The following is a 119,914-nucleotide window of genomic DNA, read 5'->3' as shown; positions in this document are numbered from 1 at the left end:
GGTAAGGGGTATAGATGGGGTATGGAGGCATGAGGGGTATAGATGGGATAAGGGGTATAGATGGGGTATGGAGGCATGAGGGGTATAGATGGGATAAGGGGTATAGATGGGGTATGGAGGCATGAGGGGTTTAGATTGGGTAAGGGATATAGATGGGGTATGGAGGCATGAGGGGTATAGATGGGGTAAGGGATATAGATGGGGTATGGAGGCATGAGGGGTATAGATGGGGTAAGGGATATAGATGGGGTATGGAGGCATGGGTGGTATAGATGGGTTAAGGAGGCAGGATATAGATGGGGTAAGGGGTATGGAGGTATGAGTGGTATAGATGGGGTAAGGGGTATAGATGGGGTATGGAGCCATGAGGGGTATAGATGGGGTAAGGAGTATAGATGGGGTATGGAGCCATGAGGGGTATAGATGGGATAAGGGGTATGGAGGGGTGAGGGGTATAGATGGGGTAAGCGGTATAGGTTGACAGGAATAAAGAGGGTGGTATATAGGTGTATTGGGGAAGGAGGGAGAGGATAGAATAGAGGGATGGGCTATAGCAGGGGTTCTCAAATTGGGGGTTGGGACCCCTCAGAGGGTTGTGAGGTTATTACATGGGGGGTTGCGAGCTGTCAGCCTCCACCTCAAACCCCGCTTTGCCGCCAGCATTTATAATAGTGTTACATATAAAAAAGTGTTTTTAATTTATAAGGGGGGGGGGTCTCACTCAGAGGTTTGCTGTGTGAAAGGGGCTGAACTATCTCAGGAGATGAGAGAGATTAGAAGAGAGATGACCTACCATATGTATTTGTCATTGTTTTATCCCTTTAATGCCCCTTCTTACTGCTTTGCTCCATTTTATTCCCTCCACTTCCTTGTCTTGTTTTCAGCTCAGCTGAGCATTACCTTCCCCAGGCTTTCCGGTCTGCTCTGAAGCACTGATTCTGTTGGGAGGCTGATCCACTCTGTGATGGGCACGGTGTAAGAACCCATACAGACAGATCACTGTATTCTGGGACATTTCCCAGGCTGGTTGCCAGGGGATAATATTATATATAGCTCTTCTTAGAGGCTAAGGGGGTTGTACAGGTGACAATAGGGCAGAATTAAAATGGCATCCTTCACCTTTGCTGATAGTGTTTGACATTAATTGCACAAAGACCCTCAAAATTAAACAAAATAATAATTAGGAGGTCCCTTCTGGCCTGAAAATTATTAATTTATAATTAAAGACCCCTATATATATCCAGAAACCTGCAGCAGTGGGAGAAAGGACCTTCTGATTCCCGTCACCAGAGGTGCTATGGAACTGAATTGTTTTCTTTGTCCTGTTTAAATGATAAGCCTCTAGACTAGGAGCAAGGACTGTGTCTTCCCTGGTCTTGTTATGGTGTTGAGTGTAACACACTGGCTTAGTGCAGGTAGTCGTGTCTCCCTCTTGTGGCTGGCTCTAGCAAGCGTAAGAGCCTGCTTCTGATAACTAAACAGGTTAGGTCTGACTCCAATACCCATTCAAGCTAGTGGGATTCTTGAATGAGCACTAGAAAAAAGTGGCAGCAATAGGTTGTGTGTTCAGACCCTTATGCTACACCCACTGAAGTCCATTGAAACCCACCGAAAACTTCAATAGGTGCAAGATTAAGCCCACGGACCCCGATTCAGGAAAGCATCTCTTCAGGGCCTGAATGATGAAAGTGCTGAGTTGACCCCTCTTGACAAGTGTAGTGTCTGTATGCATCTGAAAGGTTTCAGAGTAGCAGCCGTGTTAGTCTGTATCCGCAAAAAGAAGAACAGGAGGACTTGTGGCACCTTAGAGACTAACAAATTTATTAGAGCATAAGCTTTCGTGGACTATAGCCCACTTCTTCGGATGCCTTCACTTGCATCCGAAGAAGTGGGCTATAGTCCACGAAAGCTTATGCTCTAATAAATTTGTTAGTCTCTAAGGTGCCACAAGTCCTCCTGTTCTTCTGTATGCATCTGGCCACACTTCATTACACTGACAATGCTCAGTAAATACTGTAATACGAATAACAATAGTTAATACTTAAAGAGACAGCTGGAGAAACAAAACATAGGCTCTACAAGTGTGACAACATTGTCAACAAGCAGTTACAAAACTTAATTATAGAAATATAATCACACTGCTAAAAAAAAATCAGTTAAAACCGTTTGGATTTCCTCTGTAATGTCTGCAGCCCAAATGCAACAGCATTGGGCTAGTACGTGAGAACCAGAAAGTGAAATAGAGTCATGTATTTTCCAAGCCCAAGCAGAGTAAAGTGCAAAAAGCATTTGTAAACTAGAGTTTTAATATTAATTAGGCCAGATTCTGGCTTTCAGGACTTGTCTTCATATACAGCACTACAGAGGCACCAGTGCAACCACACCACTGTAGCACTGTAGTGAAGATGGTCCTACGCCAACAGGAGAGCTTCTTCCGGCCGCGTAGTTATTCCACCGCCCGGAGAGGTGGTAGCCATGTCTGCAGAAGAAGCTCTCCTGCCAACATAGCATTGTCTACATAGGGGGTTAGGCTTGTTCATATCCCCGAGCAATGTAATTATACTGATCTAGGTCTGTAATGTAGATCTGTCCTTAGTGACAACATGGCTTTCAAAAGGAAGTTGCAACAGTGTAACTAAGAGTGAATTTGTCTTTTCTGGTTTTAATAACCCCAGGTAACGGGGTTAAAATGCTGGTAAGGGAATTTCCTTCTTTAATAAATGGGGCCAGATTCTGCACAGTTATACTGATGTAAACCCAGAGTAACTCGGCTGAAGCCAGTGAAGTTTATACTACTGTAATCAAGAGTAGAATCTAGTCCCATATATTTTATACTTGATTGTATCCCTTTAATTCCAAAGTACAATAGAACATATCTTTGTAAATCTGTCCTTCATTGCATAATGCCAAGAAAGGAACAGATAGCACTGAACAGAATTGGGCATGGTCTACACACAAAGGTGCACTGGTTTATTTAAAGGTATATTTTGAAATCTATTAGAACATAAGAATGGCCGTACTGGGTCAGACCAAAGGTCCATCTAGCCCAGTATCCTGTCTACCGACAGTGGCCAATGCCAGGTGCCCCAGAGGGTGTTATAGTCCTAGCCTTCACAACCTCCTCAGGCAAGGAGTTCCACAAGTTGACTGTGCGCTGTGTGAAGAACTTCCTTTTATTTGTTTTAAACCTGCTGCCTATTAATTTCATTTGGTGACCCCTATTTAGTTAAACCAGTGCAAAAATTTAAAACCTACTGCTTTAGCTAATGTTGATTCCAAATCGATTTAAGCTAAATTGATACAGGTCAAGATTAAGTGGCTTCAAGAGAATCCACATAGGAGTTTGCACTAATTTAAGTAAATTGATATTAAAACTCATTTTAGTTAAACTGGTGTAATTGCTATGTGAAATTGTTAGAAACAGCAAGCCGAATTCAGCAACCATATGAAAGCTATTGAAAGTTGACATGTGGTGTCAACAAAAAGAAGCATGCGTGTGTATCACTTAGGCCACGTCTAAACTAGCAGTTATGTCGGCAAAACCTTTGTGACTCAGAGGTGTGAAAAAAACACTGTCCTGAGTGACATACGTTTTGCTGGCATAAGCGCCCGTGTGCACAGCGCTATGTTGGTGGGAGACAGAGCGACCGCTGCTCGTTGAGCTGGTTTTATGATGTTGAGGTGAGAGCTCTCTCCCATCTACACGAGCGCTCTGACAGCGGCACGGCTGTATTGGTACAGCCGTGCCGCTGTAAGCTTGTAGGTGTAGACATGGCCTTAGTGACAACTTGTCTAAACTAGCTGGATGGCCCAGTGAGGAGCATGGAGTTACACAATGAAAATATCCACACCCTTTATTTAAAAAATATTTACATAGCAATTCTCCCCCTGGGGAGAGGATGAGTGAAAGAAAGAATCTCATATGACAGATGTTAATCATGTTGCTTAATGCATGACTGGAAGGCATTCAAATACTGACATGATGATGGGGAATTATGAACCTGTGTAGAGTAGAATAGAATAGAATAGCATCTAAAAGCAAGGGGGGGAGGAGTGTGTGTGGGGGGAAGGGACAGGGTGATGTGGGGGGGAAGGGACAGGGAGTTGGGAGAGGGAAGGGATGGGGCAGTGGGTGGGGGAAAGGATGGGTGTGGTGTGATGGAGTGGAGGAAGGGACGGAGAGTCGGGCAGGGGAAGGAATGGGGTGGTGTGGGGGTGGGGGAAGGGATGGGGAGTCAGGCGGGCAAAGGGATGGGGGATGGTGCATGGGGGTGGGGGAAGGGTTGTGGGCAGGGACGGGGGGCAGGGGGATGGTGTGGACAGGGGGCAGTGTGTGGGGGAAGGGATGGGAGACTGTGGGGGAGTGATGGGTTAGTGTGTGTTAACTGAGGTGGGCGTGGTGTGGATAGGGGGGCGGTGGACGGGAGTGGGGAAGGGAGGGGGCGGTGTGTGGGGGAAGGGATGGGAGACAGTGTGGGGGAGGGATGGGTCAGTGTGTGGAACTGAGGTGGGCGTGGTGTGGACGGGGGCAGTGGATGGGGGTGGGGGAAGGGACAGGGCGGTGTGTGGGGTAAGGGGTGGGGACGGTGTGGGGGGAGGGGCGGTGGGGAAGGGTCAGGGTGTGTGTGTGGGGGAAGGGATGGGGACGGTGTGGGGGAGGGGGGTGGTGTGGTGGGATGTCAGGCGGTGTGGGGAGGGGCAGTGTTGGGAGAAGGGATGGGGACGATGTGGGGGGGTGGGGAAGGGGCAGGGGGCGGTGTTGGGAGAAGGGATGGGGACGATGTGGGGGGTGGGGAAGGGGCGGGGGCGGTGTGTGGGGGAAGGGATGGGGATGGTGTGGGGGAAGGGATCGGGACGGTGTGGGGGCACTGTTGGGAGAAGGGATGGGGACGATGTGGGGGGGTGGGGAAGGGGCGGGGGGCGGTGTTGGGAGAAGGGGTGGTGGCAGGGACGGGGGGCGGTGTGGGGGAGGGGCAGGGACGGGGGATGGTGTGCGGGAGGGACGGTGTGGGGAGAAGGGGGGCAGGGACGGGGGGCGGTGTGGGGGAGGGGACGGGGGATGGTGTGGGGGTGTGTGGGGAGGGACGGGGGGCGGTGTGTGGGGAGGGACGGGGGATGGTGTGGGGGAGGGGACGGGGGGCGGTGTGGGGGTGTGTGGGGAGGGACGGGGGATGGCGTGGGGGGGGGCGGTGTGGGGAGACGGGGTGGGGGCAGGGACGGGGGGCGGTGTGGGGAGAAGGGGGGACGGTGTGGGAGTGTGTGGGGAGGGACGGGGGATGATGTGGGGGCAGGGACGGGGGATGGTGTGGGGGAGGGGCGGTGTGGGGAGAAGGGGTAGGGGCAGGGACGGGGGGCGGTGTGGGGGTGTGTGGAGAGGGGCGGGGGCGGTGTGTGGGGGAAGGGGCGGTGGGGAAGGGACAGGGGCGGTGTGTGGGGGAAGGGATGGGGACGGTGTGGGGGGAGGGACGGGGGATGGTGTGGGGGTGTGTGGGGAGGGACGGGAGGCGGTGTGGGGCTGGGGCAGGGACGGGGGATGGTGTGGGGGTGTGTGGGGAGGGACGGGAGGCGGTGTGGGGCTGGGGCAGGGACGGGGGATGGTGTGGGGGTGTGTGGGGAGGGACGGGAGGCGGTGTGGGGCTGGGGCAGGGACGGGGGATGGTGTGGGGGTGTGTGGGGAGGGACGGGGGGCGGTGTGGGGCTGGGGCAGGGACGGGGGATGGTGTGGGGGTGTGTGGGGAGGGACGGGAGGCGGTGTGGGGGAGGGGCAGGGACGGGGGATGGTGTGGGGGTGTGTGGGGAGGGACGGGGGGCGGTGTGGGGCTGGGGCAGGGGCAGGGACGGGGGATGGTGTGGGGGTGTGTGTGTGGAGGGACGGGGGGCGGTGTGGGGGTGTGTGGGGAGGGACGGGGGCGGTGTGGGGGTGTGTGGGGAGGGACGGGGGCGGTGTGGGGGAGGGGCAGGGACGGGGGGGCGGTGTGGGGGTGCGTGGGGAGGGGCAGGGACGGGGGATGGTGTGGGGGTGTGTGGGGAAGGACGGGGGGTGGTGTGGGGGAGGGGCAGGGACGGGGGGCGGTGTGGGGGTGTGTGGGGAAGGACGGGGGATGGTGTGGGGGTGTGTGTGTGGAGGGACGGGGGGCGGTGTGGGGGAGGGGCAGGGACGGGGGGCGGTGGCGGTGTGGGGGTGTGTGGGGAAGGACGGGGGGCGGTGTGTGGGAGCGTCAGGGACGGGGGATGGTGTGTGGGAGGGTCAGGGACGGGGGGCGGTGGCGGTGTGGGGGAGTTAGGGAAGGGCCGCGCAGGGCCCAGGACTAGGGTAAGGAGAGGCCGGCCCCGCCGCCAGCGCTTGGCGGACCTCTCGCACCATAGAGAGGCGAAGGGAGGCCTAGAGCGCCCTTGCCGGGTCGCGTCACACTGGCGGCGCGAGGTGACAGACGGGCGCAGGCCCCGCCCCCGCAGCTTCCCCCCCCTTCGGAGTGCGATGGCTGCTCGGTAAGTCACGTGCCGGGAGCGCGAGGCGGGACTTCCTGTTTCCGGTGGCGGAGGGGAAGTTGGCTCCGCAGGTATTTTGGTACCCGGGAGCTGCCAGTGTCTCTCCGCCCCCTGCCCCGCACCCCCCCCCCCCCGCCGCCGCTATGCGGAAATTCTTCCAAGACATCAAAGCGGATATTAAATTCAAAACAGCGGGGCCGGGCCAGAAGCTGGCGGAGCCGCCCAGGTACCGGGGAGGGACTGGAGGCGGCTGGGGGAGGAGGAAGGAAGGAATGGGAGATTGGAGGTGGCTGGGGGGAGAAATGGGGGGGCTGGGGGGGGAGGAATGGGGGGTAGCGGGGGGAGGAAGGACTGGAGATGGCTGGGGGAAGGAATGGGTGGCGGCGGGGGGGAAGGAAGGAATTAGGGGACTGGAGGTGGCTGGGGGGAGAAATGGGGGGACTGGAGGTGGCTGGGGGGAGAAATGGGGGGTGGCGGGGGGAAGGAAGGAATTAGGGGACTGGAGGTGGCTGGGGGGAGAAATGGGGGGACTGGAGGTGGCTGGGGGAGAAATGGGGGGACTGGGGGTGGCTGGGGGGGAGGAATGGGGGGTGGCGGGGGGGAAGGAAGGAAGGAATGAGGGGACTGGAGGTGGCTGGGGGGAGAAATGGGGGGACTGGGGGTGGCTGGGGGGGAGGAATGGGGGGTGGCGGGGGGAAGGAAGGAAGGAATGAGGGGACTGGAGGTGGCTGGGGGGAGGAAGGTCTAGGGGCGGCTGGGGGGGGCAGTTAGTGTGGTGCGAGTTGGTCAGGGTGATGCGTTGAAAGCCAAATGCTATTGGTGTAGCTAGTCCTGGACTCCGTCTCCTCCTGGGGTCCGTGATGCTACTCACCTCCTGGAGAACAGACCCGCTGTCACTAATCGATTCCTGCGTGAGAAGCGATGGAGCTCCGTTTCTGATGCAGCAAGAGCTGCCATGGTCCCCTTTTGCTCTACTCCTCCAAAAGGTGCCAAGCTCTGGGAATAGTATTAGAGCCCCAGAGCTGGGTGCTGCGGGCCAGACCACATGTAGGTTTGGGGTGGGGGGGTGGGGACTCGCAGTGGGATGCAGGACACATTACCAGAGGAGCAACTTTTATCTTCCTTGTGGGACTTTTGGCTTTAGAATCTAAAAGACAATTCCAATAGGTGGGAAAAAAAATTACTATAGCTCAAAAGAAGTGCTTTTGTTTACCTGTTTCCCATGTGTCTGAGTCAGAGCTGCTGACTCTTCTGACACAAACAGGCTCTTACTCCTGTTAGCCCGGCAGGAGCTTGTACAGCAAAGAAAGAACTGACTGGACCCAGTGCGGCTTCAGGGAACACATTCGTTCAAGTCCTGACCACACTATTGCTATTCTTGGTGCTGATTTTCAGATCCCAAGTTAAGTTTGCTGCAGTGGTGATAATGATGATGATAGAAAAATCATTTGACTTGTAAAGAAGCAGGATTGATCTAGAGGCAGTTGAGACAAGTACAGAACCTCACCATGTTATGGTTAGTCACTTTCCTGCATATCCTTGTACTTCAGCTGTTTATGAAATATGCCAGCTGGGTGCATGTGGAATAACCATACTGGGAACTAAAATCACCCTGGTCGAATGAGGCAAGTATCCGTTCGCAGACCAGTGTGTGGTGAATAGACCATTGACAGTCTGGCAAGGTCTAGTATCTTGAGAACAATCAAAGACAAAAGTGATTGCTTTATATCATATAAATGCTGAGAATCCCAAACTCCAGTGCTTCAGGAGACAGGGTCTGGTACAATTGCCTTGGAATACAAGCCCTTTGCCTGCAGAAAGCAAGGGTACAATCAGAATGAAGCAATGTGTAGGCTTGCTGGCCCAAGATCTGTCTGGGCTGCAAACAGTATGGATGGACTAGTTGACATATTTTCAGGATCAGTACATGTTTTGAAGCAGGTTTAAAACATTAGGCCAATACACAGATCAGTGATGGTGAAAATGCCACTAGACTGGAATCTAACTTCTCAGTGACCTGACCTAGTCACTGCTGCACTATTTATTTAGTTTCCAGATGACTTTCACATACTTGATCTCAGCCCTGCTGCACTGCGCGCTCTCTCTCTCTCTCTCTCTCTCACTCGCTCGCTCACTCACTCCCCAGTTCCATCCTAAATCCTGAAGGAACCTTACTAATAAGTTAGTTTAATAACAGAACCTTTCAATAACAATATTTCTTAAAAGTTGCAAGGGATTTCTAGTTGTAAAATCATAGATTAAATCCAATTTCCCATGTCCATCAGGGAGAACTAGTCCAGTATTATTAACTGCTGAAAACTTGGGCCATGTAGGCTTGACAAACTGCCCCATAGCAGCTGAGTTGCAATGCTACCTAGCAAGGGGATCGGGATCGGGTTCCTTTGTGACCTTATAAAGCTGTTATGTCACTGTTGAACATCTGCAGTTGCTTCCAGTTCAAGCCTGTTCTTGGAGCTGCCCAGAGTAGTGGTGTTTGGGATTAAACACGGGTGAGGGTGGAAGTTTAGCAGAGCAGCAGAAAGTGTTAAATTCTATTTCCTGCTAGCAACAAACATTCTCCATTTATCCATGCTTTGTAGTGGGTACAGTCTTCAGGGCTTTCCTGCATTGCGTATTGTCTACAAGCCTTTGATACACAGCAACTCTCTCCCCATGTTTTTTGGGGGGAGGGAGGAGTATCTTGGGAAAAATGGGTCCATCTTCTATAAAGGGGAAGGTGCCTTACAAAGGCCTGAATTATTTTTTTTTTTTTAAATCCTGCTCGTCTTCTGTCTTCCTTGGTTTTGATGAAGGATGTCTTAGATGACTCTGACATGTTTATGAATACTTATTAAAGCAACTAAGGTTTGAATGCTTGACAAAGAGCTCTTCTCTCAAGTGTTGGAGTGAAATAAGGGTTAATAATTTAATTATGAAAAAAATCTCATTTTCTAGCAATTGGGTTCCTTTGGTGTCCATAGTCTTCAGGGTAAACAAGACCCGAAATTCTAATGTAAAAGTCTTTTTAAACCTCACCTCCATCACCTTGAAGAGCTTCTTTTCTATGTAACAAAAGCATAGTACCCCTTCCCCTCTTTCGCCTCTCTGCAAATCACCTTTAACAAAGGGCTTAGGGCTTGTCTATATAAGAACGGCCATACTGGGTCAGACCAATGGTCCAACTAGCCCAGTATCCTGACTTCCGACAGTGGCCAGTGCCAGGTGCCCCAGAGGGAATGAACAGAACAGGTAATCATCAACCATCCCATCGCCCATTCCTAGCTTCTGGCAAACAGAGGCTAGGGACACCATCCCTGTCCATTCTGGCTAATAGCCATTGATGGACCTATCCTCCAGGAACTTATCTAGTTCTTTTTTGAACCCTGTTAGAGTCTTGGCCTTCACAACATCCTCTAGCAAGGAGTTTCACAGGTTGACTGTGCGTTGTGTGAAGAAATACTTCCTTTTGTTTGTTTTAAACCTGCTGCCTATTAATTCCATTTGGTGATTCCTAGTTTTTGTGTTATGAGAAGGAGTAAATAACACTTCCTTATTTACTTCCTCCACACCAGTCATGATTTTATAAACCTCTATCATATCCCCCCTTAGTCATCTCTTTTCCAAGCTGAAAAGTCCCAGTCTTATTAATCTCGCCTCATATGGTAGCCGTTCCATACCCCATTCATTTTTGTTGCCCTTTTCTGAACCTTTTCCAATTCATCTTTTTTGAGATGGGACAACCACATCTGCACGGCGTATTCAAGGTGTGGGCGTACCATGGATTTATATACAGGCAATATGATATTTTCTGTCTTATCTATCCCTTTCTTAATGACTCCCAACACTCTGTTCGCTTTTTTGACTGTCGCTGCACAACGAGCGGGTGTTTTCAGAGAACTATCCACAGTGACTCAAGATCTCTTTCTTGAACATTACAGTGGGACAGCTGCACTGCACTGCTGTAGTGCTCCAGTGTAGACACTAATTACACCGATGGAAGGTTCTCCCTTTGCTGTAGTTAATCCACCTCCCCAAGAGGCAGTAGCTAGGTTGATGGAAGAATTCTTCCCTGACTTAGCATGCTGTATACCGTGGGTAAGGTTAGCATAGCTGCATCTCTCAGGAGTGTGGGTTTTTCACATCCCGGAGAGAGAGAGCTGTGCTGATGTAAATTCCCAGTGTAGACTAGCCCCCGGTTTACTTAAAGGACACCATCAGAGTTAACCTACCATTTCATAGCCTGATTTTCAGAGGCCCTGAGCACCTGCAGCTCCCCGTCAGTTGGAGTTGTAGGTGCTTATGACTCTGAAATTCAGATCCCAGATCTTTAAGTTGCATTAAATGTAATGTATTAACCTTAAGGAAGAGTTGCTTGAACTTAAACTGTCTCCTGTTGGGTCTGCAACCCAATACAGTAAGCCAATGCTACAGCATGATAGCCTGAATATGAAACTGATCAGTCTGGCAAATAGAGGCAGTTTCACTAAGTAAACATCAGCTGGAAAAAATAAACTGGATTTTTATAAACCTTCCAATTTTAATACTCTGTAGTTTGAGTGCCTAAGGTAAGGGGGAAATATACAAATCCTAACGTGCTCCTTTAACTGAGGCGAACATAACTATAATCTCACCCTGATCACTGGTTTATCTGCTTTCAGCCGACCTCTTCTAGGGTGCTGGCTCTCCTGCTAGGGCTGTTCATTAATTTGTGCCTTTCTTTTATCCACCAGGGAAAGGGCCCCCAAAGAAAAGCCAAAAGCGGCCCCCCCAAAGTCTCGCCAAGGGCCCACAGATGAGGCCCAGATGGCAGCAGCTGCAGCCTTGGCCCGGCTGGAGCAGAAGCCCAAGCCTTGGCTCCCTTCATCCCAAGATGCCATCAAGAGTCAGGGTAAGAACAGCCAATACCCATTTCTTGCCCAGGTGCATGACAGGCATATTTGTCAGTCCACAAAGTGCCCATTTACAGGGAGTATTTTCACCAGTCTATTTATTGGCCCTGCAAAGCCTACACTCATCTCAATGGCATTTCTGTCCCTCAGCCTAGGGGGTTGAGGAGCCCATCTCCCGTAACTTCACACCCCCACGGCCAGTTTTGCACGACTAGCTAGGTGCACTCTTGGAAGTGGGGGTTGCATTCTTCTGAAGCATCGTGTTCCGACCCACTGCCAGAGGCAAGGTACCAAACGAGATGAACCAGCTGCCTGATTCAGGATTGTAAATCCAAACTGCTGCTTCCCTGCCCCAGTTCTGTATAGTTCATCGGGTTGTGCCACGTCTGACGCTGTAACCTGGATTTGTGTCTCGTAGTGAAAAAGGAGCTTATGGCTGAAGCAGCAGCAAGTGAGAGAGGACTCTCCACGGATCACACGGTATGAGGAGATGCTGCTATTCCAGGGCATATGATCTCTGGGCAATTGAGAATCCCTGAGTTAGGAGATGCTCAAGCTCCCTAGAGAAGGGGATACCAGCCCCTGTGCTGAAGGACTGTGGATTTCAGGCTGACTTTTGAAATGAGGAGAGAAATAGCTGCTTATGGTTCGGAGAGCTTAAAAATCCTTTAGTTCGTACTATGGCATCTCTGCTGATTTGGTGGGGAGTGAGCAAGACAAACTCGGATTTAAGAACAGTTGCTGTGGAGTCAGAGTAGTGATTTTGCACTTGATGCAGGAGACCTCCCATTTTTAGACCCGCTTTTTACACCTTTCTTTTTAAAAACTCCTTGTCCGAAACTTCTCTGGGCTGAGCCTGCGAGTTTCTGTGTGTGTAGGAGAGTTAGGCCCTGGGCCAAATTTGCATACCCATAATGGGTAGTACCTCAGTCCGTTGAAATCAGCAGGACTACGCCTGGATTAAGGTGCTGCCTTGGTGTGAGCAAGGATATTGGAATCTGGCTCTCTGTTGTGGTATTGCACTCAAAGCCACATGATGAAAATAAGTCGTAGCTCCTACAGCGGAGTCTTTTTAACATAGCTAGAGACGAGGGGTGTAACAGAAGCGCTGACAGCTCCTGAACTCCAATGCTGGGAATCACTCCTCTGACTGACTTCACGGCTGCCAAGCCTTTACCCTTTTAGTTACGAGTGCTTTGCAAACCTCGGGTGACTTGAGTGGTAGCGTTCCTCTGCTCTTACATGGAGGGGTTGTTACTGGTATCTCTTCAGAATGCCTTCGGGGAGCTTCTTGGAAGGTACCTTCCATTATATTAGAAGGGATCTTATTCAAGCTTTGGGTAGCATCGCTCAGTGCCGCTGAATAATCCAGCCAGTCCATGAGGCGTGCTGAGATATTCAGAGAGTAGATGCCGGTCTCATATGTCCCCTGAGTTGCACTAGCAAGAAAGCTGTGCATGAGGGAGATGGGCATCAAACATTCTCCCCCTTTGAGCCAACGTTTGACTTCCGCTGTTTCTTCAGGGTTCTGTGTCTGCGGTTGAGGAAGAAACAGCTGGACTGTCAGTGTCAGGGGTCTATTTCATTTGCCCACTAACTGGGGCCACCGTAAGGAAAGACCAGAAGGAAGCACACATAAAAGAGGCCATCCTCTTGGTAAGTGAGGTCCTCAGCCAACCAGACTTTTCACCATTTCCTGCCTTCCATCTTACTAAATCCTCGGCATGGTCCCCAAGTGCAGTGTAACCCACTGGAAATGCCCTCTGGGGGGACTCTCAGGCATCCCTGGGCTTGGTACTTTATGCAGAACAACGTGCTCTCTCCTCTACCACCAACACACACAATTACAGCCCTCTGCTGTCTCCACTTTCTCCCCGAAAGCTTCCGTCTCTTCCAGCACTGTAAATCCAGATGTGGATAGTTGTTGACAAATGCCTGCCCTGACTCCTTCCTCTGAGTTTGGTAGGCGCACTAGTCTCCAGAGCTCTGTTCAGTCTGCCCCCCTGGTTCTGAAATTCGCGTTGACAGTCGGCTGACTCTTCTGTGACTGGCTTCTGTCCTTCTCCCTCAGCATTTCTCTAGAGACCCAGTGGCTGCCTCGATCATGGAGATTCAGACCTTCAACAGGGACCGAGAGAAAGTGAAACTTGCAGTTGAGACCATTGCCAAGTAAGTGGTCTGAATGCCTTGTGCAGTGCCCAGCTCACAGATGCATGAAATTTGTCACCTCTCCGGACGAGAAGGCGCGGGTGAAAGCAATTGCCCCTTTCCCAGCAGGTTAATGGAGAGGGGGTTTTCTTGTGCTCTGGGTGATGCCCAAAGGAAAACTGACAGTGAAGATTTGGAAATATTTCCTAATGGTGAAGTCTGTTAGACTGTACAAAGTGTGCAGTCCAGGAAACAAAACTTGTGAGTGGGGAAATTAACTAGATTATAAAGGTGGTCCCTGCACTCCTAGAACCAGGTACCCTCTGAGTGAAATGTGAGGCTCTCTGATGCCAGGTTAGCCTCCAAGGTTGTGAGGTTGTGAGTGAGGCTTTGGCTGCAAAGCAGACTGTAGAGGGGGACACACCAATTGCAGCTTGTTTCAAACTGGCAGCGGCATAGCAGTGTGCACAAAGGGCGGTCTGGATGCTGGAATGCAAATGAATCCAGTAGTCTCCAGCCATCTCGTCATAGTCACAGGGCTTTTGTTTCTTAGTTGTGTCCAATGGGGATTCCTAAAGACGTCTATCTGGAGAAAGGGGGTCGAGGCAATTAGTGCAATGCATGTGACCCAGTAGTAAAGTAGTGGGGTATCTTGCAGGAGTGTTCCGAAATAGATTTCTCTTGGTGTAAAGAAGCCTGGGAAGGATGGAAGTGCTAGTGGAGAGGAGACACTTGGAGATTTCTTTGGACCCAAGTAACGTGTTTTCAAACCTTGATCTTGGCACCAAATGGGACCCAAGATTCACCAGTGATCCGAGCATCCATGCCTGTTGTGAATGAAGTGTGTGATGATCCTATCTTCTGCAGATATCTGGATAATATCCACCTCCATCCAGAGGAGGAGAAGTACCGGAAAATCAAACTGCAGAATAAAGTGTTTCAGGTGAGGTTCAGATGCTGGCAGTTGCCATATGAAGGAATTCCCACTCTGTAGCTGATTAAATTTTCCTTATCTTCTAGGAAAGGATAAACTGTCTAGAAGGGACACACGAGTTTTTCCAGGCCATTGGGTTTGAGAAGGAAATGCTGCCTGTTCCAGGACAAGGCAAGAAATCGAACTGTATTAGACTTGAGACTGGGGTCAGCTCTTTGTGAGGAGTAGCAGTGTGTCTCTGGGAGGCCGCTTTGGTTCTAAAGTAGTGGTTCTCAACCAGGGTACACATACCTGTGGGTACGTCAACTCATCTACATATTTGCCTAGTTTTACAACAGGCTGTATAAAAAGCACTAGTGAAGTCAGTTCAAATGAAAATTTCATGCAGACAATGACTTTATACTGCTCTGTATACTTGTTGCGGAGTGTGGGGGAGTCAGGGCCCTGCACCCCTCTTCCCGAGATTCACTGCGACTCTCAACCAGCCAGTAAAGCAGAAGGTTTATTTAAGGACAGGAACACAGTCTCAAGCAGAGCGTGTAGGTACGACCAGACCCCCTCAATTAGGTCCCTCTGGGAGGTTCAGGGAGCTTAGACCCCAGCTTGGGGTTCCCTGCGTTGCACCACCCAGCCCAAACCGAAACTAAACTCAAAACTCCTCCTGCTGCTCCTCTCCTTTGTTCAGTCTCCCGGGCAGAAGGTGTTAATTCTCCCCACCCCCGTTCCTGGCTCAGGTTACAGCTCAGGTAGCTTCCTTCAAGGGAAGTCCCCCCTCCTCACTGCAATCCCCCTGCAACATTCCCAGGTCAAATCTGCCCTGCTCCCTGCTCCGTCACAATACTATACACTGAAATGTAAGTATAATATTTATATTCCAGTTGCTTTATTTTATAATTATATGGTAAAAATGAGAGAGTCAGCCATTTTTCAGTACTACTGTGCTGTGACACGTTTGTATTTTTTATGTCTGATTTTGTAAGCAAGTAGATTTGAAGTGAGGTGGAACTTGGGGGTACGTGAGACAAAACAGACTCCTGAAAGGGGGACAGTCGTCCGGAAAGGTTGAGAGCAGTGCTCTAAAGTCTGCTGTATGTTGTAACATCCCCATTCTACCCACCTCCCCAAACCCGCAGCTTGCCTGTTGCCTCCGGGTGATTTGCTCTCAGGACTGCTTTCCATTAGGTCTGAGGTAGCAGTGGATACGCTCCCCAGGCGTGCTGGGGAGTACAATTGGGATTGAAGGGAAAACAAGGCCCTTAAGCCCAGTGCGTGTGTTTGTAGAGACCACAGAAGAGTACTATGTGCTGAAGGAGGAGGTGTTGACTAAGCTGGAGGACCTCAAGGACTATAAGGAGCAGCTGTTGAGTTCTGAGCCGGTGAAGGCCCAGTTGGATCGCCAGCTCTGCGTATTCAAACCCTCCCCGCAAGCTGCCCAGTTTGAGCTGCCCCATGACTTCTACAACCTGACAGCAGAGGAGCTAAAACGGGAACAGCGGCTCCGGTGAGTCACCTGTAGCACTAAGCGCTGCCTGTAAAAGGAGGGAGCTGCATAACTGGGGACAGGGGGAGGAGGATGGGCTGACCATGCCGATGCAGTGCGTTGCTCTGGTTTAGGAAAATCTCACCACTCCCTCCCCTCGCTTTATTTCATGTTAAAACTGTCCGGTCTATAAAGGACGGAAGCCGTGGAGAAGGCGTCTATGCTGAGGACAAAGGCTATGCGGGAGAGAGAAGAACAAAGGGAAATGCGGAAATATAACTACACGCTGCTACGAGTCCGTTTTCCCGATGGATACATTCTGCAAGGTAAAGGGCGGCTGCATCTTGCAACTTACTCTCACATACACGCCCCAGAGACCTTCTGGAAATTCAGCTTTGTAGCATGAGAGCAACAATCATAAACCCTGGCCACCCGGGACTCTTCTAGCCACTGGGTGGGATGGAGACAATGGGGTAACTATATTTTTGCAGCTTCTGTGGAAATTTCTCTCTCAAGCATCTATCACTTTTGCCATCTAAACCAAGGGTGTGTATAAAGATCTGGGACATCCTTGGTTAGCCTCATGCCTTGATTCACGCTAAAGCTGTACAAGAGTGTCCATACTGCTGAGGGTAAACGAGCAATTTCCTGGCTCAGATTCCACTGAGCGGTTCATTAAAACAGTAACGGGTGCGTTGCCCCCGTCGTGGGTAACCGGCTGAAAGTGGCTCCGTAGCCTGGGGAACACCAGTTGCATTCTGCAATAGGAGACGCTTGGGAATCTTGCAGTGAGGTTCCTAGACTAAGCTTTCCAGTGGATTTTATTTTTGGGTTAGAGGTGCAATGGTATTTTATTAATTTGATGGCCCTGCTGTGATACTCTTGGGGGATAGCTCAGTGGTTTGAGCATTGGCCTGCTAAACCCAGGGTTGTGAGTTCAATCCTTGAAGGGGCCATTGAGGGATCTGGGGCAAAAATCTGTCTGGGGATTGGTCCTGCTTTGAGCAGACAGTTGGACTAGATGACCTCCTGAGGTCCCTTCCAACCCTGATATTCTAAGATATATGACCAACATGTTTCTATGAATTGTTTATCTGTTGAATAAATCACATCAGACTTGGTTCCTTCCCTACTGAACTAGCTTAAAGTTATCCACATATGCAACTAAGGGTCTTGGTGAGAGCAGGCACATGGGAGTCTGCCTATAAACCAACTTTAATATCTTGATAAGCGGAAAAATGTGATCTTAACACTCTCTCTTGTTTTTTTCACGATAGGGACATTCTATGCCCGGGAGCCAGTCTCTGTGCTCTACAGGTTTGTGAGAGAAGCACTGAAGGATGATTGGATGCCCTTTGAGCTAGTTGCACCTGGAGGTCTTAAACTGACTGAAGAGAACGTGGCATTCAATGAGCGTGGGCTGGTGAGTAAAGTGATCTAGTTGAAGCCATTTACAGCAGATACAAACCTGTTCAGTGAAAGGAAATGGGATTGTGATCATTCTGGTCCCAATGGTGGTCTAATGTCTTGTGATACTGAACCTCTTTGTCTTCAGCTCAGTGCAGTTAAACTTCAGCCTGGTCCCTAGATGTACCACCCCATACCATGGGGTGAGGGAAAGCTAGGAACTCTGCACCAGTCTGAGCTGTATGTCTTGTCTTTGTGCCTGCCAGAGTTCTTCCAAAACTAACATTCCAACTCTCGTACACCTGGAAACCATTTTCAATGAGTTAAAGATGCCTAAAATACTCAGTGACCAGCTTCAATGTAGTTACTGTTAACATCCAGCACATTTTCTGCTTGTCCTAGGTGCCGTCTGCTCTCCTGACATTTGCATGGGATGCAGCTGTCATGGCAGACATAAAAGCTTCAGGAGAAGAGCAGAAAGGAAGCCCCTTGAAACCAGAACTCCTTTCTGCTGTCCAGATATTGTCATGAAATAAACAGGATTGGATTCAGTGCGGTTGGTTCTATTATGTGCTGTTGCCTCCTCCCCCTGCACTCAAGCATGAAAATGGAAGCTGCCTTAACTGTTGTTTGTTACAAACTTAAGGGAAGACTTCAATTTTAGCTAGAGCACTAGGAGGCCAGATTTCAGTATGGTAATGCACAATGCATTAGCACCTCCAGTTCAGAGAGGAGTGGCTATATAATGGGACATGAGGACTGTTTAAACAGATTTAAAAGTCTGAAGACAGTCTTGCCCAGAGAAAACTTTAAATGTGCTGCTTTTATAACTTTTTACACTAAGTTCTTTTGGTTACTCTGTATGTTTAATCTCTTTTCTAGCTTGGCTATAGAAAATAAAAACCATCTTGAACTGTACCAAAGAGGAGGGCTGCAAGACTCTCCCAGTATTGAGTTTTGATGGTGGCCAGGGCTAGTGTTACACTTTTCCTTATGCTTCTATTGTACAAAAATTGTCGCTGAATGAGACTTGTTTAAAACACTATGTCAAGTGCAACAAGTTAGTGTTAGCGTGATTAAATGGAGTATTTGGAAATACCGTTTCCTTGAGTCAGGTTATTGAGTTAACTTGCCCGATAGTTAAGGCTGCAAGTTTGTCACAGATTCTGTGACTTTCTGTTGCAGCTGGTGCTGGTTCAGGGGCTGCAGCCCTGGAGCCAGAAGTGTAGGAGGGGGCTTGGGCTTCCTGGCTCCCACTAACATGGTCCTGCAGCTCCTAAGTGGTGGAGGGGTCTCCATACTGCCTGTAGGCCCTGCCCCTGCAGTGCCCATTGGCTGTGGTTCCCAGCCAATGGGATCAGCAAAGCCCCTGCCTAGGAGCTGCAGGGCGATGGCTTCAGATAGGGAGCACCTGCCAGTCTGCCCCCCCCCCAAAAACAAACAAACAAAAAAAACCCTCTTGACTAAACTGTAGCCTTGCTTATAGTCCCTGTGGGGTGGAGGGAAAGTTTCCAGGCTTGATTTCTAAGTGAGGGGGGAGGGAGGATGCCAAGCCTGTATGTTTATGTCAAATGTAAGATCTAATATCAGGCTACTGCTATGTGTCTTCCTGCACTGCTGCCTTCAGTTGCAGCTTGAAGTAGAGGTCAGGTGAAGAGTTTAACACAAGCTAGTGAACTCGGCATGGAGAAATGGAGGCAAAGCTGCCCACAGGGGCCTAGAAAAACTGCCACAATACAACTGAACAGAGGGGGTCTACCCCAGTACCAACTCGAAAGCAAAGAATGCACCTCTAACTTAAAGCCTCTATTTTAGGAGAAAGCTTGATCCCACTGCTGTAAGTGGGGAAATATATTGCAGAAGTAGCATTGGGTACAGCCTGTTCCATGCCTCTCTCCCTACAAGTTAGAGAAGAGGGGGAAAAATAAAGTCTGCTACTTTCCTAAATTATACACACAGCCCAAGGGAATTTGCATGCTCCTAGCATAGGACTAAGTTCTAACCCAAAACGCAGGAGGGAAATAGGATTTAACCTGCAGCTTAAGTGGGGCTTCCTGCATAAGCTGAGTGAGACAGGAGCACTAAATTAATTTCACTAAGCTTATTAAAAGAGGGAGAGGCCTAAACCTACAGATGGGGTAGAGTTGAAGAGTGTAGTCATTTAGCTAGCCTTGACAATTTCATGCTTAAATTCTTCAGATGAACTTGACACAGTGGTAGTGATGTCAGTGGCCATGGCTATAAAGAGGTGTGCACATTTTATATGCTTTTTCCTTAATATAGATATAACTCACTGTGTCCTTAGTTGCAGTATGTTTCTTAAAGGGTTCACTTTCCCTCCACTAGAGTGTGATAGTCCCAACCCAACTGCAGAGTTAAGAGTAAAATGGTAAGAAAAGGAAAAACAATGTAAGGTCTCTCTTCCCCCTCTCACTTTAACCTTCAGTGAGAGGGTACAAGTTAACTGATCCACTAGGCAGAAGTGAGTCTTAAGGGCCAGCCTCATCTCTAGCCACTTGAGTTCAAGATCATACCCTGCATAGGGATGATCTAGAGGAAGGCTACTGTGAGGTCTCAAGAAAGCTAACTTTTAAAAATGTAACTAGAAGCCATTACAGGGGTATAGCTGATGGCAACAGGATATCTCCTTGCCCCCCCCCCCCCCAAGTCTGTAAATACATATACAGGGCAAAGATAACCAGTGCTAGAAGGGCTAATCTAGTAGACAAATTGAAACTGAAAATAAAATACACTTAACATTCTCCATTACTCAAGTGTCTTTTACACACATCTGCTGTAGTTCAAGTTACTGGGAATCAACGCAGGAATTACTGGAAGAAATTCTAGAGTCTGTTTTGGAGGAGTTTAGACAGAGGATCTAATGGTCCTTTTTAGCCATTAGAAAAAAAAATCTATGAAACTGTGTGGACAATGACAAGTATGTAGTCTGGCAGAAATCAAGCAAAAAACCCTGTGTCAAATCATCCCTCAAATGCTCTGGAGATTCAGAGTATACATTTACCTGCCTACCTAGAGTCAACATATTATAGCACTGTCTTTCAAATTGCAAGCAGATCATGAGATTCATAAAGCCTGAAAATGTAGATCAATTTAGATAAGCTCCCACTGAAGTTGTATATGCAAAAAAATGCATATATCACTGATTATGTATAGGCTTGGAAGGATTTGCTCAGTAAACAATGTCACTATACACAAACCAAAGAAAATATTTCTATTCATAACTAAAGTTCTCAATTAAGTTTAAGAGTTTAAGGACATTTACTTTGTATATTTTGACATGTTGACAATGTTTTAACCATTAAAGCTTTAATGTTTTGAATCTGTGTCATTAAATTGTCTGTTCCCCATAATTTCCCACAATTGTGAGCACTTAAATTGATTAAAAATATTGAAAATGCTTAAAACCCACAATTTTGCACAACTGAAAATTTAAACTAATAAAATCAAATTCTGCCAAGCCTAATTATATAGATAATCAGGGTTTTAAAACAAAAAATCTGTATGTCAGACACTTCAACTCTTCACCTGGATTCAGTTGGTTTCATCCTATTCCAGTGTGTCAACCTTTTTGATGCCAGGGGCCAACTTGCTGCCTTCCTAGTGTCAGGGAGATCTCAGGGACCAGTGCCAGCCCATGAACCAGTCATTGAGAAACACTGGCCTATATCACCTCACATACATTCTCTTCTTCCCCCCACAGAACAGTCATCCCTGGTAGTGATGAAAGGCAGACCAGAAACAGGACAAAATAATGGTAGCATAAATTCAAATATAATTGTACACGTCACCATTTATGCCCCAAAAGCCATGCTATACAGAATTATGAACAGACTAATGCCCATAGGCAAGTCTTAAGCTTACATTTGCAAGATCACACAGCTAACTTTGCTTAGCGAGCACAAGTTAGATACTTTCATACAAAATATCAATTTCAATAATGCTTTATTAAAGACAGATTAATATGCAATATTTTTAGCTAAAAATATTAAAACTAAAATTTTCAAGCTTTCATCTGTTCTGCTTTAGACCAAAGTGCTGTCTTCTCTTTACAAGAAATATGGAATACTTTCAAGTATCTTGTACAAAGATACACAAGTTTAAAATCCTAAAAATTCTACATACATACAGAGGGGGTTAGTAGGTATTAAGTATCAAACTGCGTTCGATGGGCCAACTGCAATAGCCTTCTGCATAGGGACAATCTCCATTGCACCATCTGATTCTGAAGTAGTTTCAGTAATTGCAGATGTAGAATCTGTGAAGTAGAAAAATGTTTTACACTTTCACAACTAATACAGTGCAACTCAGCACCTGCAATATATCCTCATTAAAAAGTGTAGTTAGGGTTAGAGGCTCTGTTTGAGGCCTGGTCTACACTTGGGGAGGGAGAGAGGGAGGGAAGGGGGAAGAGATCAATCTAAGTTACACAACTTCAGCTACGTGAATAACGTAGCTGAAGTCGAAGTACTAAGATAGACTTACCGTGGTGTCTTCACCGCGGTGAGTCGACTGCGGCCGCTCTCCCATCGACTCTGCCTGCGCCTCTCGCAGAGGTGGAGTAGAGGAGTCGATGGGAGAGCGCTCGGGGGTTAATTTATCATGTCCAGACTAGACGTGATCAATCGACCCCCCCCCCCCCCCCCCCCCGCTGGATCAATCGCTGCCCGCTGATCCAGTGGGTAGTGTAGACATACCTCAAGTCTTCGGGGTTGTCTACTCAAAAGTATGCATTACTGGTACAAGCCCATGTAGACACTTTTCAGTGGCTGATTTTAGATTGATTTAACTGTAAAGGACAAACTTAGCCCAAATAAATTCTGTTTACACCTAAAATGGTCATCCAGTCTTTTGCACGGATTTATTTACTACTTAAAAAAATCACTGTCAAACCAGTTCAAGTTTGTGTTTAGAGAAGTCCTTAGAGGAAACCCTGAACAGAAAGAGCCCTATTTCTCAGCACAAGAGGTTAGAGCCTTTAAGTGCTCTGCTTTTTTGGGACTGCAAAGAATCTCGCTGTGCATTTCAAATAATGCACACAATTTTATCTTAACGTACCTAATGTTTAAAAATACTGTCTATTAAGCAACAGAAAAAAGGGGAGGATGGTACCATGACAGTTCCAGCTGGTAGAGAACAGATGACTCAAAGGGGTGGGAGGTTTCAGAGTGGTAGCTGTGTTAGTCTGAATCAGCAAAAACAACGAGGAGTCCGTGTGGCACTTTAGAGACTAACCAATTTATCTGGGCATAAGCTTTCCTGGGCTAGAACCCACTTCATCAGATACACGGAGTGGAAAATACAAAGGACACCATCATAGGACCTAACCACATCAGCCACACCATCAGGGGCTCATTCACCTGCACATCTACCCATGTGATATATGCCATCACGTGCCAGCAATGTCCCTCTGCCTGTACATTGGCCAAACCGGACAGTCTCTACGCGAAAGAATAAATGGAAACAAATCTGACATCAGGAATTACAAGAATCAAAAACCAGTAGGAGAACACTTCAACCTCACTGGTCACTCAGTAACAGACTTAAGTGGCAATTCTTCAACAAAAAAAACTTCAGAAACAGCCTCCCACATGAAACTGCAAAACTGGAATTTAATCTGCAAACTGGACACCATCAAATTAGGCCTGAATAAAGATGGTGTGGATGGGTCATTACAAAACCTAATTTTACCCTATTAATTTCCCCCTACTGTTACTCACACCTTGTCAACTGTTTGAAATGGGCCACCCTCATTACCACTACAAAAGTGATTTTTCCTCCCTTGGTATTCTACTGCTAATTGAATTGTCTCATTAGACTGACCCCCCACTTGGTAAGGCAACTCCCATCTGTTTCATGTACTATGTATATATACCTGCTACTGTATTTTCCACTCCATGCATCTGATGAAGTGGGTTCTAGCCCATGAAAGCTTGTGCCCAAATACATCTGTTAGTCTCTAAGGTGCCACAAGGACTCCTTGTTTTTTCAAAGGGGTGGGACATTTTAATACCCTCCGTCTATGGAATGTAGAATCAAGGAACATTGTTCACCCCGCATCTGCGCCAGGTAACTTCTACACTGGGGCTCTGCAGAGACAGTCTTACAAAGATGAGCTCCATTGCAGAAGTCATTAGGGGAACTGAAGGCTCAGACAACCATGTAAGGGACAGCTGTAGTATTGTTTTGTACTAACTGACCCACAGAGAAATACTTAATGAAATTAACTTCAGGGTTCAGGTAAAACCCCAGTGAGAGGAAAGAAGCAGTTCCACCCCCTCAGCTACTATGTCAAGGCTGTAAATATTGCCTTGACTCATACTCTTAAGGTCCTTTTCACAACAAGATCTAAAAAAAGCAGCATATAAATGATGACTCAGATTCTGGAGCAGAATTCTGCGGCAAGGATGGGATTCCTCATCTGCCAAACAGGAGCCCTGCTTATTACCTAGCCGCATTTCCATGAGGAGAACCACCACAAAGAGGGTGTATGCGTAATGCTTTGCAAAACCAGGTCGGTAAAGGTCCTGCAGCAAAAGCCTACACAACCTTAGAGAGATTCTTGTGTTAACCGTTTGCACTTCTGAACATGCAGAAGGCCAGGCATTCACAGTTCTCAGCAAGCATAGCACCTTGTGCAGGCGGTGTATTGTCAGGGTTTCATTTGTTCTGTTGAAGATTGTTCTCCCCTTCTTTGGGAAAAGTAGTGTGTTTTATCTACCAGTATAAATCAGTGATAATTAGCCTAGCAGCCAAAACCAACTCTCAAGCAATTTGCATAAGTGCAAAGTGTTTCCAGACTGTTCTTGGCATATCCTCACCCAACCCTGACCTTTTTTTGGGGGGGGGTGCAGAGGTCACTTTTTCCTCCTGGCACGAGGAGTGATTATAATCCAGATGACTGACCAAAGCACTGAGCAGGGCAGTAAAGAGGAGGTCCAGCTTAGTACCGACTGGAATGGGAAATTCGCAGTAGTATTGTAGCAATGTTGATCGCAGGCTCTTAGAGACACAAGGTGGGTGAGGAATATCTTTTATTGGACCAACTTCTGTTGAGGAAAAAGAAACTTTCGAGCTACACAGAACTCTTCTTCAGACAACAGCTCTGGGTAGCTCGAAAGCTTCTTTCCTCAACAGAAGTTGGTCCAATACAAGATATTACCTCACGCCCCTTGTCTCTGAAATGGCAGGAGTGGTTAGAGGAGGGAGACGGATGGAGCACTAGTAAGGTCTGCTGGTCTGGGACCTATTAAGTGGTGTGGGGAAGTGTTATAGAAGAGCAGGCAGCAAAACCCTCAGCCAAGGTTAGGACAACTTGGCATCTGGGAGCGAAGAGCAAATGTGGACTGGGGAGGGTGACAGCAGCACTAACAGAGGTGGTGTCAATAGTAGGTGTTATGCAAAATGAACTAGCCCAGATGGGAATAATGGTAGGAAGAACAGCAATGGTGTTAGCTGTATGTCCTGTTCACATGCTGCTGAATTTACTAGCCTGTTAAGCAGTGTTTCACTGGGTGGCTCCTGGGAGCCAATCTGTCAAAAGCCATTTGTCAGAGATCATTTCTCACCTTTCCCTGGGTGTATGTCCACAATCATGCAGTCATCTTCCTCCTCTTCTTCAGTGTCGGCCTGGAACCCATCCATTTCCACCGCTTCAGCCTTTAAAGAAATCAAAAAGCTGCACCAGAGGTAGTAGCGACTAAGTCTGCCAGTGACTGTTTAACATGCAAAACGATCAGAACAAGTTCTCCAGTGGATTAGGCAGCACAGAAAGAAATTCAAGCCTTTCTATAGTGAGCATTTCTTACAGTGCTTTCAGGAGATCCTGAACAAAGCTGGACTTAATGTTCCCCAGGGATGAACTAATCTGACTTCACACACAGCCTGGGCCCCTTGTCAAAAGTCAGCATCTATATTACTCTCAGATTTCCTGCTACACAAGTTGCTGTATCAAAAAACTGCTTGCTAAAACATAGGGGCTATTATTCATTGCCTTGTGTGTAAGGAAGGTACAAACTGTTCACCCTGAGCTGAAACAATCTCAAGCTTTGTTCTGAAAGGGAAGTTTCACTTTCATTTTTAAATTAAAACATTTTAAAAGTTTCTTCTTGCTTTCAATAGGGAATCATAAAATTATATGAAAATTATAATTTTCCTACCAAAATTTCCCCTTCAGGATTTGTTTTTCAGTGTTTAAAAAGGAACTCATTTTTCCTTTTTTATAGAACAGTAATGAGAACAGTGGTGACTGCTGCTTTTGAGCCAAAGGGAGCACAAGAGTGGAATTAAAGGAACTGAGGGATGTTGTGCTTACTCCACAGTGAATTGCTTCTATTATTTTTCCTGGATTTAGAGAGAAAAACCTAGATTTGACAATATCCTTCATGTTTTAATTTAAAGCTATGCATTAACCAAGATTCAGTTTGTTCACATGTGCACTGGTTCTCAGTTATAGTAGTGACTTTCTCTTGCTCTTCAACTTAAAGAGTTCAACTTAAGAGCACCAGAATTTGGAAGACAGATCCAGAAAGCATGATGGAATATCATGATAGCAGAAGGATGACTAGGTAAGAAGAGGGAAAAGAAGACAGCTTACTGAAAGGTATTTTCACTGAGACATGGCTGCACGGATCCAAACAATCTAATTTTGATTTTTCCCACAAGCACCCACCCTATTTGAGGGGAGGAACAATAAGACAGAGCAGCAGTTGACTTGAAGGCACTAATGCAAATATTCTTTCTGAAAGCTTTCTGCACCTTGTTCCAAACTGCACGGTGTCCCGAGTATTGAGTTCTACTTTAAGAAGTTGCCTTTAGCAGCATCCAGAGCTTTAGAGGGTCTGTAGAATAATACTGTTTACCAGTACCCTCAGTCTCCCCCTTCTTCCCTTCCTCTTGCAGGAGGATCATGGCCCATAGTTAACTGCTTGAGTGAATACCAAGCAGAGGTTTTAGGTTCTGTCTTACTCAGTGTGTAGGCCAGTCAATAGCCAGATGGAACTCTGGGGGCAGGAACAGCTTCAGTGCAAGCCTCCAAAATGGTGTTACTCAGCAGCTTCACATGCAGGAGGAAGAGAAAGAGGCCCAACATGCTAAGAGTAAGATGGTAGTAAGTAGAGGAAGGAGCTTCAGTCACAGCTTCTCTCCCCAAGCTTGCAGATAAAGGGACAAGAAATGCATGCGGTCTGCTGAGCAAAGCTCTACCTCTGTTCCATTCTGTGCATAGGCAAGCCCCTGACAGCACTGAATGGGAAAACAACCTTTAACTCCCTCTTTATTGCCCCAGACTCAGAGCAGACACTCTGGGAGCTGGGAAGATAATTAAGATACACAGAAGTTAAAGCCCTGATTGTGGCTTTAATGAACACAATCTTTTCTAGCTTTTAACTGGACTTACAAATAGACATCTCTTGAAATAACTAATAAAAGTATGCAGCGTTGGTGTAGTCCTGTTGGTCCTAGGATATGACAGGGACAAAGGTGGGTAATACCTTTATTACACAGAGCTCTTCTTCAGGTCTGAGAAACTGACAAAGTGTCACAGCTAAATACAAGATGGAACAGATTGTTTAGCCTAAGTAGTTATCACATTTCAAGGGACCATTCAGGGTGAAGTGGCCCATTAATACCCCTCCAGTCACAGGAAGGAAAGGAAAGGGGGCTCTTAATGGGTTATAGATTATTATAAGCAGCCATAAATCCAGTGTCTTTTCGGTCCATGATTTTTAGTATCTAGTACATTTATTAATTTAAGCTTCGAGGCTTGTCTGTTGAAAGTGTTGTGCAGGTTTCCTTTGAGGACAGAGGTCAGCTATAGTGATCGCTTTGTGAAAAGTGTTCACCCACAGGTGATATGGTATTGGTCTTATTTTCCTATGAGAGTTTATTCGAGAGCATAGTGATTGTCTAGTTTCACCCACATAGTTGCTATGGCGGCATTTACTACACGAGATGAGGTACGCCACGTGTTGAGAGGCATGTTTAGGACCCATGCATCTTGAAAGTGAAATTTAAGAGCAATGTAACAGCTGAAATTCTTATTAAAATCTGCAATTACATTGAGAAGCAGGGAAGAGAGCAGAAGGAAACATGTAGCCTAAAACGAGAGCACATTATAAGCACTCAGTTTTGCCTCATGTTTCATGTTGTACTCTAGGACTTTCTAAGCTTACTAGATTGTCTTGACAGTTACCTTGGTGTGTATATTTTGCCGATCTACAGTGCTATGAGGCCTTACAAGCAACAGTTAAGGATTTAGTCCACAGGTACTTGCTTGTATGTATTGAACATAAGCTGTAACAGAGAGCAAGAGGTGAGAGTAGTGAGTCAAGGCTAGGCGGCAAGGAGGATATCTGACAGCGATAGAATGTACTGTTTCGCATGCATATAAGATGAGATCTGCAGTATAAGCAGGTTTAGCTAGGTGTTCAGAAAACATTTGTGGTTTGGAGGTGATCATTACCCACATAGGGGAAAGTGGAGGGACCGAAAAGTTGCCAATATTTTAAATTAAACTTCCTATTCAACTTGAAAACTAGAACTCCAAAGCAGCATCTTACATTAATTTGAATATGTATCAGCTTCCGCTCTCTTGCCACCCCATCCCATAAGGGATTCATTGCAATGAAATTCATGACAATATTCCCCTCTGCAAAACTAGCATTTTGCCATCTATAAGGAGATCCAGGCTTGCCTAGTTAGATCATCACTATTTTATGTTAAAAGTTCTCATCCTCTTCTGAGTTACATAAAGTTAGAATGTTCTTAAAGGAACTCACCTGTTCTGCATCCCTAGGTTTTTTCATGAACTTGGTGATAGACATGCTTCCTGTTGACTTCCTCTTTACTGAAACTGGAGTGGTTTGTATCACTGTCACTCCTGGTACGCTGCTATTGTCCTCCTTGGCTGCAGAAAGAACTGGTGTGATGTAGTTCCACTGACAAGGAACAGGAAGGTGCTCTTGGTCAAAGCTTTTCAGCACCTCTGAGTGGACATACCAACACATCCTATATTCAGGTCTCTTCTCATACACAGAGTTCTCTGAAATAATTCGCTTTAGTCTGGCTTTGGAAGGGATAGCAGAGTCCTCGTTGACTGGAGTCTGCGGGCGGGAAGTGTTGGGACTTGTAGGACTAGCATCACTAATATCTGGGGCAAGGGCCGTTTCACTGAACAGTCCTTGGCGGCAACACTCCTGGAATTCATGGATGATCACTTTACTTCCATTGACATTCCCATGGAGCAGCGGAAGCAGTTGTCCCAGGACTGGAGAGAGAAAGACGATTGCATGTATGTTTTTGAAGGCAAGCTGGTATATATGCCTAGAGCTCAGGATAAGTCATTGACTCACTGATATAAACTAAGCAGTTGTTACCAAAAAACCCACACACAAGGGTTGTGGTCACTCAGAGTACATGGGGAGAGCACTTTGCTTAAAGGGATTTTGGAATGCAAGCAGTGCAACAGCCCAGTATGGTATTATACCCACCATTTTACAGAGAGGAAAAAAGTATTGTTAAACTCAAATCAGTATCAATTGGGGATAGAACCCACAGGTCCAACTCCATCTCCTGCGCTAGCCCTCCCTCTGTTTTCATGGTATTAGCATCCTTTCTGTTAAGGAGTTCTGCCTCTTTAGCATTAATTAATAGTCAATGAATAGTATATAGGGATATAATTGAACTCAAAATGGTCTTATTTTCTAATCTTTTTCTCAGCAAAAGGCTCCAGCATTTAAAGCAAGCAACAGATTTCAGATGGAACATAGTTAGAACTACCCAGCATGGAAAAGTTTCCACCAAGTTCACGTGCAAATATTTCAGACTTCACACTAGTCATTTAACACTATTCGTTATTTTGAATTTTAAACAAACTTAGATTGGATACGTGAGGGGTTTCCTCGCAGGCGACATCTGATTTACGACTAGGCAAAAATCACAAAGGTTTGGCCCTTCCCAGTCTTACTTTGCTGGTCTTTTGTCCTTTTTTTGCTTGTTTTCTGCATCTGCTCTTCCTCGGCAACAGATGAATCCAGAATACAAACTGCAAACTGCTGAAGCACCTTTAGGTCTGCATGGGCACTGCTTTTGCTTTCTTCTGTTTCCCAGATACAGCCAATCTTCACAGCCTGAAGAACATGGAACCTCTTCCCCTTGGCTATCAGTTCATCCCACTCCTTTGCTTTCAGCTTCTGACGAACTTTTTGATTTTCTGGATCATGCTCCTGAAAGTCAAGAAAAGCCTCTGACTCACTAATTCCAGAAAAACTGAAATTCCCTCACTTCTGCTTCATGGTGTGTTCAGAGCTATGAGAAATCAGAAGTATGAGGTACAATGTTTGAAGGAAATACTTCGGGAGGAAAGCTATCAAATGAATAGACCCATACAATGCTGAGAAATAGTATTGTCACAGCTTCACAGTAAAAGTGCCAGAAAAACCCCTATTATCAATCTCTGATGGTCAGGTGGCGATTCACTAACTATCTAGCTGTCACAGAGCTTGTCATCCATGAATCACATAGGCAGGAAATATCCCCATTTACAGATGGAGAACTGAGGCATAGGGAGGGGATGTAAATCAAAATTACACAGTAGGCCAGTGGCTGAGCTGAGACTAGAACACTGGTTTCCTGAGTCCCATATCCATTGAAAAACATTGCCACAACATAAAGTTTTCAAAATTGCAACTCTTCTAAAAGAGAGTGTATATAGGTATACCTATATCTCAAAATCAAACACTAGATGGGAAGCCCTGGCATCCTTACTCTCAAGGATGGGATTTCAGCCCATTCCTGATGAATGTCTCTTTATAAGCTGTTTAGAAGTAAAGCTTCCAAGTGTAGGGTCACCCTGTTGTAGAAGCTTTCCTGGGATGTTACACATTTTCCCTGAGACCAACAGGCTAAAGAGACCATTATGAGCTGCTTATTTCCTCTCTTCTGGCTGGAATATTCCTAGCTGTGGGTTTTCACGCTGAGGAGAGAACATCCTCGCATTCGGTTTTACGTTGCCCATACAGCAAAGTGTGTCATCCTTTGGTCTGGTGGAATTTCTAACTCACCCTCTTCATCCTGGGCAGAAGCTTACGATCAGCATTGTCTTTCACTACAGTGTTACAGGTATTTCAAATGCTCCTCTAACTACCACTCACTATACAAATGTGCTATTAGAGAGGTGGGAGAAATCATTATATGCTATTGGTAGCTCCTTCTCCTAGCTCAACCTTCCTCTACTCCACTCACCATAGAAGAGCTTTCTTGGATTTTCATATGGCCATACAACATATTAAACTCTGATTGTAACAAAGAGGGATGTAAGTGAATAAAACTGCCTCTATCCAATGTTGTTCTCCCCTGCTTGGATCAAAATGCTGCAGTATATACCTATCTGGAAGTGCAAAGACACCGATATGCTAACTGACTGTAGAGTGTGCTAGTATTAAAGGCTGAAGTATACATTTCATTTCTTTGTTAAACAGATAAGCAGACCCGTCCTATTCCAAGCAGGCTGCCTCTCCTCTACCAACTAGCAAAGCATGCAGTTTGCACCAATGAGAACAGCGCCCAAATCTTTAGACATTTGAGCCAACCCAGCAGTGCCCTCCTGAAAGGTATGCAACGAATTACACAGTACATTTGGGAAACAAGGAAATTGAGGCCCATGGTCACTCAGTTCACTTACTTCTGTCACTCCTTCATCCTCCGATAGGTACCCATGGGGTACAAAAAAGCCATCATCATCATCTTCATCTTCTCCTCCCTCCTCATCATCATCCTGAAGATAAAGTTAACTTTACTAGAAACTGCACTTTATAAATCACCTAGCAAGAGTTTCAACAAGCAGCAAGAATCCAGACGTGAACAGTCTCAGAAAAAAGCGTCATTTGTCTGGTTTGAAACTAACAACAACAAAGCTTCAGTCCACTATGACAGCTATGTTTCTTTTGAATCATCTCCATAACTTTAAGGCTGGCTAGCGCAGGAAATCCTCACCCCTTCACTGTGAGAGAGAGATTCTCCTGGTTCTTCCTCTTCCCACTCTTCATCACTATCTATCTCATAGTCGAGCAGTTTCTGTAATGAGAAATGTCCCCGTCACCACTCAGTCAGTGAACTCAGAGAGCAATGCAAGAGTTCATGCAACAATTCAAACAGCAGCAAGAGGGAATAAATGACAACTGGTCTGTGAAATGCAAGAGAAGAACGCATGGGTATTTGGAGACAAGGTCTGCTTCAGAATTGAAAGAGAGCAATCAGTAAGGCATGGGTAAGACCATGCTGATTGTGAAATGCTTACACTGTCCTTTGACCAGGGATTCCTGGGATGAATGACAGTGGTTTTCTTATTCCATGTGCCCCAGTACGCAGGTCGATGATTCTCAGAAAACTGTAGGAGTTTCATCCTGCCAAACTTCTTCCTTTCGGGAACATTGTCCATTTTGCAGCTATCCACTATCACCACATCACTGTTGAAACAAACACAGCCCTCAGTGGTTTCACACTCCACTGCTGCTCAGAGAGAAGCCACAGACATCACTTAAAGGCCTGAGAGACCCTCTTCAGTTCAGCAGTCTCAAACAATTCTAGAGTGTTTGAATTAACGACACTTCGCCACCGTCTGCTTGCAAGGACAAAGCTTCTATCCCGGCCAGGGTCCCTCCCTAAATAACGACACCAACCTGTGTGTGATAGCAGCTCTGGTTTAACTATCTGACGGCACCTATTTGTTAAAGCCATGTTATTTTGGCTAGGTCTGCACAGCGAACCTTACAACATGGCGGCTGTGCCACTGCAGCTGCGCCGTTGTAAGGTTTGCAGTGTAGCCATTCTTTATCGCCGGGAGAGAGCTTTCCAGTGACAAAATAAAACCACCTCCAACGAGGGCTGGTAGCTTCGCTTTGTCATTAAAACGTTTGTCGTTCAAGGGGGTGTTTTTTCATACCCTTGAGCAACAAAAGTTTTGATGAAAGTGCCAATGTAGACAAAACCCTAGATGAAGCAAACAGAGCGCTCCCTTTCTGCACTGGACACTGTTCAAGTGCAAGACTCCCTGCGGAGAAGGATTTGTGAGCTTGTGTATGGAATCAAGGAAATCTGCATCACAATACATTGCTTCCTGTGGTGACGAAGCTCATACAGGACTATTTTAAAAGAAAAACCCCACTTTTTGGTGTGATCACTGCTGTTGGTGCAAACCATTTTCCAACACTGTTTTCACAGTTGGTATGTAAGTGAACAGCAACCCCAAGCCCCAGACTAACCTGTTGACTATGTCAGCACTGCGGTAACAGACAATGGTAGGTCCAGATTTATGTGGCTTGCGGCACTTTAGTTCTTCCAAGAAAGAAATGTCATTATTCTGTGCTTGTAGGAGCTGATCTAACTGATCTGAGAGGTCCTGATCAAAGGCAACACGACAGAGTGGAGCCAGGACCATGTTCTCTTTAATTTCAAAGGGAGCAAATTTCCCACAGGAGCCAGCAAGGGTCTGAAATTAAAAGTACGTTTAGAAATGTTAAAGTCTGAATCCATCAGCATCTGAAAAACAGCAGCACTAGCCCATTTGAGTTAAATCTAAAGTCTTGATATTTCAAGAGATGCTAGGATCAGGGGTAATCTATTTTTTGTCAAGGTCCAACTTTCTTGGCCAAGGCACAGTCAAGGTCCAGACTCCAAAGAAAATAATTAAAAACAATAATGATAATAAATAAAAACATTTTGGGGTCTGTTCAAAAGCATCTGGTGGTCAGTAGTTAGCCTGCGGTCTGCCTATTGACTATCCCGGATTACATACTTCTTATTTGTGAGTTCAGCAGATCCCCTTGAGGAGAATTAAAGTCTTGTAATCATTCCTGGAAAAAACTATTAAACGAGTCATGGATTTTCAGTATAACTGGCAAGAAGTATGATCTCTACCATAAGAGATTACAATTCTGTCCCTCACAGCATCAGCCACAAAGTTTTCAATTGTCTAACCACAGATGCACAGCCATCACTTTTTAAAATAAATTAGAAGTCAGTCCTCAAGTTTGTTCACTTGAAAAGAAAAAGGTGTGGATGCATGTCATTAACAGAACTAGTGTGTTGGTTCAGAAGATAGTAAATGAAGCAGAGAAATAAAGAAAATGATTAGCAATAACTGACCTTGGGGGCTTGTGGAGTCTTTGGTTTCTGAAAGAACCTGGTGATTTCTGCCTTCTGTGCATTAATGCGCTGGAATTAGAGGGTTGAAATACATGTTATCAACTTATTAAATGAACATTAATATGGCCCAGTCTTTAACAGGGGTTACACTCTTTAGCTCACTAAAGTCCAGGATGAGGTATGGAGTGAGGGGTTTGGTCTTTTTGCTCAGCTCCTGTAATACAACGAAACATTAACAAAGGTTGTTGCTTTCTGTGAAACACCTAGTACAAATTTGGACACCAATAGTGACCAATAACAAATGAATGTACTACTATTGCCTTGTCCTGTGTTGGAATCCTATAACTGAACACAACAAAACAAGTGGGCAGGCTAAAGAGGCTAGGTGTTCGGATGAGGGGTTGCTCCAGTTCTCTTTTCTCCTGCTTTAAATTCATCACTTGAGTGCCTGTGTCAGAATTTGAGTGGGAAGAATGGTGCTTTGGTGGAGGGCTTGTACTGTTATCCTGCTCAGAGGATGGGTTATGAGAGCTTTGGATGAAAGATCTGTCAAAAGCCCATCACAATATCCTCTGAGCAAGTACATGAGTTGCTCCCCAGTGACTTTTGGAAGGATTTCCATATTGCCACTGTTCCCCATTTGTAGCCCAGAGACCTGAAAGGTCATAATTTCCATACTGGCCCAGATACTCCTTCACAAACAAGAACGAGAAGGCCAACAACTCCATGCTGCAGCATGATTTGTGAGCATTGTCGAAAGAGGCAAGTTCCGCAAGGATTTATGGACAGGGCAGCAGCTTGACAGACCAGAACAGAGAAAGCTTTTATATTTTTTGGGGAGAGGAAGGTGGAGATGGACAAGTGTGAACAAAGGCCACAGCACTGATGGGAGCAATGGATAGAGGTGCACCAAGGCATCACTGGTGGAGTAGTGCAATAAGACTAGATTGAACACATAGCACTTTGAATAAGAACACAAGAAGTTCAAATTTGATGCAATGGAGAAGGGAGAGCAAATGGAGAGATTCAAAGAGGGGGATAGGGGGATATTGGAAGCCATGTTCTGGATGTTCTAGCAAGGGAAATGTGGGTGTCAGGGTGATCAAGGACACTAGCAGTCTCCAATTCCAGTACAAGAACCTAGATAGAAAGCATTAGAGGGACAGCAAAACTCCAAAATAAAACAAGAAATTTTTACCTTTTCCTCCTCTTTTAACCGTTTCTCCTCCTCTTTCTTCCTTTTCTCTTCAAGTTTTGCCCTTTAAAATATAAAGTTAATTTAAGGAGTTACCACACAAGTCATTAAGGTGACAGTATTTATTATTCGTATTGTGGTAGAGCCTACGAGGTCCAGTCATGGACCAAGACCCATTGTACAAATGGAACAAAAGGGCAGTCCATTCATTTGATCAAAACCAGCAAGAATGTGGAACAAAAGCCTATTCATGTCTTCTGCACTGGAAGTTTATATGTTCAACCATGTCTACATTACTAGTTATCCATTTTCAACTCACTCCAACATCCAGAAGAGGGATTTGTGGTTAACATAAAAACACTTTTTTAAAAAGAGACATTCCCCAGCCATGACATGAAGAGGAAAAACCTCAGGTGAAGCACGAAACCTCTTTTCAGCCATTTCAAAGTAGGAGCTCAGTTTATCATCTGCATTCAAGTAGAAAATTCTTAAGACTAAGGGCAGGTCCACATAGTTAAAACTGGTACTAAAATTATTTAGAAACAGATAGTTAAATCAGCGCAACCCCTTAATGTTGATAGCTTATTTCTACAAGCACCTTTAAACCTGTACAACTCTAGGACAATACAAGTTATGGACACAAATCACTTACTCTAAAGCTTCCTGTCTCTCCTTGCGTTTTTCCTCCTTCACTCGTAACTTCTCAGCCTTTTCCTTTTCATCTTTTTCCTTTTTCTCTCTCCTTTCCTTCTCTTTCAGTTCTTTCTCTTCCTCCTTCTTCTTCTTTGCCTCTTCCTTGGCCCGCTCTTTTGCGGCTTTTGCCTCTTCTTTCAGCCTCCCTTTTTCCTCCTTTTCTGCTTGCAACTTCTGCAGCTTATCTGCACGTTCTTGATCCTAGTTGCCAAACAAACAGTTCAATAAATGTCCCTGTCATGCATATTATGCAGCTATGTATCAAAAGAATAGATTAGCACAACTGTTTGTGCTGTTGGGTTACTGGTGTAAGTTCTTGCACTGAGTGTTTAGCCTGTGGCCTGGTTTTGTTTCAGGTTACCAGCGAGGAGTAAGACAGTTAGAGGATTTACGTACTGTCATTAGTTGCCTGGGCAAGCTAAACCATTCTGTGAAGCTGGTCCTCAAACACCTGTTGATTAATGGGTTTGGCTCCCTCTCCCCTCCTCAACGGGCCTGTCAGTTGTACAGTGTTTTAATCATGTTCTGCATACTGAAGGAAGTTTGTGTTCAATTTTGTTGTATGTTTTAATTATTAAGTCTGAGAATACATATTTGTTTATGGAAATTTAAGTATACAAGAGAAAGACTTTTCTAGATTTGATTATGGTAGTTTTTAAAAGATATTTGGGGAAATACATATCCTATTAGGTACTGCATTTTCATGCTCTTATTTTCATTTATGGCTACCTACTGTTAGAAATTCCTAATGTGAAAACCCAATTAGAAATCACTTTCATATCCAGATGGAGTTTCTGAAGGAGACCCACTTTACTTCCTAAAAACATGATGACCACCACCATTTGCATTATGCAGATATTTTATTTCCTATATAATTCTAAAAGCAAGGAGACATTTTTACTGGTTCATCAGTTCATTTAAGGTAATTTGACACCTTGGGTTGCTATGATAATTTAAGTCAGGGGACCCCAACATCTAAGTGCGCCTGCGTACTGGCCGGCGGACAAGCATCCGCCGAAATGCTGCCGAGAAGCAGCGTCATCCAGAGGTGCCGCCGCCGAAATGCCGCTGATTTTTGGCGGTGACGCCTCTGGATGACACTGCTTGTCGGCGGCATTTCGGCAGCGACGCCTATTGACGTTGCCGCTTGTCGGCGGCATTTTGGCGGATGCTTGTCTGCCGCCACAGTCCCCTGTGGCTTGTCGTCTGGCACTTGCCAGACGAAAAAAGTTGGGGACCACTGATCTAAGTAGTATTATGGGAGGAGTAGGGAAGGCAAACATAAGTGATGTTAGAACTTACATTAGAATATCCTGAGGCAAGCCTGAGCTATTTTTCTCAGCTGCAGCATCTACTGAAATATTCTGAGGTTGTGTTATGTTTAGTACAGCGATAGATCCCAAGATAGCCCCTGTTTGATGGCACTACATGCACATGCTATATCTGGGAGCTAAGGAAATCTGTACTTAGACATCCAAATGCCCCATACTGTCAGTTTCTAGCTTCTGTCTACTGAGTTCACATTTCAGGCCTCCAGCAGATGCCTGTATTTACCAAGCAAAGCTTGTGCTGCACAGATATCTGCAACAGAAGTCTGACAAACTGATACAAAATTATGTCTATGGCAGCAATCCTATAAAGAATGTGTTGATAAGAACTTCATTGACTGCTAGAAAGACTCAATCCTCTGAAGATTTATTGGCCGACGTGGCTTTGTAAGTTGTCTAGATAACAGCAAACCTTTATATATAAATAAACAGCAGGAGCGGTGCACTAGAGAGGCTTTCACTCAGCCCAATCAAATGTCTGAAAGTAGGAGTATGTATATATGGAATGCGAGAGTACAACAGATTGTTGGCACAAAGTATGTTGCATATAAAAAGCCAAGATTTCTAAGTCTGTCCCAAACTCCATCTAAACTACAATGTTAATGTAGCTTATATGAAACAGGGACAGGCCATCATTAGATCTTGTAACCAAGTTACTGAGAGAACATGATAGGTGCTTATACGTGATGCTTGTTTTAGTAGCTTCTGGCAAAATGCCAGTCTAGTTCCAGCGCCAGTCTAGTTCCAGCGCCAGTCTAGTTCCAGCGCCAGTCTAGTTCCAGCATGCAACAAAGTAAATATTTGTTGCAGATTATGCATAAAAGTCTATTTAATCAGGGGCTTTATATTAGCACTTCATTACAGGAAAGAGTGGTATGGAAGTGATATTACATGATAGCACCATAACACTACAAGGGAGTAGCTGACCAGCAGCTTTCTAATGGATATAGGATGCAGCTCACAAATGCTGCCTGGAGCAGTACCTGCCAGCTCACCCAGCAAATCACACAGGCAAGCAGGCCACTGTCAGATTTTTTTTTTTTAATGGAAACTGGACATCATTTGTAGCTGTCAAGAAAAGAGGAAGAATGTTGAAGGAGGCGGCCCTAGAGCAAAGGTTCTTCAGGATTTCCAAGCCGTTTGGCAGAAATATATGACGAGAGAGTATCTATATAGTCAGTTAAAAAGTTTGAGGAAAATAAAGAATCCTTCTCAGCATTTCTGAAGTCAGTGGGAAACATACCTACGTTTTTCTTTAATTCATATTATAGCGCATATCACACAGGAGATAAGCAAAGCTACTACTCATGCATTAGGCAATTTCAGGACAAGCCAAGAACTTTTAACTGCATGCATAAAGATTCCACATTCCTTAGGCTAGGTCTACACTACCCGCCTGAATCGGCGGGTAGAAATCGACCTCTCGGGGATCGATTTATCGTGTCCCAACGGGACGCGACAATCGATCCCCGAATTGGCGCTCTTACTCCACCAGCGGAGGTGGGAGTAAGCGCCGCCGACAGAAAGCCGCAGAAGTCGATTTTGCCGCCGTCCTCACAGCGGGGTAAGTCGGCTGCGATATGTCGAATTCAGCTACGCTATTCACGTAGCTGAATTTGCGTATCTTAAATCGACTCCCCCCTGTAGTGTAGATGTACCCTTAGTTAGAAGAACTGGAGAAGCAGGAAGAGAGGTGTTAAAGTGGACCAAAAGGAAACGCAAAAGGCTTTGCTTACTATTCAACGCAAAAAGCACAGCAGGTAAACTTTCTAGGTCAGTGAAAATGCCTTACTCTTTGCGATCTCAGCTTCTCCTTCTCCGCAGAACCTTTGAGGAATTTCTGATGCACCTGAAATTAGAAGGTACAGATGTTTTTAGATTCATACTGTCTACATCATTCTCAGTACCTCAATTCCTAGAGCACTTTCTCCAGAAGAGCTCAACCAAAACTTGCTGTAATTTTAGACCTCCAACAGCATGTTTGATAGGTTAAATATTCCTACAGATTAGGAAGCAGGTTTCAGCTCTTTTCATTCCTAGCCAGACTGATTTACCAAGCATGTATTTATAAGAATTTATTGCAAACTGAAGCTTATGCTATATTACTACTCGGCATACTTTAGCATTAGTATATTCTTCTCTAATGTACCCTCACCATGGTATATTTAAAAAACCAAAATATGTTTTTATTTTTGTACATATAAAAGAGCAGAAGTCAATCACAAAGCCACTATAAATCACTAAAACATAACAAGGGGAGCCAAAGCTGTAGCAAAGTTAGATCCTACTTACTGCCAATATTTTACTCTAGTATGCCACTGATTTGTGCCAGGATTTTGGACCCTCATTACCCAAATAAAAGGAGTGTCCTTAACAACCATGAGACAAGAAGTTGTCAGAGAGAAGAAAGGCCCCTCTCGTTCTTACCCTTCCACCAAACAATACATCTATGCTTGTTTTAGACATGTATACATTTCTGTATAGGCAACTGTGGAATACCAAACAATGTAATTCACATGATGATTAAATGGATTAAGTTTGTCTGTAGTATTTTATGTAGTTTAGTTAGCTTTGCTAAATCCCTCTATTCTCTCCTTTTCTAGGCTTCTCAATACAGATCAGGTAGTACAATGTTTTTCTCATTCAATACCCAGTTTCCTATTCGGAAAGATGTATGCTTATGCAGTATAACCAAGCAATAGTCCTGCACTCAGCCTTGTATAAGAAAGGATGCAGTCCTTGCCATAAGGTCCTTTGGGTCGGTAAAGCCATATTTACATTTTTTTTTAAACACATTTAATGCAACTTTGTAAAGAAGCCAATACCAGGACACACAGAACAGACACTGTAGTATGTGCTGTTTTCCCCATTTTTGGCAAAAGCTCCATTCAATTAAAATACCAAGGATATGACATTTTACCTTATTTTGAAGTTTGTGGAATGCAGGTTACCCCCCTCCGAAAATCCTTTATTTCATTACACTGGCAGTTTTGTGGCAAGATTTCCAAGTGGAGCTTTAGTTTAAAAACAGTGGTTTATCACCATATTATGCCAAAAGCGAAGTACATTTACCCTATAAGGTTATACTGGCAGTACTTCACGTTTGTTACAAGTATGGTATCAGACAAGTTTATAGTACTAGATAAGAGCATATTGTCAATTCAGGGATCAGGATCATAAGTTTAACTAGGCTTGGAAGGATTACATTTTAATTGGTAAGCATCAATTTCACTGTACACAAAATATTTCCATTTATAATCAAAATTTACAGTTAGGCAAAGAAAGAAATGCTGCTTGAGAAATTAGGAGATAAAAAATAGACTATCAGGGTCCAAATTTCTTGGTCAATGTATAATTAAGGTCCAGATTCCAGAGAAAGTTTAAAAAAAAAGAAGATTTCAGGATCCGTTCAAAAAGTATCTGGTGGTCCAGATTTGGCCCGCAGTCCACCTATTGACTACCTCTGAAATTTAAGGATATTTACATTGTATATTTTGACATATAACATTGCCAATTTGTGTTTTAATGGTTATAAAGTTTTAACTTTTTGAACCTTAAAGTCTATTGTCATTAAGTAACTAGTCAGATCCTCCCATAATTTCCCACAACTGTGAAAATGTAAATGGATAAAAAAAGAAGTTCTTAAAAAAAAACTGATATCCATCAAAATTATAAAAAAAATAAAATAAAATTTAATTCTGCCAAACCTACTTGTAACTTAACTCAATAACTGTTTTTTTCCTAGCTAAAACACAAGCCACTGATGTAACAGAAATTAGAAAGGGAAGAGATGTAACATTCATGAAGTCCAAACCCCAGCCAATGCATAATAGTACACTTTAGTGTTTTTTCCAATCCAGTTAGGATATCCCCAGTAATTGAGCTTCTACTACCTCACTTGGGAAGCTATTCCACAGTCTAATTCATCAGTAAGTTTCTGGTATTAGACTATGAGCCATTTAATTGTATCCTATTACTCCTTTGTATCCCCCTAAATAATTTCTCTCCATTCTCAGTGTTTAGACCTTTCTGTTGCATATGTGTGTCCCTCCTCCTCCCCACTCCCTCAAATCACTTGGCCAAGCTACACATTTTGCTCACAATCTTTCTTCATAGAGCAGTACCCACACCCTAGCCCTGAACCTCTTTATTAGAAAAACAATTACAAAATTAAGTGGTAGCTAGAACTAAACAAATACACAGACCAGATAGTCTACCATATTTTTTGCACTGAAGGAGATGGCAGTGCCCAAAGCATAGTTACAAGGTCTGCTCTGGTTCAACAATATTAAGCATCAGGTCTTTGTGTTTCATGCAAGAGAAACTCCCACTTTACATCTCAGTTGATAGATTCCAGAAAAGCCTATTCACCTCTCCACTTTATTCAAACCATTTGATTAATTGTTTGAGCACTATTCGCGCAGATTGCAGTTTCAAAAACCCAAGCTACCCTCTCAGTGCACTGCCAAAAATCATGGTGCTGTAAAGGTTCTAACAATCACTAGAACAGAAGTCTGAGTTGAAACTAATTCAATGAGTGCATAAAAATTAACACACATGAAGCTACCGTGAAGCTTAATTAGTGTAGATGTGTATTTACTATTATATTCCACTCTTGATGCTGTTGGTCAGTCAGCACCAGGTGCCTCAAATCGTTTTGTACTAATGCTTTAGGAAAAAAAGTCAAGCAATGGATTACTGCACATGATCAGATGGTGTATATTTTAACAAGATGGCTGACAGCACAAGATTTGCACACTAGTTTTAAGAGATGCAGAAAAGTAGTCTGAGTTGCCCTCTTCCCACCCCCACACAGCACATGGATTTGTAGCTATATTCTTCTGAAATAAGGCTTGCAGTTTGAACATTTTCTATCCTTCAAGGAATTTTACATAAATATTACTTAAAAAAAAAAAGCAGTATTTTGCACACTTGAACAGCTTCTTCCACAACCTAAAACTCAATCTTGTATATATAGGAGGACTTACAATTCCGACAACTTCATAAAAGGTAAGATTTTAAAATATCCTACATAGACAATTATCTTTGAACTCTGCTGTTTACCCACATATTATACCCAGGTGTAAAGTCACAGGGCTTCATGACTAAGTTACGTAAATATACCTGTGATAACATTAAAATATACAGCTCAAGATGCACTGATTATGCACATTTTAACTACTCATTTTAGAAATAGCTAAGAATCCAGCTCTCTGCCTTAAAAGAGTCAACATTCGAGAATCTTGCTCACTATAAGAGTGATGAGCTTTTTGCAAAAGTATATCAACTTACAATACTTTTCAGAACTCTTTCCATGACCTTTAACATCTTGAAATGGTAGAACAAAGGGATTACAAAAAATCCTAGGATAGATTTTGTGGTGGGAGACTATGCTAGCTACATGCAAATGAAACAAACATTTAAAAACAAAAAACCAACCTTCCGAACAGGTATTGAAGCAGCTAAAGGACTAGTATCACTCCTGTTCTGTGCCTCAGGTGAGCTGGTAGAAGAGGGGGAGCTTAATGAGGAATTAGTAAGTATAGAGTCTCCTTCAGGAGAAGATTCCATGGTCTCACTTTCTGAGGTCATACTTCCTTCCAAAGACACAACATGGGGAGATCTCACAGTCATAATATCCTCCAGAACTACTACAGGCATCTTCCCCTCAAATATAACACCCTTGAGTTCACTCTCATTCTCCAAATTATTATACTGTGTATTTGATAATTCAGAACAGGATTTAGTTACATCTATTGAGTCTTCATACTTATTTGCAGTAGCTTCATAAGATGGATTGGTATCCATTGAAACATCCACTTGGGCATTCTGAACAGGCTTTAATGGAGTCGACTGGTTTGTATCTTCTATCATACCATTAGTTGTCGCTACAGATGAAGATGCTTCTGAATTTAATTTACTGTGGTCTAGGCCATCACTTAGTGTGTGGTTAGAGTCCTCTGTCAAGTCAAATATGAGTACAGTTTCTCTCATGTTATTTTTCATGTTTTTCTGTACAAAGTTATCTAACGGACCCTTTCCGTTAACAAGTTTGGGAGTGAATTGCATTTCAGAATCCAACTGGCAGTCATTCTCCATATTGTCCAAGGATGCATGTGATGTATCTAGATTGGAATCTTTATTTTGACCAACAACATCTTGTGAGCTCTTTGCTTTCTTGACTTCCATGCCTGTGTCATATTTCTCCTTTGGTACAGGATTCAAACGCTTGAAAGGCAACCGTGCTGAAATAGTAAGATTTCATTACTTTAGTAAAATCATACAGATCAGCAGGGGGAGAAACTAAACAAATTAAATGAAAGTTAATGGGTTCTTAAAAGTGCAAGGAAATCCTTTATTGGCTCAAAAGTGAAGTTACTACATATACTGAACAGGATTGGTTTAACAAGTCTATGCAACATTTGATGTAGACTATTTTAGAAAGCAAGTTGGGTCAGGAACAAGTCTCCAGCCCTCTTCCCGAAAGTTACCTTGCACTAGTTTCCTTGTGGGAATAACTGGTTTGTCTCTGCACTCCATGGCTGTAAGTAGAAAACAAACACACATTTACATTTCGCTCACATTTCTTACAGATTCAGGAAATATTCGTGTTATGCCGTCGGTCTATCACCAGCTGCATCATTAGAGAGAAGAATTTTCTGCGGGATAGAGGAATAAGATCTCCGTGTCCTAATCACAAGTGGAGAAGGGCAACCAGGCCAGCATCCAAAGGATGACTATTGGAGAGTGGAGGTTTTACAGGGCCAGACCCTGTTGACTGATCAACAATTGGAAATTCAACCTTCTCCCCAAATTGTGGGAAAAGGGAGTGAGAGGGGCCAGGTGGAGCAGCCCGACTCTGGCAAAGGGGCCAGTGGACTACCCTTGATCAGGGCCGGTAGCCCGTCAGATGGGAACCACCGCCTCCCTCTTCCAGCCAGGGCTATTAGCTCCACGTACGGCCCCCCAACAGCTAGGCTGCGCCATGGGGGGCGCATCGCGCCCCTCGCACCCGAGGGTCTCCGGGCGCTTTGCCGTGGTGGTCTCGCCCCCGATGTACGGGAGGGGGCCCAAGGCCCCAGAGCCGGGAACAGAACCCCGGGCCGCTCCCGACCCACCCTCCGGCCTTGTGAGGGGAGCCGGGTGCCGTCCCCGGGGGAGCGGGGCTGTCCCCTCCGCCCGGCCCGGGCTCCGTCCCCCGCCACAGCCCCGCTCCCCCTCCGCCCGGCCCGGGCTCCGTCCCCCGCCACAGCCCCGCTCCCCCTCCGCCCGGCCCGTACCTGCCATATCCCGGCCGCGGAGCGCGGCCCTGGCTCCTCCCCCGGCGGCCGCAAGGACCGGGGCGCGCCAGCTTCTCCCGCTCGTATTTGGCGGGAGCCTCGGCGGCTCCACGCTTCGCCACGCTGATAGGCCCAGAGGGCCCCATGTGACCTCGCCCCCGCGAAGCCTCGCGAGAAGCCGCCCCCGCAGCCGGCTCCAGCGGGAGGAGGAGGAGGAGGAGGAGGAGGCCCGGGGCTGCCGCCTATTGGCTGGAGGAGACTGCGCGCCCATTGGTGCAAACAGCTGCCACCATGCCATGCCCGGCTAATGATTGGCTGTAGCACCCACGGTTGGGTTACGGCTGTGGGGTTGGACAGGTGAGGGTCTCGTGCTGTGCAGGTGGGGCTCTGCCGCTCGCGTCTTGTGCAATGGGCCCTAGCCAGAGTGTGACCGACTCTGCGTGAGGTCCTGCTTCCCCTGAATGTGACCCCCCCAGTGCCATGACTCTGAGTGTGCAAGCAGCCCTGCTTCCCCTGAGTGTGCAAGGGGCAGCGTGCAATGAGTCCTGTCCCCCTTACTGTGCAAGAGAGGGGCAGGACTCCCTAACGGGTGACCCCTAGCATGCAGTGAGTCAGTGAGTGTGCAATCACCTATGATCCTGAGTGTGCAAGGACCACTGCTCTGAGTGGAATGCCCAAGTGAATAATCAGCCCTGCTCTGCCTGGGTGTGCAGTGGATTTATTCAAAGCAGGCAGTGGCAGATTAGCCACTGGGACAACAGGGCCCATGCCCAGGGGCCCCGGCCAATTGGGGGGCCCCTGAAAAATGTGCACTCTTGTGTACTTCTGCTGGGGAGCAGGGGAAGCCCCCCTGACCCTGCTCCCCAGCAGGAGCGCCAGGTGGACGAAGCGAGGCAAACCTCCATGCGCTGACCCAGATCCCCGGCAGGAGCACTGCAGGGAGGGAGGAGGGACCCTCACTTAGGGTGACCAGATAGCAAATGTGAAAAATCAGGATAGAGGAGCCTATATAAGAAAATGACCCAAAAATCAGGGATATCTGTCCCTATAAAATCGGGATATCTGGTCACTCTACCCCCACTTGCTGTGGCGCAGGGCCCCATCAAACTGTAATCTGCCTCTGAAAGCAGGAGTCATAAAGCCAAATTCAGTCATGCTGGTATAAATCTTGACTGATCCAATTAAATCAATGAATTGATCCCAGGTTTACACTGGCACAATAGAATAATTTGGTCATTCCGTGTGTATCCATATGAACCAAAACAAAGAGGCTGGTGAAATGGGACCTAAACCTGCTGAGTTTCTGACAGCTCTGTCCAGTAGTCCTGACTCCTAGCTCCTTCTTTAATTTACTGGATAGCGCTCCCTGCCAGTATATGAGCACAGGGACTGGGAAGAACATAAGGGGTTTTGGTTTTCTACTGGCACAAACCCAAAAAATCCTGTGGCACCATCTCCAGGTTCCTGAGCAGTTATGTAGAGGGGCTCTGCAATGTAAGTGAGCATGCATGTACACAAATGATTTAGTGTGGGGAAAACATGCAATGGCTGGTGTGTGTAACGCTATATGTGTGAATGTGAAATTACCGAATTGCTCACACACTGGGGCAAATTTTACTAATTATTTAATTCTGAGTGTTACTAATTATTCACATACGCCTTTATCTGGAAGTCACTGAAAAGGACTTGTCATACCATATGTTTATTGCCCATAGGAAAGAAGTATTGATTTCTCCGGTCAGTTCTGCTGATGCAGGCTGCTCTATGCTGTCCTATAGGCCTCATATTATCAAAAAGTGGTGAACTAGAGTCAGATACAAATGATCAAGGCATCTAGCCAGCCTTTAATGAGCATTTGTTTAAGAATTCATACAAAGAGTTTAGCCAAAATTCTAGCATAACGCAGACGCAGCAAGAATCACAAAGAAAAGTGCATTCAAGACAATATAAAGAACTCACAACAATGTAGAGCTTATTTTGAACTCCTTTGAGTTTGGGAAGGTTTTTGAAGAGCAGAGCGAGTGACTTCAATTCCCAGGTAAGGACAGATTGTGATCCAAATGCAGTCTGCCCTTTAGTGTCCACTAACATGCAATGCATGCTTTTTAAACATGCACCAATGCAAAGGGAAAGCAAAAATCCCTGTTAAGGGGACTTCTGAGAATCCTGAAGCCTGCACTCAGAGAGCCAAGTAGGAAAAATACTTCATGGAGACATCACCAGTAACTCAGAGTTGAGGTTCCATGGAGATTGGGATTTGAAGCAGGAGTCTGTGTAATTTCTGTTTTGGCCTCAGTGTTTGAATAGCAGTAGTATGGGTAGAAACAGACTTTCTAGGATGTTTATTCTTGGAAAAATTATCTATTTTTAAAAAATAAATATTTGAAAATTGGCCATTTTTGATATTATAGGCAGAGCTGTTTGGCGGGCAAGCCTATTAAATTTGCCGCACACTTCCCATGATAAGACCTTGTTGTTTTGCTTATATGTTTACCAAACTTTAACCATTTCTGCTGAAATTTTCCATACTGGGTGTCTGCTGATTATTTTATTTATTTATTTGCGAAATTTCTGCCAAAACCAGAAGTCTGACAAAGTTACAGAGTGACATGAATTTTGCACTTAAAGCAGGAATCCAGTCAGAACTGCGGCTTGGATCCACATCATAGCATAGACCAGTTAAAACCTCTGTTTTCACCCAACATGTTGGGGTGCTGGCGACAGAGTCTTCCCTCCTACTGCAGAGGCCTCAGCCCCGATGCACTGGAGGTGGGAGAAAACTCAGAGATCCAATAGCCATAAGTGTGAAGTGGGGCGCCACAGTCCCTCCTTGCTCATGGCAGGTGGCCCCATATGAGGCAAACCTAAGGGGACCAGCCCATGTTTTTGCTCTGCCATAGAGGTAAAACCATTAGGGCATACAGGGCGAGGGCTGGGTCTAGTGGGAACGGTGTCTGGCAGGGCCCTGTGTTGTCCACAGCCTTGTGCCCACCAGGGGTCCTCAGAGGCCTCACAGTGCACCCTGTCAGGTTGGCTCAATTCACATTAGGCATCCCAGAAGCCCCAGACCTCTGAGGAGACCTAATCCCAACGCCAGAAACTTCTGAGAAGATGACAGGGCAGACGCATGGAACGCTGCCTGGCTGTGCTGGTGGAGGCCGGGATTTTGTATTAGGTCTGTAACATTTGGGAGTGGGTGGTGTCTGTCTGTCTAGGAAGCTCCGCCCCAGGCAACTTGGGGGTCCGTCTGTCCGTCGCCTTGTGTCTGACTCTCGATTTGGTGTGTCCATCTGTCTGTCCCTGTGTCTCGCAGGCTGCTCTGTCTATTCTTGTGTCTCCCTGGCTCTGGCCTATCCGTGCTGGGCTCCAGAGGCTGGGAGAGGTGGAAGCCTCTTTGCGACTGGGCGGAAGAAGCAGATTACAGACTCACTCTCAGTCGCTGCATACACTACTTGCATGCCCGGTCTCATTCCAGTTCGGTTACATTTCATTGGTGTGACAAGCTTTGCACATGTTGACCACGTATGGAAAGTCTCATGCACAGAAATAGGACACATGTGCCCAGGCTTTTACACTCAGAGGGTTGTCCCTGTCCTCACTCTGAGACACTTGCACAAAACTTCCTCTCAGGATAGTTAAGCACTGGAATAAATTGCCTAGGGAGACGGCGGAATCTCCCTCATTGGAGATTTTTAAGAGTAGATTGGACAGACACCTGTCAGGGATGGTTTAGTTAATGCTTGGTCGTGTCTTGAGTGCAGGGGACTGGACTAGAAGACCTCTCATGGTCCTTTCTAGTCCCATGATGTATGATACGCTGTCTCTGGTGCTTCAGGGTTGATGTATCAAAAGCTAGTATTGTTAGTGAGCAGTTAAGGATGCAGGTGAAGTAGTAACACAGCTGCAGATGGAATGCTGTGGTGGTCTATCTGCCATGTATTGCTTAAGGGGAAAGCTATGCTGAAAGTGAATTGTATATTTGGAGCAGAAAGTAGTGAGGTGTCAGTGGCTGAATCTTGGCCAATTTATGATTTCAGGCAGTCATATTAAACCCAGACAAAGCACAAGCTACGAGGTCAAATTCTGTTTTCCATGACATTGGTGTAAATCTGGAATAATTCCACTGCAGTCAATGGATTTAATCTCAGATTTACACCAAAGTCAATTTAAAAAATTCATAGAAAACAAACAAACAAACAAAAAACAAAGCCCCCACCCCCCAACAGCCAAACACATGAAAAAGGGAACAGGAGAAACCTTTTCATATTTGTTTCTCCAGGTATAGAACAGGTAGAGTTGTAGGAACACATCTCTAGGGAGAAGAAACAGAGTTTGGGGTGAAGAAGTGGTCATGCCTAATAGGCACAATTTTGTGGCAACCTTTCTTAGGGTTGCGAAATATTCAAATAAGACAAACATGCACTTAAGAAACTGTTGCAATCATTATTGCTAGCTTCTTTTTCAACAGTGGGCATATGTCTTGGAGTGGAGGATTTTTTTCCCAGGAATTCAGAGTTAAGAATGCATTTATTGTGAAACACTGAACATGTATCATAAACATTCATTGCAATCAAAAGACGAGCTTGGATTTTTCACTCCAAACACTGTTAATTACACTCTATTGGACTGTTTGTTTCTGATTCTGGACTGGATTTGATGTTAGAACTAATTCTACCCGGTATAACAAGTCTTGAACAAACCCAAGCTTCCGATTTATGAAATGAAAAACCAGAACGTATCAGGTGTTCCAAAAGAATTTCCTGGGACACCAAGAAATCATATGGAATAATGGGATTGTGCTGGTAAAATTGATCACTTTAAGTAGTTGCAATCCTAGAAACACTTACACACGTGCTTAACTTGACTAATGTGACTAGTCCAATGAATGGCTATGACTATGAAGTCAGTGGGCCTACTCACAGTGCATAAAGTTAAGCAACTCCATAAGTCTTTGCAGGATGGTGGGGAAGCTATGTTTTGACAGGACTGAGCTCTGAGAGTGAAAGGTCTTCTGTTCAAGGACTGTGACTTCATACCATCTATAATGTGCTTAGGGCAGTGTTGGCACTACATAAATGATAAATAAGAATAATTAATAATGCTTCTTTCTTGAGAGTTAATAGTAAATAATTGCAGTAATGGTGACAAGAAAATGAACGGTGATAAAACCATTGGAAGCGTGACAGTAGTGAAAATAACAGCCATCGTACTTGGTCATAGTGAAAACGATAATCGTGATAAGTGGTGGTGATCACAGTGATCAAAAGTAGAGCTATTAGCAATGGAAATTATAATAATGCTGTTGCACAGTAGTGATAATAATAGTGATATAGCTATTACTCACAAGTAGGCAGTACACCTGCTGTCCCAGCCTGGCCTGCGTTTGTTTGTGGGTCTCACGCGCTCTATGGTGCTTCTGCCTGCAGGGGGCGTTGGAGCAGCACATCGCCTGCAGGGTGACTCTCTAGCCGCGGCCTCACTTTCTATGGTGCTGCGGTAGGGACGTTCTCTCACACGCGCATATCTATGGTAGTGGCTTATCCAAAGAGCGGATCTCGCTCCCCCGGGCCGGCAGGGGGCGGAGTGATTCCTGGCTTGACGCTCTAGCCAAGGGGCGTGTGTCCCTCTGCGGGGCTGGCCCGCTTCCGGCTTGGCCAAAGGCGGAAGTGTGCGGCGGGGTGCCATGTAACTTCCGGAGAGGAGCGGGAGGAGGAGGCGCCGCCGCGCGGGGAGCCGGGCTGTGTCCGTCTGTTTGTTTGTCTGTCCGTGGAGCTCCGCCAGGGCTGCTGGGGCATCCGCCCGCCCCCGTGTCAGGCGCTGTCTGTCCGTCCGTCGGTCTGTCTGTCTGTGGTCTCGGGCTCGCCCTGTCCAGGCTCGGGTCTGTCTGTCCGCCCCTGTGTCAGGCGCTGTCTGTCCGTCCGTCGGTCTGTCTGTGGTCTCGGGCTCGCCCTGTCCAGGCTCGGGTCTGTCTGTCCGCCCCTGTGTCAGGCGCTGTCTGTCCGTCGGTCCTGAGTCTCAGGCTGTCCCTGTGTCAGGCTCGGGTCTGTCGGTCTGTCCGCCCCTGTGTCAGGCGCTGTCTGTCCGTCCGTCGGTCTGTCCAGGGTCTCAGGCTCGGGTCTGTCGGTCTGTCCTGAGTCTCAGGCTGTCCGTGTGTCCTGGGTGCTGGTCGGTGCAGGGCTGAGCAGTGCCTGGGTCCCCCCGAGGCTGGGAGAGGAGGCAGCATGTCTGTGGCTGGGCTGAAGAAGCAGTTCTACAAAGCGAGCCAGGTGAGAGACCCAGAGACTGACACCCTTCGCGCTCACATCTACAGCAGGTTATAATAATAATAATTAATTAATATATGGAGATATACCTATCTCATAGATCTGGAAGGGACCTTGAAAGGTCATCACCTTCACTAGCAGGACCAATTATTTTTTGCCCAGATCCCTAAATGGCCCCCTCAAGGATTGAACTCACAACCCTGGGTTTAGCAGGCCAATGCTCAAACCACTGAACTATCCCTCCCCCCAAGAGAGGCTGCCCTCACCTCTCTTGCATGTCCCCAGTTGTGGCAAGGTTGGCAAACGTTGGCTAAGTTTGGGAAGTCTTGTGCACGGAGCCTCAGGGACCTGTGTTGCCAGACTCATATTGACACTCAGAGGTGTTACCTCTGTTATCAGACACTTGCATGCCTACATGGCCTCCTCCACAGATCCCTTACAGTTGCACCCTCAGAAAGTCTTCCCCCATTGCACCTTCGGACACTTGCACTCACACGGATTCTGGAGCTTCAGGGTTCAGCTAACAGGGTGCCCTTTAATTCCTGGCATCATCATTTGCCCCCGTTCAGATTTCTCTGCTGTTGTCCATGTATGTGTGTCCAGTACAAGTGCTGATCCCTACCTGAAAATAGACCCATCTTGAGGGTTGACCCAGTCTCGGAATGGTTTGACACTGCACTGTTTTACCTCAGTTTATTTTTGAGGCTGGCGAGAATGGGCTGAAGTGGAAAGGGAGATAGCTCGAAATTGCAGCTGCGGAGGAGGGGTTGTGACAGCAACGGGAGATATTTCTGAATTAAAAGCTTCAGGTTGGCTGTGGCACTGCCAACTGACTATATATACGGCTTCATCTTCCAGGAAAATATCTAGGTTAATGTCTTAAGTGTGCCTGTGCTGAGTGTCTCCACCTTTTCTCACAACAGATTGTGCCTTTCTAGTGCATACTGAGTTACCTTTTGTTAATGAGATTTGTTTTGCATTTTGGTGAAAAGGATGCAGGCTCACTGTAATGTTCTCTCTGATATAAACAAAGATGTGCACAGGGAGGCAGCAGGTAAAACAGATGGCTGCTTATTATTCTTGCATCCATTTTTTCTTCCCCCTCAATTCCTACTTGCTTTATAGCCACCATTCCTCTTGGCTTCCATCTGTCTGGTCTCTTCACTGGAAACGAATTTGTTCTGGAAGTGTAGAGAAGGGGTGGAATTAATCACCATGGGATGCAGAAGTCTAATTCAGAAGTTAAATGTTTTTGGTTTAAAAAAGATGAGCTCAATCAAATTAGTGACTTGATCCTATTGTTGTGAAATTATAGCCGAGATCTGTGTGTGGAAATAAGGATGCAGTTGTTTTTGTGACCCGATTTGTGGCAGGAATGCTGAAGTATTTCCTTGTTTTGAAGGGGGAGGAATGGTGGATAAGAGCTGTCCACTGCCACATTTTACAGTATTGGTATTCTGGGTTTCCCCCCCTCAGCAAAGAGAAATACTCCATCTTCCTAAATGTGTATGTGTGTAGTTCTTTTCCTGCCAAGTATTGGATGTGGCATATAGGTCCTCTTTAAATTGCATGTCAAATCCACAAGTGAAACAATAAGATGCCAACATTATCTATTTCTTAGGCTACTCTGTGCTCTTTAGACTTTAATACCATCACCATGACTACTTGTTTATTCTGAACTCAGGAAGGTGATCAGGAAACTGTCCTGTCACCTGAAGTGTCATCTTAATTCCTCCCATATATAAACACTTCTAAAACTCAAATATGCCATGTGTTGCTTAGTGGAAATGAAATGAGTCTTCCACTTGGACCAGTAAGCGGAGAGGTGTGTGTGTGTGTGTGTGTGTGTGTACTAGTGCTTCTGTATATTTCATTGCTATAAGTGCACCTTTCAAAGGTGCACTGCAAGTAGCGAGTGAGAATTTTCTTATGTCTTGAACTTGTTTTGTAATGGGCAGTTTATTGTGAGTGAATTGCAGTAGTTCTCTGTTCAGCGGGCACAAATACATCTTAAGGTTATTGGAACAGAGAACTCTAAATGGCCTAACTACAAGATGTGCTGCAGTTCTCTGAACATTGAGTTAAAAATTAAAAAAAATAAGTCGCGTGTCTGAAAAGATGGGAAGAAAAAAAAGTTGGAGGAAGTTGGGAAGACTGTGAAAGGTACCAAGTGGAGTGAAATTCTGGACCAGAAGGTGGGGTTGTAACTAGGAATAACAAGCCCTTGTTGCTGCCCTTTACTAGACCCCAGGTACAGCTGCAGCATAAACTCAGGAAATTCCCTCTTCCTTGATGATAGCTGGCATCGGGAACTGGAAAAGATTTTGTGGTATGTGAATGTGATGAAATCTGGGTTTTCGGGGTGGGTGTGTGTTTTACAGGAAATGGCAACCTTAAAATTCTGGGAGAAAACCTGTCCAATGTGCAAATTTTTAATGACTGATTAGCCAAATAGTTATTTAAAAACTCTCTCGATAGGACAGGTAAAAGCCATGGTACTGAGTTCAAAAATTGTGTGTTCAGGCTTTCATTACAAAGGGATCCTACCCACAAATCAGTGATGGGATCCAAAATTCTCCAAATAAACGAAAGTGAGGCTTGGGATAACTTTCCTGCTTCTCAGGGAATTCACACACTAGTTCTCCCTTGTCCTATTGGCTTCTGCTAACCATCCCAGTCAGAGAGGACTTATCCCTGTGACTTATTAATACTTCTGAAGTGAACCCTTTTTTTTTTTTTTTTAAGCTCATCACTGGAATTGCGCCAACTATCAACAACATTTTCTTTGGGAAGAGCACCCCTCAGATATCCCTAAACAGTATCTGTTCTCCCCCATTTAAAATGACAGTTGAACACTGTGTGCTTCTCTACCAATAGACTCATTATATTTTCCAGGCACAAAGTGTAAACAAACAGTTCCAGTGAAGCGCAGCTTAATCCAAGTATGTTTGCTTAGTGGTTTTGCCTCCTTTCTTGGTTACCTTTATGAAAAAGAACTTTGCTTAAAAGGAAAAACAAAGGACTAGATTGCTGAAGACTTCACTCCTCCTGACTACTTAAAACAAACTCTTGGATCATGTGCTTTAAGATAGTCCAAGGGGAAAGGTCGGCTGGGAATCGCTTGTTGGAGGATTTCACTGTCATAGATCACTGTGGTGTTTTAAGCGGTGAAAGTTCGTGTCTGAGTCAAAAGCAATGTGTTTCTCAAGACTAACTACATCACTCTGGAACATGTGATGAAAGCTTTCTTCGGGGAGGACGTATCTAAAATTGAATTGAATTCCCACTTCTTTGGTTGGTGGTGGTTTTTTTGTTTCTAATATTTTCAGTTCATTTTGTAAAACAAGCACTGATCCCGGGTTCTGTGCACTTGTGCGAATGTTAAAGCCTCACAGAATTGAAGTGAGCAATAGCCACAGTGCAGAAATTTGTTGGTGACCTGTCCCTCTCTTTTCGCTTTATTTGAATATTTAGACTGTGTGCAAGGGCATTTTAAGAACCAGGAGATAAGGAGTATGCACAATTGCATCTGGAGTCCTTTTTCACATCTCCCTGCTGCTGCTGCCAAGATTTGGAAACTGATCTAATTCTGGCAAAACCTAGTTTAATTGGAGGCTTGCTGCCAATGTTCACGGCATGGTTGCAGAAGTGAATTGCATGTTTCACAGTGAGGTGGGAGGAAAGGAATCTGTCCTGCACTTCTCTTTTTGAGGACGGACATGGCTAACTGCTCTCAGGTGTTTGAGTTGCTTTGACAATGGCTAAAGCTACAGAGTCTATTTCTCTGGGGGGTAGGGACCAATCACACCCATTCTGTTTCCCGTGTCTCTCCCACGTGCACGCACTCACAGTATCCCACCCACTTCTGCTGTGCTCCTGGGGTGAAGGGGCGAGAATAGAAGACGCCACAGGCTGATTAGTTATTTTTGGCTCTCATGGAGGATTTGGATCTTCCACACATGTGGATTTGGCAGTGGCTTTCTTAAAGAGCTGTATTTAATTCCATTTCTGCTGTTAAACAGGGCAAGATGTATGAAGAATTTAAGCTTACAAAGGAATCTAGCAGTCCTCTCTCCCTTCAAAAAAACTGCATTGTTGTGCCAGTGAGTGGGGGATCCTCTCCCTCCCAATGACCGAGGACACGCTGCCAAGTCCTCCTCCAACTGAGCGAGGCGGTGCTGATGGCCATGAAGAGGACTTGATCCTGCCCCATTGTGTTCCTTAGAGAGGCCTTTGGCTTTTACGTCAGTGGTTTGCACTCTTCTTGGGTGAAGCTGCCAGGCTCCCCCGCAGCAGAAAGCAATGGAGCTTGTAGCAAAAAAACTCCAAACCCAATCCAAAACAACCCGTTCTGGCAAAGTGTTGCAGGTGGTGAATCGTTATCCTGTGTGCATGCAGAACAAGTCCTGCTGCTTCATAGTTAAATGTCCCTCTTTTAAAAAAGATGCCGATTTCTCCCTAGAGTGAGGAGAAGAAACAGCCTGGAGATTTGTTTGGTTTTGAGTTTCAGCATCTTGATTTGGGAGCAAGCTTGGGAAAATCATTGTTGCGCTCTTTGTGTCAGTCATGGCTCTGATCCAGTCTGGCAATTCCTCAGGTCTTCCTAGGCCAGTATCCTGTCTCTGACAGTGGCTGGGTACCAGATGTTTCACAGGGAGGTGTAAGAGCCCTGCACTAGGCAGATGGGGTATAATCCACCTCCTGTATAGGTCTCATCCTGCTCTCTAACAGAGATTGGTTTAAACTGTGAAGCATGAAGTTTAATATCCATTCCAAAACTTCTGGTGTCATTAATTAGGATAACTCTTGATATCTTCATAAATATCTAATCCTTGTTGATCTTAAATTAACTCAGACCTGTCCCACATAGCAGGTTTAACTGAGGCCTAGTCTACCCTTGAAAATTGTACTGGTATGATTATGTCAGATGGGGTATGATTTCTTCCTCCCCTGCCTTTTTTTTTCTTTTTAATTGGTATGGTTATACCGGTACAGGCCCTAGGATGGATGCAGTTACGTTCATAGACTATCAGGGTTGGAAGGGACCTCATCTAGTCCAACCCCCTGCCCAAAGCCCAGACAGATTTTTGCCCCAGATCCCTAAATGGCCCCTTCAAGGATTGAGCTCACAACCCTGGGTTTAGCAGGCCAGTGCTCAATCCACTGAGCTATGTGGCCTAGTGGCTAGAATGGGCCTTAGAAGACCTGGGTTTTATTCCCAGCTCTGTCACTGGCCTACTGGGTGACCATGGGTAAATCATTTCACTACCCTCTGCCCCAGTTTCCCCACATGTAAAATGGTATAAGGCTAGTGTGACGACCTTTTGTAAGTTACTTTGAGATCTACTGCATAGGAGCTAGACATTATCTTCTTATAGCGATACAGGTATCCCCCTTCCCATATGATGACAGCTGAACTGGTATAATCACCTTTATACCGATAGCACTGAATTGTGGGATGGAAGGTGGTATTGTTAAAGCAGTACAACTTTCTAGTGTGGACAAGGCCTAACACAGTAGTACAAAGCGATGTAAACTGCCAGTCTTGTCTATACTAAAGCTCCCATTTCTGCTAAAGCTGATTCAGGTGAACGTGAGGGCTCGTATTTTTATTTATTTATTTTTTCATTAAAATTTCCTTTTGTAGACCTGGCCATGGTGGAGATAGCAGGCTTGATTCAGTTAGGGGAAACTCCTCATCCCCGCTGTTTGGGGGTAGCAGTACTAGATCTTGCTAGCAATAGCTGTTTGCTTCTTTCTTGATTTCAGTCATAGTGTGGGCAGGGCTGTAAACTTCTGTTTAAACGTGAAGCCTGCACTGACTGATGCTCAATCCTGCCAGGGCTGATATACTGGGGGCCTTTTTCTAGCTCCTCACTACTGCATTGGGACCCTTCTGTGGGCCCATCTACATAACAAGAGGTCTGTCAGCTGACGTCGCTTTTATAATGGACTCAGCCTAACAAACACTTAACATCTACCTGGACTGAGTCTTCATGTTTCTAAAACAGGCTGGAGACTAGACCAAAATGTCTTTCTTAAACAGGTCTGACATGCTTTGGCCTTGATCAAGCTGACCCCACAAACCTTGCTGAACCTGGCCGCCTTTATAAACTGGCTCAGCAAATAATGGATGATTTTTTCTAGTGCCACTGGACCTTGCTTCTCTATCCTCTAGCCCAGTGTTTCTCAACCTTTTTGATACCAGGGACCGGCTTACTGCCTTCCTAAACTGCCAGGGGGATCTCAGGGACTGGCGCTGGTCCACGAACCGGTCATTGGGATGGGCTAGAGCAGTGCTTCTCGCCCATCCCATCCTTGGGAGCTTCTGGCTTCCAAACGCCACAGAGGTCCTTGCTGCAACAGCTAACAGTTGAATCAAAAGATAGAATCATAGAATGTCAGGGTTGGAAAGGACCTCAGGAGGTCTAGTCTAACCCCCTGCTCAAAGCAGGACCAATCCCCAGACAGATTTTTGCCCCAGAGCCCTAAATGGCCCCCTCAGGGATTGAACTCACAACCCAATGCTCAAACCACTGAGCTATCCTGAACTGTGTAGTAAGAAAGCAGTGCTGCTTGATTTGTGAAATAAAGACACATCCTCTTCCCCCAGCAGGATTTGGGGAGGAGAGGGGGTTACTGCTCCCCCTTTCCTGGTCTGAAATGCAGAGCCCAGCAATCTCTTCCCCCATGTATGAAACGCAAAAGCCATCACCCAAGGGAAGGCGAGGAGCAGTAGGTAGGTCTAACAGTCCCACAACCCTATGGCAGATATTGGCAATCCTGAAAAGTGGCAGGTGTCAGTAACTCCGCTCTCTCTCTCTCTCTCACATACAAGTGCTCTTTCGTGTGGCTGGTGACTGGTTTCATGATCTCTTCCTTTGATAGCAAGAGTTTTTCTTTCAGCGCAGTCCAAGAGCCAGAACAATTCTCTGTAACCTGATGATAGTTGTTATAGCTGGAAGAGTCAAGCGAGCTCTAGGATCAATTTGCATGCGTGCACCCTCTCCAGCCAGTTGCTAATGAGTCCCAAGAAGTTCCTGCCACTTAATTTGACAACACCAACTCAGCAATGTGGTGGTATGCACTGAAATGCCTGCGAGATGAGGTCTGGTCCCAGGCATGCAGTACAAGGACAGTTTTGTGGCTGGGGGAGAGAATGCAGCTGACGGGGGTGGATAGAATTTCTCCCATTCTCACGCAGGCTGGGCTGGCATTTCCTTGATCTATATACCTGGGGCATAGTCTTCCTCTTGTGGCTTTACACTTGCATCTTCATTTTTTCTTGAAGTTGCTACTTTATAAGATTTATTAAAAACAAATCTGCAGAGCTGTAGCAAGTCACTTCCTTACATTGTCCTTTAGCACTTCTGTCAGAGTAATATTTGTCTTTCTGCTCACTTCCTTCATTCTGCATACGGAAGCCAGGTGGTGGGTTCCTCTGGAATGTCTGCGGGTGAAACATGTGTCACTTCAGGACTAGCTGCACAACATATGATTCTCTTAGAGAAGGGAGACCGGTTGTTAGCCGTGCAATATGCAGGATAACCTTTACATTAAACAACAAACCAAAACAGCTCGCCGTTACCTTACGGTCTCTTTAGATCACTCTGGCGGTACACAGGGGCATTAAAGTGGACGTAAGTGCTGCTCTGGGGCCATAGGGCGGCCTCCCTGGCTATGTAGACGTGGCATAGGACTTTGTGTTATCTTTGCTCAAAACCCCAGCATGCCTAGGGCAAGCTGTGATGAACCAATGTAAGTGAGAGCATCCCAGAGGCTGCCAGAACTCTGCTATGGGTGCCAGGCAGGGCTCTGAAGAACGGATCATTGGCAAAACTCCTGTTGACTTGAATGTGGCCAGGACTTCACCCCAGAAGCATAAAGGTGTCTTAAAGCCACCAAATGCAGGAACCAAGTAACTGAGAATCGGGCCCATTGAGTTTAAACTTAACCAGGGCTGTAGGGCAGGGGGGCTGTACTGGGGCCCTGAGCCTGGGGAGTGATGGGGAGAAACATCTGTGTAAATAAAATGAAATGGGAGGAGGTAGGGCCCCAGCAAACGTGATATATCTGGGCCCCAAATTTCTCTTGACAGGCCTGAGCTTGTGTAATAATTTTCAGAGAGAGACATTTTTCAGATGCTCTGGTGTGTTGAAGGCTCTCCAGAGAGACCATACAGCACAGGGCAAGACCAGCATGGTACCTCCTGCCGGTGTGCTTTTGTCTTGTTCTGCAGGATGGAGTCCAGGGAGTGAGAAGAGAATTCAGTCTCTACAGCTCGCTCAGTATCTGGCCCTTCTGCTGAGACTGCCAATAAGGAGATAGCCAAGGTTGCTTAATGGGAACATCAGTTTGCCTCAATCCTTTTTTAGTTCATCAGGATTTTGTAAGAGATCTGGGACCTTGGTCAACCCAAAAAGAGTCGCCAAACATGCGGCTTCTTTTTCCCAGCTGTGCAATGCTAAAATAAAACTGGGGTGCCTGTCTTGGTGTTTTGTGTCACTGGAGCATGTACAATCCCACCCCCAATGAGACTGGAAAACGTTAAGATACCATTGGTTTAAAAATTGCGTTTTCTATTGAAAGCCCACTTTCACTTCCTGCAAACGTTGACCGTGAGGGGTCTTTGGTGACTTGTCTTGTTAATGTTTCAGTGGGAAATTGCCAGTTGATGCTAAGCAGGCATATTTGCACGAAATGAGTGCATAATGATTTGATGAATGGAAAATCACTTTCATTAAGTTAGGTGGGTGAGTGGACTAGTCGGCAGTGTTGTGATCTGGAAGCCTGTCCTCTAGGACTTGAAGTGTGGAGTGAGTGGTCTCACGAGATGAATTTTAAAAAATTGTCATACACAAAGTATTCTAGTTGCAAACAAAATCTAGCAAAACTAAACCACCCTGAAACAAATGTATATAAAATGTGGATTTAAAAAACAATATAAATTGGCAGCATGGTCAGTTGTGATACTAGCCTGGGAAAAGGAATTACAATATAGTCAGGAATGACTTGAAGAGAGCGTCAGATTCAACAGATATTTTCAAACTGTTCATTTTCAGTGTCAGATTCACTCTAGAGTAAATGGTTCTGATCAAAAATCAAAGTAAGGTCTAAGTTGGAAACATGAAAATACTTTGCGAAGCAGACTAGGATCTGCAACAGGAAGATGATTTAAGTGGCAAGGTTAGAAAGCCACTGAATGAGAGTACACTCTTTCTCCTATGTGCTTATTTCGGATATAACATTCCATTATGTCCGACCTGGCATGGAAAAGGCGTTCTCTGTAATCATCGCAGCAGAAGGGTTTTTAGAAACAACACTTAGTTCTAACTTCGCTGCCCTTGGAACCATTTGTGGACTTTCCCGTCGTGTTAGTTTCCAATTTTGAAACCATTGGTTCAAATACTTCAATTTTAACTTCCAAACGGTTCTTGGGAGAAGTCGCTTCAAGGCAACCCGGGGTCCACGCTGACCTCAGTAGAGCCGTGTGAGTTTATATGTTCTGACGATCAAGACTGAAAGCAGAATAAGGGCCCAAATTTGTGGTGCACGGAACTCCCCAACTCCCATTGGAATCAGCAGTGCTCAGCATCAGGCAGGATTGGGCCCCAGGTGTCCCATCCAAAGGGGTGGAGAGCTTGAATTGATGAAGTTAAACATTGTATTATGCTGGCAGCAATGAACATGACTCATGGGGCACATGTTCTATTAATATTAACCCGGCCAGGAATTCCCTGCAGTCCTCCAGGTCTGGCTTTCAGCATTAATATGCTCCTGGGGGACGGAGCCTGGGGAAAACCTGACTTTGTTTAAGCACGGGACAGCGTTGTGTCCCATGTATAGCATGACAATCATGTATTACACAGCATGGAATCCAGTATGTTGTTGAGAGGACGTAGAGAGGGACTCTCCTATTCAGCTAATCAGTCTTTGTTATACTTCAGTCGGTCATCCTAGTCTGACACAGAGAGGCACAGAGCTCCTGTGAGGTGCCAGTTGCTATCGCTGGAGATCACTGTTTAAATGACAGGTTTCAGAGTAGAAGCCGTGTTAGTCTGTATCCGCAAAAAGAACAGGAGTACTGAAGTGGGCTGTAGTCCACGAAAGCTTATGCTCTAATAAATTTGTTAGTCTCTAAGGTGCCACAAGTACTCCTGTTCTTTTTACTGTTTAAATGATTTATGTGTTTGCTGAGCTGTGTGCATCTGTGGAGGTGGGAGAGTTGGGAAGCATAGAAGTGTTCAGTTCTGTTACACCCATTTCTTCTACAGTGAACTTGGCTGGCAGTGAATTTACCAGTCTGTCCTAGGTAATAATACTTATACAAACATTTGCCATTGCAGCCACCTAAAAAGAGACATTGCTCACGGTATATCTTAATATTATTGCCCATACAATTGGCCCTCTCCTTTCTTGCATCCTTTGTCAGCAATGAAATAGTTAAAATAACACTGTTTCTGTTATCATCATAGATCAGCATTGACAGCCCCACCTCTCTGAGCTATGGTTTCAGCCTGTCTGCAAACTCAGGCCGATGCTGCTGCATTGGTTGCAATCCCTTCACGTTTTAAAGGTTTCCTTTGAAACTGTAAAGGCCTGGTAGATTTCTTGATCCCAAAGGTGGCAGTTGAGAGAAGTACTAGCTCAGTACCCACAGCTCAGTTCAACACCCTCATCTATGAGTGAGGAAAGTATTATCCCCGTTTTACAGATGAGTAGGGATCTACCAAATTCATGGTCCATTTTGGGTAAATTGTATGGTCATAGGATTTAAAAAATCTTGCATTTGATGGTTTTGGATATTTAAATCAGAAATTTCACAGTGTTGGAACTGGGGGTTCCTGATCCAAAAGGGAAGGGTCGCAAGGCTATTAAAATATATGGAGATATACCTATCTCATAGAACTGAAAGGTCATCAAGTCCAGCCCTCTGCCTTCACGAGCAGAACCAAGTACTGGTTTTGCCCAGATCCTTAAGTGGCCCCCTCAAGGATTGAACTCAAAACCCTGGGTTTAGCAGGCCAATGCTCAAGCTATCCCTCCGCCCATTGTAGGGGGGTTGCGGTATTGCCATCCTTAGTTCCACGCTGCTGGTGCTGGTGGCGGTGCTGCCTTCAGAGCTGGGTGCCCCGCCAACAGCCGCCCATCTCGGAAGGCAGTGCAGAAGTAAGGGTGGCAGTACTGCGGCCCCCTACAGTAGCCAGATTTCACAGGGAAGGCCAGATTTCATGGTCTGTGATGCATTTTTCACGGCCGCGAATTTGGTCGGGCCCTACAGATGAGTGAATCCAGAACACAGGAAGGATACACAGCTTGTTCAAAGCCGGAGTGGCAGATCCAAGCATAAAACTTAGGAGTTCTGGTCCTAGTCCTGTTCTCATTTCACTGACAGGGCCACGCCACTCTCCCCTATTTGTAGCTATATAAATGTGTTAAAGTTGAGAACTGTCCTTGTTTTATAAAAGATCAGTAGGTCATGGGTGAGTGTCAGTGAACTATCGAAAGTGTCAGGAAACAGGAAGGTGCTGGGGGATAGGTTCCTGAATGCAGAGAAAGGAAATACTTCCTCCCATCTCTCCCCACCAACACTTCCCCCCAGGGAAGGAGCAAAATAAGGATGAGATCAGGCAGGCCGGGTTGTGAAAACGGATTCATTTCTATAGCATGTCCTCGTTTCTTGCCCTTATTCTGCATACATTAATGCCTTTGTGTGGGCTTGCTGCCCCCTTGCACCTCCATCAAACAGGTAGCAATTCTGGAGGAGCTACCAACCTCATCACAGAAGGTCTTCTGCCTTCCAACTAGGTAACCCTCTCTGAGGAATCGCTGTAACACTTGGATAGATTCAAGGCACAATTGTGGCTTTCACCAGCTTGCCGTTTCTGCAGGCTCTTTTGGGGGAAAGTGCACGTTCGTCCAATGGAAAAGGTTCCCCATCAATTCCACTCTGGGGTCAAAGTAGCAGAGATGTGGGGCTTTGAGTTCTGGGCTGTAGCCATATTGCAGGCATGTTTTGTGAGGCGGGGGGGAGTCTGCTCCTTAACAAACACCCTCCCCAGCTTTTCCAGTGATCTTACTCCTTTCATGAGGCCATATATCCTGCACTACTCTGCAGAGGTTCTGCGGTAGGGGCCCATGAAATGCCATGCACAGATGAAAAGAGTGCACTCCTCAGATACGTGGCGTTTCCATGACAGTAGTATCTGAGCCTCCAGGAAACTATCATTGGGGATTTGCTATGAAACAGGACAGGAGAGGGTGCCCATCCGGGTGAGAATCTGCTGCAGCCCAACTGGCTGAAGTGTGTTGCTGCCTCTCACAGACACTCCTACTGCTTCCTTACCTGTCCCAAATAGGCTTCCAAATGCTCAGCAAAGAACCGCAACCAAACCAACCTGCAGTTGATGAGCCCCAGGGTTAACGGCATCCGCTGAGGTTTGCTTGTGCAGAAGTTCAGTGGTTCTTTGGGGCACTGCTGAGCTGTTTCACAGGCAGCCTTTCTTGCTGTAGCTCTGACGTGGTCTGTCCTGCTATCTGCTGTAAATCATTAACGTGCGGCCATAGGCAAGTCCTGGGATCGGAGCCTAACAGATGATGAGTGACTCCACCTTTACCCTGTGAATGTGGGTAATTGAATATATTATCCCCCATGGCTGCTATCTGCCAAATCGCATTTCTCACTGCACATGCAGAAATCCTGTCTCAAAATCATGAGTCAGGCTGCTTCAGCTGGGAAGGGGTGAGTTAGATCTGTGCTGAGTTGTGACAGATAGAGAAGGATGTAGGCTCTTGGGAAGCCTAAAATTCCCTGTAGGGCACCTCCAGCTTCTCTCTCGACAGGCTTGTGTGTGACATGCCTGTAACTTCTTCAGGTTTTGACCCTGTCATGGCCTCTCTGTGGTTAGAAAAGCATCTTTTCTCCCTGTCTGATTTCCTTCTCCCATCCTGTTAAACTGCAACCCCATCACTTTCAGAAACAGATTGCTGTTGACAGGAAATGGATGCGCTCAGAGGGCAGGGACTGAGCAGTGGCGGATCCCTAAGCTAGAGAGAGAATAAACAAATTGTTCCTGGATCCAGTCCAGTAACGGTGTGTGTTTATCTCAGTATTGTGTGAACTGATCATTGTGTCTCAAGTTGTAGAAATGGTAACCATCCTGTCAGAGAGAGTGAGGGCGCACACAAGTTCTCTACCTCTGAGGCTGATATGCACGGGTTTGGAACTCAGCAGCCAGATGTAGCAAGGCCCACGTTGATTCAGTCTGTTATGAGACATCTGGGCTACTGGGATCCAACCCTGTTGCAGTAATACTGCATGACAATCAAGAACGTCATTAAGAACCATGCCACTGTCTCTTCCAAAGAAGGCCTTTTATTGTGTCTTGTTTAATTAGCTTTGCTGCTGATATCTTATTAATAAACCTTGTCACTTGCAGCCACTGGGTATTTCAGAATCCTCTTATTGCAGACTAACTACCAGATAATAACACCTGACCGTGTCACTAATATTTAGCGTGCTGTTCTGAAAAGTGACTTAAACATGGACCCCCCCAGGATGCAGTCTTATCGTTCAGTGGCTACAAGGTCAAGTTTGTTCTAACTATGACAACCCTTCAAAATTCACGCTAGGATCTGAACGTCAAGCGGGCTTCTTGCTAGCTCAGGCATCGTCCCCAGCAATGAAAACGTATTAAGCATTCAATTGATGAAGTCAGAATAGAGTCCAGCTCATCTTCCAAAGATCTCTTGACTCTAGGGCTAGCAGTACTTTAAATAAATAAAGTAGTAACCTTTATCAGTGTGTGCAGATGTCATTCTGAATATACACCCACAGAGCAGATCTCTTGAGTAAGAAGGTGCCTTTTTCCCCACATAAACAGGTTTCTGATCTTAACCACATTGAAACTGCTATACGGGAGAAACATTTAAAAACAAAACACCCACAACCTCTTTTGTCCCAGACACACATCTGTGCGCATGTGTTCTTGGGGATTTATGAGAGATTGGTCTGGCACAAACCTGGAGAACCAGATATTGGGATTATTCTCACTTTTAAAACTCCTCTGTGTATCAAAGAAAAGTAAAATGCTAAGGGATGACTCCTGTTTGTGCCTGCAGGGCATAGTTACATTTAAGTAGCAGTTGGACTCAGGATTTTGAATGTACCTGTGACTGTAGCAGCAAGGCAAGTGAACTGCATTTGATCGTACATTTAAAATCTTGATAGTGTCCCCTTAAGAATAAAAATGATCTACCGAGCAGCTGCAGCATTTATTGGCATTTAAACCATTATGAAAATGTTAGCAAAGTTATCTTGATGATTAGCAAAGATGAGCTTTACCTCGGCAAAACAACATTGGGATGAGTCTAAGGACGTCCTGCTGTGAAGACTAGAGGTGTGACACAACATGCCATACCCTGATACAACTGCATGTTTGAATACTCCTGCAAGAGTAGAAACTAGCGAAGGAAGAGTCCTTGTTTGTCGTATCTTTTTTTGCTCTTCCATGAGCTCTCCCCACTGTGTTTTTTCTGTTGATGTCCAGAACTGAATGCAGTATTTCAGGTCGTTGGGTGAGTAGTGAAAACCTGTTGCTTCTCTTTTCTTATGCACTTATCTTCACCAATAATTTTTATTAGGGCTATCAATTAATCGGTTAACTCACGTGATTTACTCAAAAATTAATTGCAATTAATCACACTTATAACAATAGAATACCAATTGAAATTTATTAAATATTTTTGGATGTTTTTCTACGTTTTCAATACTGATTTCAATTACAATACAGAATACAAAGTGCATAGTGCTCACTTTATATTTTTTTATTAAATATATGCACTGTAAAAGTGATAAAACAAATAGGATTTTTCAATTCACCTCATACAAGTACTGAAGTGCAATCTCTTTATCGTGAAAGTATAACTTACAAATGCAGATTTTTTTTTTGTTGGTTACATACCTGCACTCTAAAACAAAACCGTGTAAAACTTTAGAGCCGACAAGTCCACTCAGTCCTCCTTCTTATTCTGCCAATCACTAAGACAAACAAGTTTGTTTACATTGACGGGAGATACTGCTGCCTGCTTCTTATTTACAATGTCATCTGAAAGTGAGAACAGGCATTTGCATGGCACTTTTGTAGCCAGCGTTGTATTTACATGCCAGATGCGCTAAACAGTCACATGCCCCTTCACGCTTCGGCCACCATTCCAGAGGACATGCTTCCATGCTGCTGATGCTTGTTTTAAAAAAAAAAAAATCATCAATTAAATTTGTGACTGTACTCCTTGGGGGGAAAATTGTAAGTCTCTTGCTCTGTTTTACCCACATTCTGCATATATTTCATGTTGTTATAGCAGTCTCGGATGATGACCCAGCACATGTTCGTTTTAAGAACACTTTCACAGCAGTTTTGACAAAATGCAAAGAAGGCACTGATGTGAGATTTCTAAAAATAGCTACAGCACACGACCCAAGGTTTAAGAATCTGAAGTGCCACCCAAAATGTTAGAGGGGCGAGGTGTGGAGCATGCTTTTAGAAGTCTTAAACGAGCAACATTCTGATGTGGAAACTACAGAACCCAAACCACCAAAAAAAGAAAATCAACCTTCTGCTGGTGGCATCTGACTCAGATAATGAAAATAATGGTGCATCAGTCTGCACCTCTTTGGACTGTTATCAAGCAGAGCCCATCACCAGCATGGAAGCATGTCCTCTGGAATGGTGGTGGAAGCATGAAGGGACATATGAATCTTTAGCGCATCTGGCATGTAAATATCTTGCAACGCCAGCTACAACAGTGTCATGTGAATGCCTGTTCATTGTAAACAAGAAGCAGGCAGCATTGGTTACAATTTGCAGGAGACAATCTTGTTTGTCTGAGTGATTGGCTGACCAAGAAGTAGAACTGAGTAGCCTTGTAGGCTCTAAAGCAGGGGTGGGCAACGTTTGGCACACGGCTCGCAAGGGTAAGCACCCTAGCGGGCCGGGCCAGTTTAGTTACCTGCTGACGCGGCAGGTTCGGCCGATCGCAGCCCCCACTCGCCATGGTTTGCTGTCCCGGGCCAATCGGGATGGCGGGAAGCCGCGGCCAGCACATCCCTTGGCCCGCGCCGCTTCCCACCGCCCCCATTGGCCCAGGACGGCAAACTGCGGCGAGTGGGGGCTGCGATTGGCCGAACCTGCTGCGTCAGCAGGTAAATAAACTGGCCCAGCCCGCTAGGGTGCTTACCCTTGCGAGCCGCATGCCAAACGTGGCCGACCCCTGCTCTAAAGTTTTACATTGTTTGTTTGTTTTGTTTTTATTTTTGAATACAGTTTTTTGGTATGTAATTCTATATTTGTAAGTTCAACGTTCATGATAAAGAGATTGCACTACAGTACTTGTATGAGGTGAGTTGCAGTACAATTTTTGTTTTTTACAGTGCAAATATTTGTAATAAAAATATATATAAAGTGAGCACGTACACTTCGTATTCTGTGTTGTAATTTAAATTAATATATTTGAAAAGGTAGAAAACATCCAAAAATATTAAAAATAAATGGTATTCTATTGTTTAACAGCGTGATTAATCGCAATTACTTTTTTTAATCACTCGACAGCCCTAATTTTTATACATTATATAAGAAATTTGAGTCAAGGGCTATCTCGTACTATATGGAAAACATGGGAGATGATAAATAGGAAAAAATGTATCGTGCAAATCCTTGTTGCTAACTGAGGCTTAACATGTCAAGAGAAAATCTGGGTTGAGACTTGAAATGAAAATGGGTGTTGAAATTATTTTTTCCTCCGGTATGAGTCAATTTTTAAAGCACAGTTGCACTTTTCCCCTAACGCAGTACAAGTACACTTATTCCTAACTAGACTTTAGCCAAGACAAGGCCAAATTGTCAGGTTATTTTTTTTCCTTTCCCAAAAAGAGGGGACCGTTTTTCTCTTGTTGAAAGGGTAGCTTGGAAAACATTGATATGTTGACAAGCATGAAACATTCTTGGAAAGGCTTCTTGTGTGTAGCGTGGTAGCCAGTGAGCAGGAAAAGGATTGTGTGTTTTGGGAGAGGCAGGGATAGGTCTTCTGATTTGTTCAGTGGATTTTATAACTGAGTGGCTATTTATGGATACGATATTATATTACAGAAATAATTAATCAGTTCAGATCGCTTTTGCTGAATGCCACATCTGTGCAGAAGCAAGGCCTTTGGCAGTTCTCTCCTAGGGGGATATCGGCTACATAAGAAGGGGTCAAACCCCGGCTTTCATAGTTTGACTGTGTTTGAAATGGTAAATGACTAACCCTCTGACAAAATGGGAAAGCTGCAATGGCAGGGCTGTAGCCTCCTACCCGGCTTTTAGCTTCACTACAAGTATGTGCCCTGATGGCTACTGTTTAACTAGCTGCATGTCTTAGAGCATGTTGACACTACAAAATTAAGTCGACCTAACTGATGTCGGCATACAGCCACCACGGTAATTACATCGCTTGTACGTGTCTACGCTTCGCTCCTTGTGTCGATGGTGCGCATCCGTGTACTGCCAGTGTGGGGGCATTGTGGGACAGCTTCTGAAAGCCAGTAACAGTTGATGTAAGCAGCGCAGTGTCTACACCCACACTCCGTCGACCTAACTACATCAACACTGGCCTCTCGTGGAAGTGGAGTTATTAAGTTGGTGTAGCGGGGCAGTTATGTTGGCGGGAGAGAAATTTTAGTGTCGACGCTTCCATAGTTAGGTCGATGCAAGGCGGCATACGTCCACCTAACTCTCTAGTGTAAACCAGGCCTTCGTTCATAGTGAGGAATCCTGTTTTGATCGCTTTGAGCCCATCAGCTGGGTGGAGATGAATTGGCTGGGATTCAGTTTCTCTTGTAGGTGATTCTGTAGTTTTGTCCTACCTATCATGAAAGTCCTTTTAGCAGACTGACCGCTCCTCCATTGGTAAGTTCCTTTATGACTGGACAACTTCATTAGGGGTATGTCTACACTACAGCAGCACTGAGATGTAAACACTTCCTAGAGCAACAAAGGGTTTTTTTTCTATCAGTGTAGTTAATCCCCCTCTCCAAGAGGTAGTAGCTAGGTCAACAGAGTTCTTCCATCGATGCAGCTGCATCTACAGTGGGGGTTAGGTCAACCTAACTACATTGCAGAGGATACAGAATTTTCCACAATGTTGTAGCTAGGTCAATCTTATTTTTAGGTGTAGACCAGGACCAAGTCTTTCCCTCTTTAAGACATTTCTTCTGTAACGTTAACATCCATCGATGAACCCCTTCCTTGACGTCTGCTTTGCTCCTCTCCCTGTAAACCAGAGCACTAGTTCTGGGGAACCAGTGTTAGGAGGGGCATTAAGAACTGCCACAGATATGTTTGAAATGCGAAGGGAGTGTGTGGAATAGAGTATTTATTATTTCTAGACATGGTTCCGTAACGCATTTGTCCAAAGGGACTGATATTAGTCTCCACGTGAGTTTGCCCAAGAACATTACCAGTGCTCAGATAGATGTAACTGAATGGAATTATTCCTACTCTCAGACGAAGGCAGTGTAAAAAGCAGTTGCATGAAGCTAAGGAAAGAAAAGTCGAGGCTAGATGATAGGGCAGAATTCCTAATGTGAGCAGTTTGGCAGAGAATAGACAACCCAGGTAAATGGTGACATTGCAGGGTCCATAGATACTCAATGGCAGGTTAAATAAGATAGTAACAGGAATGATGTAATGAATAAGCTGCAAATACGCTGTGGGGCGATCAGGCTAGATTTTCTAGCGCTATTATGTCTCTCCTCAATTCCTCTTATTGTTCCCTTCCTTCTGAAGTGAGGTCTGAGAGGCAGAGCGACCCCCACATTTTACTGGTTTACATACCCTCTCTTCAAAAAAATTGTTGTGAAGTGACTGGGTTGACCATCAAGCTCATGTGGTATGTGCACCACTGGTGGTACAGGTTGGGAACCCTGATTTAGTGTTTGTCATAAACCGGGCACCAGGAGACACAGGCTCTTGGTTTTAGCTTTACCGCCCGCCTGTTGTGTGATCATAGGCAAGGCATTTCTCCTTCAACCATTTGTCTGTTTAGATTGAAAGCTCTTCTGGGCAAGAGCACTTTCTTCTGAGGTCTGTGTACAATGGCCAGCACAATGACGCCTCTAGGCATTACTGCTATACAAATCAATTGTTTGATCTCTGAATTGCAGACGGGTCTAAGATGCTGTAGCTGTGCAAAGCCCCCAAGCACTGGGGATCCCATGGACAATTCCTCACTAAAACTTATCTTTTTCTTCTTTCCTCTCCACTTACTCATAAGCTCTGTAGTAGTTACTCATCTCTTATTGTGCACCAATAATGCTCATAACTTTGTGCGCCATGATTGGTGGAAACGTTCTGATACAGATGCGGATCTTTCATCAGACCAATTCACTCTGTGTCCCCCACTAACTTTCTTCAGTTCTGTGTTCTCTTGGTGACTTACTGTGACGGGATCCCCGGGGTGCAGCCTGGGACTATGGGATCACTGCACCCCCTTTACTCACCATTCTGGGTTGTCTCTCACAATGCCTTACTGGTGGCAAGCAGTAAACCCCTCCAAATGCTGTTACCACTCAGTACAGACACATGCAGAGCCCATACCCGGGTAGATAGCCTGAATCCCAGAGCCACTCACGAATCACACAGAGAAAGGCACCAACCAAATCCCCCCAGCTCCCAGCCCCAAACCACCGGATACACTGTCTTGCACTGCTCAAGACCCGTTCTCGAGCAGTGCAAGTTTATTAATTGGTTCACCACTTCATCAATGGAGAGTGGACATACACCAGCCTTCGTAACCTGAGCAGATTTACCAAACACTTCAGTCAAACTCACTGGTAAGGATAAACACTAGAAGAAGTTTATTGATTACAAAAGAGAGGCGAGAAGTCAGAGTAGTTACCAAAATAAAAGATAAGCATGCAATCGAAATTCTTGATCTATAGACTGGGCAGAACATAAGTCCAGGCATATCTGGTGACCACTGAGTCACCAGGCAAGGTTGAGCAATTCCCCTGGTGTGGCCTTGTCCAAGTGAGTCACTGAATTACAACTCCCTTGCTGGTCAATGGCTGTTGATGGTTGCTCCACACCCGCCCAGGCATTGATTACCTCCTTGTTGTTGTCTCTGGATAGCTAATATCTGGGCGATACCCCAACTCACAGCATATGTTAGTGACAACCATACATATAACTTCATATACACTAATAAGATACATATTTAGATAGGTCAGAGGTTCTCGAACTGCGGTCCGCGAGCTCCATTCAGGTGGTCCACAGATAGTTCCCTCTAAGGTGCACGCCTCAGCAGCCACACACAAGAGAATGAAGGGACACCCACCTAATTAGTGGAGATGTGCAGGTGTGGCTTCACTAATTAGGTGCCTGGACCCTGGAGAAGACACACATATAAGGTGAGGGGGGAATAGGGGGTAGGTGGGAGGAGGCAGTGGGGTGAGAAGAGGGGGTGGGAGGAATTTGGGATGCGTAGGGCTGTGGCGGCCAGAAAAAGAGGTGACTTTCTCCAGCTCCAGGGCTGCGGCTGCCAGGGAGAGACGGCCCTCCTTCCCAGCCCCAGCTTGGGGGCTGCTGTGGTGGGGGAGAGAGGGAGAGACCCCCCCTCCTTCCTAGCCCCAGCTTGGGGGCTGTCACAGGAGGGGAGAGAGAGCACATCCATTGCATTAGAAAGGTATGACTACTGATATTAAAACATGAGTTGTGTGCTTTTATTTGTAGAACAAAAAAAGTTTATTATTATTAAGAGGATCCACCGAGACCCTCAGCAACTTTCAAAAAATTGGGGGGAAAAAAAAAGTTTGAGAACCACTGAGATTGGTTATGATCTGCTGAAAGCCATTGTTCTTTCCCATGATACCGTATCACAGCTATATACGTATGATGAATATGGGGGTTACAGGGCCCTCCCCCAAGGTATAGAGTGTCACTTACATTTTTCAAGCTTCTCTGCATCTTCAGCTATGCACACAACCTAACGTTCTGGTGGATTTAGACTCCCCTCGATGAATGCCTTTTGATTCTTGCTTCATTTCCAGGGACTGCACCAGGTTGGAAGGTGGCAACTGATCTTTCACAAGACTGTCTGTGCCAAGACAAGGCCATGGAATTTCAATATCCGACTTGCTGTCTGTGTAAACACCGATAAGGTGATCACCACGTACTTACACGGGACGCTGCCCCTCAGGAGCTCGTTTAGCGAGGAGCCTTGCAATCCATGGTTCCACTGCACAAAGACTAAAGAGGCAGAAACTTTGCAAGTCTGGGAACACCAGGGGCAGCTCCAGACACCAGCGCCCCAAGCGCATGTCTGGGGCGGCAAGCCGCGGGGGGCGGCCTGCCGGTCGCCGTGAGGGCGGCAGTCAGGCTGCCTTCGGCGGCATGCCTGCGGGAGGTCCGCCGGTCCCGCGGTTTTGGCGGCAATTCGGCAGCAGGTACGCCAAAGGCGCGGGACCGGCGGACCTCCCGCAGGCATGCCGCCGAATCCACGTTACCAGCGGACTTCCTGCAGGCGCGCCGCTGAAAGCCGCCTGACTGCCGTGCTTGGGGCGGCAAAATACATAGAGCCGCCCCTGGGGAACACACACGTTTTCCAAGAGCCACGCCGGTGCTGCAGTGTGTAATTGACACCGAATGAGTCTTGCAGGGCCCTGTCGGCGCATGCACTGCAAGGTCAGTCGGTAACCCGGTGGGGCGAGCGCCAATGCTCCAGCTGTGCGATACCATAATAAAGGGTACATTAAGACTGGTTGTGAAGGACAGCGCCCATTACTCCAAATCTACTTGTCGCACCAGAGTAAATTGTTAACTTGGATCAGTGAAACTTGAAACTGTCCAGTCTGCCATCGTTGAAAATAACGATGGTGCGGCTGCCAGTGAAGATGAGCTGAATTGCGCTTGGTTCTAGAGAGTTTTCCCCTGCTGAACTACACTAGTAAGGGTGGCTTTCTTGAGCATTCATATGAACAGCCTACAGAAAAGCGTGTGTGTTAGAGGAGAATTTCTTTTCTTAACCACTCGCTGTGTGTCTCTCTACCGGGCTTTCCTGTTGTTCTAAGCATATTGAACTTGGACTCAGAACATTGTAGCATGTTGTGGGCTGGCTTTTCCCACAGCACTTCCTCCCTTTCTATTGGGCGAGAGCAGGTTAGGGGTGGTGGTGTGGGGCTATTTTTTTTTGTAAACTTTCCTGTGGGGAATCAGTATTCACAGAAGGCTGCTGTAGGGACCAGGAAGGCTTTGATATGCCAGGATCCAGAAGGGTACGTTTCCATTATAGTGGGGACATTGTTTTGAATTCAGTGGTTGCATGTGTTTGTCCCAGCAAAAGAAATAATTCTTGGAGGGGGCTTTCTGAGGGGGGTGGGGACGGCGAGAAGGCAGAGTGATGGTCCACAACATCTTAAGTTAATTTTCAATTAGAAAAGTGTGAAATCACTGCCATTAATAGTTTAGAAGGAGCAAAACATCAGAAGAATCAAATATATAAAGCTATATGGAAAAGTTGTACGGTAGCAGGCTGATCAGAATGGCCTAAATTTCAGAACGGACTAGTGATTTTTTTTTTTTTGGGTGTCTCAAGTTGGGCACCCAGAAAACCTTACACACGTCTAAAGGCCTCTAATTTCAGATAGCAGGTGCACAGCCTGTTGAGACTGGCCCCTTTACAATGTCTCAAGTTGGGTACCAAAAACAGACACCCCCAAAATCACTAAGCAGTTTTGAAAATTTCGGCCAATCACTTAATATAAAAATCACACTCAAGCAACCGTTTGTAAGTCTTTAGTCCGTCTGCTCTGGCATCCTTCGTCTGGTGCAGGGGTAGGCAACCTATGGCACGCGTGCCAAAGGCGGCACACGAGCTGATTTTCAGTGGCACTCACAATGTCCGGGTTCTGGCCACCGGTCCGGGGGGCTCTGCATTTTAATTTAATTTTAAATGAAGCTTCTTAAACATTTTTAAAACCTTGTTTATTTTACACACAACAATAGTTTAGCTATATATTATAGACTTATAGAAAGAGACCTTTTTAAAACGTTAAAATGTATTACTGGCACTCGAAACCTTAAATTAGAGTGAATACATGAAGACTCGGCACACCACTTCTGAAAGGTTGCCGACCCCTGCTCTGGTGGCAGCCGGTACTTGGATGCTCTTACTAATGACCTAGTCCTGTAAGAAAAATCCAGTTGCTGTCTGAGGGGTGACGATAGCCTCCACTTTTGGGGAATGTACTCACGAACTAGTGGTTCTATGATCTCCTGTAATGTTTGCTGCTGCTGGCTGTATTTGAGCATCTCTTGGGAGAACACACGTGTCAGGCAGTGGAATGTGCCCTAACACACCTTTCTAGTCACTGCAGTGTGATTGGGTGATAATGAGAGCACAGCAGGTGCAGCAGAGACACGAACTAAATATAATCCAGGGAATTTTGAAGTGAGTGGGTGTGGTGTGGTGTGTGTGTGTTTCAAAACATTGTTTTTGTTTATAGAAACTGTCATGGCACTAGTGGGCAGGACAAAGTGTCATCATCTGCTTTATAGAGTTAACAAGCTTCCTCATTCCTCCAGTGGGTAATTATTGGATGTATGCAGCACAATGTACAACGTATTTCCGTTTTGATCCTTTCTCTTACAAGTTGGTTGCCCTCCACTTGACTAGCAGTGGCATAGACTGGTGGGTGAGTGAGTGGTGGGTTGTGTGTGATCTGAACTCTTTAAAATATCTTACCTCACATAGATAGATATATTTGGAGATGTTCCTATGATTCTTTAACCCAGACCTGCATACCCACTCCCCTCTTACTCCTTCGACTTACTCCAAGATCCTATTGCAGTAATCCGTGTAAGATGTAGACTGGCCACTTCTGAACATCTTCCCCCACGCACTTCCCTTCTGTTCCTTTTAAATGGCAGGAGAAGACCTTGACTGTTCTGATTCCCACCCTGCTCCACAAAGAAGGTAGTGGCAGATCCATGACTTAGTGTGTTTAAAAGGCTGGACAAAGCTATAGGAAACATACTGCCGGGAACAGCCCATCATTGGCAGGGGATGGACTAGATGTGACCAAACGAGTCTCTTCCATCTCTGATTCCTAGGGACCAGGGGTGAAAACAGGTTTTGAACAATCCCTCTCTGGTGATGGGGAGCTGCAGGAGCTAGACAGGGTGTTACACTACACCCTGTAGTGTGTTATACTACACCCACCTGTCATTTGTAATTGAAGCTTGTAGCTATCTTGGGCATATTTTTCATTGTTAAATCTTTATCTAAAAGGATACGCCGTGTGAGATTTATTCCCTACCTTTTATAATTGAGCGTGCCTGGGTCTCTTTCCTCCCGTCTTTTAATTTGCCCTTCTTTTGTGAGTTTCACCGCCCTTCAGGGAAATCACCTATCTTGTGCTGGTTCAGGGCACGCAACTTTATCGCCTTGTGTCAATACTTGCTGTAAAAAACATTCCACCTCGGCTGCTACAAGAAGGCCGGGCAGCAGATGAGGGGTTTGGGTTCCTGCCCTGCCTTGATCTTGCGCTCTCTAATATTACAGCACTTGCTTCAGGGACCTGGGAGCAGGGGCATATTTTAGTAGATCTTCCAGCCCTGATGGGATGGAGTATAGAAAAGCAACCAATGAGTGTGAATTTTACAGTCCTGCTCACTCCTCTTTCCCGTCTGCTGACCTGAGCAATGCTGATGATTTCTGCGTCTGCTCTCTTGAATCTACCTCTTCCCAGACTGAAGGGTTCACCTGCCTCATGATGGTGTCTATCAGGTTCCAGCAACTGACAAAGAATGGGCAATTTCAGGACCTTCTGACCTCTGTTGGCTTCTCTCTCTGCTGCTCAGAATCTCAGTCTATGACCTCGTATTTTGCTGTCGTTGTTCCATTTCAAAATTATATGAAGAAAATAGGAAAGGCAGAAAATGTGAACAGATTGTAAGGCTTCTGTTCAGCCAGCCCTCAAGGATACCATTTGGGACAGCTAGATCTCTGGGCATCAGAGAAGGCCTAAAGTCTTGGGTACTGCATTTCATTTGGCCTGTCTCCCATACTGCATAGAGCAGCAGTTCTCAACCCGTGGGCCGCATGTGGCCCAGTTAGCATACAGATGTGGGCTGCGCAGGTCCGGGTTACCGGCTGCCTGACTGTTCAGCGCCACGGGGTCTGGGCTGACGGGCAGGGCATGGTGGGGTCAGGGTCATGGGCCAGCCCCACGTGGCAAAGGCTGGGGCTGCCGGCCCAGCTGGCTCCGCGTGGCGGGGTCGGCGTCAGGGCTGCCAGCCTGCGTCAGGGTCAGGGTCCGGGCTGCTGCCCTGACACCCGGCCCCACTTTGTGGAGGGGTTGCTGCTGGGCCCTGCACAGTGGGGTCCGAGGTCCCTGCTGCTGGGCCCCCCGCCCAGGGCTCTACTCCTGGCCCCACTTCGTGGAGGGGTCTCTGGGCGGGAGACGCTGGGCGTAGGGGTCTGTGGGGAGGAGTCGGGAGGAGCACTGTGGTTCTCAACCTGAGGCCCAGGTGCGGCCCACAACAGTAAATAGGTTGAGAACCACTGGCATAGAGGATAGACGGGAGCCAACCTACACTACATCTTTAGTCAGTATCTTAAGAGACTCAGTAGTTCCCTGTTGCATCTTTGACTTCTATTTCTCAACAGGGATTGCAGTCATGTCTATTCCGTATCAGACATTGGTTGATCTGATGTAGATGCCTCCAAGCATCAGTGACCACCATCCTTGCAGTTCAGCTCAGCCAAACCAGAGGGTAAAGGGATCATGTGTGGATACTTTTCTCAGTCTCCCCCACAAGCAAAGAGACAAAACTCTGGCCAAGATTGTGTTACCCTTCTCCCTGTCACTTCCGAGGTGGGAGAAACCTTTTCCTTGCTAGACTTTGCAGAGTCCCTCCAGGTAGCCTGACTGGAAAGACAATGTGGTGCTTATAAATTTGGTTTCAGGTTAGACTCTGAGTTAAGGCTGGTGCAGATTCAGAAGCTGGTTTTCTTCTCGAGTCTATCGCAGCTCGATTTGGGGGGACGGGAATTAGTGGCTCGCTTCCCAGCATGCAGCCTGACTTGTTTCCTTCCTTGGGAAGGAGTAGCTCTTTACAATCATCCCTCCCTTAAGGAAGCCTCCCAGTTTAATTAGAGTCACCAGGGAGGAAGCCTCTGTCTCATTCTTCCCACCTGGCAGGTACACCAGTAGGATTTCTTGAATGTTAAAAGGAGGATTAATTTAATCTGTGAGTGAGGAAAGCTCTCTGTGTTCTTGGAGGCTTTTAAAACCTCCAGAATCACTGTGGTGAACGGTGTATTTTATATGGCATGCAGTGCCTTCCTGAATACAATAGGAGCTTACCTCACCGGGGCTATGCAGCTCCTTGGGCAGAAAGTCTGAGCGGGTGGATGGGTAGGGAAGAGACTCGGGAATGGAATTGCAGAGAGCTAGTCACACCCTTCTCAAATGCAGTAAATAATCTAATAATAAAGGAGAGGTTTCTAATTGTACAGGTGCAGCCTGCCTGGGCAGTGTTACGGGTTTCGTATGAGGGCTGTTTGGCTGTAATGATTGCAGTACAATTGTCTTATCCATTCCGATTTGGTGAGTGTGAGAGGCGCAGGAAAGGCAACCTGGCTGCTGGAAATGTGCATCTTGGTTCCGCCAGTCCAGAGACCCATCCTAGGTTGCCCATTGTGGTGGGGAAATGGAAGGGAGAGATTCTTGTTTTCCCTGATTTGGAGAGAAACCTTTAGTCTCGCTAGTAAGGAATGTCTTCAGCTTTCTTCCTAGTTTAGCAGTTGCCCTGTGGAAGTGTGTGCTGGGGTTCTGAGCTGTGGTTGTGCAAAAAGCCCCCCTCAAAAGGCAGCAAAAGTCAAGCAAGTAGATCAGGGAGGACACCTCCGTACAGACACCCCGGTCTGGGTTGGTGGCAGGTAGAATGTTTTTCAGGTAAATTACTTGGCTCTGTTTGGAGCATGAGGGGCTTGGTCAGAGCCCCTTCCTAGGTGTATGTTCTCATCACCCATCAATATCCCAGGCATGTTGCTTCCATCATCTTCACTAACTATTTTTGGCTTTTCTCTGAGTGTGGAAGCAAAGTAAATAGGGAAAAACTTGATTGCATTAGATGACAATTGCTCAGAATAGAGGCTGGACAGTCTGGTGAGATTTCCCTTCGTGATCTGGACCAACATGATTTACAGGTACACAGGAATCTCACCTGACAAGTGTCATTTCCAGTTGAGAGTCATGCTGGGTGGACTGGACAGCAGAAGCACGAGCCACTCCCCCAGAATTTGGAATGTCTGGGGGTTAACTACAGCAACTCTTGTCTGACTAGTGTTTGCAACCTTCTTCTGAACCACAGCTTCTCTTCCTCAAAAAAGCACCAAGCTTCCACTTACTGAAGCCAGGCCCAAGTGCAGTTCTCTGGTTTGTCAGCTTCACTGAACTGTTGTATTTTTGGCCTTGTAAGGATTTATCCTGCTGCCGTTGATCAGCACTGTATCCTTTTGGTCCTGAGGTGCTGTTTGCTCTCCAAGCATTTCTTCCCCGGAGAGATCTGTGCCGCCCTCTGCAGCTATGAATGGCCTGGTGACACTTCCAAAATTGTAAATATCAAGAAAGGAGGCGATGCATCTCTTGCTTCTAGTACTTTGCTGTTGTTGTTCCTGGTTGTCCTCTGATCTCAAACCTTTAGTACCCAGGTTCCTGATCTATACCCCTGCAAGCTGATGCTAAGAACCATTTGAACTGCAGTATCCAGTTTCCTTTCTCCTTCCTGCTAGCCCTGGTTCTGAGGTCTGGGGGTTCTTTGGAACTCTGAAGGTCCCTTTTCCCCCCTACTGTTACAATCATTCCTCCTACAAGTCTTGCAGGACAGCCCCCATCTCTTTTTGCTAAGCACCCCAGGGCACAATTCCCTCTGGAGCCTAGCACTGCTAAATTACCTAAAGCAGTGGTTCTCAAAATTATTTGATCGGGCCCCCTTTTTTGTGTCTGAAGGCAGAGCGGAGAGCAGCAGCTGCTGGCTGGGTGCCCAGCTCTGAAGGCGGCACCGTGCCAGCACAGCTCAGAAGTAAGGGTAGCAATGTGAAAAGTGATATTCGCCAATATCCCTTTTCACAGCAGACTTAGTTCCCCATTGCCACCTACTTCTGCGCTGCTTCTGCCGCCCCGGGGCTGACAGCTAGAGCCCCACTGCCTCCCGGTGAGGGATTAGGGGTGGAGAGGAGAGCCCCAGCCCCGGTGGTGGGGCTCCAGCTGTTCCCTTTATCTCTGCCTCATGGGTGTGCATGGCCCTTCTGCGGGAGCCCCAGCCACCTGGGGCTGACAGCCAGAGCTTTTTAAAAACAAAAACCAGACAGACCGATCACAGCTTGCGTCTCCCTTGACACACTCCTGGGCCTCCCTTGGGAGGCTGCCCCATAGTTTGAGAATCACTGAATATAGAAATCACTTGACTCCCTTTGCCACTTAAGCAATGTGTATTGTCTCCTCAGAGTTTTCCACTGCCATCAGCTCATAACATCAGAATGGCATTGGGAGGAAAATGTTCCTTCTCTTTGGACTGCAGGGAAGAATGTTTATTTTAGGTGGATTAAATATATTTTTTGCAAGGTCTTTCTGTCTGGACTAGGGTGAGCAGATGGCAAGTGTGAAAAATCAGGACATGGAGAGTGTGTGTGTGTGTGTGGCGGGGGAGAGGGGGGAGGGAGAAGAATAAGCACCTATATAAGACAAAGCCCTGAATATTGGAACTGCCCCTATAAAATCAGGGCATCTGGTCACCCTAGTCTGGACAAGCAAACGGGAGCTTTCTCTTTTGCTCAAACATCTCGCCTTTTCATCCACCTTGACATGGGCTCTGCAGACACCTTGATAAATGGATTTAAGGTCTTGGTGTCCTTTGCTTAGAAACTAGGGTTGGTTTGGTTTTTTTTTTTTTTTTTTTAACTTCCTACAGCAATGCTTGTTGGTGAACCCCCCAATTAATGGTAAGGGATTGTGGTCTAGGGATTAGAGTAGGGCTCTATCAAGAGGCCTCTGTTCTATGCTCAGTTATTCTGATTTGCTGTGTAGTCTTTAGTTAGTAGTTTATGTACTCCTCTGTGCCTCAGTTTCCCACCTGTAAAATGGGGATAATGCCTACCTCAAAACAGGGCTGTGCAGCTTAAGAACTCAGAGTCTTTAATGAAAGACCAATAGAAGCACAAAATATTATTTGTGTCTTCTAAGGCAAAAATATGCTAGGGAGACCTTCACAGGGGATTATTTTTTCCCCTCTGAGGAAGTGAAAGAACAGAACACAAGCATGGGCCCTTTTTAACCTGACTGCAGAAGGTTTTTCATTTTAATTGCAAATCTGACACATGATGGAACCCTCAGTGAACATAGCACTTTACAGAACTGGCGCCTCAAAGGGAGGTTAACGGGGTTGTGCACTTTTTTTCTCTGCTTTCTGATGTGTAAAGAAGGCCTAGAAAAATAAGCATGCAAGGTCTGGTCTTCCCCTTATTTTGCTGGAGGACTCGCTGGAGATCGGCAACATGGATTGGGAGCGCTCCCAGTGCCCTGCATTGAGGAAAGAAGTGTTCCTTCCCCCAGTGTTTAAGTTTTACATGAGTGTTCATTTAAAAAGCTGTTTATTTTTATCATCTGAATCAAACCCACTTCCCTCTCCATCAGGCTTCGCTCCTAATGGCGTTGCCTTCCTAGTTTACGGAGGAGAAGGTGGAGATTTGCTTTTTTTCTTTTTTACATAAGAAATGCAAAAGAGAAGTTTTAAAAAAACCGCAAACCTTCCCAGACCCCTTTACGTTAGAAACATGCTCAATTCCTCACCCTCTCCCCTTTGTTTGCAGGTCCTTTGAAAACTCTCTTGTTTTGTTTTTGAAGCTCCAAAATCTCTGATCACCCGTGACGCTTTATATTGTAATATTTCTTTGTGTACGGTGCATCTCAGCGGATCCTGCCCCAAGGAGCGTCTGTGCTTGTGCAGTGCCTCTTTGTGCTTACGCGGCTCTAAATATTTATTAAAGCGAAACCTGTTAGAGGCCATCAAAGGGCTACTATATTTTTTTCTGTTATGCAACCTCCTGTTACCATACTGTGCCGCTTAATATAGAGGGACTGGAATTTTACTGCCTATTGGGTGACCATTCGCACAGATTTCGCTGTCACAAAATAATACTGTTAAAATACTCTGTCCTAGGCTGTGCAAGCGACTGCACAGTTGTAGCTCTTCTGTGTATGTCACTCCTTTGCAGGTGCAATGTGAAATGTCCTACACCCTTTAAGGTTTGGCATCTAAAGAACATGAGAAGGGATAAACTGCAGCCTAGACCTAACCACCAGGAGAGACTCCTTCTGTACTTCTCCTTATGGTCCGTCTGCTGCTGAGGTTCCTCGTTGCTGTAATCAGGAACACCGATGTTCCAAAGCGAGGTGGAAGCAGCATTGTATCCTGCTTAATATTTAAACAAAACTCGATTAAATCTTGCACCCGCCCTTCCCAAACAGCTGACTTGAAACAGTTGATTGTTGTAATTTCCGAAGCTGCATTGTGGCTTCTTCAAGGCTAGGAACGTGCAGTTTGTCGGGTGATCTGAACGACTAAACTTTCCTGTGTGGCTGCAGTTTTGAAGATGCTGCTGGCATGGTAGAAGCTGTCTTTCTTGAGGTTCTGTCCTACGCCCCGTGATGAACCTTGAAGCAGCATTCATAGATTCTAGGACTGGAAGGGACCTCGGTGGCAACGCTGTTCATTTAGGCCAACCTCCTTGCACACACAGTGTGCTCCGTGCATCCCTCCATTCTAACCCCACGAGCTCCCTTCTTTTTCAGGGGCTCTGTGTGGCCCTCATTCTCCCACCATGCCAGGAACTCTGCACACGTATGCTAGGAGTTTATGTGCTTCTCTTCCCTTGGCTCCAGAATCCTGTGCCCCATTACTTCCTTCCCCCACCCTGATTGTTTCTCTTCTGTCAGGGAGATCGGGTATTTGCATTGTTGACAGGTTAAATTCCGTTGGGCGAAGGGGCAGAGATGAATTAGAGGTATTAACTGGAAGGTGTTAACAGATGCCACCAACCAGTCCCTTAATCTAAAGACCATTGGGGCTTGAAGGTGTGGCTCAGCTAACCGGATGATAGGGATTCTGCGTGTTTCCCAAAATCAATGGGGTCGTGACCAGTGCCAGGAACATTGCAGCCAATCAATTCCGACTTTCAGGGAGTGTTCGAAAGCTATCACTTTGCATACAAGCTCAACCAAAAAAGAAAAGAAAAGAAACCTATGAGAGATTCTCATGGAAGCACTGACTCTAACCACCAGCATTTGCAGCTTCAAGGAACCGCATCTCTTTGTGGTGTTTAGCATCAGGCAGCTGTAAGGGACTCGGGCCACTAACTGCCACTGAGGTTTAGTGCGTATAAGGGGTGCAGGATCAGACCTATAAGGGTTACAGCACCCTAAACCTTGTCAAGTTGGGTGCTTTTGGGGTCTGCGCCCTTCTGGAGTGGAAGGGCACAGTCAGAGCTGTAACAGAATGCCGCCTAGCATGACTGACACGTCCCTCCCTTGTTCACCGTGTCTCTACAGCTGGTCAGCGAGAAGGTCGGTGGAGCTGAAGGGACCAAGCTTGATGATGACTTCAAAGAAATGGAAAAGGTGAGTAGGGTAACAGATGGCTCGGTGTGCCTCTCCGCACGTTTCCGAGGCGGGTACTGACTGGATTGCACTGCTGTTGGGTCATCTTCTCCCTGCAGAAAGTGGACGTTACCAGCAAGGCAGTCACAGAAGTATTAACCAGAACTACAGAATACCTGCAACCCAACCCAGGTAAGCGCCCACAGCCAGCTCTGCTCTGCCAGCATCCTTCAGGTGCTCCTCCCATTGCATGAGGGGAGAGAGGCCGTTGTCATGTAGAGAGTGGGGAAAGCTCAGAAACGCCAGCCTAGCTGGCTTTGGGGTGGCCCCTTCCCAGCGGGCTACTGGGTTATAAGCATTGCTGCCCTCTACTGGAAATATGCTGACCCAGCTTGTGTGACAGCCATGTCCTCCCCTGCCCTGAGCTCATTCAGGCTTTGGGGCCCGTGTGGACCTGAATTTAAATTTTGATGCCACCTTGTGTAACATCTCTAGACTGTTACAGCCGGCGCTTGGCAATTATGCCCCCATCCACCCTCCACTCATTCAAGGGAAGCCTACATCCTTGTGATGTTTTCTCTGAGCCCAGAACACCAGATTGACTGTCAAATAGTCACCCATGTCCTTTGGGTTCGAGATGCAGCAGACGGGCTACTGACGCTGGGGTGTTTAGGAATGGAGTTGTCTCCTGTGAGGTGGGAGGCGACTATGTCACGGTCATTCCTGGAGCCTGACTGTCTTCCTGCTAGAGTCCAGTCAGGGTTTAACTAGAACTGCAGGAGAGCCGGAGAACTTCCTTTAGACCTTGTTGGCGAGCTCTGAACTATTTTCCGTTTGCTATCTTGGAAGGGGCCAGTTTTTAGAGCCAGCGATATTTCTGGGAGACTAAGACAATAAGCTTTTTTGGCCAGTGGAGTAACTTTAAAAAAAAAAAGGCTGGCAAACAGTCACTGCTTGCTGGCAAGTCCACTAATTGCAAACACAGATGGGGCTGTCTCTTTGTGCCAGCTTCCAGAGCCAAGCTAACGATGCTCAACACGATGTCGAAGATCCGAGGGCAGGTGAAAAACCCCGGCTATCCGCAGTCGGAAGGGCTCCTGGGGGAGAGCATGATCCGGTATGGGAAGGAGTTGGGCGATGAATCCAATTTCGGTGAGTGCTCCCTGAAGTGTCCCGTTGGGCCGGCCAGCCCCTAAGTGGGCTGATAGGAAGTAAATTCCTGTTACTGGGTTTCCTTAAATCTTACTGTAAATCACTGACCTGGTCACATGAGTCAAGTGGAGAAAAAAGGGAAACTGACCTTTCCTAATATGCAGATAGGGAAATGACACTGGGATTAGGGGATGGCAAAAGCTCCTCTTAAAGAAGTAGTGTATGCAAACTGAGCTCCTGATATGCCTTGCTGGACCCTTAACCCAGCCCCCAGCCGTCTTTCTGCTACTTTAATCTGCTTTTCAAGTGTCTTTTAAAGTCCTAGCTGCTGCCTCTAGCGACCCAGACAAGCCCTTGGTCAGCGCTGTGGAGCGGATGCATCTACAGAAAAGTGAGCTGGAGTCTAGACTGTCTCACAGCCGACAGTTCTACGGATGATCTGAGGTTTGGCCCTGACCTTGCACAGAGTTGAGCACCTTCTAGGAAACAGTGAGCACCCTCTGCTCCCAACACCTCCTGGGAAGTGCTCAGTACCGTGCAGGATCAGGCCAAGTTTGTATTTCTGGGGCTCCCCGGTGCGCTGGATGTGTCAGAAATGAGCATTAATAGCACCGATATAACTCACTGTAGCCACTTCTGCAGCTCCCACCATTGCAAGGAGTGCCTTGCATTCAGTCACAATCCTCTCCACACCCCTATAAGCACTAGCCCCGTTTTACAAGAGGGGCACAGAGCCTTTAACTGACTTGCCCAAGGTCAGGCAGGGAGTCTGGCAGAGCAGGGACTAGTCCCAGGTAACTGCCTCATCTGCTAAACCATCTTTGGTTTTTAAAACCTCCGGGAGAACTCTGCATCTAGGAGAAACCACCTTCCAACTCAAACTGAGCAAATTTGACATGGAAAGTAGCAAGGGAAGAGATCAAGAGCCCTACAATGCAATTTTAACTGCAACTGGACTCCGAGGGGGCCACAGCCAAAAATTTTCCCATGTGGTACTGCCTCATTCCCATGAAGCAAACCATGTGTGACTTGTGGGGATGTGGGGGCGGAGAAACGAAGCCATTTGATGACAGCAGTATTAATCCACCAAAACATTGCAGCTTTCCCATGTGGCTGGATTCAGGACAGCTTACAGCTGTGTGATCACATCATAATGTGGGGCGGAACGTTCCCTGATCTGGAAGATTAAACAGTTCGGTTTTTGGGGGGAGTGGCTGTACTCCAGTGATTCCCTGGCTAGCTTTCTCCTTGGCTGGAGGAGACATTGCTGCAATACAGGATCTGAAAAGTAGTAGGGGGAAGTAAGTTTTAAGAGGACCCTACAAAACATGGCTGTCTTAAACAGCTTCTCCTTTATAGGGACACCATCAGGTTTAAAAGTGTATGTTTTAATAACACAGCCTTCCCTGTGTTGTGGTATCTTGGGTTATTAGCACTGAAATGACTTTTTAAAAATTGACTTTTTGCACATTTTTGTTTTCGCTGGGGCAGTGAAAATAGATTCACTTCATTTATCGTAAATTTCACTTTCACGTTCTCTTGCCCTAGCCCAGTGCTGAAATGCTTGGGTTGCAAACGCTGCAGGAGATACTTATTAGTTAATAATTGTTTCCATTGGAATTTAAAAAAATAAATCACAGAAGCATTTCTGTTCATCTTACATTATTAGCTTGTCAGACTTTGGACTCCCTGGCAGGGGAAGGGCCATAGGAAAAACTGAAAATAGAAGGGTTTTGTGCAAACATATTTTTCTTCATTTTTTCATTCATGCTTAGATAGTTAACTCAGACCTATTACTTGTTAGGTTCAATTTACACCCAAAATTAAAGATCCTATAAAATATCTTGGGTTGCTGCCAACATCCGGGGAAATTTTATTTTAAAAATGGCTCAAAATGCTCTGAGACTAATCCTAAGACTTAACTGGGTCCACTATCGCATTTTCCCTTTCTGTAGCACCTTGCATCAGAGCGTTCCAACCGTTTTCTATAGACACTCCTTCGGGTGAGGAACATGGGGCACAGAAAAGTGAAATTAGTTGCCAGAGATCACGTAATCTGTCTCGGAACTGGAAATGGAAGCTAGGAGTCCCAATTCCACACCACCTGCTCTAACCACTAGGTCGTGCTCCCTCCCTGCCATGCTACTCCAGTTGATCCAAATGAGAACTTGTGGGTGTTTGATACATGACTGGGGCTTGTGCATGCTGAGTGTCTCAGCAGAGCGGCTCTGCATGCAGCTGCCACAGAATCCGGCTTTAACTGGCTGGCTCTTTATTTTTTTTCTCTATCACCCTCTCTTTTTCCTTTCTTCTCTCACGTGAAGGTGACGCACTTCTTGATGCTGGTGAAGCTATGAAACGATTGGCTGAAGTGAAAGACTCGCTGGATATTGAAGTCAAACAGAACTTTATCGATCCTCTCCAGAACCTGTGCGACAAAGACCTGAAAGAGATCCAGGTAACTCGGAAGATTTTTCTCCTTTTCCCCCTTCTCTTTCAGACTCTGGCCTCTTCAGGTTTTTAGCACCTGCTCTAATGACCAGTATCGCTGCAGGAGCCGAAGTAGACTGCGCAGCATCTGGTTTTGTTACCCAGCGTTTTGCATGCTTTCTCTGTGTTTCCTTTGGCTCCACTAGCATTTTCTTCTGCCACCGCCGCTGCTGTTCCTTAACCAGTCCATGACGGGGGATGTTTCTTGCAACCATTTCCAGATTTATTCACTCAGGCTCTAAGCTACCTTCATAATGTACTTGCGTTGTGTAGCTGCAGGAATCCACAATCGTTTGCATTGTGGATTCCTGAGACTGACACACGGGGACATTGCCTTGCGTGCATTTTATAAGCCATTGATCAGCTTTCAGTTCCAGTGTCCCAATATCCTGAAACGTAGATCTAGGGCTGCATGTCTCTCTCTCTTGCTCACCTACGTATCATAAGAAGCCCAGAAACAACCCCCCAAGTATGCGTTATCCTAGCAGCTGTCCCCACTGAGGAGGTCTGCTCACAGCTAGCCAGCACCTTCCTCGCATTCACAAGACACAAGGCTCTTGAACATCACAAGGTTTTGCAGTGGGAACCATTGAAACCTATATCAAACCAGTCAAAATCTACTGAGAACAGGTTCTCGCTTACAATGTGACCTATATGAAGTGACTCCCGAGCTAGCAATATAACCGATTTACTGAGCACCCCTAAACTGGTTAGGTGCCATACAGACAAATTAAGACAGACGTGATCCCCGTCTGCTTTCAGTCTCAGAAGAGATGTGACAAGCCCAGGGCTTATAACCAAAGTGTTGCGTCTAAAGACTCTTGATTGCCCAGCGGAAAACCGAAGGCAAGGGGCCAGCTGTACAGTTCTCCTTTAAAAGTGATTTATGGCCAGCAGACCCATGCTGAACTGCGGCAGTTTGGTTCCCCTCCAGTTTATGAACAGAAGGGGAGAAAAATGTACCTTCTTGCCAACTTCTTTATGGCTGTTTCCAAACAATGAAAAAGAAACTCTAGTCACAGCAATCATAAATCTTCTGCTGAACTAGATTCAAGTAGTTTCCTCATCCCCCGCACTGCTCTTCATTCCTGACCAGCGTCCCCTGTGGAGCATTGCGCACTGGGACCTGTAGTCTGCGGGGAGCCTGTCTGAAGGTGATGCCAGCAATGACCTATTCTGGGTGGTGGGAGGCTGGGTTGTTGGGTTTTTGCTGTGTTCATTGGGAAAAGTTTGGGTGCCCCGGCCCGTGGTTTTAGTTTAACCACTCATAACCCTTCCCTCCCAAGCATCATCTTAAGAAGCTGGAGGGGAGGCGCCTGGACTTTGACTACAAGAAAAAACGTCAGGGGAAGATCCCGGACGAGGAGCTCCGCCAGGCCCTGGAGAAATTTGAAGAGTCCAAGGAAATAGCTGAGACTAGTATGCACAACCTTCTGGAGACTGACGTGAGTGTCCCCTAGAGATCGCTGCCCTCTTCGCTCGTCTGCGCACTGCTGGAGTGCTGCCTGAGCTGCCGTACTCCTGTGTGTGCGTCTGGGGCAACGGGGCTGTGTGCTTTTATTCGGGGGCAGGGGAGAGTGTCTGGTGCTCTAACGCTCATAAAAAAGGACACTGAAATCTCCTGTGATGCCTCTGCCAATGGGCCCCTGTTGTGATCCTGCACCCCCCCCCCCGATATTTCCATTCTGGGGGCCCCCCCCAAACAGCTTTGCAAATGCCCTTCAGTCCTGACCCCGTAGCCCCTCCCTGCTGATGCCAGTCCGGGGCTGAGACTGATAATTATATGAATGAGGCAGTGTGTTTGGACATGTGTTTGGTCAGGACATGGCTGACACAGCTCGTTCAGTCATGATGCAAAATGTCAGCTAAACCCGTGTCCTCTGAGGTGCCAAGCTATCAGCCGCTGTCTCGCTGAGCCTTAGCGAATGACTGAACTTTAAGGTCCCGAATTCTAAGACTTCTCACTGCATGTAAATTTCAAGCTGTTTTTTGCACGTTTCCCAGCGTGCAATAGAAGTCTCCCGTAGTAGCCTGTGAAAGCCACTCATCGCAGTTTATGACCCTTTCAGATTGAGCAAGTGAGCCAACTCTCAGCCCTGGTGGATGCCCAGGTCGATTACCACAGACAAGCAGTGCAGATCCTGGATGAGCTCGCAGAGAAACTCAAACGCAGGTGAGGCTTCCTAGGGCCGGTGCGGATCCTGCAGGAGGAGAGAAGCGTGGCAGAAACTGTAACTTGGGAGCTTGGGGGCAGAAAATATCTGGCTCCTTCCTCCATGGTTTATTCCCTGGCATTAGAAGCTGTAGGAGCCTTTGAGGGTAGCTTTATCACTGCATCTCTTAGGCTTTCATGGTGAGGGATTGTGTCTGCATGATCAGTTTTCTACAAAAGGTACTTTCTGGCATCTGCTGAGAAACCTCTCTGCATTCTCCGTGGGTTAAATAGTTTCTTGCTGCTTTTGGCCATCTCTGGATCCAAACACAAATGCTCACAATGAAATGGAAGATGCAAGTTGATTCCTTCTTGAGCTGGGGGGAGGGTAGGGAGGAAAGCTGGGGAGCAGGGCAGAGTGCACACTGAATCCTGTATTCATGTCAACGATTGCAGTTCCTAAGAGGCCGCTGGTGTTGGATGTAGGAGTTGTGGCCAGAACGCTGTTGGCATTTCTGATTTGATTCTGTTTCGACTCAGTAAACTCTACCTCCTCCACTGTCAAGAAGATGAACTAGCATTATGCTAATACCTTTGAATTAGCCCCTTCTGGCTTCCCTTGCCATCTGAATGTCTGGCTCCGTGTCTGATTTATTACAGGAGCATCCAAAGGCCCTGATCTGGATCAGGGCCCCATTGTCCTACGTACTGGTCCACATGGTTGGACAAGGTCTCTGCTCTAAAGCCCTTGTGATCTGTTTAAAGAAGGGACACAAGCAGGCAGCGGGAAGGTGGAGAGAAGGAGGGTAACAGTAATAACAGGGTGGTGACAGCCACTAAAATAAAGCACAATTCCGCAAAGCCGAGATGATGGATCTCGGTGATTCCTTGTTTTTTAGCAAACTCTTGCTCTATCCTCCCTATACATCTTGGTAAACTGTGCTGCAAACATATGACTTCCATATGTCCCCTGGAATGTTTTAGATGGAACCCTGGAGCACACTCTTGTAAATGGAATACAGATTAGTGTCTGGTGTGGAGGAGCAGGAGGAAATGCATTCCCCAAGTGATTCTGCACTGGGGCTCGGAGGCATCCTGGCCTGGGCTGTGGAATCTTGACGGTGGCTGTTAGAAGCAAGAGGCTTTAGGATTAATATCAGCCAGCCATCAGGATCTTCCTACAAGGAGCTAATTCTGCAATTCGCCTGCTGTTACCAGCTTTTTCCTTTAACCCTCATGTAACTTTATTCGCACTCCCGTCACATGCACCTTCTCTTCAAACGAGGTGTTAAAAGAGTCTGTCCCTGTGTGTTTGTGTTTGGAGTCCTAGGCATACTTGTTAGGCTGCTCTGCTGGAGGGACTGAGTCACGAAGAGGGACTGAAAGAACTAAGTATGTGTAGCTTTGCCACACTGGGAGGCAGTGTGGTCTAGTGGTTAGAGCCACTGGACAAAGTCTCGGGAGACCTGGGTTCTATTCCTGGCTCTGCTGCCACCGTACTGCATTATCTTGGGCAAGTCGCTTCCCCCCTCTCTGTGCCTCAGTTTCCCCCTCTTTCTGTGCCTCAGTTTCCCCATCTGTAAAATGGAGGTAATGATACTGACCTCCTTTGTAAAGCACTTGGAGATCTGCAGATGGAACGCGCTAGATAAGAGCTGGGGGCTTGTGTTGAGCTGCCTAGCCATGTTCCCCAGAAATCCTGCAAAGTGGTGTGACTATACTCCATCTGACAGGTTTCAGAGTAGCAGCCGTGTTAGTCTGTATCCGCAAAAGGAACGAGGAGTACTTGTGGCACCTTAGAGACTAACAAATTTATTAGAGCATAAACTTTCATGGACTACAGCCCACTATGCATCCGAAGAAGTGGGCTGTAGTCCACGAAAGCTTATGCTCTAATAAATTTGTTAGTCTCTGAGGTGCCACAAGTACTCCTGTTCTTTATACTCCATCTATTACCAGCTTGTGTTTGAGTTCCTCCTCCATGCATGAGAACTGACACGCGCCAAGTAGTCTCTGGTTTAAATGAATATGGGCCGGAGTGGGGAGTATCCTGGAAACTACTGCAACAGTGGTCTCTGCTGGCCAAAGAGGAGTAATGCTCTGAAAGGAGATTTCCTTTAAAGCAAGAGTGGTGGGAATTTGCCCTCGCTGCCTGAGAGAGGTAACTGGGGAACCTTCTCCAGGGCAAAAGCAGACGCCTGCATGGGGGGAAATGGTGAAAAGAAAACCAGTCAGTCATGCTGTGGGACTCAACTGACAGATTTCATGCCGGTCACTCTGGGGAACTGGATTCCACAACCAATCTGGTCTGCCCAGATGAGGCTGAAGAAGGAGCAAGGGAGAGGGGAGAGAACTGAATTACGTGCAACTCATCTAGACGCTACGGGGGTTGCAAGGCCTTGTTGTGTAGGATATTACCCCTCTTCCCCCAGCCAGTACACAGACTCTGTGTGAATCTTTGTCGTTAGAGACCGGCACACAAACCTCAGCCTCTCAGAACCCTTTGCTGTATCTGCTTGGGTGAGAAGGTAGCTTTGTAGCCTCTTCTCGAAGGAAGGGACCACTCTTTCTCAGACAGTGATCCCACACATGGCATCCTCCAAAAGTCGGGGGCGGGATATGGAGACTCATGAGTTTAACTTTCGTCCCTGCTGCAAAATGACTGATGCCTTCTTCTACCCCAGGGGTTCTCAAACTAGGGGTCGGGACCCCTCAGGGGATTGTGAGGTTATTATATGGGGGGGTTGCAAGCTGGCAGCCTCCACCCCAAACCCTGCTTTGCCTCCAGCATTTATAATGGTGTTAAATATATTAAGTGTTTTTCATTTATAAGGGGGGGGGGGTCTCACTCAGAGGCTTGGTATGTGAAAGGGGTCATCAGGGGTTCTCGGACTTTGCACTGTTCTACCCCATCTCTTCCAATAAATCTCTCTTGGGATGGGACCTTTTCCTTCTCGGTATGAAATTCTGCAGCGTGGTTCAAACCCTTTATTCCTTATGGAACTGCTTAATCAGGTGCTTGGGGATATTGGTGTCTATAGGGTTGATTCCTAATGCCTTGTTTTTGATCTACTGCTGTACCCCTTGACCTGCCATGGCTCAGGTGTGGGTGACACCAGAAGAACGTTCAGAGCTTCCTGTGTTAATTTCTGTGGCGGGAGCGATGTTGTCGAACCTCCCGGATGTAGACAAATCTGGGTCTGAACTAGTGATAGTCACAGTCTGATACTTCCATCTGCGTGGGCACAACTGTGGCAGGGGATATTCAGCTTTCATCCCACTGGTCCAGGGGGTGATGTGTGAATGGGACAGGAGAGATGGTTGTGTGTATTAACCTCAGCAGTGTGCTAGGTGAGACGGTACGGTCCCTGCTCTGAAGAATTTATCATACCAGGTGGGATCCGAACGAGGTATTTCCTTTGAAATCAGGGTGAGGGCATCACAGTCTCTGGCCAGACCCCTTACTATATTTGGGGCCTGAGCCAGTTCCCACTGACCCATGGAAACACGGCCAGGGGAGCGGGATGAGTTGGCTGTTGCTGCTCGAGTCACTCGCTCTACGCAGACGCAGCTTCGCTCTAACTTCACCCTGTCTCTGTTGCCTCCTCAGAATGAAGGAGGCCTCTTCACGCCCCAAGCGGGAGTACAAACCTAAACCCAGAGAGACGTACGATTTTGGAGACGCCGACCAATCCAACGGAGGCTTTTCTTGCAACCCCACCCCCAAAGTCTCAGGTAAAGATGTCACAGGTGTGCTGTCCACGCCGTCACAGCAAGCAGCACTGGGAATGGAGGGGATTCATTCTCTCCGAGGAGACGAGAATGTTCCTGTGCCGGACATGCCGCAGACGGCCCAGGAGGTGGCAGAAATGTTTAGAAGCAGGGGCCCTTTGCTATCATGGCCCACACATCCTCCCTATTCTTGGCTTTGGCACTGGTGCCAGTGGGACCATTTTCAGCCAGTGCTGGCTGGCTGCCTCTCTGTTCTGACTCTGGAGTGGCCCTCCTCACTTCGAGACCCGTGGTGTAATCTAATCGTGGTCTCGGAGTGGTGGACAGGAGAAATCATGTGTCGTCCTTCCCCCCCCTGCACACTCCAGCCCCTGTAATTTCCCTAACTCAGGATGTAGGATACCATATCCCTCCCCACTAACAGACCCCTCCCTTTTGGGCTGGACCAAGGGATTCTTTTTTACATAGATTGGTTTTAAGCATGTCTCTTTTTATTTGGAAGCAGCTTCCTCCTCTTTTCGATCCGACAAGCCATCCCGGACCCCCAGCAGGAGTATTTGTGAGTTCCCCCCCACACACGCTGCATGCAGTGTGGCCTCCCTCTCTCTCTTTCTCTCTCCTCACTCCTGCGCTCACATAAGCTGCCATTTCAAGCCACTAACACTTAGTCCACCAAATAACTCATTCTGGTTTTAGTCTGTCCACTAAAAACCTTTGAACTAATTCTGCCCTTGCTGACTGCTGTACAGCCAATTGACTTGGGTTGTAACCGAAGGAAACATTTGGGCCCTTGTCTATTTCATTTTTATGGACAAAATGCCTGGAGTTCCCCCCCACCTGGATGCATTGGAAGGAAACATTTATTTTGTGGCCTTTCTTTCCCCTCTTCCTCCGCCAGCGTGCCCACCCCATTTTGTCCATAGAAATTTTTCTGGCCCTAAAGGAAATCTTGCATACGTGTTTGAAAACAAGTTGCCGTTACATATGACCCATCCAGCAAATACGCTGTCTCCTTCTTTCACTCCTCCTGGAGCTGTCGCAGTCACGCCAACACAGCCAGAGGCCAGTTAGAAAGCAAGGAGCACTTGGGCATGCCGTGAAAGTTTTGTAGGATAAGGGAGAAGTGGGAGAACTGTGTGGGGCTCAGCGTGGATCTGTTGAGGGGTTTCTGCAGTTACTTTCCCGGGTGATGGGAGGTCCAGGCAGGAAGTGGTGATATTGAGCAAGAGACAGAACAGGGAGAAGATCAGGTCTTGCATTTCCCTTTGGGGAGGGGAAGGGTCAAGCAGATCTGTTTGGAGAGGTGCTGGAGTGATTCTTGAACTTGGGCGCACAGTTCAGACAGGAGAGTAGGGATGGAGTGCCTCTGCTTTTGGAAGGGGTGGTCTGGGATACTGGGGGGGAAAATGAGGGGGCCAGCATCGAAATGCTGAGGGGGAGTAGCCTTGCATGAGGGTTGTCAGTTCAGAGCCCCGTGTTGGGGAGGAGAGGACAGGGTACTGACCCATGCTGTTCACTTCAGTGTGTGGGGCTGAGCTGTGTTGCCCCCGTGTTTTGCCTGTGGGAAACCTTTGCAGCTGGGAAATGCAGAGTGAAATTGGAAAGTCTCTTCTGAAAAATAAACCTGCTGGTGCCTGTGGTGTTTCCTGCCTCCTCTCCCTGTGTCGGGTTGTTCCTGGCTTTTAATATCCAACTACCTGGGGCGGCCCCGGCCACCCCATCCGTTTAGAAAATCCATTGAACGGCTGCAAGTTCCCGAGTGTTGAGTGGGAAGTGGGGCAATGGAGATGTTGTGTTCTCCTCTCTCGGATTCCACTTGCTGGGTTACTTGGGCCCTTGTAGTGCAGTGGGAGCCCGGGCCAGTCTATGAGACCCTACAACAACGCAGCTCACACAGCCCGCTCCTGGAAAGGGTCCTGAGGGTAAACGCTGGACTCCAGGTGACGCGCTTGAGACACGGATTCTGAAAGCCTTCTCGTTTTTCCTCCTGATGTTAGCAAGTTTGGCCAAATGCCCCGGATTCCCGTTCCTTGTGTATGGGGAAGGAGGGGCTTGTGGCTGAAGCACATGACTGAAAATTAGGGGATCTGGGCTCTACTCCCAGCTCTGCCAAAGAAAAGTTTGTGGCCTTGGGCAAGTCCCTTGTGCCGCACTCTCCCCATCTGCTGCTTCTGAAGACCCGATAAGAAGCGCTGCACGAATGTGAAGCCCCTTGGAGAGGCTGCTCCTCTGCGGGGCAGGAGAGGGGTTTGTCCATCCAACCCAAACTGCCCTAGGATGTGTATTTACTCTAGCAGAAGCGTTGGGAGGAAGAGGCTCTGGGAACTAAATAGGATGGTAGTGGGGACACATCTCACCTGTATTTGAAACTGCAACTTCCCCTGCCCTCTGCTTGTCTGGCGGTAGCCTCAGCACAGACACCAAGGCCTGACTGGGATGAGAGACGAAACTCCCCTCTCACCCAGAGAAGGGCCTCTGTCTTGGAGTTGATGCATATAGATGTGGTGGAGCAGGGTAGAGGGGGCACTTTAACTACTGTCATCCATGCTGGATCTGTTCGACTAAACCGAGGATCGTGCTCTCCAGGGCTGTTCACCAGGGCACTGAAGTTCACCTTAAAATTAGGGGTGGAAAATTGGTCTGTGGGAGAAGAGGAGGGGGCGAGTTTATCACAGAAGCTGCTCCATGATCTGGCTTCACACGCCAAGATTTGAAGAGTCACTAGTGCTGTTTGGGTGCCCCACTTGACACACCTTTAAAGGAGCCTGATTTTCAGAGGGCCAAGTGCTTGGCACTTTCTGCAAATCAGGCCCCTTGATGGTGTTTCCAGGTAAGCACTGAACAATAGAGGCACCCAAAATCGCTAGTCCATCCTGGCAATCTGGCCCACAAGCTCCATATTCTCTCCGTTACCATCCAGTATTGAGTCTAACCCAGTCACCAACTAACAGATTCACTGACCGTTGGTTTCCCCACGGTGATCATTAAAGTAGTAACACTCTCACTTCTGACTTGAAGGAAAACTGCCTCACTTCTTCTCTCCCTTTCCCAGCGGGGATCATTCTGGCTGGAGTTTAACCGTCTTCATTGACTAACTGGAGCTAGTGGAGAGCAGAGCAGCAAGGGGGCTGGAGGGACTGCCTAAGAAGGGATAGATCAGGAAGGCAGAGAAGCAGACAGGCTAAGGGAGGTTGGTGAGGCTACAGCTTGGTGTTAACTCCCTTCAAGGAGGGAGAAGTAACTTAGCGTGGTGCATAGGATAGCAGGAGGAAAAGGAAAACCTGGGCTATGCTGTGGGATAGCCACCAGGGGGAGGGCGGGAGCCCATTGCTTGGCATGCTTATAACTCAAAATGTGCAGGAGGGAACAGTCGGCCCTGGCAGGGAGGTGGGAGCCGAGTATGGTTCTTGGATCTAACTTCTGCCCAACTGTTCAGTGCTGCAGTGACTAGGAAACCCGGCAAAGGTGCTCGGTGGTGACCAGATTGCTCTGGGGTAAGGGAGTCCCAGGGGGTGAGGCTGCCCGGTGAGGCCGGATTTGTCTGAGCTGTCTTGGTCCGCGGGCCGGGCTCACCTCGGCTCTGCCTCTCTTTGCAGCTCACCTGGACCAGCCCTGCTGCAAGGCGCTCTATGACTTTGAACCCGAAAACGACGGCGAGCTGGGCTTTAGGGAGGGTGACATCATCACGCTGACCAATCAGATTGACGAAAACTGGTATGAGGGCATGATCAACGGCCAGTCTGGGTTCTTCCCGCTCAACTACGTGGAAGTGCTGGTCCCGCTACCTCAGTGAAACTGCATCTTCCCCCTCCCCCCTCCTCCCCCACCAGATACAAACTCACGGCGGGGCGAGCCCTGCTCTTCTCCTGCATTCCATTTTGTAACTCAACACTAGGCTTCTTCTGCGGGGCGGGGCTGTGAGAACGGGCTGGTGTTCGCTCTGCCCAGGCGCTGGAGCGGTGTAAGGGTAGCAGCGGGGAACAAGCCCCAAGGGCTGGGCAGCCCCATTCAAGTTCTTCCTTCTGGGCCTTGAAGTAGGTACTTTCAACCCCACCAGGCTCCTCCCACTTTGTACAATAAGCCAAGTCGAGCATCTCCTCGGTTGTCATTGTCTTTTTTGGGGAAAGCGGGTCAGCCACGCTGGAGAGCCTGTGAACGTGGGTGCACCGGGTGTCCTACCCGCGGGCAAGCGCGAGGGGGCCCATGCAGGGCTGAGCACTGGGCAATCCAGTGAGAACCACCCGTGTGTGTTGGGAGGGGGAGAGAAACGGGACACGCAGCCTGTTCTAGGAGGGGTTCTAGACATCCAACGGCAAGAAAAATACCTTACGCAGCTTCGCTTGGGTGGGGTTGGCTTCTACTGAACACTACCAGCCCCCTCTCTCTCCTTGTAGGAGAAGGGCACATCGGTGAGGGGTGAGGGTCAGACACTGACCCGTCCTTCCTGTTTGCCCACAGTTCACATCTATCCTAACACTGAAGCTGGGTGCTACGGGGGCCATGATGGATCAAATTTCTCTATGCTGCTGAGGGAGGCAGAAACATGGCTACTTCGTGTTCTGCTGCCTTTGTGGGCCTCTCCCGCTCCCCCATCTTGCTCCTGTATAAGGACAGGGCTTAGCTGAGGGATTGTATTTGAGTAACACTACGAAGCAGCTTGAAAACACTAAATATCCCCCTTGTTGTCACCCCTCGCTTCCACCTCTTGCTTTCTGTGCACTCAGCTTTGGGTTGGGTTGTGTACCTCCTCCAAGGCCAGGGTCAGCCCACAGTGTCTCTGGCCTCTGCGCTGTTCCATGGCCACCGGCCTTGAGATTCCACCTCTGACCACAGAAGAGCGGTTTGAACTGGGAGAGATGAAGTGGTTCTGCTGCCTCCCCTTGGAAGAGGCTGGTTTGGCCCGGCAGGACTGTACCAGCAGCTCTTGTACGGCGTTGGGTGTGGGATAATGCCATAGTCCAATGATGACTAAGGCCCTATTGCCAGTAGATGAGAGAGGTCATGGGAAGGCAGTTATGTAGCCATAGTGCACTGGCACAAACCAACTTGCCCTTCGCTTCCCCTCCTGCTCCATGTTCAAGTGTTTTTCCCATCCCGGGAAAGCTCTAGAAATCCCGGTAAGGCTGAGGCCAAGGTGAAACTGCCTGGCTTGATCTAGTCTAATTTTTATGTGCCTTCCCCAGCTCCCTTCACCCACGGCTCTTTGGACCCTTAGGAGCTGCTTGGCTTGGTGTGATGGGAGAAGGCCTTGTTGTGTTCCTAGACCTTCTAACTCAGGGCCTGTTGTTTTATTTCCCGGAAAGGAGGTCCAGGGGGAAGCCGCGGGCGCTCCTCTTTTCATGCCCTTTATTAGGACCGGTCCTTGCAATACTTCTCTCCTGCCTGATGCCCAGCAGCTGTGTTCCAGCAGGGGTGATGATCCGTTCCCTGAGCAGGTGGCGAGAAGCAGACGCTTGGCGGGGGGACCTGGTATTTAGGCAGAATGTGAGGTGGTATCTGGCGTTGTCTGTTTAGGTGGAATCACAAGGGAACTCTCTTCTGCCCCTCAGTATGTAAATATGCTTCCATCTCAGCACCCATCCTGTTGCTGGCAATGGGACAAAGCGCAACCCCTGAGGGGCATCGGTGGGTCCTGTAGCTGCCCCACTTCTCCCAGCTGCGTCCAGCATAGATGGGCTCGAAGCTCTGCCTAGAGAGAACCCCTCTCCCCCGTGGAGCTGCTCTGAGGTTTACTGCACTTCCTCTGAACCGCAGCACAAGGGAGATGCTGCTTCCAAGGGCAACCCGCAGGGGGGGCGTCTAAAGCCACATCTTGCAGAACGTACCCACCCCGCTTTCCTTAGCCCCACCTTTGCTGAAGCACAAGGGACTGAAGCTGGTGACGGGTGCTCCCGCAGTGCCACCGTTGCAGCCAAGGCATTTGTGCCCACAGCCCACCACATCACCCTCAAACCAGGGCTTGGTGCCTTTCTGCCCTTAGCAAGGCCCGGCACAACCCAGCTGCAACACTGGCCTTTTGGCTCTTCTGACATCAGCCCCAGCCTTGCTTCAGTGTCTGTATTTTTTTAATAGCAAACAAATCTCTGCTGGCAGGTGGGGGGTTTGGGCCTGTCGCTATGTAATCGTCTCATGAGGCCGTGCTTTCCTCTACCTTTTTGGCTAGCCGGATTCGGTGTCCTGTTACATATACAAACAGAACCTTTTTAACTTTTTTAACCATGCATGTCGATGTACGTTTATTACTCTCGTCAATAGTGTCGCTCGCCCAACTCCCAGCAGAGGCCAAGACTTGGAGGCGCTTTATTCAGAGCTGGCTCATACAGCCGCCCAGGCTCCCTGTTTGTGCAGCTGGTAGCCTTCAGGGGCCCAATCCTGCTTCCACTAAGCCAACAGGAGCAGGGACCAGCCTCAGGTTTGGAGCTGCTGGGCAGACTCAGATCCCCCATATCGGTTATGGCGGACCTGCCCTAAGAGCTGGTCAGTATTTTTTGAGGTCGTAGCTTCTAACTCTCTCCTTGGAAACCCGTGGCCTGGCCGCTTCGTGTCTTTGGTATGGTCCAGCGAACATTCAGTTGGATTGAAATAAGTCTTTTAGTTGGGACAATTTAATAGAACTTTTGTTATGGTTCCTCCTGGTTTTAGGGGGGAAAACCCACACCGCTTGACTTGTAATCTCTAAATAAAAGTATTAAATGTTTTCTTTCTAAAGCGTGGGCCTTCTCTTGTGGGGGTCGGGCGGGGGCTCCCTCCCCTACCGCGGTGGAAGTAGCAAGCTGGAAATAGACCCTCCCCTTGGCTAACCACCACGTTACCTGCTCACGAGTTCGTGTGTCTCACCATTTCCTGTTGTGGCTGGCATCGCTCGGTCCCTGGGGTGAAGATACCCCAAAGGAGCCACAGAGTGAGTGGCCCAGCCAGGCTGACCTTAGGGGCGGTGGGGGAGAGAAAGCTTGCCCTTGGCACCTGTGGCTCGCCAAGGCGGCCGCTTCCAGCACTGACTTCACTCTTCTGTTGAAGAGAACCTCTCGTGGGGACGGGAAGTCTCTCTAGCAGCAGGCTGTGCCTTTAAAACCTCCTGGGAGGGCTTGTTCCAGGAACGAGCAGTCAAGTCTCTTGGCTTTGACGCCGGCTGCTCCGTTTGCCCTGGAAGGGGGGGGGGGGGGATTTATCATCACTCAATCCCAGTAGGCGTGTTCTACGCACACATCTCCAACAGATACAGAGCGGGGTTCCCCAAGCCCATTTCTCCCTTTTCACGGGTGGGGCGTGGTTCCCTTCTAAGCCACAGGCCCAGAGCTGCTGTCTCACAACACAGGTCAGCAACTTTTTTTTTAATCAGAACTACCCCGTCCACAAATAACTTACACCCGGAGAGAGGCCGCCACCGTCCCCGCTCGTTCGGACCTACAGGCTACACCACAAAGTCGTATTACAGGAGTAGCGCTCGCCTAGGCGGTCCACGTAGCCCCCAGCGGCAAACGCCCCCGAGCTCCAGCGCTGATCCCGTCTGCCTGATGGCTCGAACTCGCAGGCCTTCATTGCTGTGTAACAGCTGCTCGAGGCTTGTAGCTCCATCGTCCCTGCTACCACGGATTGATAAGCCCACTCCGCGCTGGGCTCAGACTCGTGTCCCCAAGCCCGGGGAGACCTGGCTGAGCCCCACCTGGTGTAAAGGCACCTGGGTATGAGTTCACTGTAACTCAGGCTCCGGCCTTGCCTCAGCTGCTGTGCTTGAGGAGGCTGTAGATCTGTTCCAGGACGTGGGCGAAGCCCTGATCTTTGGGAGTCCTGGAGGCGAGGGAGCCCTGAAACAGAAACAGCTTCGTTTAGTCTGCAGAAGAGAAGAGTGAGGGGGGATTTGATAGCTGCTTTCAACGACCTGAAAGGGGGTTCCAAAGAGGATGGATCTAGACTGTTCTCAGTGGTACCAGATGACAGAACAAGGAGCAATGGTCTCAAGTTGCAGTGAGGGAGGTTTAGGTTGGATATTAGGAAAAACTTTCACTAGGAGGGTGGTGAAGCCCTGGAATGGGTTCCCTAGGGAGGTGGTGGAATCTCCATCCTTAGAGGTTTCTACGGCCAGGCTTGACAAAGCCCTGGCTGGGATGATTTAGTTGGGGTTGGTCCTGCTTTGAGCAGGGGTTGGAGTAGATGACCTCCTGAGGTCCCTTCCAGCCCTGAGATTCTATCTTCCATCTCAGGGAGGGGCCCAGCTGTACAGAACTACCCACTCGGTGCAGCTGTAACCCATCCCCATAGGACAAACACCTGGTCTCCTAAAAGGGAAGGGAAGAGAGTTCTACCCAATGCAGCGGATCTTCACCATGGACAAGCCAGCTCAGTTATCTGCCCCCGTGCACTAGACCTGTTCTCCAGTGACTTTGCTTGAGTAAGGACTGCAGAAGTGGGGCTGGTATAAGGTATTAGACCCCCACACGTGCTCCATCTACATTGCAGGAGCTGTTTCAGTGCAGCTCAATACTTCAGTGCGAGTCACAGAGAGTTCGGCTACAATGAAGAAAACTGATCCAACCTTCCCCAGCCATGGAAGTGCTAATGTAGAGTTGGTAAAAACACCTCACCTAGCTCAGAGCAAGCCTAGAAAACATGGCAGAAAAAGCCACCTGAATGTCCTCTCCACCATCTTCTCTGCAGGTGGCGTATTATGGGATGGCTTTTCTCCCATTTCAACCCCATTTTCTCACCTTTAGCTTATCTAAGTAAGTCTTCTCCTGGCTCCAGATATCTTGAAACTTCACCAGGTCTGGAGCCCCTTTGTAAAACTCAACCAGCAGCATCTGGAGCCGCAAAGGGAAAGGGGAGTCAGCAGAAGCCAAACAATTGCTCAAGTCTCACTGAAAGCGGGACCTGCGCCCTGCGGTTTTGCAGCAGTGGGGGAAGAGCTGTGAGGGGAGAGTATCGGCCTGTCGGCTCCAAGAAACCCTGAGCTGTCTTGTCCCATGTAGAAGGAACGTTGGTGGATTGGTCAAGACCTAGGTGTGGAATCTAGAGAGACTTGGAGGGACGTTAGGCCTCTGACCAGCTGGTTCTAGTGGTGGTCTCTGCTTATCCCCCTCTCCAGCTCTTCCTTACTGCTAACAGGAGAGGGGAGTTGGTTTGGGCTGGGGCCCAGGCTGGCTACACCCCAGACCTCCGTACAGGCTCTTTGTCTGCATGTTTCGCCCTGCTCCAAGCCGTGAGATTTTTCGCTCTCTGAAAGGGCTCTGCACAAAAGGTTTGAGAGGACTCGCTGGAGGTATGGGGGAGGGGGAGAGCCTGGTGGAGCTGCTTCATCTGGCTAAAGACAACAGACATGGGTATGTGTGTGTCACCCCAGAGCCCTTTTCCTGAGCCACCCTCCCCATGCCCGCCCGTCTGTGGAGATGAGGCTTCGTTCACCATCCAAGGCAGCTCTCAACCCTGGGCATTTCACAGGCAGGCAAAGCAACAGAACCAAGTGGTATGATGGGGAAGAAGACATGAAAGTCCTACGGGGGAGAGGTGCTCTACACACGTAGCACGAAGTTACTGAGACCAGCCTAGGACTGCTAGATACTCTCAGGTGTATGTGTGTGAGGGAGAGTCTTCCACGCAGCCCCTGCTCGGGTTCCCCTCCCCCCAAGTAGGGATCTCACCATCTCATGGAGGACGTCATTGGTGAGAAACCCGTCCTGCACGTAGGTGACCTCCACTTCCATGGGGATGCCGTAATCGTTGGGCCTTTGCTGCAAGAGGAAAGGAGGCAAAGTGGTTTCCAGCCGGGCACGGCCTTGGGTTCCGCAGGACGAGCTGGGAGCTTTCCAGGCCCGGCTGGTGCGCCAGCGTGAACTCAGCCCAGCCTCAGCCAAGGGCCAGTTTGGGGCCGAGGCACACGTGGGATTGGCGGCGTCACGGCCCAAGTGTCAGGAAAAGGCCTTTTCCTGGCCACGGCTCCCTGAGGGCCCAGGATATTTATCCAGGGCAGAGAGGGGTCCGACCGCTTCTCCGGCTGGAGAGACTGGGTCCTGCCCCACGCCCCAGCAGGGGCCCTGATCCAGTAGCCCCCAGCAGCCCAGGGTCTGCTCCTTCGGCGAATACCCCTACGCCATGGGAACCAGCAGAGGGCTCTGTCTGCCGTTGCTGGGAACCCCCGCGGAGAGCCAGCAGCAGGCTGCATGGCCCAGAGAGGCAGTGGGAGCAGGGACGGAGGCTCGAGGCCTGGCCCTGGCGCCGTGTGGAACTCACCTCCGGAGGTGGCATGACCCAGAAGGGCGAGATTTTGGACTCCACACCTTGGTTGCCGTGATAGTATGGTGCTGTGGGGAGAGAGCGCCAGGGGTTGGACTGAGGGCAGGGTTACAAACCTCTGCAGCCCAGCCTGCCTGCCCAGGGCCCGAACTGCAGCTCCCCGGAGCGCCGGGAGGTGGTTTGAATGAGACCGCGCGGCATCGGACTGCAGTCCAGCCCCCACCCCGCTGGGTTCGCATCCCACCGCCCTGCACCACGGGGCTCCAGAATCAAGCTGCCGGATGGGGCCCCAGGGCGGGGAGCTGGGTCCCCAGCTGGTTGTGCTGAAGGACAGGGTCCCAGGCCCCACACCCGGCTCCCCCGCCCAGCCCGGCCCTTACCGCAGATGAGAGCCAGGCAGGGCTGGAAGCGGTTGTTGCTCCCCTGCAGCTTAAGCTGGTAATCCATCTGGGCGTCGATGTCCTGCAGCGAGGGGAGGGCGTGGCTGAAGGGGTGGCTGTGGTACCAGCCCACCAGCGCCAGCCCCCGCATGAAGAGGTTCTGGCAGATCTGAGGCACGGGCACAGAGAAGAAGGAGGAGGCATTAGCGGTCGTCTGGGATCACCGCGCTCCTCAGAGCCCTCCCTCGAGCCCGGAGAACACCCCAGCGCTGCAGGGCAGGTCTGTGGGTGAGAGGCGGGGATGCCATGCAGCCAGGGGACAATGGGGTCGGATTGTGAGCCCAGTGGCTTTCTCAGGGAGATGGCGCAGGTCGCGGCCAGCTAATGCCCCCCCCCCCCCCCCATCCGTTACCTCCTCCTCGACGGTGGCTGCCGATTCGGTGTCTCCGAGGCGCGTCCGGCAGGGGAACGCTCGCAGCACCGTCAGCACTGCAAGAAACGCCAGGCGTCAGCTCGGCCCAGCTGGTCATGGACTCCACCCCGCCGAGAAAAGCTGGTTAGAGCCTGGGAGCCGCTGGGGGCTGAACCCCGGGCTCAGACGGGGGCCTGGCACCTCAGGCCCGAGGCAGCCTAGGAAGGGCCTGGCGCGGCCATGACAGCCCCAGTGAAATGAACTCCAAATCTCGGCCTGTACCTACCCTGGCTGCTGGTGTCCCACCTGCCTCCCAGGTAGCCAACCACCTCGCTCCTCGTTAGGTGGCTGTGAAAGTCCTAAAGAGGGAACGGGGGAGAGTTTAAAACAAGGGCAGTTCCCACCCGCCCTCCCTTCGGTTCCATCCCTCTGCAACCCTCTCCCCCACACCCCTCCCATCACCCCGTACCCCTCCCCTCGGTTCCCACCACCCTGCATCCAAAGGCACTGCACACCCCTTCCCTGTGAGCTTTCACCAGGAGGTGTCTGGGTGACATCCCAGCCCTGAGTCTGCGGGTGTCAAACCCTCGGTTTAACATGTCTCCCTGTGCCACGCGGATCTGTGATTTCCCCCCCACACACACACCCGTTCCTTGGGAGCTGCCCGTCCGGCCGAGGCAACATTAATACAACATGGTGCAGCCCCAGGGTCTTGCTTTGATCCTGAAGGACTCTCAGGCCACTACAAGTTGATGTGGCCTGCAGGAGATGGGGTTCACAAAGGCCGGCCACTCCTTTTGTGAGGAGATCATTTTCTGTAGTCTCTGACCAAGTTCCCAGCCTGCGAGGTCTCTCGGTGGTCACAGGCACGGCACGTGGCTGTCTGCCTTCACCACAACAGCTTGGATTTTTTTGCCACATTTCTCCTGGCAACCAGCAAATCCTTCGTTGGGGCCCATTATTCACCCATCATCCGTCTCCTCCCTTAAACTGCCCCTACTATGGTTAGTGATCAGACTGTGTGCGGCAGCCGTTCCACCCTGGGCAATGGCAAGGATGCTCTAGGCTGAGGCCAATGGGAGTTTCCATCAGCTGGTGGTGCCCCTCTCTGCCCGCTGGCTGTGGGTGCCACCAGACACAGGGATACAAGCAATTGCGTGAGCCTGGCCTAGCCTACCAGGTCTACGCTGGAGGGAGCGTTCCAGGGATGGGGGGCAAAGGGGGGCTGGTACCTACCAGCAGCAGCAGCACGTTACTGGAGATGGCCACGTTGAACGGCTGGAACTTGTTGATTGCTGCGAAGGAGGTCACTTCCACCAGGGTGTGCGGGTTCCTGGAACAGAGGAGCCCCGTTCTCCAACATGCATCCCCAAATCCCAGCCTGCGCTGGCCTGACACCCTCCGGGGTTTGCCTCTTCTGAACCCCAGCATGCTGGGCCGAGGACCAGGAGAGTTGGGGGCAGGGGAGTAGCTTTTTGTCCTGTGGGAGAGTCAGGCTCTCTTCCCCGGGGCTGGGCTCACCGGGACAGACAGGGAGAAGAGGACGATGCTGGAGCTGAATTGTCAGGGGAGCGACAGGTGGGGACTAGGTTGGATTCGGGTAGATTGTCCTGTTCTGCTCCCAGGGAGCATTGACAGAGCTGTGTGCTGGGGGGCAAGCCCAGGACCGGACTAGCAGAGGTGCTGCGGGACAGGACGGAGGGATGCCGCTGACCTGCGCAGCGGCCTCAGAAGTAGAATGGCAGGGGGCGCTACCATGGAAGGGCAGAGCTTTAGGAGCGGAGCAGCAGGGGGCGCTGCAGGTCAGGATGGGAGGGGCATGTTGGCATTGACAGAACGACTAGAGAACTTTGCCAACAGCTGGGCAGAGGACGCTGGGAAGGGAGCTGCAGTGGGGCGCTACCTGGCAGAGTCCCGGCTTCCCAGCGTGCAGTAACGGACGGGAGTGCGGTTCTTGCTCTCCAGTCTCTTCCCATGGGGTCCGTTATCTGCAAAGACAAAAAGACCGGTCCCCACTCGGCCCAACTCGCACCCTGGCCCCTTTAGGACTCACCCAGGGAAGGGAAGGCAGGGAGAGAACACTGGTGGAGACAAGTTCCCAGGGATTCATCTCACTTCCTGTGCAAATCTCCAGCCAGAATTAACCGTTCGTTTACATCTGCCGTCCTGATTTGCTGATCTCCAGCTGAAGGGGACGCTGTCAGGTTAAAGATCAAACCAGGGAGGCAGTGTGGCCTAGTAGACAGAGCAGTGGACTGGGACTCCGGGGACCTGGGGTTTGATTCTGGTTCTGCCACTAGCCTGTGCATGACCTTGGACATGTCACGTCCCCGCTCTGTGCCTCAGTTTCTCCATAGAAGTATTGGGAGCATAAGCTTTCGTGGGTAAGAACCTCACTTCTTCAGATGCAAAGCAAACCTTAGAAGTGAGGTTCTTACCCACGAAAGCTTATGCTCCCAATACTTCTGTTAGTCTCAAAGGTGCCACAGGACCCTCTGTTGCTTTTTACAGATTCAGACTAACACAGCTACCCCTCTGATACTTGAGTTTCTCCATGGGAATCATGATGATTTTTTTAAAGTGCTTTGAGATTGACTGATGAATAATGATAGATAAGAACTAGGGATTATTATTAACAACAACAAATAACCCATTTCCTCCTCTATGTGACCACCTGAGATCACTACAACAGGACAAACAGCCCATTAGACAGGATAAAATTGTATATAACTTTCATGCTTCAGGGCATCAGCAAACCACTGCCTGCCTAGGGTCAGGAAGAAACCTCCCCTAAGGGCAGGTTCTCTTGTAACTGCCCTTTGCAGCATTCCTCATCTCTTCCTTTGAAGCATCTGGTGCTGCCACTGTCCCATTTGCTGCCAGCACGTTCACTCTGCTTGTGTGGTGTTATTTATGATTTGTATTGCGGTAGTGCCTAGGTGCCCCAATCATGGACCACCGTGCTAGGTGTTTCCCTCCCCCCCTTACCCTTTGTCTGCTCTGCCTGTTTACACGGTAAGCTGTCCAAGGCAGGGGCTGTCTGCTGCTCTGTATCTGTGCAGTGCCTAGCGCAGTGGGGCCCTGATCTTGGCTAGTCCTGAAACACTGCCATAAAAAACAATTCCGTTGAAGAAGAGACAGGACACCGGACTTGTTGGAGTCACTAGTCCGACCCACGATAGCAATTCCTATGCTCCTGAAGAAGCTTTAAAAATCCAGCTGGCTCCACGTTATTGGTGCTGATTGTTTAACTTCTGCGGTTCTCTTTGCCTAGAGCAGGGGTGAGCAAACTACGGCCCATGGGCTGGATCCGGCCCGCCAGCCGTTTTAAGTCAGTCCTTGAGCTCCCGCTGGGGAGCGGGGTCTGGGGCTTGCCCCGCTCTGGCACTCCAGCTGGTGCGCAGGGTCGGGGGCTGCTCCACGGAGCTCCCGGAAGCAGCGGCCTGGCCCCGCTCTGGCTCCTACACGTAGGGGCAGCCAGGGGGTTCCGCTTTGCACGCTGCCCCCACCCCAAGCACCGCCCCCGCAGCTCCCATTGGCCGGGAACCGCAGCCAATGGGAGCTGCAGGGGCGGTGCCTGCGGTCGGGAGCCAGAGCGGGGACATGCTGCTGCTTCCGGGAGCAGCTTGAAGTAAGCGCCACCTGGAGCCTGCACCCGAGCCTCTCCCCACGCCCCTGCCCCAGCCCTAATCCCCCTCCTGCCCTCTGAACCCCTCGGTCCCAGCCCAGAGCACCCTCCTGCACCCCAAACTCCTCATCCCCAGCCCCACCCCAGAGCCCACACCCTCAGCTGGAGCCCTCCTCCCTCCCCCACACCCTAGCCCAGAGACCCCTCCTGCACCCTGAACTCCTCATTTCTGGCCCCACCCCAGAGCCCGCATCCCCAACCAGAGCCCTCACTCCCTCCCACACCCTAACCCCAATTTTCTGAGCAGTCATGGCCCGCCATACAATTTCTATTCCCACATGTGGCCCTCGGGCCAAAAAGTTTGCCCACCCCTGGCGTAGAGGACAAACACAGAGGTGTCAATTTCATTTGTGTTTCTGGTCAGTTTCACTTGCGGCACAGAGGCAGGGCTGTAACCTTGGAGCCCGCAAACGCCGCCGGAGAAGTCTCATCAACCGGTTCCTTTAGAACCGAAATCTCATCGAGACGGTGTCAACTCAACCTGCTGTGAACTCGGGGCCGAAGCGGAGCTGGCAGCGACCCTCAAACCAAACCCCCCGGCCGCCGGATCCAAAGTCTGGCGACAGCCTCAGCGTTGCACCGAGCTGTGGGAGCTGCACCCCAAGGCTGGCATGCAGCATTCCCGCCCTTTGCCAGCGTGTGTCGATAATGCTGCTGGCAGGAAGATGGGGCCCCTAGGAGGCGCAGGGCAATGGAGAGTCTATGGCTACGTCTTCGCTGCAAAAGAACAGGGGCGTTTATCCGCTGAGTTAGCTAACTGGAGCTCAGGGTACGTCTACACCGCAAGCGGGAGGGGCGTGTAGATGTACTCCACTCGCTTGGCGTTCGCTAGATCCAAGCTAGCTCAAGTAACAACCGCAGCAAAGCTGCAGCCGCACCGACAGGGGCCACTCCAGTATGTAACCAGGGTCTAGGCGGGCGGGGCTAGCCTGTGCCGCTGCCAGGCCTTCACTGCTGCTGTTATTCAAGCTAACTCCATCAACACTAGCTCAGGTAGGCCTACACAGGCCGCAATCAGACCTCCCAACTGCAGTGCAGACAGGCCCGAAAATCCTCATAGAGACAAGGCTCCGTCGTTCTTCACCTCCGTGTAGCTGGTGGAGGCCAACCCCAGGGAGAGGGGCTTAGGGTTGGCCTGGACCAGTGACAGCGCGGTAAAAACTCCTCTCTGCTAGACTCGGAGCTCGCCAATGCCGTGTTAAAACCGCCTGTGTTTTGCAGCGAGGCGGCAGGGGCTGCGGAGGGGAAGGCTCTCGCACCCGGTGCCGAGGCAGGGACGGCGGTGCTAGATGGGCAGAGGAAGCGGGGGAAAGGGAGACGCGAGATGCAAGGTCTAAGAATTACCCTGGTCAGTCCAAATCCCGGCCTTTACACTCCTGCCATGGATCGGAGCAGACCAGATTCCAGCCCCCCCCCCAGCAGGGAGCCTTTAACCCAGCAGTACCAGTGTTGTGTGGCTCCACCAGGTTCTTGCTTTGATGCTTCCTGATTTTCTCCTCCAGTTTCTTGCCAAGCCCAGGCTCCGAGGTGGCGATTTTACCTTCCCTGGCCTCGTCCTCGTCCTCCTCGGCCAGTTCCTCCTCCTCCCCTTCGCTCACCAAACTCTGCAGGGTCGGGAGGGAGAGAGGAGGGGACGTGGCAGGACAAACAGGCGCCCCCGTCACCGCCCATCCCAGACCCCCCAGGATTCCTGTGCCCCTGGGTCCAGCTCTCTGCCCCCTGCAAACGGACATTTTGCAGGGGCAGAGCCTCATGGGCACCCTCTGCTGGCACAATGACACCAAGAAGCAACTCCCCCCAGCACCCACATGGGGTCTGATCCCAGCTGAATGCCTGCCAGTCTTGGGCCCATCTTGGGCGAATAAGGTTCAGCCGGGAGACTCCCAGCCTCCCTCCTGCTCTGCTGGGGTTCAGAGCTCAGCTGCTCTCACGAAAATCCTTCCCCGGGTTAATCGTCCTCCCTGGCAAAAACTGACCCCTTATTTCCAGTCTGAACGTGTCTAGCTTCAGCTCCCAGCCAGGCTCTGGGTCAGCCCTTTCTCAGCTAGACTGAAGAGTCCCTTAGTAAATACTCGTTCCCCAGGTAGGTTCCTATAGGTACGAACTCCGTTAGGTGTCGTGACGCTGAGAACGGCCGTGCCGAGGCCCCTTTAAAAACCTAGAGAGACAAGGTGGGGGGAGGTCACATCTTTTATTGGCCCAACTTCTGTGGTTGAAGGAGACCAGCTTTCCAGCCACACCGCGCTCTTCCCCCAGGTCTGGCTCTGTGTAAACGCGGAAGCGCGTCTCTTTCGCCGTGAGGAGCTGGTCCAACAACAGATGTTACCCCCCCACACACACACCTCGTCTCGAATATCCTGGGGCCAACCCAGCTACACCACCACTTGAAAAGCTTAGGGGTGAGTGCCCCTCTTTGCAGCAATGGGGTATAACAGCCCCTCAGAGGCGTTCCTGCTGACTAAGCTCCCCCAGGGCTCTGGAGACAAACAAGGGAGGGGGGCGCCCGGCTCACCTCCTCGGCCGCGGGGGCATTGGGCTGGTGCTTCTTCAGCCAGGCCGCCTTGCACTGGTCCAGTTTCTGCCCCTTGTACCTCACCGAGGCCCAGCCGCAGCCCGATTTCTTCGCCGGGTTCACCAGCTTCTTGCAGTATGTGGCCCAGGCGCTGGGCGAATTGAACACCTGCCCCGTCTCCTGCCAGGTGATCTTCCCGTCGGGCAGCAAGTCCCCTAGGAACTTCTTCCCCTGGGAGAGCAGGAGGGAAGCAGCAGGCTCCGTTAACACAACGGCATGGGGAGGAACCTGCTGGGGAAGGCCCAGTGAGAAGGGGGGAGTCACCTGTCATCAGAGGTGCCCCGAGCTTTGCCCCTCGAGAGGGTGTACAGACACCTACCCAAGAGCCCTGCTGTCCATTGACTCTCAGACACGACTCGGCGAGCAGCAGGCGCTCCCCTCCCCGCCACTCACTGGGCTTGGTACAGGAGCAAATGGCTCCCAGGCCGAATTCACCAGCCCCACAAAATCCGCTCTGGCCCCTGAAGCAGATCCAGGCAAGACCCAGGCCTGTGGGGCGCGAAGGGGGCTCAGTGCAGTGGTGGGGAACCAGGAGCCCGCACGTGGGGAAGAAGCTGGAGTCGAGGGGGCGGGGAACAGGATGGCGAGGCAAGGAGGAGTCTGTCTGAGACGCAGGAGGAAGATCAGAGAGCCCCTCCTGTTTGGGGCTAGTCCACCTCTGCTCGGCCCTATGGCTGCAGGCTGGGCTCCAGCATCTCAGTCACCATTAAAGAGGCTGTTCTGGAGCCGTGGGCACCCCCAGTCCCCCCGGGGAGCACCAGGCCCACACCAGCAGTGAAGGAGCACCAGCCCAGTGCACTCTGCCCTCACCAGGTAGTAGATGGAGAGCACGCCCTCCCCCGGCTCGATCAGGCCATCCTTCAGCAGCACCCGCAGCGTGATGCCGCGCCGGGTGAGGATGCAGCTGCGCCCCCCTGGGGCCGGCTTCCCGGCACTTTCGTTCTCAGGGTCTTCCATGCTCGTCTCCAGCTCCTCCTCGTCCTCTTCCAGACACTCCTCCGCTCCGGGGGAATCGGCATCCAGAGCTGGGAAACAAACACCACAGCCTGACCTGGGGAAGTGGGAGTCAGGATTCCTGGGTTCCATCCCCAGAAAAGAGCATGGTCTATGAGCCACAGCAGGGGACGAGGAGTCAGGAGTCGTGAGTTCTATTTCCTGCTTCGGAGGGGAGTGATGTCTAGTGGTTAGGGCAGGGGACTGGGAATCAGGACTCCTGAGTTTTCTTCCTGGCTCTGAGAAAGGAGTGAGATCTATCCACTAAAACCCCATCTCTAAGTGTCATAGCTAGTGGTTAGAGCAAGGACCTGAGCGCCACAGTGCCCTAGTCTCACTCCAGAGTTCACCACCTGTGTGATGTAGGACGAGTCGCTTCCCCGTTCTGTGCCTCAGTTTCCCCCTCTAAACTGAGGATGACAATGCTGATCTACTTAACAAGGGGCTGGGAAGCCTGAACTCATTCAAGCTTGCAAAGTGCTTTGAGACCCTCAGCTAGGTGGGGTATGGAATGGTGCAGGATCAGTATAATTAATAGCTCATGAGAATAAACCAATGAGTCTATTAAAGGGTCACGGTTAAAACCCCCAAACATAGAATGGCTTTACCCGAGAGCTTAACAACCTGGGCGATTTTTAAAACTAAAAAAGAAATTTTAAGGCCTAAATTTTCAGCGGTGACTAGTGATTTTGCACGCCCACCTTCAGGCACCTTACAGGGGGCTGAGGGGTGGGCATGCAGCACCTCCTGAAAATCAGCCCCTTCTGAAGGGTCTCAAATCGGGGCCCCAAAATCCCTTGTCACCTTTGAAAATGTGGCCCCCCAAATTGCTCTTCACTATAAAGTCCCAAAAAAGAGGAGGAGGGGGTTAGGCAGCCCCCTGGCTCTGCAAACGCCTGCTGGGGGACCCTGGGCAAGTCACTGCCCCCCCTGTGCCTTAGTTTCCCCATCTGTACAATAGGGATCACGCTGCTGCCCTCCTTTGTAAATTGCTTTTAAGGTCAACAGATGGAAAGGTCCATAGAGGAGCTAGGGATGATCATTATTATCTTTATCATAAAATCAACAGGCTAGTTTAGTGCCACCTTAAGTGACTCACTCAAGGAGTGTGTGGGCGGGGCCAGGAATTGAACCCAGGTTTCTAGGACCCAGCCCAATGCCTGACGCTAGCTCCTACCCTCCCCTGACCTGGGTGGAGCGCTGCTGATCTTCCTCCCCGAGGAGCTGGCCCCCTATCGTTTAGTTCTCTGGGTGCTTCTAGCCCAAGGAGATTGAAAGCCAGGTAGCCGCTGTTCGGACTACCAGGCACTCTCTGCCACCCCAGAGTCCTAGTTATGCCGATTGGACCCTTGTCACCCTCCCACACCGTGCCAAAGTGTCCCCGCTCGGACCCCTGGGGGAGGAGCCAGAGCCGGATGACCCACCAGCCAAAGGCACCGACCACCTGCTTTTCTGAATGGCTGGCAGGTGTGTTGTGTGGGTTAGCTAGGGAGAATCCTCCCCCCACCCCCCAGGGAGTTGGCTACGTGGCACCTGGCTCCCAGCCAGAGATGCCCGAGCACAGACAGCAGGTGTGCGTGCGTGGGTGGGCGGGGCCCTGCCCGCCAGGTGGGTCCTGGTCGTACGACTCACGCAAAGCGGGGATCGGCACAGAAACCATCCCAGCTCACGGCTGCGCAGAGCCCTTTGCGTGAACCGCTTGCCAGTTGGGTTTGCCTGTCCCAACAGCCCAGCCTCCCTCTTAGAGCCGAGCTCAAACTGCCGGAGAATCCTGGTTTGAATTCGAAGGTGAGTTCTGAAGCAGTCGCCTTCGGTCCCTCTCCCGGTCACACACGAGGACTGCCAAGTGCCGGAGCGTCCCCAGGGCCCGTCCCTCCAAAAGCCAGTTTGGAGCCTGAATATTCACCCAGACCAAATTCTAAACGGCCCGTTCGAGAATAAAATTTCCAGCCAGTCACCTAAACCGCCCAATCAAGGACCAGCAACGCTACCATGTGACCCGGCTAATCCCACAGGGCCCGAATCGGGCACGTGCTCGGCCTGGGAGGGGGAGATCCACGAAGAATCTTCAAGACGGAACAAACGGGAGAATTTCACGGACAATTCGCGAGCTGGGCAAAGGGGGCAACATCTGCTCGGATCGGCATTCGGTGCCCATGGCCGGCTCTGATCGCCCGCCTTCTTCACTAGCCCGGGGGCTCCAGCCTCTCAGAGAGGCTAGTTGACCATTTGCCTAGGCTCCAGGCGGGTGGAGCTCTGACCCTGGCTAGAGCCGCCCGAGCTACAACAGGTTACCAGTGGGGGGTGCTGCCGAGCTGCTGCCGCAGGGAAGGGACAGAAGCTGCGCCCGGGACTGCAGCGCAAGGGGATGGGAGGCAGCGCCCCCTGCTGCCTCCCCACAGCAATGGGGCAGATTCCCAGCACATCAGGTGACAGGCCCCAGGGGGGCGGCCCGGGGAGGACTGTGTCAATTCGGCCTGCTGCGCTCTGTGCCCGTCCCTGCTCTCGCCCAGCGCCTGCGTCTCCCCCCAGCCATCTGGCAGCTGCGGCCCAGAGGAGCCGTAAAGCCACAGGGACAAACCTGTCACTAGTCCCCGCTGATGGCCCATGCTGCCCCCCCCCAGGGTACAAGTTTGGCCAGAGCAGGAGAAAAGCTTTGTAACAATCTGAGCTGGCCCTTAACTCCCAGCCCTGTTCCACACGGGGGAGGGGGGGGGGGGGGGGGAAGAAGCCACTGACCTAATCTCTGACGGGGGACGGGGGGGGTCCCCATTATTCTATAGCTCCCTTGCCATGAGGCACATGGGGCTGGAATGTGTGTGTGTGTGTGTGTGGGGGGGGGGGGTGTTCATGTAACTCTCACTTATCTTGCTGAGCAGGTGGCTGCCCCCCTCCCAAACAAAAGTGGTGATTTCTGGGGCTGGGAGATCCAAGTCCCCGCCCCTGGGCTGGGGGCTCTGTGCATCCCCCCCGTGGGGCTGGGGGCTCCATTGCCGCACTTGGGGCCACGAACCCCCGTGGCTCAGGAAGGGCCGGTCCAGGCCAGCCTCTCCCAGGAACAGATGAACAGCGACGTGTCTGTGTCAGATGGGGGGGGGGGCACAACTCCCCGGCCCTACCACTCCCCCCCCCCGACGGAGCAAGGGGACACCCGGGGCAGGTGGATGAAGCCAGGGGGATCTTTCCAAGCAGGAACAGGACCTTGGAAAGGGACCGGCAGCTCGAGGGATGCAGGGGAAGGACTGGGGGGAGGAGGGGACAGGCAGAGAGGAGGGGGCAGCTCGAGGGATGCAGGGGAAGGACTGGGGGGAGGGGGCAGGCAGAGGGGAGGGGGCAGCTCGAGGGATGCAGGGGAAGGACTGGGGGAGGAGGGGGGCAGGCAGAGGGGAGGGGGCAGCTCGAGGAATGCAGGGGAAGGACTGGGGGGAGGAGGGGGCAGCTCGAGGGATGCAGGGGAAGGACTGGGGGGAGGAGGGGGCAGGCAGAGGGGAGGGGGCAGCTCGAGGGATGCAGGGGAAGGACTGGCGGGAGGAGGGGGGCAGGCAGAGGGGAGGGGGCAGCTCGAGGGATGCAGGGGAAGGACTGGGGGGAGGGGGCAGCTCGAGGGATGCAGGGGAAGGACTGGGGGGAGGAGGGGGCAGCTCGAGGGATGCAGGGGAAGGACTGGGGGGAGGGGGCAGGCAGAGGGGAGGGGGCAGCTCGAGGGTTGCAGGGGAAGGACTGGGGAGAGGAGGGGGCAGGCAGAGGGGAGGGGGCAGCTCGAGGGATGCAGGGGAAGGACTGGGGGAGGAGGGGGCAGGCAGAGGGGAGGGGGCAGCTCGAGGGATGCAGGGGAAGGACTGGGGGGAGGGGGGCAGGCAGAGGGGAGGGGGCAGCTCGAGGGATGCAGGGGAAGGACTGGGGGGAGGGGGCAGGCAGAGGGGAGGGGGCAGCTCGAGGGATGCAGGGGAAGGACTGGGGGGGAAGAGGGGGGCAGGCAGAGGGGAGGGGACAGCTCGAGGGATGCAGGGGAAGGACTGGGGGGGGAGGAGGAGGGCAGGCAGAGGGGAGGGGGCAGCTCGAGGGATGCAGGGGAAGGACTGGGGGAGGAGGGGGCAGGCAGAGGGGAGGGGGCAGCTCGAGGGATGCAGGGGAAGGACGGGGGGAGAGGGGCAGGCAGAGGGGAGGGGGCAGCTCGAGGGATGCAGAGAGGGGACTGGGGGGAGAAGAGGGGGGCAGGCAGAGGGGAGGGGGCAGCTCGAGGGATGCAGGGGAAGGACTGGGGGGAGGAGGGGGCAGCTCGAGGGATGCAGGGGAAGGACTGGGGGGGAGGAGGGGGCAGGCAGAGGGGAGGGGGCAGCTCGAGGGATGCAGGGGAAGAACTGGGGGGGAGGAGGGGGCAGGCAGAGGGGAGGGGGCAGCTCGAGGGATGCAGGGGAAGGACTGGGGGGGAGGAGGGGGCAGGCAGAGGGGAGGGGGCAGCTCGAGGGATGCAGGGGAAGGACTGGGGGGAGGAGGGGGCAGGCAGAGGGGAGGGGGCAGCTCGAGGGATGCAGGGGAAGGACTGGGGAGGAGGGGGCAGGCAGAGGGGAGGGGGCAGCTCGAGGGATGCAGGGGAAGGACTGGGGGGAGGAGGGGGCAGGCAGAGGGGAGGGGGCAGCTCGAGGGATGCAGGGGAAGGACTGGGGGGGAGGAGGGGGCAGGCAGAGGGGAGGGGCAGCTCGAGGGATGCAGGGGAAGGACTGGGGGGAGGGGGGCAGGCAGAGGGGAGGGGGCAGCTCGAGGGATGCAGGGGAAGGACTGGGGGGAGGAGGGGAGCAGGCAGAGGGGAGGGGGCAGCTCGAGGGATGCAGGGGAAGGACTGGGGGGAGGAGGGGGCAGGCAGCGGGGAGGGGGCAGCTCGAGGGATGCAGGGGAAGGACTGGGGGGGAGGAGGAGGAGGAGGGCAGGCAGAGGGGAGGGGGCAGCTCGAGGGATGCAGGGGAAGGACTGGGGGGGAGGAGGAGGCAGCTCGAGGGATGCAGAGAGGGGACTGGGGGGGAGGAGGGGGCAGGCAGAGGGGAGGGGGCAGCTCGAGGGATGCAGGGGAAGGACTGGGGGGGAGGAGGGGGCAGGCAGAGGGGAGGGGGCAGCTCGAGGGATGCAGAGAGGGGACTGGGGGGGCGGCCGCGTGCGGGGCTCTGCAGCGAGGGCGGGTTGCGAGGGAAGGGGCCCGGCAGCTGGGGGGGACCCAGCCCAGCTAGGGAGGGGTGCAGGGGGGCGGGGGGCTGCAGGGGACAGGGCCCTGCCGCGTGCGGGGAGCAGGCGGGGAGATCGGCCCCCCCGGGCCGGTACCTGCCATGGCTCCGCTCAGCCCCGGTTCCTGTTGTTCCTCCCCTCGGCGCAGGATGAATCAGACACTGGGGCTCCGGCGGCCGCTGCTTCCCAGCACGTGATGATGCGGCCCCGCTTGTCTCCGCCTCCCGCTCCCCAGCCGGCCGGGGACACCCAGCCCCGGGGAGCCCCGCCGGGGAGGGGCCCCGGGCCGGGAATGGAGGGTGCATGGAGCCCCTGGGGTGGAGATAGGATGGGGGTGCCTGGAGCTCCTGGGTGGTGGAGGTGGGGGGTGCATGGAGCCCGTGGGGGGAGATTGGGTGTGGTGGGGGGTGTATGGAGCTCCTGGGTGGTGGTGGTGGAGGTGGGGGGTGCATAGAGCCCGTGGGGGGAGATTGGGTGTGGTGGGGGTGCATAGAGCCCGTGGGGTGGAGATAGGGTGTGGTGGGGGGGTGCATGGAGCTCCTGGGTGGTGGAGGTGGGGGGTGCATGGAGCCCCCCACTTTGCAAACACCGGATCCAATCGGTTGCAGGTCCCTAGCTCCCATTTGCCCTGCTCTCACCACTAACTCACCCTCCCCTCCAGAGCTGGGAATAGAACCCAGGAGTCCTGACTCCCACTTCCCCCCCCCCTGCTGTAACCATTAGACCCCACTCCCCTCCCTTATTCATTTAGAATCAACTCATTTGTCCAGCAGTTACTATTTCCAGGGTCCTGGGGTCTGTTCCCAGCCCTGTCCCTGACTCTGGCTTGCTCACTCCGTGCCTCAGTTTCCCCCATTTGTACATCAGGGCGGGGAGAGAATATTAACCCCTCCCCCCCCCCAGCGCGCTGTGAGGATAAATTAACCTCTGAAGGTGAAAGGCGCTGTATTTATTTGTAACCTCGATGCATAAGCCAGGGGCGGCCCCATCAGCCGCTAACCCTGTGCTGTGGGGCTGCGGTGGAAAGGCGTGATACCGCCATTCTGCCACCAGAGGGCGCCTGCTCCTCGTGGCTTGGGCATTGTCACTCAGCCGGGCAGAAGACATGAAATCAATATTTCTCTAGCAACAAACAGGGCCCAGACGCGCTGTCTTCCTGTCAGGTGCACGCAGGGCTCAAGGGGGCAAAATCCAACCCCAGCCACAGATAATACAGACTATTCACTCTCCAGGAGCCAGCCACCCAAGACTGGGCCTTAAAGGGCCAGCGCCACCTTGAAATGGCTTCAGTTTCAGAACAGGAGTCTGCAGCTGCCAGTTTTTTTGTGGTTTTAATTTTTTTCCTCTCCCCTGTGTCTGTGTGAAAGACCCACACAGACCACAGGGCCGGCAGCGACACTGGCTGAAGGCAGCGTCCTGTCAAAAGCACAAAGCTAGAGGAAAACAGACAAGAAACCATTTTTCTCCTTTAATCTCTGGCAGGCCATGCCAATCTCTGGCAGTTGCTGGTCGCAGCAGGAGGTAACAAACAGGTGATTAGACGCACAAGGTTGATTTTGAAGTGGACATTGCCCCCTCTGTAGTTCTAATCTCTGAACCGATTCATCTAACTGGCACATGCCAGAGTCAGTTCCAAGAAGGGCAAGAAGCTCCGACCAGTGGTCCAGGCCAATTATGCAGCCAATCAATTTTTGACCCCATTGGTGCATGAAATGTGGGGCAAGGGACACAACCAATAAAAGCAGGAGACTCGTGAATTAACTGATCTTGGATTAGATCCAGATTTTATTGCAAATGCTTTGGGGCAGAGACTTATTATATGTTTGTACAGCGCCTAGCAGACAGGGAACATCAAACAGGCTGAAGCCCCGTGGGTACTACAAGCAGGATAAATTGATAACACTCCCATTGACTTCAGCCTTCATCTTTTGGTTCCTTAAGTCCAGTACCCTTTAAACCATTTTTCTGCTAAGATTTGTTTTCCGTAAGGGTTTGGGAGGAATTCCAGGGGTCGATAGATGGAGTTAAGGCCGGAAGGGTTTGATTGGACGCACTAATAGTCCATTATCCTCTTTTTCTTTTTGCAGCCAAAAGCCACTGGAAACAAACTTGCAAGATGCAAAGTTAGACTCATATGGGATCTGATCCTACAACTGAATTTTGCCAGGCAGACCCTTGCATCTGCCTGGATCTGACGGCAGGATCGGGCCCAGGCGGTGTACAATTTTCAGATGTCAAATGCCCCGCTTGGTTGCCAGTTTCGGCTCTGTCAGTCATTTGAGAAACTAATTGGAAATGCAATGATCGTATTTGATTCTATTTCTGGCTCTCCCCTTTTGCGGTCCTTACAGCCCCAATCTGACCTTCCTTCTGAGAAAATAATGAATAGGGTCTGAGGCTTTTAAAAAAAAGAAACGATCTTGCCTAGTGACTAACTTGAAATTGGAGTTCATAAGATATACAAAGAGTTGGAAATGAAAGTGAATATGTGTAAGAGTTAATTACAAATGAAACAATCTAATCCTTCCTGGCCTATTTATGATCATTATTATGAACTGGGGTTCTCCTGGTGTTTACTGGGGAGCGTGGTGTTCGGTCATCACTTGGTGCTTGCAAGAGATCGCTTTATGGGTGTCTGTCCCAGGGCCTGAGCATAACAGGAGCGGCACAATGCCCCGACCAGCCTCTCCTTCTGGGAAGCTCAGCCCTTAACCCCATAGCCCCAGTAACACAGGCTGGATCTGAATTTTGACCTTCTCATGGTTGGGGAATCAACAATTCCTGTTTTCAGCTCTGCCAAGTTCCTCATTCTGCTGCCAGGTGAGAAGAGTTTTGCCCGTGTTTTTCCGGGGATTTCCTTTAGTTGCTTAGTTACTTCTTTAGGGTTCCAGCCTGTGCTGTTAACTCCATGGGAGCAGGCCCATGGGCTTGGCTTATGCTGAGATTCCCCCCTAAAATCTCTCCCCGTTGCGCCAGTGGGGCTCTGGTGGGGACAGGCCGCTGGCCTTTTAACCAGCGCTCTGCTCTGAGCAGGGTTGGGGTGGGGGTGGGGGTGGAGGCGAGACGCAGCGGCCTGTCTTAGGGAGCCACTGGCTCTAGTGCTGGGGGGAGCTGGCAACTTCTGGGCAAGAGGCAGAGGCTGCAGGAGGGGAAGTGCAGGCTCTGTGGCATGGGGCCAGGGAGATGGGAAGTGGCAGGAGTCCAGGGAGCGTCCTCAAATACCCGCACTTTCACAATCTCCATCTGCAGGCCAGGGAGCAGGGGCTGTGTGAGTCCTAGACTCCGTTCAGGGAATCTCACGGCACCCAGCAGGGCAGTATCTAAGTGATGCCATCACATCAGCCTCGGGCTACTACGGGTGGGTACCTGGGAAGCTCTCAGCACCCCTCCGGCTGCATTTCTAGCTGGGAGAAAGCATCCCGCTCTCTCCGCCCGTCCCACCAGCCTCCTGATTGTTGGGGTCAGCTCCTCTCCTCCTCCCCTAGCATTATAGCTTTGGGGAGGGGGGACTATACTGCTGCTCTCTCTCTCCCCCCGCCCCCTTTATTTGTGGGTTGGGGTCCTGTCCCGTGAATGGGACCTTAACATGACTGTTGCCCCCTTGTTCAGCATAGCAGCTGTGAAACCGACCAGGACAGGAACCAGGCCCTACAGACAAACTGCAACATTCAGGCCCAGGCGGTGGTCGGGAACAGGAACCGTACCAGCCGACCACAGCGTGACCCCCTGTTGAAACGGGCCCTTGTTCAGGGTAGGAGAGAGGGCTGGGTTTAGCGGCCATCCGCCCTCCCTCCTACACCGCAGGCAGATCCTTGAGCGTGTGGCTGCGGGCTCCGTTCGGGTGGAAGCAGCAGTTACTGGCTCTAATGTAACCGGCCTGCGCTCAGTATTGTCTCGCTGCTCCCTTGTGCTCTGTCTGTGTCCACCTGTTGGCTCCGATCTTATGCTGAAACTGGAAGCTCTGTGGGGCAGGGGCTCTCTCGGTTCTGGGTTTGTGCAGGGAAGGCCCTAGGCGGCCTCAGGACAAATAATAACCCTTCTCAGTCCAATGCCGGCTTGGCGGCGCTTGCATGAAAACCGAGATCACCAGATCAAAGCAAATCACCTCCCTGGTGGGGGGTGGCCTGACTCCAGCTCCCCGGGTTTGTGTGCGGGGGACATTGGTTCAGGGGGCCGGATTCCCGCGTGCCCGGCGCGGTGCACAGAGCAGTGGGTAGCGGTGCTGGGCAGCCGGTTCAAGCAGACGGAAGGAGGGGAGTCTCGGGCCAAACCAGTTCCAGGAGGACGAGGGAGCTGTGTGGGGTTCTGCTTTCCCAGGCCAGGGGAGGTGGGGGAGAAGTGTGTGTGTGTGTGGGGGGGGGGCTCTGCTTTCCCAGGCCAAGGGGAGGTGGGGGAGAAGTGTGTGTGTGTGTGGGGGGGGGCTCTGCTTTCCCAGGCCAAGGGGAGGTGGGGGAGAAGTGTGTGTGTGGGGGGGGGGTTCTGCTTTCCCAGGCCAAGGGGAGGTGGGGGAGAAGTGTGTGTGTGTGTGTGGGGGGGGGGGTTCTGCTTTCCCAGGCCAAGGGGAGGTGGGGGAGAAGTGTGTGTGTGTGTGGGGGGGGGGTTCTGCTTTCCCAGGCCAAGGGGAGGTGGAGGGGCAGTGAGGGGCTCTGCTCTCCCAGGCCAGGGGGGAGCAGTGGGGAGTGGAAATCTGCTTTCCCAGGCCGGGGGGAGTGGGGGGCGGGGCTCTGCTTTCCCAGGCCAGAGGGAGGGGGAGTAGGGGGGGCTCTGCTTTCCCAGGCCGGGGGGAGAAGTGGGGGTCTCTGCTTTCCCAGGCCAAGGGGAGGGGGAGCAGTGAGGGGGGGCTCTGCTTTCCCAGGCCAGGGGGAGGTGGGGGAGAAGTGTGTGTGTGTGTGGGGGGGGGCTCTGCTTTCCCAGGACAAGGGGAGGGGGAGCAATGGGG

The 119,914-nt window shown here is 49.1% G+C and overlaps 4 protein-coding genes across 25 annotated transcripts; 2 read left to right on the top strand and 2 right to left on the bottom strand.

The window, feature by feature from the left end:
• The first annotated feature begins 6,459 nt into the window (after positions 1 to 6,459).
• UBXN6 (UBX domain protein 6) lies at positions 6,460 to 20,687 on the top strand. 5 transcript variants are annotated; one of them, XM_065578225.1, is made up of 11 exons: positions 6,460 to 6,489; positions 11,220 to 11,377; positions 11,797 to 11,858; positions 12,903 to 13,034; positions 13,450 to 13,547; positions 14,394 to 14,469; positions 14,547 to 14,631; positions 15,742 to 15,961; positions 16,136 to 16,266; positions 17,218 to 17,363; positions 17,750 to 20,687. In XM_065578225.1, exons 1-11 carry the CDS (start codon positions 6,479 to 6,481, stop codon positions 17,876 to 17,878), a joined length of 1,248 nt encoding a protein of 415 aa, XP_065434297.1. In that variant the 5' UTR covers positions 6,460 to 6,478; the 3' UTR covers positions 17,879 to 20,687. The 5 variants fall into 5 exon arrangements, with proteins under 5 accessions (XP_065434297.1, XP_065434298.1, XP_065434296.1 ...); XM_065578226.1 differs by lacking the exon at positions 6,460 to 6,489 and adding an exon at positions 6,494 to 6,560; XM_065578224.1 differs by lacking the exon at positions 6,460 to 6,489 and adding an exon at positions 6,510 to 6,715.
• A 433-nt stretch (positions 20,688 to 21,120) lies between these two features.
• CHAF1A (chromatin assembly factor 1 subunit A) lies at positions 21,121 to 44,302 on the bottom strand. The gene is made up of 15 exons (XM_008168838.4): positions 44,005 to 44,302; positions 43,216 to 43,266; positions 42,164 to 42,969; positions 38,517 to 38,573; positions 35,356 to 35,597; positions 34,707 to 34,767; positions 33,509 to 33,577; positions 32,626 to 32,852; positions 31,662 to 31,830; positions 31,358 to 31,438; positions 31,047 to 31,139; positions 29,331 to 29,589; positions 28,144 to 28,631; positions 24,934 to 25,024; positions 21,121 to 21,623 (listed from the first exon to the last, which is right to left on the bottom strand). Exons 1-15 carry the CDS (start codon positions 44,300 to 44,302, stop codon positions 21,520 to 21,522), a joined length of 3,096 nt encoding a protein of 1,031 aa, XP_008167060.2. The 3' UTR covers positions 21,121 to 21,519.
• A 5,259-nt stretch (positions 44,303 to 49,561) lies between these two features.
• SH3GL1 (SH3 domain containing GRB2 like 1, endophilin A2) lies at positions 49,562 to 98,194 on the top strand. Of its 17 annotated transcripts, none has more exons than XM_065578230.1 (11): positions 49,562 to 49,939; positions 50,018 to 50,270; positions 81,913 to 81,981; positions 82,080 to 82,152; positions 82,969 to 83,112; positions 85,437 to 85,570; positions 86,889 to 87,047; positions 87,672 to 87,775; positions 91,365 to 91,489; positions 91,992 to 92,045; positions 95,083 to 98,194. In XM_065578230.1, the coding sequence occupies exons 2-11, from the start codon at positions 50,226 to 50,228 to the stop codon at positions 95,277 to 95,279; spliced, it is 1,104 nt and encodes a 367-aa protein (XP_065434302.1). In that variant the 5' UTR covers positions 49,562 to 49,939; positions 50,018 to 50,225; the 3' UTR covers positions 95,280 to 98,194. The 17 variants fall into 17 exon arrangements, with proteins under 17 accessions (XP_065434302.1, XP_008167064.1, XP_065434299.1 ...); XM_065578227.1 differs by having other exon boundaries at positions 49,641 to 49,939; positions 91,989 to 92,045; XM_065578231.1 differs by having other exon boundaries at positions 49,641 to 50,001; positions 50,114 to 50,270.
• On the bottom strand, positions 97,654 to 115,210 carry MPND (MPN domain containing). 2 transcript variants are annotated; one of them, XM_065578223.1, is made up of 13 exons: positions 115,072 to 115,210; positions 109,576 to 109,790; positions 108,706 to 108,993; positions 107,638 to 107,797; positions 104,409 to 104,493; positions 103,742 to 103,838; positions 102,792 to 102,864; positions 102,506 to 102,582; positions 102,094 to 102,262; positions 101,711 to 101,781; positions 101,122 to 101,211; positions 100,192 to 100,284; positions 97,654 to 99,291 (listed from the first exon to the last, which is right to left on the bottom strand). In XM_065578223.1, exons 1-13 carry the CDS (start codon positions 115,076 to 115,078, stop codon positions 99,205 to 99,207), a joined length of 1,512 nt encoding a protein of 503 aa, XP_065434295.1. In that variant the 5' UTR covers positions 115,079 to 115,210; the 3' UTR covers positions 97,654 to 99,204. The 2 variants fall into 2 exon arrangements, with proteins under 2 accessions (XP_065434295.1, XP_023961529.2); XM_024105761.3 differs by having other exon boundaries at positions 108,706 to 108,936.
• Between the last annotated feature and the right edge of the window lie 4,704 nt (positions 115,211 to 119,914).

The sequence above is a fragment of the Chrysemys picta genome, chromosome 25, assembly GCF_011386835.1.
Source record: "Chrysemys picta bellii isolate R12L10 chromosome 25, ASM1138683v2, whole genome shotgun sequence".
Taxonomy (NCBI): Eukaryota; Metazoa; Chordata; order Testudines; family Emydidae; genus Chrysemys; species Chrysemys picta.
This window is presented reverse-complemented; position numbering and strand designations above follow the sequence as displayed.

What these genes read in the sequence shown, in the direction of transcription:
- UBXN6 (XM_065578224.1), top strand. Translation starts at nt 6,633, where the DNA reads ATGCGGAAATTCTTCCAAGACATCAAAGCGGATATTAAATTCAAAACA. An exon ending in AGATGCCATCAAGAGTCAGG is followed by an intron (nt 11,378 to 11,796) that starts GTAAGAACAGCC and finishes TGTGTCTCGTAG; the next exon opens with TGAAAAAGGAGCTTATGGCT. An exon ending in GACTCTCCACGGATCACACG is followed by an intron (nt 11,859 to 12,902) that starts GTATGAGGAGAT and finishes CTGTTTCTTCAG; the next exon opens with GGTTCTGTGTCTGCGGTTGA.
- CHAF1A (XM_008168838.4), bottom strand. Translation starts at nt 44,302, where the DNA reads ATGGCATGGTGGCAGCTGTTTGCACCAATGGGCGCGCAGTCTCCTCCA. An exon ending in GAGAGACAGGAAGCTTTAGA is followed by an intron (nt 34,768 to 35,355) that starts GTAAGTGATTTG and finishes TATATTTTAAAG; the next exon opens with GGCAAAACTTGAAGAGAAAA. An exon ending in ATCCCTGGTCAAAGGACAGT is followed by an intron (nt 31,439 to 31,661) that starts GTAAGCATTTCA and finishes TTCTCATTACAG; the next exon opens with AAACTGCTCGACTATGAGAT.
- SH3GL1 (XM_065578227.1), top strand. Translation starts at nt 50,226, where the DNA reads ATGTCTGTGGCTGGGCTGAAGAAGCAGTTCTACAAAGCGAGCCAG. An exon ending in ATACCTGCAACCCAACCCAG is followed by an intron (nt 82,153 to 82,968) that starts GTAAGCGCCCAC and finishes TCTTTGTGCCAG; the next exon opens with CTTCCAGAGCCAAGCTAACG. An exon ending in GCAGAGAAACTCAAACGCAG is followed by an intron (nt 87,776 to 91,364) that starts GTGAGGCTTCCT and finishes TTGCCTCCTCAG; the next exon opens with AATGAAGGAGGCCTCTTCAC.
- MPND (XM_065578223.1), bottom strand. An exon ending in GTAACGTGCTGCTGCTGCTG is followed by an intron (nt 102,865 to 103,741) that starts GTAGGTACCAGC and finishes TTCCCTCTTTAG; the next exon opens with GACTTTCACAGCCACCTAAC. An exon ending in GGGTCATGCCACCTCCGGAG is followed by an intron (nt 101,212 to 101,710) that starts GTGAGTTCCACA and finishes TTCCTCTTGCAG; the next exon opens with CAAAGGCCCAACGATTACGG.